Source organism: Spea bombifrons, chromosome 6, assembly GCF_027358695.1.
Source record: "Spea bombifrons isolate aSpeBom1 chromosome 6, aSpeBom1.2.pri, whole genome shotgun sequence".
NCBI classification, from domain to species: Eukaryota; Metazoa; Chordata; class Amphibia; order Anura; family Pelobatidae; genus Spea; species Spea bombifrons.
This window is the reverse complement of record NC_071092.1, coordinates 41,832,184-41,976,362: the sequence shown is the minus strand read 5'-3', so window position 1 is coordinate 41,976,362 and position 144,179 is coordinate 41,832,184. Positions and strand designations below refer to the sequence as shown.

At 39.8% G+C, this 144,179-nt stretch overlaps 8 protein-coding genes across 8 annotated transcripts; 7 read left to right on the top strand and 1 right to left on the bottom strand.

Moving 5' to 3' along the window:
* Nucleotides 1-29,407: 29,407 nt before the first annotated feature.
* Nucleotides 29,408-39,330, top strand: RAD54L (RAD54 like). The gene is made up of 18 exons (XM_053469998.1): nt 29,408-29,545; nt 30,132-30,212; nt 30,503-30,622; nt 32,052-32,112; nt 32,572-32,707; nt 32,978-33,047; nt 33,297-33,585; nt 33,721-33,845; nt 34,847-34,997; nt 35,454-35,580; nt 35,680-35,754; nt 35,861-35,991; nt 36,296-36,406; nt 36,513-36,636; nt 36,799-36,877; nt 37,861-38,040; nt 38,141-38,304; nt 38,468-39,330. The coding sequence occupies exons 1-18, from the start codon at nt 29,543-29,545 to the stop codon at nt 38,667-38,669; spliced, it is 2,229 nt and encodes a 742-aa protein (XP_053325973.1). The 5' UTR covers nt 29,408-29,542; the 3' UTR covers nt 38,670-39,330.
* A 3,150-nt stretch (nt 39,331-42,480) lies between these two features.
* On the bottom strand, nt 42,481-51,288 carry LRRC41 (leucine rich repeat containing 41). Its single transcript, XM_053469997.1, has 10 exons — nt 51,048-51,288; nt 50,329-50,415; nt 50,016-50,086; nt 48,267-49,323; nt 47,916-48,149; nt 46,812-46,976; nt 46,375-46,473; nt 46,123-46,245; nt 45,848-45,923; nt 42,481-43,016 (listed from the first exon to the last, which is right to left on the bottom strand). Exons 1-10 carry the CDS (start codon nt 51,175-51,177, stop codon nt 42,797-42,799), a joined length of 2,262 nt encoding a protein of 753 aa, XP_053325972.1. The 5' UTR covers nt 51,178-51,288; the 3' UTR covers nt 42,481-42,796.
* Nucleotides 51,289-51,703: 415 nt separating this feature from the next.
* LOC128500748 (cytochrome b-c1 complex subunit 6, mitochondrial) lies at nt 51,704-54,607 on the top strand. Its single transcript, XM_053470005.1, has 4 exons — nt 51,704-51,850; nt 52,400-52,435; nt 53,829-53,990; nt 54,344-54,607. Exons 1-4 carry the CDS (start codon nt 51,806-51,808, stop codon nt 54,374-54,376), a joined length of 276 nt encoding a protein of 91 aa, XP_053325980.1. The 5' UTR covers nt 51,704-51,805; the 3' UTR covers nt 54,377-54,607.
* Nucleotides 54,608-57,038: 2,431 nt separating this feature from the next.
* Nucleotides 57,039-61,274, top strand: NSUN4 (NOP2/Sun RNA methyltransferase 4). Its single transcript, XM_053470001.1, has 6 exons — nt 57,039-57,141; nt 58,398-58,825; nt 59,193-59,347; nt 59,978-60,138; nt 60,501-60,625; nt 60,825-61,274. The coding sequence occupies exons 1-6, from the start codon at nt 57,052-57,054 to the stop codon at nt 61,099-61,101; spliced, it is 1,236 nt and encodes a 411-aa protein (XP_053325976.1). The 5' UTR covers nt 57,039-57,051; the 3' UTR covers nt 61,102-61,274.
* A 1,809-nt stretch (nt 61,275-63,083) lies between these two features.
* Nucleotides 63,084-80,874, top strand: LOC128500742 (vitamin D3 hydroxylase-associated protein-like). The gene is made up of 15 exons (XM_053470000.1): nt 63,084-63,285; nt 65,972-66,085; nt 67,193-67,336; nt 68,489-68,622; nt 69,195-69,401; nt 70,861-70,901; nt 71,823-71,947; nt 72,574-72,699; nt 73,110-73,207; nt 73,296-73,395; nt 73,590-73,633; nt 75,802-75,841; nt 76,356-76,464; nt 79,087-79,232; nt 80,257-80,874. Exons 1-15 carry the CDS (start codon nt 63,097-63,099, stop codon nt 80,380-80,382), a joined length of 1,743 nt encoding a protein of 580 aa, XP_053325975.1. The 5' UTR covers nt 63,084-63,096; the 3' UTR covers nt 80,383-80,874.
* A 227-nt stretch (nt 80,875-81,101) lies between these two features.
* On the top strand, nt 81,102-97,814 carry LOC128500741 (vitamin D3 hydroxylase-associated protein-like). Its single transcript, XM_053469999.1, has 15 exons — nt 81,102-81,635; nt 89,131-89,244; nt 89,817-89,960; nt 90,515-90,648; nt 90,985-91,191; nt 91,631-91,671; nt 91,966-92,090; nt 92,431-92,556; nt 93,187-93,284; nt 93,958-94,057; nt 94,643-94,686; nt 95,794-95,833; nt 96,282-96,390; nt 96,847-96,992; nt 97,312-97,814. Exons 1-15 carry the CDS (start codon nt 81,429-81,431, stop codon nt 97,435-97,437), a joined length of 1,761 nt encoding a protein of 586 aa, XP_053325974.1. The 5' UTR covers nt 81,102-81,428; the 3' UTR covers nt 97,438-97,814.
* A 5,552-nt stretch (nt 97,815-103,366) lies between these two features.
* On the top strand, nt 103,367-114,515 carry LOC128500607 (vitamin D3 hydroxylase-associated protein-like). Its single transcript, XM_053469802.1, has 15 exons — nt 103,367-103,576; nt 104,654-104,767; nt 104,960-105,103; nt 105,985-106,118; nt 106,395-106,601; nt 107,113-107,153; nt 107,404-107,528; nt 107,957-108,082; nt 108,603-108,700; nt 110,302-110,401; nt 110,816-110,859; nt 112,536-112,575; nt 112,986-113,094; nt 113,176-113,321; nt 114,222-114,515. The coding sequence occupies exons 1-15, from the start codon at nt 103,367-103,369 to the stop codon at nt 114,348-114,350; spliced, it is 1,767 nt and encodes a 588-aa protein (XP_053325777.1). The 3' UTR covers nt 114,351-114,515.
* A 3,257-nt stretch (nt 114,516-117,772) lies between these two features.
* LOC128500132 (vitamin D3 hydroxylase-associated protein-like) lies at nt 117,773-129,564 on the top strand. The gene is made up of 15 exons (XM_053469167.1): nt 117,773-118,067; nt 119,662-119,775; nt 121,501-121,644; nt 123,981-124,114; nt 124,190-124,396; nt 124,853-124,893; nt 125,414-125,538; nt 125,700-125,825; nt 126,096-126,193; nt 126,500-126,599; nt 126,767-126,810; nt 127,127-127,166; nt 127,642-127,750; nt 128,615-128,760; nt 129,181-129,564. The coding sequence occupies exons 1-15, from the start codon at nt 117,858-117,860 to the stop codon at nt 129,304-129,306; spliced, it is 1,764 nt and encodes a 587-aa protein (XP_053325142.1). The 5' UTR covers nt 117,773-117,857; the 3' UTR covers nt 129,307-129,564.
* Nucleotides 129,565-144,179: the final 14,615 nt, after the last annotated feature.

Here is a 144,179-nt window from a genome sequence, read left to right as displayed (position 1 = left end):
TCTGTATCTAAATATTTACCCAGCATCAAAAAATACTTCTATATTGTGTGAACAGTCATTACATACGCAGACCAAGTTCTTTTGGGCCCTCCACCTCTATGTACATAAGTTGGTGGGGTGTTGGTGGGGTAAATGGACTACTTCAGGTACCTGATTTCAGCATTCATTATGAAGGAGCGAAAGGAGTTAGTCCTCTCCATGCAGATAGTTAGTCCCACTTAATGGGCTAATTTGGCAATTATATACCGTTATAGCAGAACGGCCGGGCATTGCTCTAGCTTCCTATTCACAAAGCAAGAAGAAAGATCTGTCAGGACCTCTATTCATCTACTTAAACTATCAATAGCTCGTGCTTTTTGTTTGTCAATCATTTGTATTTTTTTTCAATTGCTTAAAATTTTACCCCCAAGGAAGCTGAGATGTGTGGCAAAGAGTGACAAAGTTTCATATAAAAACCAAAGTTATGGTGGGTAAAGGTGATGGAAAACCCTTCCACTTAAAATTAAGAGGGTAGTAGAAGTATTGTTAAACACTCATCTACAGACACCAGACAAGCCAGAAGACTTGTTTTTCCCCTCAGGAATCTCATGGTGCTGCCACAACCACAAGGGATTCTGGGTAGGCGCATGCAAATAAGGTCAACAATTATTACCTTTACCTCTATATCCACTTTATACATGGATCCCTTGAAAGTAATTGCCCGCTGTACAAGACAGCCTTTAGACAAAACTCCAGAAAAGGAGCAATAGCCAGATCACCACTCGTGGACAGCTGTTTCATCCTTACTGGGACTCATCAGCATGAGATTGTAATACTGGCTTAATACTTGAGGCTTGGGGTAGCCAAGAAATACCATTACATAAGTTATGGTGAGTAATATTTACAGCTCATTTTATTCTGTAAACACTATTGCATGGGTTTATTTATGGCGGTGCTGTCCTACTTATTTGGACCAACATGTTGAGGGGTCAGACCCACAAATACTAACACAAACATACAAATACATGTGCGCAGTTAGTAGCATGGGCAAACACAGTAAAGGGTAGTAAATATGTGGAAGTACCTTCCATTGTAAGTCGTACATGCAATTATTTGTAATTACAAATACATGATGGCAATAAAGTGATATGAATCCATATACGAATTAATATGATATTAATAATGATGATAGAAAAAAGAAATCTAATAGAATTAAAACATAAAAATCAATAAAATCTACAAAAATATGATATAGGAATGATAAAATGATGTCCCATTTGCCACATCACTGATCTATTATCAGGAGAATGCTGGCACATTCTGAGCTGGTCAAACCGAATGCACCCCCTTCCCCTGGTAACTAATACATGCACTCAAACAGTTATACATACACACACATGCACTCACACAGCCACACTAACACACTCAACTCTAATACACAATCACATTAAAACATCCTCACTCTATCATTACACCTTTCTTATGGCCGCCCGCACACTGTGCCATGCATACAACATGTTAAGTCCTCAGCGTGTATTTGAAGAATTTCAGACCAGCCTGGGGGTCCCTGATTTAGTGTATAAAACATGTAGAACTTGGTAAAAGTGACAGATCTCCTTTAAGTACATTGGAAAGACTGTATCTATTAACTTTATGTGTTACAAAAATACCAGAGGAAAAAAAAACCCAGTAAAGAATTGCTTCTTTTCATGGAGCAGTTTGAATTTCAGGGATGGCTGTATTCAGGAAATGAGTTTTCTGTTCCATTAGTTGCGTCCGCCTTTACCAACTTATCTCTGATAACAAATGAGTCTCTCTTTGTACTAGTGGTGGGTGGGTGCTGTGTGCCAGAGATGAGAGAAGACCCAATTCCAAAAGGTGAAAGGAAGATTCATTTCACCCAAAACACATCCCCTTTCAATAAAGATTAATTGAAAAAGTTTTAGCTCCATGTATTTACTCGGTGGGAGTCCTCTGGGTCTGCGCGCGTGAGCTATGTCCTGTATCCAAAGCACCCGAGTGCCATTCTTTATTTATGAAGTGCCAACCTATTCTCCATATGCTCGGTATTATATAACTGGGTGTTGGGGAAGACAAGATATGTTACAAAATAAAATAATTGCAGATCGCTATCTTCCTAGCTTGTTGAAAAAATCAATTTTTAAAAAACTTGAGATTGCTAAATACACGCAACGCAGTTCTTAAAAGGTCTTTAAATATTTAAAATAATTCGGAATAATAAAAAGTAATAATTCAGTTAATTAATTAGTCGTTCTTACAGATCCAAAAACATCGCTCCCTTGGACTCCCTGTGTATGGCAGAGGGGCAAATTCTCTAAAGCAGGAGCTTGAAGTCTCCAGAAGAGGTCAGCTCACCAACCTCACTATACTAGCGAACTCACTATAGATTAAATGAGTGAGTTGACATTTATTACATGAAAAATGGACCCCAGTATGTTGCTAATAGCTGTTAAACTGTTACGATGTCCAACTTATAGGAAAGGACAGGGGTATTGAAAAAAAACATTATTTGCCCCAAGCATTATTCACTATTATTGATATTTTTGCGACATTTCTTTAGGTTTCTAAAAATGAACACTTTTATACTGGATAAACACCCAGCGTGTTTGCAAAGTCACTACTAGTATTGAAATAGGCAAGCAAATGTGTTATTTACAACAGAAGTTAGTGGGCACCAATAAAAAAAGGAATATTTACTTCTCCCAAGCAGACTGGAGGTTTGTTGATGCCCAAAGCATTTGGAGATGTTTCAGATGAGAAGCCAGGCAAGAAGCAATTTATTCCTCCCTGCAAAATGAGTTGTTTGTGTGATTCCCCGAATGCCGGCTCGCTTACTATTCATGAAATGCACTGGTAGGAATTAAGCTGCGATAAGAAATGGTTAGCCCAGAAACCAAGTCCTAAAAAGAATGATGGTTTAAATGCATGATTCATGTGGTTAAGCCAACATCTATCTCTGTTTGGATTGTTTTACTGCTAGGTTTATTGTTGTGCATTGCAAGATGGTCCTTTCACTTAGGTCATTGGGATTGTAGAATGTTCTCAGGGTATGGAAGTCACCTAAGAATTAAGAACTAGGTTCTCAGCTTGATGCTATTCTATCCATCCATGAGGCTCTTCCCTTAATTTCAGGTTTGAAACATGATTTTTGAACCAAAATGGAGCATTGTCTTGATGACCACTAGCAAGATCTAAGTGGTTTACTGCCAAGTGATACAAAGGGTGCTAGATGTGTTTACATGATATAAACAGAGGTGGCATCACCATTACGGCTGGTGCATTAAGCTGGGTCACTGTAGGATGACACTGATGACCACCACCGAGGGTAGCCCTAGTATACAAATTCCCTGTTTGTTGCCTGGGTGTTGGAAGTGCTCTTACTGAGACCTCAGAATACATGGCCTAGTCCTCGGAATATTAAGCTGCATTAAACACTGCAAGAATTCAGCGCATACTCAATGAATGCCATTCAAAAAACATCTAAGGCATAGATATTGGGGATTCAGTCACACTATGTGGCCATATATTGCTTAGCCGGCCACTTCATCAAAGTGCCCCAGTTTGGCGAGTCGTATCTAATTTTACATGGTTATATTGCTTTCCAAGCAGGGCCGGACTGGGACTGAAAAGCAGCCCTGGAAAAATTTGGAGACCAGCCCCATATAGTTTATCTCACGGTGAAGCTCTTATACCCACACGCACCCCTTATACATACCCGAGTCACACTATGTGCCATTCTTTTTATCTCATTATTTGTATTAAAATGCCAGAAAGCAAAAGTGTTAAAAGACCCTAATAAATGAAATACATTACACATAATGGGATCAAAACATTTACTACAGCAAACATTTTTAGATGAAAGAGTTCCATTTTATTCAGTGGAACAAAACACTATCACATTATTCTTCACGATATTCTGGTAAGAAACTTTTATTTCTTTATTAATTCATGTAGACTATTTTTTTCCATATTTAATAAAAGCGTTATGAGACATGTTTGGTTTTTATTTCCTTTCATTTGACAACCTACCTCGGAGTTATGCACCTCTGCCCCCAGGCTTGCCACTCTGCCCCCTGATATGCCTTCTAACCCCCTATATGCCACTCTGCCTCCAGAAATGCCTTATACCCCCTATATGCCACTCTGTCCCATGATATGCCTTTTAACCCCCTATATGCCACTCTGCCTCCAGAAATGCCTTATACCCCCTATATGCCACTCTGTCCCATGATATGCCTTCTAACCCCCTATATGCCACTCTGCCATATAGGGGGTTAAAAGGCATATCATGGGACAGAGTGGCATATAGGGGGTATAAGGCATTTCTGGAGGCAGAGTGGCATGAAGGGGGTTAAAAGGCATATCATGGGGCACTCTGCCTCCAGAAAAGCCTTATGCCCCCTATATGCCACTCTGCCTCCCCGATATGCTTTATACCCTCCTATATGCTCCTCTGCCCCATGATATACCTTTTAACCCCCTTTATGCCACTCTGCCTCCAGATATGCCTTTTGACCCCCTATATGTCACTCTGCATCCAGAAATGCCTTATACCCCTATATGCAACTCTGGCATATAGGGGGTTAAAAGGCATATCATGGGACAGAGTGGCATATAGGGGGGTATAAGGCATTTCTGGAGGCAGAGTGGCATAAAGGGGGTGAAAAGGCATATCATGGGGCACTCTGCCTCCAGAAAAGCCTTATACCCCCCTATATGCCACTCTGCCTCCATGATATGCCTCAACCCTCCTATATGCCACTCTGTCCCATGATATGCCTTCTAACCCCCTATATGCCACTCTGCCATATAGGAGGTTAAAAGGCATATCATGGGACATTTTTGTTTACTTTATATGGCAAGCCGATCCAGCTTGCCATATTAAATAAAAAATAATATATGCCACTCTGTCCCATGATATGCCTTCTAACCCCCTATATGCCACTCTGCCATATAGGGGGTTAAAAGGCATATCATGGGACAGAGTGGCATATAGGGGGTATAAGGCATTTCTGGAGGCAGAGTGGCATGAAGGGGGTTAAAAGGCATATCATGGGGCACTCTGCCTCCAGAAAAGCCATATGCCCCCTATATGCCACTCTGCCTCCCCGATATGCTTTATACCCTCCTATATGCTCCTCTGCCCCATGATATACCTTTTAACCCCCTTTATGCCACTCTGCCTCCAGATATGCCTTTTGACCCCCTATATGTCACTCTGCATCCAGAAATGCCTTATACCCCTATATGCAACTCTGGCATATAGGGGGTTAAAAGGCATATCATGGGACAGAGTGGCATATAGGGGGGTATAAGGCATTTCTGGAGGCAGAGTGGCATAAAGGGGGTGAAAAGGCATATCATGGGGCACTCTGCCTCCAGAAAAGCCTTATACCCCCCTATATGCCACTCTGCCTCCATGATATGCCTCAACCCTCCTATATGCCACTCTGTCCCATGATATGCCTTCTAACCCCCTATATGCCACTCTGCCATATAGGAGGTTAAAAGGCATATCATGGGACATTTTTGTTTACTTTATATGGCAAGCCGATCCAGCTTGCCATATTAAATAAAAAATAATATATGCCACTCTGTCCCATGATATGCCTTCTAACCCCCTATATGCCACTCTGCCATATAGGGGGTTAAAAGGCATATCATGGGACAGAGTGGCATATAGGGGGTATAAGGCATTTCTGGAGGCAGAGTGGCATGAAGGGGGTTAATAGGCATATCATGGGGCACTCTGCCTCCAGAAAAGCCTTATGCCCCCTATATGCCACTCTGCCTCCCCGATATGCTTTATACCCTCCTATATGCTCCTCTGCCCCATGATATACCTTTTAACCCCCTTTATGCCACTCTGCCTCCAGATATGCCTTTTGACCCCCTATATGTCACTCTGCATCCAGAAATGCCTTATACCCCTATATGCAACTCTGGCATATAGGGGGTTAAAAGGCATATCATGGGACAGAGTGGCATTTAGGGGGGTATAAGGCATTTCTGGAGGCAGAGTGGCATATAGGGGGACACACTTACATACACACACATGCCGATTTTTTTTGTTTTTAACAAATACAAAAAACATACAGTACAAAAAATACATTATTTTACTCACCTTCTACTTCTCTTGACTTCTTGGCAGCTGCACACTGTTCTCCTCTATGCTGACAGGATGCCACTGACCTGACATCCGGTGCTGCAGCAGTCTGAGCGCGAGGGGGCGGAGCTTCCACCTCACGCTGCTCCCATCACTATGCAGCCATCAGACTGCTGGGAATGTAATCTGAACGGCCGGTGCGTGCTGATGCCGCCGGCCGGGGCTACTTTAACACTTTTTTTTATTTTATTTATATGGTAAGCTGGATCGGCTCGCCATATAAAGTAAAAAAAAAAAAGTATTAAAGCAGAGGCGGCCGGCGGCATCAGCACGCAGCGGCCGTTCAGATTACTTTCCCAGCAATCTGATGGCCGCATAGTGATGGGAGCAGCGTGAGGGGTGAAAGGTCAGTGCGAGGGGGCGGAGCCTTCACCCCTCACGCTGCTCCCATCACTAGACGGCCATCGCACACGGCCGCTGGGTGCTGATGCCGGCCGGCCGCATCAGCACCCAGCGGCCGCTTTGATTAGACTTCGGGCAGCCTGAGGGGCAGCTCAGCGGCTGTCTTCATGGCCGCCCAGCCCACGGACCTTCCGGCCCACCGGGAAATTTCCCGGTATCCAGGTGGGCCAGTCCGGCCCTGTTTCCAAGGAGCTGAATCAGAGGGATTGCGCTGCATTTTAACCCAAAAGTGAGACACATGTATCACCTTTGCTTTGAACTCAGAAGCCAGAAGTCACACCAGTGATGATACATGAGCAGGTCCATGTCATCATGGGTCCTTGGCAGTCCTAAAAAAGGGACATGTTATATATAGGAAGGACCATTTGCGGTTTAAATGTAACTAATGTATCACACAGCTCTAACGATGTAAGGGTTAACAAACTGCATTCTTTTAAGCATAATATTGAGTCATTAAACAAAATTGGCTTATCTTAAACCATCTTATTTTTATGCATATTTTAATCAAACTTTAATGAGATGCTGTGATGATATGCTTAGAAGTAATTAAAAAGATTGTTGGAGGGGAACTAAGGCCACAGAAAATATTGCTAAAACAAGGCATAAGATGCCAATCAAAAAAGACTGACATTACAGAGCACTTCTCCGGGATAAGCCCGCGTCACAATTAATTCATATGTTTCCAGTGTTAAGTAGCTGATCCGGGAACTCTAGGTATCAGCGCAGGATCTGCTAAAGCTAAGACTGACGGAGAATAGAGACAAAATAATGAAAGGGTTAACCATCAAATCTTAACCAGACTTTATTACTGTTCAAATCGCACTGTGCTTTGTCCTATTGGAAACTCGTTATCCGTCTTAATAACGTATAATTGCCCAATAAAGGTCTGAGCTTCAGGCTAGCAAAAGATCCATGAATTATGTCGGGGAAATCTTTCTTTGCCACGTTGTTTGTCTGGCACTGTCTGACTAAATAACTAGAGGGATCAGAGAGGCTCGTGCCGGATTCATTTTTAAAAAAGGTCAGCGAATGGAAAAAGACACATTTACAAAAATAAAGGGACACATTCATAGTTAACTCAATCTGCCGGACACAGCCGAAAAGTTTATGGATATTATGCTCTTCTTCCGACACCTTGTAGGGAAAGGGTTAAGAATAAACCTGTTTGACCAAAAATACATCTTTATAATGGTTTAGAACAGGGGTCTTCAAACTGTGGCCCTCCAGGTGTTTCAGGACTACACCTCCCATATGCCTCTGCCAGCCTCTTAGCTGGAGGAGCATTATGGGAGATGTAGTCCTGCAGCAGCTGGAGGGCCACAGTTTGAAGACCCCTGGTTTAGAAGGTCTATGGGACACTAAGTACACAAAGTCTATGTAATGGTGAGCAGCAAATGTATGATATGATAGATAGAAGCAAACAATTATTTCTTTTACTCTCCCTGTCTGTAAGCAGTTGTTGAACGTGAAATGACATTTATTTAAATAATCAAGTTCCTTACATCTTAACATTTGAAATGACCAAAGAGAGTCACTTTTGCTTTGGAGGTTAAAGGAGGTTTGCTTTGGAGGATAGATTTTTGTGCGACTAAATGATGGCTTTGTAACTGGATAAGGGATTTAGAAGATGAATACAGAATTTTACTTCTACAATATATAAACTAGACTTGTGCATTCATATGAATTTTAATTTTAAAATATATATTTTTTTTATTTGTCAATTTGTGCGAATGTCCACAAATGAAAAGGGACCATAATGAAATAAACCAAAAAAAAAAAAACGAAGCAGAAAGCTCTGAATTTATTTTGCATTTCATTGGTTTTTTTATACTCACTCAACTAAATAAAAAGGTCTGAAAATGAAAATGAATGGACCAAAAGTGAAACAATATAAATATATTTTTTTTTATTACCCTGTGATATAGAAGGATCTGATTTAACCCCTTTAACCTGGGATGCTGAAGGAAAATATGTACTGCATTAAAATTAGCACTGCCTACAAAATGTATTTTCTAATCACGCTAATCCTGCTTTGACCTGATCAAAATAGAATTTGTGCCATTTTTCACCTGTTTTCAGCACCAACAATGCTTCAAACACTGATGTGTAATCCTCAAGGCAGGAGACAATAGAATTACTGGCAATAACAGCACTTGGTTTAATTTGACAATATTAATAGCAATACCGTCTATTGTGAGGCTGGAACCATGAATCACCTCTAGTAAAAGCAGAGATATAAGGATAGGCTGACTGGCATTTGGGCTAACTGCGTGGTCCCCTATGGCCACATGATCGCATGGCTCTGACATCCATAAGCCAGTAGAGTACTGTGCATGCCCAAAGCAAATAATGCTTATTATGGGGCCAGAATCTATTAAAGGCCCAGCCACAGAGAAACGTTAAAGGAAGCATTCTCCAATGTGGAGCAATCACCATGGCTCTCGTTTGTCTTTATAAATATGGCATTTTGTGTAGGAACATTCAGGGGCAGACTGGCCAACTGGCAGTGGGCTGCTGGCTGATAGCGACACAGATCGGGTCCTGCGGTGTACAGCTGCTGGCTGGATACAACCATGCATACCCAGCCGCACATGTCATTTGGCAGCTACTGGACTTAAAATCCCAGGTCCACTTGGTCATCCCCAGTCTGGCCTGCTGACCAATGAGAAAACAGAGATGGTACGAGCTGGAGACAGACCTCTTCCTCTACTAGGCATTGCCAAACGCAAAAAGGGCAGCCACGCAATATTGTTTCTACCGAAAATCTGTCTCACGAAAATCGAGCAGCATTTTCTAATGTTTTTTGGATGCTTAGTTGGTGGCTACGTTCTGAAACCACATTGTCTATGTTGTCCTTTACGATAAAGGACAACACAGGATGAAACCCAGCCACCCATGCATTGGTACCTCTTGGTACCTCCTGAAAACCCCTAGAAAAACATGTCTAGTTCATGGTCTCCCTGAGATCCTAAACATGCGAGGCAACCTGAGATAAGGGACATAGGGACAGCAACCCCATCCAAGAAAAGGCTGGATGTTCAATTTCGACAATACTTTATTGTATTTTGATACATATTTACAAGATTAGAAACCTGTGGCAATCCACCCTCTGACAAACCTTCTACCATGCCTGCAAACCTTCACTGTCAGTTCAACCTTTCTACCTATCCTTCCTGCTTTTGGAAAAAAAAACATCTTCTATTTAATATTATTTCTTCTTTCATTGATGACTGCTCCTTTAATTGCCTTATACATACGTTCGGTGTGGGAAATGTGAGCCTCAAACTCTTACTTTAGCTTTTTTGGAGTATGAAGGAGAGTTAAATAAATGCACTCAGATGGTTAAGCTGGCAGAGGGGAGCTCTCATCTGTTGTAAATTACATTCTGCGACTAGCACTTTGAACACAAAAAAAAGAAACATTAATGAAATGTTAATTCCACGGAAAAGGTCTGTCTTTTCAGAACACGGCTGCGAGTGAAGTTTAATTGCGGTACTAGGTGGTAACATAAGCATGCGGGAACAAGTTATTTGTGCTGAAATTTCAAGGGGACAAGAGGATAGGTTCATGGATTAAATGGCAAAATGACTACATTGTGTGTGACTCATGAGCCAGAAATAGCAGGAAAAATATGTAGCGCGCCTCTGAGTATTCACTCTTTGTTGCAATTTTACATGGTGGGAAGATTGGACTAGTTTATGTTACCTTCTGCTTGAAACGTTCTAATATATATGCTGGGCCATATAAATAAAATGAGGTCCCGGTGCTAGGTGCCCAATATGGGACCACCATGTGCTTACTGCTTAGTGCCCTTCAACCATTGAATAGCAAAAAGGTGTGTGGGGGGTTTATATTTCAAAGGGTGAGCTGGGAGGTTTGGCTATGGGACAGGGCTTTACCAAGAACTTTTACGCCTTTGCAACCTATTGCGTACCTCCTAACTGTCCTGTTTTCTGTGGAACAGTCTGGATTTTCAGGCAATGTTCTGCTGTCTCACTAAGCAGCTCCATTGTCCTTTTTCTGCTTTGATCTCCCCTGATCAGCCCAATGAGCTAGAAAATGAACAAATTCATCAAAGCTCTCATTTGGCCCCCGCACAGATCTCTGCAGATGAGCGTCTCAAGGTGGCTCTTAAGGCATTCCTGCCCGATCTCCTTCCATGCCTGCCTCTCTTCCTGCTTCTGCCCCATCCCACCTCCAGCCACATCCACCAGAAACGTGTTCCAGATGTTGGGGGAATGGGGGGGGGGTAGACTACTGGTAGCTACTTGTGCAACTAAGGCCTCTCTACAAGAATAATACCTTTTATTTATTTAGGTCAACCCTATTCTGATTAAATCAACATTACTATGTCAAGTCCTACTTGAGAACAGTTGAATTCCTCGACAATCCATGAATCACTATACTACATGAAAATCAGAGTCCATCTGAAGAAAAGACCTCTGAGGTCCTGAAAGCTTATTATGAACTATTGATACAATATAATGTGAAAACTGAAAAAATAAATAAAACTTAATTTTTATTAATATTTCCCTATGAAACATAGAATGAAAAAAAAGAGAAAAAACAAAGAAAAAACGCTCCATTTAGTTATTTTTTTCTTCACTTTTGCGTTGATTCTCAGCAGAACTCCTTCCATTTCTAACCCCGCAGTATTGACATGTAAAATAAAAATCCTATTAATTCCATTTATTTTACAGTTATGTTTTCCTAAAATCACAACCCATAAACACATTATCTATTCCTGAAAGGGACAGCAAAATGTTGTGAAACTGCTGATTCTAAGTCGTTTTGTCACTTCCGAAACATTACATTTCTTGAGCCATAAGTAAAGATAACAATGTTGCCAATATTTTTTAATTATATATCTTTGTGCACAACTCGATTCAACCAAATCCAGACTTTATTTTTTTAAAATTACATTTCAGTAATGAATTGCTCCTGTAATTACCCAGAAAACTAGCTTTCAATATGCTGGAGAATTTGGCAAGTTAGGGGTTAAGAATACACTTAAAAATGTTCAGATTGCTTGTTCTTGAACGGACTAATCCTAACTAACCTGGCAGGCTTGTTCTGAAAAAGCTTTTTAATTTGCAAAACAAGAGATAATCTCAACTCGAGAATAAGCGGTACCCTGGATCCCTAGAGCGCTGTCTGCAGGGATCCTTTATAGGAACCGCTTGTTAAGGAACACAGAAACGTTCACACTTATTTCAACATGAGAGTAACAGCAATATCATTTCCATATTGCATGTGGAACGCTTGGAAAATCAGATCCTAAATCCTAAAAAAGGATCAAGAAAAAATAGCGTGAATAGTATTTAGTTAAGTACTGTTTTCAATTTAGATTGCAAGCTCTTCTGGGTAAGGAAATAGTGGCTGGAATAATATGTTTGCATTTTTTTTTAAATTGTACTAAAAAGGTCAGGACCGTTTTAAAGGGCGCTATTGCCATGTCAGCTTTCAGCATTACTAAATTTATGAATAAAAACTTACTTATAGCTCGTGATATTTCTTTGTTACAAACTGTAATTGTTTGGAAGATATATAGTTTGAAAGGGCACCCCGTGGAAGCTAAGATCAGCAGTAATCAGTAGCAGAGCAACTGTTATCTAATACATGTTCTGTCCTCGGGTTCTCTCCCTCAGCAACTTAACAACAGGGGAGCGATCATTTAATGGGGAGGAATAATGGTTTACATACAAAGTGGGTTTTAAATACATATACATTGCTGGAACACTATTAGGTTTAGTTAGCAGGGCCCTCCTCACCTGTTGTCAATTTGTTATGTTATATACTACTTGTTGTGTCCTGTCTACCCATTGTACAGCGCTACGGAATTTGATGGCGCCATATAAAACAATAAATAATAATAATAATAAAACTGTAAAGGATAGCGACAGATCCTCCTTAGCTCTTTCTTGGCAATTTTTGGAAGGCAAAGGGTGGTCACAACAAATATTGAATTGATTTCGATTTTTCTTCTGTTCACTCACTTTGCATTTTGGTAAATGATTAAAAAAAAAACTATTAACGTGTCTATTTTAAAAGTATTTTTTATATATATATGTGTGTGGGTGTGTGCCTGTTATTTTCTTGTGATTTGTCACCCTCACCCTCCGATATATATTTTTTTGCCTGTAGACAACTCTCATGTGGTTTTCTAGATAAAGCGTAGGCATTTCCATTAATTTTATGTAGTTTTCCTAACTGCTCTGGGCAGATAATTAAAGGTTAGCAAGAACGGACCATTCCATTACTCAATTTAATTATCACCTACTCCGACTCATTTATTAGAAAACTGGCTTTCTTTTTCCCGTGTGCATATAATAGAATATTACCAGATATTATCACAGAAAGTCGCAGGCACAAACTTCCCAGCCGCTGTTCATCTGTTCCGGTTGCTTTTGTGTCTGTTGTCTCCTTTGTTAAATTCTTGAAATTATTCCTTTGTAAACACTGTCCTTGTTTGCACCGCGCATAATTTGTTTGCGATGGAAAACTTTCTGATTCTATTCATGTTTTAGCAATTTAGTTTTATATATCACTGCCTCACAGAATATCAGAGTAATTGGAGGCAGGGGCGAGCTGCCCACTTGACAGGTCCACTTTGGGGGATGGGAGCTGAGTAGGGGGTCACATAACGTGGGTCATGTGATCAGGTGTTTAAAGCGCGCCTGCTCCAAGGTAAGGGTTTGATGCGTGGGGTGTGGGATGAAATTGAGGTGTGAGAGATTTAAGCGTGATTGATAAAATATAATAGAGTCAGTATGCATAGGTGAGAGTATGTGTGTGTTAAGAGTAAGAATGTGTGTTTTGGTGTGTATATATGTGTTATAGAGAGTACGTGGAAGTGTGTGTGTGCTGATATGTAAGTTTCAGAGGGGGCAAGAGGCCAGGAGGACGCTCAGCTATATTAGCCACCCGGGCCAGAAGGTACCACCCCACACCTGATTGGAGGTATAATAACAATATTGACCAACTTTGTCTGATAATAGCCAAAAAATGTAAAACAAAGCAGAGAGCTCTGAATTGTCACTTGCGTTTCATGTCTCTGTCACTCTTTCTCACTATCATACTCTCTTACTCTCTGTCAATGTCCCGGTCTTCTTTTCCACAGATCCACTTCTTGTCTTGCCTTGGTTATTCTTCTGTTTTCCTTCAACTTTTGCTTCTCCCCACTATCCACAGAAGCGGCCGGTGGAGACGGTAGGGAGACATTGAGAGAGTGAATGGGAGTACGAGAGAACATGAGAGCTCCAATGACCCAATCATAATACATAAGTGCCTAGAAAGTGAATTCAAATAGACACCCTCTGCAGAGGTTGGAGAAAGCCAGAGGACTGATTTATTGAGTAGAAAGGGACAGTCCTGTCCAATATATATACACAGTGGAAACATGTGTTTTAGTAAGTAACGTAGACTGTGCTTTGACGCTCTATAGTAAGGTCTGCTAATGAAGCTGCCAAATTGCGACATTAGCAAAATCAACATCTGGCAGAGCTAAAAATGAATTCACTAAACAGTAGATGTCGCGGAAGCCAGTCAGTGACGTGATACGGGAATCTAGCAAGCTGCAAGAAAGGTCAGAATAATACATTTAGCATGTGTTACAACGACTCCTTAACTCAAAGGAACACTCCAGTTATCATATGCTAGACCCTTTAAATTTCCATGTGGTCACCTCATATGCATGGCCTTCTTTCCCTGCTGGTTTGGTAAATGATCCAGGGGGTCTAATGAAACCCCTAGGTGCATTCACAAAGTGCTCCCATTGATTCCAATAGGAGCCCTTTCCTGCCATGAAGTCCATGGGGTCAGCTTGACCAGAGGTCTGGTCAGTGGTGGTAAGGAACGGTGGTAGGTTCCTGGCTGGGTGTGATGCTGGGAACCTCTGGTTGGGTTGGAGCATCTCAGTATGTTCTCCCATAAGGTGGTGTTTTCTGTGGCCCTGGGATGCCCTGGCAAGCTTGGGGGTTTTAGATATGTTCGGTCATTGTGTTGATGCACTTAGCTTTACATGATTCTTTCATTTAGTTTTCACTATAAACATCTTAAACTTTTTAAAGCTTAGGGTAATGCGGGGGCCAATTAGCTGGGAAATTCTTCTCAGTGTCAGCGTGACAATCGGTACCGAACCCATTAACCGCAACACAGAGAAAGCATTGAAACGGCATTATTACAGTATATTTGTGGTGTGGTAGGTCTAGGCACACTACCCTGGTTTTCAACATATATAACTGATTTATAATATTAACTCTTAAAAAGAATGTTACTTAAAATATTAATAACATAAAAACTAAGAATTTATGGTGTAAAAAATACATTATTGAATCTATATCTAGGCTTACAATGGGTTTTTTTTTATGAGCAGCACAAAACAGCAGTAAATTATTTTCTAAAAAGTCCTTGATTACTGTAGCTTCTGGAATTTAATAGGAAAATGGTGATAATCGGTAAATCACTGCTTGACTAAAGCAGCTTTGTGACTTTATTTCCTATTACATGTATTTTGGAAGGGTCACACTATAACCCATACATGGTTTGTCAATAATCCATTTATTGCTTGTAGGGAAACCTAATAAATGGATACAGATTAACATTGATTTTATGTAAGCTGCGGAAATCCACTTGCTATGTTTCATTTTTATGCCTGCGTATAACACAGTCACATCCCAATATTCCTCTGAGTCTTTTAACTACAATCATCTATCGAGATACAATGTTACTAGAAATTAGTTAGAAAATTATTGACTAGGGATTGGAAATGAAGCACAGGATGCCTTGTGTGATGAACTCAACACAGGGCTGAAAGACTTGCGTCGCAGTATTACTGTCTGAGGAATTGTCTTTGGCAACCAGGACTTTCGTAACAAAAAGTTATTATATATGAAGAGATCTGGAGATGTAAAACTGAGGTTATGTAATGGAATCTAACCATTACTGCCATCACTGGGAACAAGCTGGCGCGGGCTTTATTCGAAGAGGTGGAAGCCATTAAAATGTTTCCTCCCTTTCAGCGTTTTGGTTCTCCTGTGTGGACCTTCAATATTACAGTTTAGCCTTACACTAACCCTAGTACCACTTCTAATGCTTGGCATGATTACTTGTAATTTCCAAAGATGTCAAATAGAAATTATAAATAAGTGGGATGCGGATATTGTCTGTTACTTTTGGTCCCATATGAACGGTTTACCATGAGCTAGCTTTGGCTTACAAGACCACAAAGATGGTTACGTTACGGACAAGCTCCCCAATTATTGAAAAAAAATAAAAAAATAGATTGTTATCTGATATATTAATATAACCTATGGATATGTTGATAATATGACTGTAAGGAGTGCCATCAAAATATGGTAGGATTGGACAATACTTGGCCAATGGCCATGTAATAGACTCAAACAAAGAACCATCAGAACAACCCACAACCTCCTGATCTTGTGGAGCCTGCACATGAGCCAAGTGAAGTCCTAATGAGTAGATAGCGGTCCTCTTACTCGGGTAACTAAACACAATCGCACTCTCCTGCCCTAATGCTAAATTAGGCATGGGGTTTAAGCTGGCTCAGGTCTACACCAGCTGATACAAGATTGGTAACTCTCTCCGGTTTGTCAAAATTATAATGAACGGAAGCTAGGCACCATGTTTTAAATGACTGGGTTCAGAATTCTGTGTTATAGTTAGACAGTGCCGGAAACGTGTAACGATTTATGCTTTGCCTGCTTCTCATGGCCACCACTGCCTTGAAAATGCCAGGTGTTATAAACCTGGATTTAATTGAGTGCCATCCCGCTAACAAAATTGACATTATTTTTCAGTTTTCTGTTGTTTTCGGTGTGTGACATTTTAATAACATACAGGACTAAATCAGCGTCTCGGCTCTTCAATAAACACATTAGAATTCATTGACCTCTCCTTTAAACGCTTAAAAAAAAAAAGACTGCAAAACCTCATAATTAAAGCTAGTCTGGCCTAATGTATTTTCTTGGCCTAATTTCACAGGTTCACCTCTCAGCGAGTTCTTGGGTTTCCCACTGATTTATCCTGTTAGCTCTGACAGGAAAGGCTGAGAGAAATACAGTGATGGCTCAGACGCACACTTTGGTTATCATAATTATTTAATGCTATTATTTCTGTTACAGAAAATTATGTCATGTGTTTCGGGGCTGCTTCAACCCAATGCTCCTCTTTGATAAGTTTAACTGACTGGCCAGTGACATGTTATCTTAAATTACAGCCACTAAGGAACGTATAATGTCTTCTAAACTTATCTGTTTATACCTATGGTAAACTTGTAAAATCTATATTTCTGGATACAAATTTCTTGCCTTATTTTCCTCCACTTTACCAGGTAATCTACATTCAAACACTGAAATATTCAAATAATTTTCATGACATAATATAATGCAATATTAATTATTTTTGAAACACTTTATTACTCATCTGGCTTTGTATCCCTATATATATATATATATTCATATATATAGTGAGAGGCATATACCCACATATACAGTACAAAAAGTAGGTGGTAGGACAGATCTTAAAACAGAGTGGCCTTTGTATTGACAGAGGAGATTTTTTTGTGGCGGTAACGCAGACCCCTGCCAGTACTTGTCCCCTCGGTATCTGGCAGTGTGTGGAAAATCCTTATAACAAATGTCACCATACTGTCACAAGTGGCATAAATAAACCCTTCATTCTGTCAGGTTATTGGAATGAAATGCTGCCTACCTTCCAGAAGTAAGCCTTGTTAGCCAGTCTCACTGCGGGGATTTAATATCTTAAAAGGACATATCCTTTGTCTTTCAGGTAAAAATAAAAAACCATAAAAAATAATAAATTTATAAATAAATAATATATACTGCAGTGCTGTAAAAAAGAATTTTGCCTCCTTGTCTATTTCTTTTATTTTTTGGCATATTTGTCACAAATGTTTCCGGTCATCAAACTTATTTGATATGAGTAACCTCAGTTTTTATATGATGATTTCATGTATAGAAGGAAAAAAAGCTATCCAATCCCACTTAGCCCTGTGTGAAAAAGTAATTGTCCCCTTAGTTACTAAATCAACCAATACTTTTTAAGTAGGTTAAAAAGCCTCAAAAAAACAGCACATGATGTCGCAATCTAAAGACATTCAAGAACAGATGAGAAACAAAGTCATTGACATGTACCAGTCTGGAAAAGGGTTTCAAAGCCATTTCTATTGCTCTGGAACACCAAATAACCACAGAAAGCCATTATCTACAGATGGGGAAAATTTGGAACAGTAGTGGACCTTCCCAGGAGTGGCCGGCCAGGTTGACAAATGCCCACTGGGCCGATGGCCAACATCGATCTATAAAGAATCGATTTGCCGCTCCAGTGGTGTGGTCACCGGCCAGATATGCCCAGCCGCATGGTATGTGAGCATAAAAACGTAGCGTGCAGCTTCTTATATCCTACGTCATAGGTGACAGCCAGCCTTAAATTTCCAGGGCCGCCTCGTCATCTCCGGTCCGCCCCTGATCAGTGTTGCGCAATGTCAGAACATGGAGGAGGCAGGCTCTGCAGCTTCTCCCTAAGCTTTTTTTTTCATTTACCATTACATTTTTTTTTCATTTTGAACAATGCATATGAAAGTACCTAAGTAATTTCATATGCATTAATTGCTAATGCTAATGGGCCCAACTGATTGGTAGCTGTTGTCCTGATGGTGGCATTATCTCAGACTGACATTGTACTTATTTTAATTTCTATGCACCAGCATAATTACACGATTAAAATCCTCTAAAGCTTTATATTGCTGATGAATTCAATGTAAAACCAATCCATCATTCTATCGGTATCGGCTGTACATTCTTGATAATTTGTTCATTTGACACGGGGGAGCGAGAAAGGTTAATGTCATAGTTCACTGTTTTTAAATCCCTGGCTCACTGTCCCTTGTCAGACTAAAATGGCTTTAAATTGGGCACAAAATTAAGAATAATGACAGTAATTGAGCTGGAAATGTGAATTGGCCTTTTTTTTGTAATGAACAGTCATGCCATGCTCCTAAGCATTGGGACTGTGTTTAATAGAATGTATAATCAAGTGAGTTTGACGTTAAAATTATCCGTCAATAAGTTTTATGTCTCTGGTGTCATGAAAGCATCCATTCTACAACTTATCATAACAAAAAAAACCTCAAAAATATTGGTTTAGTATTACCAGTATTTTTATTTCAGGAGTGATATATTGATACAGGTGAACTCTACGGTTTTTGCTGGAAACTCCAGGTTATGCGCTGCTTCTTCACTCACTACAGGCATGCTCCGGGTCGCGGATATAGCGAGGCAACACTCCAACACTCCTCACTTCCCCTTGAGCAATAGCGTGTGTCCTGTGACCTCCTACCCGGGTAGCCGGAGCCAGAGAGTTCACAGGCATGGTGATATTTATAATAACAGCCTTTTGTTATGTAATGTTTACACCCACTTCCTATGTTCTGTGTGATGTCATATTACATGTTATTACATGTTTTATAGTGAAATTTCCAGGCAGATCCTCACTTCTGTTGCTGTGATGAAACTACCATATTATTTTATACCAAGGTTTAAAATAGTGTTTTAAATAATATAAATGCAATTTCTATTTTTCACACATTGATTTTACATTAAAACATCAAAAATGTTGAATATGTTTTTTCAACAATGTAAAAATTTCTCCGTTTTTAAATGAAAGGCTAATCTCATGAACGGAACAACAAAAATGACGATGGTATATAAGATATATAAGCCTAAAAAAACAGCCTGAGTGTCTATAGCAATGAAAGGAATGGATCTAGAATGTACTTAGCCTTTCCAAAAGCATCACTAGATAAAGACCTGGAAAATAATGGAAGGTATTCCTTATTTAATCTTTCATTGTTTAAATGTATTTTTTATGGTTACGGGTTCTTTATACTGAAGGTAAGTTGACTGCATACACAATTCAGCTAAACCATGTGCATAACTCATCTTAAAGCTTCCAAAAGAATAAAGTTTTGTTTAGATTGGAAATAAATTATAAAGTGTGGAAAATCTCGCAATGCAAAATCAGTATTACCAGACACAAGGCGTAGGAAAGGTCAGGAGAAGCAATTTGCATTTTGAGAGGAAGATGTGAATAGCTTTGCCGATAATGAGGAGATGATGGCCTTGTCTCTCCCGTTGATGGGTGATGATTCATACAGGGTGATGACTTTCATTTTGCAAGAGGTCACCAAAGATCAAATCTCAAATATAATTTCAAGGCTGTGAATGCCCAATGTTTTAGCTCAGTCATCATAATATTGACTGTAAGTTCTGCTGTCCAGTAGAGTTTATACTAAGATGATTTTTTTTTCATGTCACAATACTATGCAGATGTGGCAAATATCTTCAAATGTCATATTTGAGTGAAGGCTCCCAGTATTGGTCCTTTGTAAATACCTGGGGACTTTGTACATGATTCAGCTCTGTGGGGCAAAATACATCAAGTGTGTACCACACGATTTGTCTTACTGAAGCCATGACACTTTAATTTATTTATATTTCTTTTCGAGATTGTGTTGCCGTGGTTATTTTTCTCGTCTCTTAACTGTTTTTGAAACAATTTAGGGTACAGTCAGGATAGATGGTGTGCCCGAAGGATCTGCTATTTACCGGGTAGTTCACCGGGAAGCCAGAATAATGAAGACAGATTCACTGAGAAAGAGAGGTTAAAAGGGCAGAGCCTCAGAGACAGCCTCTCCCTGTTCCGCCAATCGGGAGAGAGGGTATGCCAAGAGGCCTCGCCCTTTGGTGGAAGTAAACTGGGAGGCCAGATTCACTGAGATGCGGGCGAAGAAAGGAGACAAGAGGAGCAGCAGATGACGAAAGAAGACGGAGGAAAAAGAAGAGGCAAGAGAAGAAGCGGAGCTGTGGGGCAAGAAGACAGAAGGGGGAATCTGAGAGAGTGAGTAAAAGTGTGAGAGAGCATGAGTAAGATTGGAATAAAAATGAAATTCAATGAAAATTGGGAGCTGTTTGCTTCATTTGTGTTTGTTTATTACAAAACACAAGTCATTTTCACTTAACTTGAATCCAAATGCACAATTCTAATATTAATATAAGTAACTGTGCTGATTCTGTTTATTGAAGACAGTTATAAAACAAATGTATATCCATGTATTTGGTACATTTCTTATAAGGCAAGTAAAGAGTTAATCTTTTATCCTTCTCCATTGTGAGAGAAAAATTACTGTTACTGTAAGCAGCCAATCCAGACACAGGGTTAATCCAAGAAGAGTAATCCAAAAGTCTGAGACTGAGCATTCGAGTAGTGGAGTCAAAGCTAAGACCAAATTGAGTACAAAATTGACACATACAATGCAGGACAACGTATAACCGTGCTAATGAGACTGTCAAACGACTAGGTTTAAGAAGGGATTAGACGATGGATTAGACTGACAACTGCACTTGGGCGCCAGCGTAGTCTTCGCCCCTGGGGGAAAAAAATCTTCATCTTCTACGAATATTCGGCCTTTCCCGAGTTCGTTTTGGGTGAATATTCGTATAGGTTCTATAGGTATAGGATTTAAAAGGTCCAGTAAGAGCGACTATTGGTCACCGGCAGGGAGCTCGTCTGACATGAACCAATGAAGGGCAGCTGCAGACAACCATGCAGGGTTTTAAAATGCTCCACGGTATACACATCATCACATCGGTTTATTAATTGGAATGAACTGTGAACATGTGGAATGTGCCAGTCCCGCTTTAAATCTATATGCAGATAAATGGTATAGCGTTTAACAATTTTTAGCGTCAACCACCAAAATCGTCAGGATCCTGCTGGTTACCGAAAGATTTTCATCTACAGGTGTGGGAACCCAGACATGTTTTAATAGATCCTGCTGTAAAAAAGGAAAGGGACAAAAGAGGAAAGATCTCTCTTTAAATTGAAAGCCATGAGTTCCTACAATGGGGAATAAATACTAATCTCAAATTAAATGAATCTCTCTTGAACATAACAGACAGAAAATGAGAATGTGGTTTGCACTTGGCAGATAAGAAATAGTCCCGTCAATTTGAAAGGATGAGCAGGAGTATTGTAGTAAGCCTTTACAAAGAGATGTGGGTTATAACTTAACCCCTTGGAAAGTAGTTGATAAATGTTTTAATCTAGTAAAAAAAAAAGGCTGGCGGCATTTTTTGTGACTGGGGTTAAGTAATCCTTGACCACAATATCAGGGCACTGCTAGATGCCTGGCTTTCAATTTCCATACAGACATTGCTGAAAAGCCAGTTTATCCACTTAATGCGATAAGCCTAACCCAGGGCAGAGCCCCAGCTTCTCACCTCCACCACTAACTTTAGCGGCCATCGTCTTTTACACTGGGCGCCAGGATAAAACATCATATCCCAGTGCGCTGCATTCTGAGGGCGTCCTGAGGTCACCATAGAGGCTGGGCTGGCTAGGCTCAGTCCTCCATGGTGTGTATGGGCTGGTTGGATGCTATAGCTGTGATGTCCCCAACCTTCTCATAGAGAAGTGGCGCACCGGGGAGCTTGATGACCCAATAGGCTGATTTGCCCCTCGGTGATGTGTTGGCCACCAGGAACTGCCACCCTAGGTCGAGTCAGCCTGAGCCAGAAAATGTCTACACATATAAAACACATAAAACCAAAAGGCTTCTCACTAAAGTAACATAAATTAGTGATTCGTATTTGTACAAAATATTGCGGTCCGTAACAGATTCCCTATACCCCTTTTTACAAAGTTCCCTTGTTGGTGTCAACATTGCAGCTTGATAGGTATCCAAGTCCCACAGGGCTTAGTGCTAAACCTGATGGGAGATGGGAGTGATTGGGGCTGCATCATGGAGTTGGGGATAGCCATGTACATAGACAGGGCCTGCCCCAATATACCTATAATGTGTGGGGAGGTGATTAAGTAGGTGGAATCAAACACAATTACTCCTGCCCGGTAATATCAAACGTTGCTCAGGAGACCCAGTAATTAGCTCTGATTCCCAGAACCTCTGGGGTAAGTTCCCAGTTATAGTAATTACTTGTATATGAGGAGATAATATTGAGAAATATTAATAATCTTGTCCACTATCTAAACAAATATTTGACTCAAATCAGGTGTTTTTTTGAATCAAAGGTTTGATCTGCACATGTGGAACTCTGTATAAGTGTGCGCCTGGAGAAAAGGAGATCAGAAAAGCATAGACTGTAGAAAAGCTTCTAACAACTCCAATGAGCTCTTCCCTAGTCTCAAAAAGAGGAATGTACAAAGTAAGTGTGTCGGGATGAGCGCAGTTAAAACTACTAGGCAGTTGGAATATAAAAGCAACAAATGTAATAATCGCTTTTTCATATATAAAAAACTATTCATTCCATAAAAATATACACATTGATAATTAGATATTGATTGTCAACGTGTCTAGCTGTCATCATTTGTTTATGGAATTGTATTGATAAATACACCTGATCCCTTTGTTGGTTTGTTGTAGTGAGTTGAGGGGAAATGATTCATTACATGTCATCGACTTCACTGATAAAGGGCAAACTCTGGTATGTTTCTCCTGCAAGTACGTCTGGTCTGGCCTTGCAAGATACATTGTGAGATTTATCAAATATCATGTTGTTGACTTAAGCATAAGTTATGTAGACCAACGCGGCCCCTCCTGCTGGGGAAACTTCCCAAGGATGACCATTTATACAATCAGTGAGATGTCCCATTACCTCATCCTTATATCTTTTATATTTGGTGTTGCACCAGATACAAGAGTATCAAGCACTATTAACAGCCATGTGACTCCTGAAAAGCTTAGCTCTGCTGTAAGAACATTGGTTACCTCCATGTAACTAATTCATACAGATCCATTACACTTCCCAGACTCTAAAGGTAATTCATCTTTCTAGGGCATTCAGGCTGAAAAATAACATTAAGTAGTACTTTCAAGCTTGAAGAAAAAGGAACACATTTCACTTCATCCTGCTGGGGATTTAAAATATGATTGTAGATGTTCTCAACCCAAAGATTCTTTATGAACACGTAATGCCACACACACACACGCACATACATACATACATACACACACACATACATACACATACACACACACACACACACATACACACACACATACATACACACAGTGGGCTGATGCACAAAGGTGACTTCCCTATTTTTGTTGTCACACTTAAGCTCGGGTATATTGATACTAATGTACTGTTTCTTTTAACTTTTTAGTTGTTACCATTTTTTGTGCCCTCAACGGTAATGAAAATGTTTCCTATTTTTGAAAAGTGATATCAGTGACCATTCCTGATATGTACAAAGATTATGTTGCATGGCACAATGGATGAGGTGAAACCTAGGTGGTCTTAAGTCGGGTGGTCTTAAGCCTAGGTCATCTCCATACTGTAAGAGGAGGGCTAGCCAGACCTGAGACAGAAGTGGAACTGGAGGTAAGCATCACTTTAGCAGAGAATAGTATGTATTTTCAGTCATCTAGGGACCCCCATCTGCCAGATTGGGCAAATTGAGCTCGGGCTCAGCATGTCTCACCAGGTACCACTGACGGTGCTAGCCTATGACATCATAGAATCCTCAGTCTACTAGTTGGTGACTATAATCAGATGGAGGCAAAGCTACTGGGGAAAAAAATATAATTTATATATACTACAACACTGTGCCTGTATTACTTTATACACAAATACAAAAAGTCACTTTTAAGCCAGTCCTGGGTTGCTGGTCATTTTCAAGGGTACTTTGAACTTACTCTGTAAATAGCGGTCTTATCAGCAATGGCAAAAAACGCGACTTTATAAAGGGACTATCTGGGTTAGGAGGTTTTTCTCGTGGGAAAATAACCTATTTCAGTAATATTGCTTGTTCAGAGATCTATTCTAATGTCTCAATCTTTTTTTCCCCCTGGCTCTGTAGTCATGACCTTTTCAGAGGGTACAAGGAGTTGGCTGCTCTGAAGCGCCAATTACTTTATCTCGTGCTGAAAAAACGAATACGCTCTGTGCTTTTTGAAGTGAGCCTTATTTTGTGATACAAGCCCTGCTAGTTGAACTGTTTCCTTTGCTGAGGTTGGGGATTTTTTTTCTGCTCAGCGGAACAGAAAAGATTAAAGAATGCCACATAATTTTTCAAAATGTTCCAGAATTTAACCCCATCAGCTTTCTCAATGGTTTTTCAGTTGTTTTGCTTCCATAATTCAGCAATATATCACTACATACCAATCTATGCAAATTAAAAAATACATATTTTGTTGGTTTTTTTTAAGATGGCACATGCACATATTTTTCACGTTATTGGTATGCGTGTCTAGCATTCTTGCCGTTCCAAAGCATGTTGAGCCCCAACAGGGGAGATTAAAATGTACAGAAAATGTGACTTTTATATGTAGCGCATGACAGATTACTGCCAAACAAACAAGTTTTAGATGAACTCATTGAAGACGGACAGTTGCTCAATAGTCTGTCATATGTTACTTCTCCTGTTGGGAGCATCTCAACTTTTAGCTCTCTTGTGCCATTACACGGAAAAAAATCTCCATCGACATACCAGTCTGGTCCTGCCACGAGAGCAGCCCCAAAACCGAAATCCGAGGCAAATTCCCTCTGCAGAAGGGAACCAACATCTCTAGATGTGCATTGTGACCTTCATGGCCCTTGTTAGTGTGGTCCAGTTGGTATTCCTCTAGGCACATGAGACCAAGGTGGTCCATGTCTGGACTCTTCACTTGGGATGGGCCCCAAGAGAGCCGTGAAGAGCAAAATGCCATACAAAACATATTTGAGATGAACTCCAGGCCGATAAATACGCCTGGAGTTGTTGTGCAGAGGAAATTTCATTTCAGTTCTGGGCTGCTCTTATGGCAGGGTCAGATATGTTGGTCGAGATTTTTCTTTTGCAATGGCACAAGAGAGCTAAAACTTGACATGTTCCAAATGGGCTGTATGACACGTTATGAAGCAGCTGTCCGTTTGTGGTGAGCATCTCAAACTTGTTCTGTATGGCATGGCAGATTACTTTGCATGTAAATAGAGTTCATAAAATACTAATATGGATTGACTTGTTCCCTGTCAATATGTGCCTGTGACACATAGATTAAACAATGCATGTTAAATAATATGTCTTGCAGTAAGCCCATTAACTCGCAAGCTAATTACTTTTGCCTTTCCAAACCAGTAGAATCATCAAAAAAATTATTTTTGCATTGTATACATTGGTGATTTCATAGTGTGGGTTATGTAGATCCACATAGCAATACAGAAAAATGTTTAATGCTCATCAGTAAGCCATGGAAACAGCTATAAGGCTTATTAGGCACGTACATAGACTGCTAATACAAAGTATGGCTATAGCATAATGCAGGGGATATTCTTTCTAGACCTCGTTTCACAACATTGCCATTTTTAAAATATATCAACCAAAGTGTTTTGTCATTGTGTGTGGTTCAGTTTCATAATAATACAAAAACTGAGTGATGGAATCCTGATTTAAGATCAGTGTATGTTTCAGTCACTGCTAATATTTTTATTAGTTATTCCAGCATGCCTAAGATATGCACGCAAGGACATACAGTATGTACATTTTTGATTCCTTACCCCTGGGCTCACTCATTTGTATATTACAGTGGTTTTCAACACAGCCTTTGAGCACAGCATAAGGGTAGAAATGCATGAGCCGGAGTATTTCACCTGTGTACAGCTTCATTGAAGCTGACAATTTCACAGAATACATACATCGGCAACTTAATCAAGAATACACAAATATAGATTTGTGTACAGTCCGTAACGGAAACAATACACATGAGACAATCAATCATGCATAGACGTGGAAACATAATAGTAATTATGACCAAGGGCTGATGGTGAACAAGAAGAGAGAGGGCTGGGGTTACTCATCCCCCTCAAGACCGTCAATGGTGGATTAGACGTCAGGCAAGCTGAACTTGGACTCTTTACTAAAGATCAGTAAGTTCCTGGCAAGCCACAAAGCATCCTTAACACAACACATTAAGCACCAGGCTTTTTTCTTGAGTTTTTTGTCCATTCAAAATATAGTGATACATTAGCTATGTTTGGGGCAGTATAGATGGATGCTTTGGCCCATGCAATTAAATCTGAGAATGGCATCTGATTTTCAGATGATCCAAAAATGTACCTTTATTCATCCTCCCAGCAAGGTCAGACTTTGTGATAGCCCACTATAACCATCAATGTATACCATGGTATCTCTGGTTAGGCTCTTGGTTCGAGCCATCCTCAATCCTTCGGCAGCCTGGCCGGTGGTGCTACTACTCTGTATGTCACCCGAATGAGGAATCTGCACACACACCAAAGGAACTCAGGTGCTTAACTGTGCCAGGAAGGGCCAGCTCCCCAGTGGATCAAAATAAATAAAGGCTCCAGGCACTCAAGGGTTCCAGCACAGGCAGATTTATTAAAGGAAGACAGCAACAATGTTTCAACCTCACAATGAGGTCTTTATCAAGTTGATACTACTCTGTATGTCTTAGTGGCAAGTGTGTGAAAACACCTTTGACTCAAAATTTGCTTCCTAATACCTGTAGTCCATATCCCCCACACAGTGTATGTCTGTTTATGCAGTCGTTAGTCGAAGGTGATACCGTTTATTGGGCCACTGTAGAAAAAAAGATTTACCGTCACAAAAACTTCCAGGACCCCAGCTGTCTCTCCCTTAAATGGAACGGATTATTGTCTATTTATGTAAAATATGAAGCTGAAACTTCCTACAGTTAGTAGAAAACAGCCTTGAAATCACATCTTTAATTTTCCATCAAGACAAGAGCCTGTCAAGTGCCAGGTCTTTACCGATGAAGACATACATTCTCTATTTTACTGCAGAATAACATCAAACACTGTAAATCACCCCTGATTGCTAGTGCTTCACAAGAACATCTGCATTTTGAAAGCAAAATTGACGATAGAAGAAAGAATCACCTGGTGCTGTGTGAAAAGGTAGCAGATAAGTGTATTTTCCTTGGATTAGATGAATAGCTGCTTATCGCTTTGTATAGCTGTCCGCTGGCACCCCATGGAGAGCGGATTGCATAACAGTTTAACTCTACGCTTAAAACGAGGTTACTCTGCTTTTAAGTTTGCATGCTTCGTACCCATAAAAGAAAAATGGATCTGATCGTTTGGAGAATAAACAATCAAACCTATAATTTACATCAATGTCCAAAATTTCCATTAGTTAGGATGTGCTAAATATATCTGCAGTAAAAATTAGACTTAAAGATGATCATTTCTGAACAAAAATAAATACACTTTTCACAGGTAACCAGGAAATTTTCTCAATAGTATAATCTTAATACTAAGAGCATTTAACTCGTAAGTACTTAATAAATTCCAACACTTGAACAGAAAGTGGTATGAAAAGGAAAAAGGCTAAAAATATAGCCTTTCCTCAAGTTCTGCCCAATGACCACCTACGGTTTGCACCAAAATCAGGTCTTAAAGGCAGAGTCTGGTAAATAAACCACCTCTACATCTCAAAGTAGATAAATGGAACAGGCTCCCATTAGAAGTGGTAGAGGCCAATACAATGAGGGGATTTAAACATGCATGGGATAGGTAAAGCTATCCTGAACCCAAGACAAGACCAAGAACGGATTATGGTCTGAGTCACTACATCAGGAAAAATGGGCAGACTAAATGGACCGAATGGGCCTTATCTACCAAGGCCAGTCACAAAACAACTATAATCACAAGCAGGGTATCTCCGTAATGTGAAAGTGCTCATTTTGGGTGGTCTCAGGATACATAACTTCGCTTTTTTGGTCCCAACTTGAGGGGGGAGAGAAGGAAGTCTTTCCACAGCCTGATCTGTCATGCATCGAAGGGATAGCTTAAAGCAACAAGACATAATACTACCTTCTCTGGGACCAACTGGCAGGATTTGGGGACGTACTATTAAGTCGTTTGTCGCAAAGAGATTAGGATGGACTTTGTTTTGATTTATTAAATCATTTTGGCTTGGGGGAAGGATACCGGGCAATGGGGACATAAGGAAGGATTTATGGAACCAGGAGAGTTAACTTCTCCGCTGCGTTCATGGGAATTATATTCCACCTCACAAATGTGAAGTCCAATGCATTTTGCCGTGCATTTCCATGACTTGAGGAGTTTCCTTAAGAGATTTACCTTAAGAAATTAGCTATGATATGATCCCAGCAGCATAGAATAGGAGGGAGTCGGTTCCAAACTGCGTGACCAGGAGAATCTGCCCCTTAACATTTGGGCAAAAACCCTGCCATTTCCAGTTCCCAGGTATACTCGCCATGCCCTGTTCCCCCATCGTACGCGGGAATAATTAAAATACTATATAAATTCATAAATAATAAGCACACAACTCGGTCATTACTTATTATTTTATTTATATAGCTGCCAACAGTTTACGCAGCACTTGTTACAGTCTGACAGAGAGGGTCTGACAGGACTAGAACCGACAGACTAAGAGAAACCCATACATTAATTAAAGAGGGCCCGGCTTTCAAGCTTGTTATAAAATAGCGGCTTTGCAAGAATACTAATATTTATAAACATCAACTTTGGTGCAAAAATGCTAAATTTGGAGAACTAGGCGGGAGCCCTCCAGTGCTGTCACCATATTTTGCGCTAAAATGCTAATATCAGACTGGACAGCAGAAACGTTACCTCGACAACCAGTGGGGCGGAGCCTGCCTGTAGTCCGCTCTGGGGCGCAAAGGATCTCTGGGAATCACAGTTCGATTTCCTGTCTCGTCGCTTCTAGATTTGGGATTATTCAATCAAAAAGAACTACAGCTCCCAGCATGCATCGCGTCCCGCGTCTATTACTGCTGCCCGTTTTCATACTGGTCTAGTGAGCTGGGCCCGGGAGAATTAAATGTGGAAGGCTAAGGTGTACCGAGAATGGGGTAACCTGTGACATCTTAATGTTTCCGCCGAGTGGCCCATGTAGTCGTTTTGCTGTATCATGGTGAGCAAGTAATGTCTTAGTGGTATTTCAAACGTGTTCAGGTTGTTGGATCATTTTGCTTTTCTCTCAGAAAATAAACGGAAATCATTATATAAGCTTTACATTTGACGTACTTTATTCTTCATGTGCTTCTCCGTAACAGTTGTTAGCATGTGGAGTCCTTGTTTATGGCTGCTATTAGTATTTTCTATTAAAATGCTCATTATACAGAGTACCATCTTATAAAATGTTATTGATTTCGTTAAATAGCTAATGAAGGAGCACATAAAAAAGGCCCTGAATGCATTTATTGTAAGGCGGGTATATGATCTGAAGACAGTGCATTATTATGTTTTGTGCTAAATTAGATGTTTAATTAGTTTATTCATCAATACTGAGACAGTGAGGTATTATTACTATTAATAGTTATTACTATTATTGATTTTCATTGCATCAATATAGTTCATAGAGCTGATCAATGGAGTTGGCCATTTAAATACACCTTCTAGTACGTTCATTAGGTTGGTCTGTGTTTTGATCAGCTTGATGTTACAGATCGGATATGTTTTTAAGGGTCGTACTAGTATTTTTTGTGCGTTTTGTTTAGAGGAAGAGTCTGGCTCCCAGTCAGTTGGCGAAGAGAAAGCAGGGCAGCTCATCTGAAGATGAAGAATGGCGTGAAGATAAAGTAAGTAATTATTTTTCTTCTTGTGATAGAGGTATATAATGATACCGTGTTAGTCGTAGAAAGAGAGAATGCAAATTTGGTTAAGATGATACCTTTATTGGCTAACTTGACATAAAAAAAAAGTGAAGAAGAGACCTAAATAGTCCCAAAAGCTTGCAATCTATCATACGTCAGTTAATTTCGTGATAGGAAGTATATGATATTTAAATATATGCACTTGATTGGCTAACTCAATTATGATGTTACTTTACATTGATTCCGTTCCTGACATGTTGAATGATCTTTTTAAGGTCCCAAAAAAGAAACGTTCAAACAGCAGTAAGGACGGTCCAGAATGTTGGATCTCACCGTATCGGAAACCTTTGACACCGCTTATCAACCGGCCGGTGTGTCTTGACAGCAGGCAACATGTAAGTGTTTGTGTGTTTTATAGATGAATATGTTGAGGAATTGTGTTAATTCACATAACCTCTGGGACCCAGTGTAGTCTGATTTAAACCTTACATTCTCCACAGAAACTGTCTATACCGAAGTATTAAATGACCATCATACGGTGACATCCAGAGAGCATTTGTCTCGTCTCATGCTTTGCACTCTGTACACTAAACTTCTCTCCCAGGTTCTATGTTGACTTGGCATCCATAGTCTGGCTCGCGCATGGTTTATAGTCTTTATTTTCCCTTATGTCGTATGTCTTCTATTCCCTCTGTTTATTTTCTCCTCAAGGCGACTAATAAAATCCTTTAGTTTCAACTATCATCTCTGTGTGGGTAACATTCACATTTGTGTGTCCACACCTTCACGTTTATCAGAAATGGCCTTGCAGCTGTCTGTTCCTGGGTGGATGAACTCATTTTAGTTTTACTGTGGATGGTTCTGCTATTTCCTGGTGATAACTACACATTGTCTAGTAATTCTGGATTCATCTATTTCACTAACCACATTAAGGAAGTAACTGCACTTATTTCTTCAACATATTGCAGAATCCATCTACAACCAGAAAATACCGCTTTATCAATTCCAAAGTCATCCTCCTTACTTTTAAGACTCTTCAGCTGCCATTCTGATCCTATATTTAACCTCTGATATCCTGCCATATACCGCCATGCCTTCTGCACCCCATCCATAGTATATCTCTGATCCTTTACTGTAGCACAACAGTAACCTGCAAACCATTATTTATTGTGGGCCTTTGTAAATTGTACTTCTCCTGACTGTGTCTGTATGTCTATCCCGTCTCTGCTTCTACTTTTATTGAACAGATGTTTGCAGAATAACATTTCTGAAACAATATGTGCTACGAGAGTTGAGCGATGCCCTTTAATACCATTGCTGTTTAATATTGTCATGAAATACAGATCTGAAGAGATAATCACTGTTGCGCTTCTTTTCTGTATTTGGGCAGACTTTGTAGATTTACACCATCTGGTTAATGAGGGATGGCCCCGGGCCATTTATAATGTGCTATCTCCATGCAGCTGTTAAGCGGGATTTATCCAGCGCATAGGATTATTGCATGTTCCCTTTTTGCCAAACCTGTTGTTACAGTTTTATTTCCTATTTTGGGGTCTATAAGCCAATATGCTGAGCATAATATATAACAATCAGCAGTGTCGCTGGTGCCCAGTTTAAATAATTAAAAGAGGAGAAAACAATGGTGATTAAGCTGCCTGACACTCAGCTGCCTGACATTAAAGCTATAATAATAATATGAAAGCTAATTATTATTGTTTTTATAATCACTAAACAGTTCTGCATCCCTTATAGTTTCTGTTATGTAGGTTGCTTTAATGTTTTATAGATTGCTTTTAATATCACTTTGACTTTCTGTATTTTTAGGAGGAGTTTATACGTAGTATACTATCAAAGCCGTTCAAAGTACCGATTCCAAATTACAAAGGTGAGATTTTTTTTAAATATTTTGTTTTCCAACATGCTAATCATCACAGAGCCGGATGATTGTAGAAAGCATTGAAAAGTTGCAACATACTTTACCTTGCACATTCAAATAGTTTGACGTATGCTATGACGTCTAGACGTAAAATAGTGTTTTTACAATAACATAATTTTTTTCTAGCATTAGTCACAGTATTTTTTTATATATCTGCCCTACATATCCTTTTATTTTATTCTTATGTTTATTTTTTACTGCCATAAGACAGCTGATTCATCAACTCTTATGTTACTTTACAACCTACTACCGTCCATTGTTTGGTCTTCCGCTTCCTATATCTAGCAAATAGTTCTTAACTAACTAAAGCAATAAAAAAGGAACTTTTCGTAATGGGATTTTGAGTGTAAAAATGTGATTTTATTGATTTTGGGATTCACACCCGCCGTTTGCTTTTTCTTCCCTTAGGAGGCCTGGGCTTACGTGTTTTGGGTATCAAGAAAGCTGGTGTAAGGAGGGCACTGCATGACCCTTTTGAGGAAAATTCGTTAGTTTTATACGAGCCTCCTCCACTGAGTGCCCACGATCTACTCAAAGTAGACAAGTAGGTTATTTGTACTGCTATACGACTCTTGTGTGTTATTTTGGAGGTTTGTTTGATGATTAGATTCGCTTAAAATAGCAATTTCTTTCAAAAACAAACAAAGTTTTTTTTTTTGTTTTTTTTTTTATTCAATAGATTAATTTAGCAATTGAAACAAGTCTGGCACAAATAGTATATACATTTGTATGACTAAAATGCAGAATATCTGTCACTTGGCACTGAGTTGTGCATAGAGGAATTACGGGTTTGACTTTCTGTTCCAATTCCCAGGGAGAAAATCCCAGTTCACGTGGTGGTTGACCCTGTTTTGGGAAAGGTTTTAAGGCCACATCAGAGAGAGGTATTGCATTTTTAAAACTTTGAATTTGAACACCCTTATTATCTGCTTATCTGTAATAATGCAAGACGAAAATAAGCGAAGTGCCTGATCATTGAGTGATGCTGGGTTCTGGCTTGGCTCATCTCATGGCACAGGTGGCTTGCCTGTCTGTATGTTGTATCCTCGGTAGGACATAACGGCTGAGAGCTCATAGACAATGTGTAATTTAATTTAATTTGCTATTTATCCACGGTGATTGTTCTTCTTTAGGGCGTGAAGTTTCTATGGGAATGTGTCACGGGCAGGCGTATCCCTGGAAGTCACGGCTGTATCATGGCAGATGAGATGGGTTTGGGAAAGACCCTCCAGTGCATCTCTCTCATGTGGACCTTACTACGGCAGAGCCCAGATGCCAAACCAGAAATTGAGAAATCTGTGGTGGTCTGCCCATCCAGCTTGGTTAGAAACTGGTATAACGAAGTGGGAAAATGGTTAGGAGGAGCAATTCAACCTCTAGCAATAGATGGAGGTTCCAAAGAAGAAATAGACCAGAAGCTAGGTATGTAAGGTAGACCTGTACTGGAACTATTCCCTATTTGTGAATATATATACTGTACAGCATTTAATCTACTAATACGGATTGTGTGTTTATCTTGGAATGCTGTTTATTAAAGCACTGTTCTATCCTTTATAGCTGGCTTCATGAACCAGCATGGGGTACGGGTTCCCTCCCCAATCCTTATCATCTCCTATGAGACATTCCGCCTTCACGCTGAGGTCCTGCACAAAGGCAGCGTGGGACTTGTCATCTGTGATGAGGTGAGCTCAGAGTACCTTTTATTTTTGATGCAGGTGTCTGATTTTTAAATAAAAGTATACGTATAAACAGGCAGCAATGAATAGTATAGACGTGGCTATTTTCATTGAAACAGTATAATTAAAGAAAAATGAAAAGTATAAAAAGGCATGCAAGTGTAAAAAAGTGTATATATAATATACGCACCCACACACAGTTCTGAGTACAAGCGTGCCTTTCACTTGCATATGTTTTGAATAACAGTTTCATAAACCCTGCTCTGCTGCAAATCTCCCATCCAAGCTCCTCAAACATTGTGATAAGTTTTTAATCCTTGGTATGTTTTTAATTACATGCGCTGTAGAACATGTGCCTCAGATGTGAACACCAATATTCATATAAATCTGGGATTACTCTTCACGCATTTAAAAAGTGAATAGGATTTAAAGGATTGTTTTCAAGCATGTGACATTTTATTTTCTGTGCCTTACAGTTGGAAAGTGGAGGTGTCTATTCTGAATCTGATGCATACTTAAAATGGAACTACCATGAAAATATTTTTCATCTCCGGCATAAATTTATAGTCTTGTATCCAGTGATGGTTTTATCGCCTTTTCCTGGAGACCAAGAGGCACAGTGATCAAACTAAGCTTTATGATAATAAAGGGGCTATTGAGTCCCTTCCTACATAGATTTACATTTGTCCAACTATTGTTTACCATAGACCGTATGATAAAGGAGTCCGTGTATCGGTCTAGTAGATTGTGCACAAATAGCAGAGCTAGAGCACATATGAAGGGTTAATATACAGCCCCCTGAAAACATTATATTTTGCAAATATGGCACTGTTTTTTAAACACCCCCAAATACATTTGACCCTTTTGTTGCTATTTTTCATGCAGGAGATACCAACTGACACTTACGCTATGTTTGTGTTTTTTTTTAGCTTCAGGTAAATGTAAGTGGCACAGAACCCTTTCCTCTGTGATTCATAGAATAAAAATGTCTATTTTTGTGTATGTAGGGTCACAGATTGAAGAACTCTGAGAATCAAACATACCAAGCTCTAAACAGTCTGAAAACAGAGCAACGTGTCCTCATCTCTGGAACACCCATTCAGAACGACCTTCTTGAGTACTTTAGCCTTGTGCATTTTGTCAATGCTGGAATTTTAGGTATGAGCATATTCTTTGGAGGGTATTCGTTACATACACACAAACACTGTCCTCTCCACAGGGCTTTATTAACCAGGTTCTGGGTTATTGCCTCTTGGTTTACTGAAATATGACTGATACACATTCATCGTGGTGCAGAAAGACGTTTCTGACTTCTGCCCAGTAGGATAGATGTCAGAGACTGTGATATTCACCAAAGTACTGTGTAAGTGACTCCTACTATGTAAAACTAAACCTAACAATCCATGACGCAGAGGATACATCCAGGTCCTATAGGAGTCTTTTGTGACGTGTTCCCTACGTCCTTGGTCACAAACGGCTTTAACTCTAACAGCAGACTTCATTTTGAATTTAGCAGACATACTGGTAAATACAGCCAGGTTGCTTACCCTAATCTTTTGTAATACCTGCTTACATTTCTACTTACATGTTGACTATTCTAACACTGTGACACAGGGACAGCTCAAGAGTTTAAGAAACGTTTCGAAGTTCCCATCTTAAAGGGAAGAGATGCCGATGCCAGCGATGCTGATAGACAGAAGGGAGAAGAGAAACTCAAAGAACTGATCAGCGTTGTCAACAGGTGGGTGATTTTTTTTCCCCCCTGAAATAAAAGTAAAAACTTTATTGGCGGATCAGTTCAGTGGCTGTGTATACATAATAATTACTGTACTTACTCCAGGTGTCTGATCAGAAGAACGTCGGACATTCTTTCCAAGTACCTCCCGGTGAAGATTGAGCAGGTGATTTGCTGCAGGTAGGTGTCTTACTGAAAAGAACGGTAGTTTGTATTTCAAAGTGTCTTCCCACAAAGGGCCATGTCAACAATAAATATGATTATATGCATGTTTTTTCCACCCAAGATTGACGCCGTTGCAGTCTGAACTGTACAAACTGTTCTTAAAACAAGCTAAGCCTGCAGAAGAGCTGAACGAGGGGAAAATTAGTGTCTCTTCATTGTCATCAATTACCTCATTAAAAAAGCTGTGTAACCGTAAGTATCTTGTATATCTAAGTGTTCGTAATTATAAGAGGGACATCATTGTGTTCTCTGATGTATGAAATGGCACATGGCTGTGAAAGGATCAACACTCATTAGCTCATATTCGAACATCCAAAGGCCGCCTGGGCACCATGTAACGAACTTTAACAATCAAAAAAAATGTTTGATGTTTGTGATGTTGCTGTTTCTCACTGTAAATGAAGATGTTTAATATTTTTTTATCTCTTTTATTGACAAAATGGTTGAAATGGAAAAGCGTAGATACGATTCAATTTGTAATCTTCCTTTTGCACAGATCCGGTCTTGATCTATGACAAATGCGTCGAAGAGGAGGAAGGATTCCAGGGAGCTGTCGATTTATTCCCTCCAGGATACAATGCTAAATCATTAGAACCACAGTTATCGGGTGTGAAGACTTTTGTTTGAATTCATTTATTTATTTAAAAAAAACAATTACGGACCTTGGCTTTAATGGATGCCTTACTAAGATCTGGATTTTTTTTTTTTCTTAGGAAAAATGCTGGTTTTGGATTATATTCTGGCAGTCACAAGAAGTACGAGCAGTGACAAAGTGGTCCTAGTGTCAAATTACACTCAAACGCTGGATTTATTTGAGAAGCTTTGCAGGACCAGAAGGTAGGATTTCTGTGGTTGAATCTTCTGTTGGCAGTCTTAGTTTTTCTTTATTGGATAGACAAATTAACCGACCATTTGGTGTATATGTATAACACAGCTCATGGTGCTCATATCTTGCTTAAAATGCTAATGATTTTTTTCCTCCACTAATCTTTTTATAAGGTATCTTTACGTGCGCTTAGATGGCACCATGTCAATAAAGAAGAGAGCGAAAATAGTGGAACGCTTTAACAACCCTTCAGTAAGTGCCCTGCATTGATTACATGGGGATGGCATATGTCAGGCTATATGCCGGGGGGGTTGGTGTATCTGTGCTGAAAGTAGTTTTTATGCACCAATGAATGCCTGGAAGCTGTATTATTATGATGATCATTATAATAGTAAATAATGTATGTTAAATAAAAAAAAAAAAGCATATATGTTGTGATATTTTGGGACAGATTGAGTGGAGTAGAATCAAATTATGTTCCTTGTGTATACCACAGCCATAAGTGCATGCGTCACGCATCCCAGCATTCAGCAACGTGTTCTTACAAAGTATGCCTTCTATGTATTAGAAATCCTTCTTCACAGATTCATTCATCCCTTAAGGACAAAGGCTTTTTTTATTTTTTTTTATATTTTTTTTCTCCACTACATGACATTTTTTGTGATTTTACTATATCTCTGTTCAACCATGTCCCATGTCCTCTGTTCAACCATGTCCCCAGTTAGAGAACCCACATGATATATTGTTGTTTTTCAGTATAAGTGGGGCTTTCTTGGTGGGAGACCAATAGTGGTCACAGATATCAAAACTACCCCTTAAAACCATATGTTAATGAAAAGAAGACACTTTTTAGGAGGCCATATTATCATCAATATGGATCTAGTCCTGCCGGTGCAACAAGTCGAAGACATAGGGGGTACATCCTGGTCCTATATGAACAGTATTTTGTGACGTGTCCCCTACGTCCTTCGTCACAAACGGATTCAACTCTAACTCTAATTCATTTAAAAAAAGGTGTCTGAGGGTTTCTAAACCTTATAATCAGCCAGTAAAGAATGAGAACTCGATTCTACCTATGATACAAGGAGTGTCAATCAAAGCACATTGACAGAACACCTTAACCCTGCAATCTAAAAGACCGACTTAAGCTCACGTTAGAGATGATAGTGTGATTTCTAAGTTTTCCTGAGGTATGAGAAGAATGACTTTCTGTAACATCTGTTTGGTTTTTCTAGAGCCCAGAATTTGTCTTTATGTTGAGTAGTAAAGCTGGAGGTTGTGGCCTGAACCTGATTGGTGCAAACAGGCTGGTGATGTTTGATCCAGACTGGAACCCAGCCAATGACGAGCAGGCAATGGCTCGTGTTTGGAGAGATGGCCAGAAAAAGACCTGCTTCATCTACAGGCTCCTCTCGGTATTTTTCATCAGTTCAGGATGATTTAGTATTAAAAGCGTAGTTGGCTGTTTTTGCTTGTGGATGAGATGCTTATTTTTTTTTCTTCCATTCCTTGCAGACTGGCACAATAGAAGAGAAGATTTTTCAGCGTCAAGCTCACAAGAAGGCCTTGAGCAGCTGTGTTGTGGATGAGGAGCAAGATGTGGAGAGGCACTTCTCCATTGGCGAGCTGAAGGAACTCTTCACCTTGAATGAGGAGACAGTCAGTGATACTCATGACAAGTAAGCGCTCGGCCAAGATTAAACATTGACCCCAATGGGGAGAAATGCTGGGCTTATTCTTTGTCTGGAGTCATGGTGTGACCAACTTTGTCTTCCAGGGTCTGTTTTTTCTTCTAATGTATCTAAAATGTTTTTTAATGACGTATCCTATAATTCTTTGCAGATTCAAGTGCCGTCGGTGTGTGAATGGCCGTCAGGTTAGGCCTCCACCAGATGGTACAGACTGCACGTCGGACCTCTCACAATGGAATCACTGTGCTGACAAGCGAGGGCTGCAGGACCCCGTACTGGTGGCCGCTTGGGATGCTGCTGTCTCGTTTGCCTTTCATCATCGTTCCCACGAAGAGCAGAGGGGAGTCCTGTGATTTATGTGGAATGAAGTCCAGTAACAGACATAAGCATGAGCTATTTAGTAGTAGTACACTAAATTATTTTAAGGGACCTATTTATGTGAAGGGTAGTAGAACATGACCTTGCAGCTGGATCCAAGAAATAATGTAAATTCCACAATTGCACGTTGTGGAACAACTTGTCTCGTGTGGGTTTTCAAAAAAATACAAAGATGAGTCTGACATCTATCTGAGGAGCCTGCCGTTGTGAAGCCTTTTTGTACCGTGTATTCCATAGCAGCCTGTTCAAGTATACAACATAAATATTAGGTCAAAACTGAAATGATCATTAAAATAGCAAGGTACAATCACGTGACACAATGCTGCCATCCATAATGAAAATATGTCAGACTGCATCTTAAATCTTGCTCTCATGGAATGGAACTGTGTTCACCCTTAACTGAATATTGCTGTAATTCTGTATTGTTTATTCTACAGCATCGGCAGCTTGTTTGATGGATCTATAATATGATGATCTATTGAAAAGGTGCAGAGAACTGGACCACCTCAATCCAAGAGTTGGATTGTAAAAATAAAATAAATGTCTGGTTTTTGACAGAACAGGGCCCTTCTAGGAACATCTTCCACATCATGATGTCATCCAAAGCTACTAGGGGTTAGAAAAGAGTAAAAAGAAAAAAAAGAGTATTTTGGCCCCATAAACTCTGTGCATCATTCATCTAGACTGTTAATGTAATCTTTAAATTCCTGCATATGTTTTAATATGCTTACTTTACAAGGTGTGGAGAAAAATGTGCATAATTTGTGTATATAAAACCATTTGGTTTTTGTATGTGTATATATACCGGTGTGTGTATATATATAATTGGTGTTCCTTGTGGAGTAAACTGACACATTGCTCTTAGACTATGGGGCATTGAGATTAAAGTAAAGGTCTATATTTTACAATTGTTTACTTTAACTTATATCTCCTTTCATTTTACTTTTAGATTAATTAACCCATGTGCATTTTCTCAATTATTACAGAAAAAAGTATAAGAAACAAATATTTAGCATGGACCAAAAAGTATCCAATTATCATAAGTCTGTATGTCTGTGTTCTGTACAGTTTGAACTGTTCATAATGTGTCTTTCTCCGTATAAAAATAGTAATGTATCCCAGTGGAGTATCCTTATCTATTACTGTGTATTCCCTTCCTGATATTTCATGATCTTAAGAATACAGGCCATGAAGGAACCACTGGAACGAGGACAGCGTACTCTCCAGCTGGTTACGTTTTCAGGGCTAGACCTACGCCAATATTATTGCGAATCCATCTTATTTACCGGTATTTTTTTTACTTGGCAAAAATACACCTTTTATACCCGAATATAAATTTAATTTGTCAAGACCTGCTTCTTTTATTCAATGCCACCCTAGTAATGACAGAAGTAAGGTCATCATCCATTCATGTAAACATATTATGGAGGATGTAACATGAATAAATGCAAGGTTACGAAAGGTCGCAAAAATGATATTTCATGCTTTTCTTAGGTTCAATATTCTGTTCAGCCCTCGCTCATTGACGCTTTCTTTTAACCCATACAAAAACAAAATTTCAAGTTTGATAATCAACTTTATTAGTGTACTTTATCCAATTTTAAACAACATTCAAGCAAGTCACTTTAAAAATATTTACAACAGCATACAAAGAAGATACAGTCTGTAATCAAATGGAGAGGTATATTAGTTTTCCTTGGCACGTGCTGGTTATTAATGCTGCTCCAGAAATTCTGGAGTAAGAACAGAAATAAGACTGGTTTCTGAATCACAGAGAAAGGACAGTTTGCTCTCTTTGATTCTGTATAAAGATGTGTCTTAATCAGCTGTGAAACCCTACGATCAATGGGTGAAATTATTTACTATACACACTATATGTTTGATCTTTTTTAATAGCCATGCACTATAGTATTTTTTCTAGATGCCCAGTGTGATTCCAAACACCAAAGGTTCTAATATATTACATTGTTTTAATTGTCCCCAGCCGGATCGTATGTAATAAAACAAAAACAGCTCTTTTACCCCTACCATCAAAAACCCTTATATTTTGTTTTAACATCTCGCCGTAGCAGGTGTATCCGGGATCTACAATGGCTTATCTGTAATTGCATTTCCACTCTTTTGCTGAGAGGATGATGTACCCCGGGATGCCACTGATCTGTCCTGATGATTGAGCGCTCATGGAATAGCTTTTTAAATCTTTGTTAAAAAAAAAATAATGAAAAATACTGGTTTTGATGAAATAGCCTCACGGGTAAGTGGAAACATTTTCTTTAGATTGCTTTACAAGCTCTCGTACTGTTCAAAAAATGCTTCTGTTTATAGATTATTAAATAGAAATTATAACCCGTTTCTACTGTGCTATCGGCGCCACCAGTGCTATATAAACAGGTATCTTTACAATCCCATTAAAGTCTTTTAAGACATTTTAAGTGCTATCTCTCAACTCCGCTGTGCTTTTGAACTAGGTATACGAACTGGATCTAGCGTTTGATGCTTTAAGCTATATTACTGTATTAAATTAAATAAATTCTTATGGAAGCGCTGCTGTCTCCATATGATGACCCGGATTATTGCGGGGAGGAAAATCCTGAAACTCCTCCCCCAGATAATTTGCAGGGGTTGATGGGAATAATTGTAAACTTGTTTGAGCCGGGCCCTCCTCACCTGTTGTCTTTGTAAGTCATTTTGTTACATACTACTTGTTATGTCCCGTCTTCCCATTGTACAGCGCTACAGAATTTGATGGCGCTATATAAAATAACTATATATTTGTGCTGAATGAACTGCCTGTGTAACAGATAAAACAGATTCAATGAAAGTCCATTTAAGTTATGTACATAACCCCTCAAAATCGTGCCCTTCTCAAACGCTGAGCTTTATCAAAGTACCATCTGCTGAAAGGCTTGGATGGGTATCTGGCCTTCCACAAAAATCAGCAATTAATAGAATTTTATGCTATGAATCAGTTTACTTAGCTGGACCTGGAAAAAAATTTCTTTTAGGTATGGTTTTCCCTTTAAAGACAGCAGACCCAGATCAATACAGATGGTGTAAGTTCTTTGATCGGTGTTAAGGCTGCGCATGCACTTAAGGGCTGGTTACAGGTCGGATTTGAAGTTTCTGGAGGTGTTAAAAAGCTCTTGGTTGACTTTCAGACAATTCTGTAATTAAAGGTAGATATTCTTGAATATGGCCTCTCATCTGAAGGAGGTTTACATACACAAAGAAGATTGTGTATTTCTATGCCCTTGGATCAGTGTCTTCCGTATATCACTACATAATATTCGACTGATATGCATCTCTTTGTAACGCAAAACCAAATGGATTTACTGTCATTTAAAACACCACATACCATTTTCAATATTTCCATATGATAAGGCAGAAACGTAATCTTAAAAACCTACAATAAATATATGAGTTTTCATTAAACATCAGCTGCACAGATTTTTGATCGTATCAATGTCAGTGGTAAGCAGACAATGTTAAGAAGGTTTTCTGGTCCTCCAGACACTGCTGAGTGCAACAGATGTGCCCCCCGTCCTCAACAATTCTCTGGCACGGGGCTGGTCACCCGGTAGCCCTCAATGTTAACTGTATGACCCCCCCCCCCCCGCCTGCCTGCAAATTATCTCTCAACTATTTACTCTGAATGAAGATGAACAGCACTGGATAGCTGGGCAGACTGCGGATAGCTTGCATATCTGAAAAGTTCTGGCAAAAGACCCCCAAAAATATAGTACATAATTAAACAACTGGTTTTTTTTTTAAGGAAATCAGGAATAATTTTGGATTATCCAAGTGGCTTTATCCGGATAAAAGTTCTGTGCTTTGCACAAACTTTGGTGTCTGAATTTAGTCTTCCAAGGACAACAGATGATGCATGCATTCACATCGGCGCCTACCGAACATGTAAGCAGGAAAGAACTCGGTAGGCATTATCAATTATGGAAACATGCGCAAAGGACTGTCAGCTTGGAGCTTTGATTTCAAATAAAAGAAGAATGTTTCCCTTAACTCTATACACAGCCTTTTGCATATACAACATGCAATCTTTACAACATGTACTTATCCGAGACAAGGGGAAACTAAAAGTGCCGCGTCACATGACGCTGATGTGGTCGGCGAACGACTGCGTGGACTCCCAGGCGTCACTGACTACACAGCACATCCCCTCCAAGGACTGTAGGGCTTCCCGAGCCATCATCGGATCCCGATCCAGCAAATTCTGGGAGATGCATAGGTGCCTTAGAGTGGTTTTCCCAAATCTTTTCATTTTCTTTGCAAACTGGAGCAGTCCATCAGGCTTGATGCAATTGGAGCTGGAAATGACAAAAACATTTTAAAGAAATGTCAATTAAAATATAGGAAATAGCCAAACTATCAAGTCTTCATGTGTTTTATCTCCAGTGTGTGTATTTTCTTAAAAAAAGCATGCAATTTAATTCTGGATTTCATATACAAATGGAGAGCAAACGCAAGCAAATGCACTTTTTCAAAGGTCTCCCTCCTGTACAGCTTGAGCGCCACCTGCTGGAGACTCCGTAGCCTTCAGGACTAGAAACCGCATTCCCGCTCTACGGCTTCTAATGACCTGGTGGATTTATAGGATTTGCTCATAACAATGCGGTATGACAAGTGTGATGCAGGAAAAGTGTATTTTCAAACAAAAATATATGCAACGCTGTCATTCGGTCTAAGCTAGGTAAAGAAAAAAATTAAAAAGGAACACATTATCTAAATACTCATGCATCGAAGACGTGCGTAAAATGTATGAATATCCGCTTGCTATACTATTTCTTGTAACAGATGCATTAGATATTTGGAGTATCTGTCACTTGGCACAGACAGATGATCCAGCAAGGTGTCAGGTCAGAGGGGATTGTAAGTAATTGCTATTATAAAGCTATAGAGTTACTGTAGGGATCTGAATAATGTATAATGAAGGACACGGCCACAAAAAAGACCCAAATGTATCCATAGGATGAACTGAAAGGCTTTGAAGTTGACTTTAGTTAAGAACCATTTGCCCCGTCTAATCTACCACTTTTTCCTGATGTAGACATAAACCCTACAGACCGCAACTTGGTCTTAATGTATTTAAAAGGTTCTAATCGTACATCTCCTCCAAGCTACCGAAATCCCTTACCAATAAAGCATTCCTATTAACCCAAGAGAAGATGAAGTCTACAGATGAAAGTGATCCCTTCTATCTGATCAACACAGAAAAAGATGTAGAGTCACATAAGCTTTCAGGACTTCATAGGTCTCTCTTTCAGATGGAAAAAAAGACCTCTGAGGATCCAAAGGACTAAAACGACTACAGTGTTTTTTTATGTTGGTCCAATAAACATTATTAATATTCACCTTTTTTTATTTAATTAACAAAAGGCAGCATTTAAAAGACAGGCAATTCTATATCTTTCATCTAGTGAAATATTTCAGAAAGATTATTATTCAGCAAATCGTTTATAACAGAGGTAACCTTTTTTATCCAGTCCCGGATATCGAAGAAATCTGTTTAGCATTAGAGTACCTATTTTTTTATTCTCTAAGCCTAGGTGGGTCTTTAATTTCCTCTTTACAGCTTTACCTGTAAAACTTTTTTTATCCATTGTAGATGCTAACTCCAGGAAGTACTAATTCTATGATGAATTCATATTGTTTTGTGTATTAATCGGATGGGAAAGCACACTAAAACTATTGTATTTCTTCATATTTATTTACTTTTCTTGAAAGTATCACTAAACTTAATCTTGTTTTTTTCCCTTTTCAAAGGAAATTAATAAAGGAAGAGTGTCTCATGTTAAAGGGACCCTTTAGGGAATCATCTTAACTGGATATAACCATTTTGGAAGGATTTTAATATATTAATTCTACCCCACCATGAGATTTCAATATCTTATTAGTTGATTTGAGGAGAGGTAAGAAATGTCCTTTTATTATATTATATGGATTAGATGTTTATTTAAAACCTAAATAATTAAATTTCTTTACATAAAATCAAACTTGGCTTTTAGGGATTCTAAATGAATTCATATGAATATTTCAAGTTCATTTAGAGATCAGCTTGTTCAGCTTGTAATTGGAGATTTTACCGAATATTTCTTTCAATAACTCTAGGAGTTTTTGATCTCTAAATTTTATTCTGTAAACCTGATATTCTAATATTGTCTCTGCATCTATAGCAGTAACATATAGCAGAGGAGACAATGGACACCCTTGTCTGGTGCTATTGTAAACATTAAACCTTCTGAAGTTATTCCTTGGTTCTAGCAGATGAGACTGTATATGTCATAATAGCTTTAAGCTTCCGTCAATCAAAGCCGAAGGTCCTTAAAGCCATCTCTAATAAATAAATAAATAAATAAATAAAAAACCCCATCCGACTCTGTCAAAGGCCTTCTTGGCATCTAATAACAGGGTCAGTAATGGCCATAATCTATCTATAATTCTGTTATTAGTTGAAGGTCTGGTTGGAATAAATCCTACTTGATAGTTATTAATTTGCTAAAATAAATCAGTGTATTTGGTATTTAATAAAGACATAGGTCTATAGCTCCCTATATAATCTTAATCCTTACCTTGTTTTTATATTGGTATATTAGCTCTTAAAAGCTCTCTTTTAAACGTTTACATTTTGTTAGATGTTAATAATAATGACTGTCAATCTGTCTCTCATTAATTTGAGAAACAGGTTGCCGAAGCCATCTGGTCCTGGTGCTTCCCAAATTTTTAATTTATGTTTTGCTTCTATGACCTCCTTTTCAGTTATAGGCAAATGTGAGGCGAGTTTAGGGATTTTCATATATCTTAAGTACTCATTTATATCTTTTTTTTAGCCTCCTTTAGACTCAGATAGTAATTATTAAATGCTTGGCCTATACATTCTGGTGACCCTCTCTAATACCCAGTTATTTATTTTCCTTCTATTACCTCTACTGGTGAGTAGATTATCTGCCCTACTTCCTCTATAATAATACTTTAACTTTAAATAGTTCACATTTTTTGTTGGTTTCGTCATCTTTCCTTTTATTTCAGATAATCTGTCTATATATTTTCTTTCGAAAACAAATCTAATAATTTTCCTGTACCTGATATCCGATTAGATTACTCCGTAGATATATTATAAATTTTATATCAAGATCTGTACCTGATATCCAAGTAGCGAATTGAAGACAATGAATCTGGGGCATACATATCTGCCATTATAATCAATCCATCATTTCCTATAAACAGTAAAGTACATAGAAGAAGAAAAAAAAGATTATTGTTTTTACAAGTCAAGCAAACACATTCACATTATCCTGGATCATTTTTATACATCACATCTACCCCCCCCCCCCACATTCCCATAGATTCCATAATCTTTGATGGGTTACAGTCCCATAAACCATCAAAATACAGCAGCAGAACAAACTCCAGTACCTAGACGATTTCCACAGATGTTCAAGACCTTTAAAAATGGGTTCTTCTTGAGTGCAGCAACAAACTGAGTGAAGAATTCTTCGGTACCTCTTTCAAACAGCCGACAGAACGATAGCTTGACCTCTGCAACACACCAAGTCTTTCAGTTCATGTCTAGCCATGATCGGACGTAACAGATTCAGAAAAAGAATACGTTGTCCTACATGCGTACAATGAAGAGAAGCACCGCGTGATGTCAAACACTTACTGTACCTTCAAGGCTGGAATTCTTTAGTAAGTGCACGAGTTCACCGTGCGTATCGGTTAGCTTCATATCATGCAGGTTTAGCCTCCTCAGAGATGTGTTACGTTCTGAAAGTGCCCAGAAAACAAGGCTATGAGAAGCACAGATGGTGACAGAACAACATATGTCTGCCTAGCGTTAGACTGATGGGCAAAATAGTTTTTATCCGCAGTCAAATTCTAGGTTTCTATGATTTTGGCAGGTATTGTATAGCTAGGAACTAAATATCGCTCCTAAAGTACCGTAACCAAATGGTGGGTTTTCAGGATTAGCACTCAAGGCACTATAGATCATGGGTCTGTCGTCCATGCGCTAAAAACAATCTCTTCTATTTGGTCCCAGATTTTATATTCCAATACAGTCAGTTAATTCTATACATGGTTTCATCGGCGAGGAGAAGTGTTACCTGTGAGTGCTCGTAGTACACGCCTTAGAACATCCTGGCTTGGAAATGTAGCGTTGTCCAGAGACAGCTCCGTGAGAGAGGTAGAGGCTTCCAGTATGGATATTAGACGTTCAGAATGCAGGGGGTCCTGGGGAAACCTTATCTCTAACTGCTTCAGAAGGTTTTCTGCAAATACAGAAACATATAGCTATGTGATCATTTGGGAAAGTTAATTTCTAACTGAACTAACAACCTTTATCCCAACAAAATTACAGCTTTGTCAGTATATAAACAGTTTTGGACTAAAACAGCCACACCAAAAAACAAATATATATATATATATATATATATATATATATATATATATATATATATATATATATATATATATATATATATATATATATATATATGCCCTTCCAAAGTAGGGGTGTTGGATTTAAAATAGGGTAGATAAAATTTTAAAACAAAAAAAATTAGCACCAAAAAATGAAACAACGGTCACGGTTTATTACTGTTATCAGGAAGGGTTCTTTTTTAATAAATTATATTTTTTAACAATCTAGAACATTGTCTGTCACTCTCTGTACCTCATACTCAGCGTGACTGAGACAAAGTCAATGTTTCAAAAGTCCTATGAGGTGTGGCGATCATGTGAGTCACCGACTTAATTGTAAGGCAGTGTCCTGGACGACGAGAGGCGGTGGGTACAGAGCACACCAACAAAGAAAAGGAATCCCAGCACTCCAAACAGCTTCCAGTCTATATGACACTTTATTTAGCGAGAACAAACAAAAGCTTTTGCTTGCTTTTGTTTGTTCTCGCTAAATAAAGCGTCCTAGAGACTGGAAGCTGTTTGGAGTGCTGGGATTCCTTTTCTTTGTTTTTATGCTTCAAGAGGGTTTATGCTGTCCTAGGAGCTTGAGTGCAGAACCATTTTTTTGTTTTTCACAGTACAGAGCACACCGTCCATCAAACCTTGTAACTTGTCATCATCAACACGGTGTTTAAGACGCATTAACTTGTTATACAGGACACAAAGGGGTTAAACTTCGTAACACTTCACCTAAAAGAAGGGCCTCTGGGTGTCTTTATGTAGAGGATCATTTGGCATTTTTCACCTACCTTTAAATTCAAATTGGCAATCCACGGGCGGTTCATTCTCACTGTGGTTTTCAAGGTCAAAACTTAGAGACAAAAGCTGGAGTGAGGGGAAGGTGGTGAGTATCGTGTGGGCCAGATGCAAAGTAGGAACATAAGCAGTGAAGTCACTCATGGAGAAGACACTGAGACGGCAGCCTGGACACCTCGACAGAGCAGAGAGGGCTTCTACCACCAGGAAGATATTGACACCGAGATCTAAAAGGAACAGAACGAGTACATGACCAGGATATTAATGCCTATTGGGGGGAAAAAACCTTCAGCCGTTGTTTAAATACACTTAGGTTCCTTAAATATTAATTAGGAAGACCATACCATTGTAAGCCATCGTCAGTCTCTCCAACGACACCCAGGACCGGAGAAGCTGGCACAGGGAACGACAGGAGTTCATAGTAAGGGGAATATTGTGCAAATTGAGAGCTTTGACACTCCGACAACGATATGCACCTTCAAGAAACGGCATTCCAATTATTTTTTCTTCCAAGGGCTTCCTCTTGACACTGTCCTTGTATCCAGGATTTTTGTCTAAATCATTACCCTCCCCCTTTGGAACGCTGAAAATAAAGTCATATAAGTCATCTGGATCGGATTTGAGGCTGCCCTGGAAATCCGACCCGGATTTGAGATTTTTCCTTGAGGTAGACGCTACTTTGCCGCCAGAGGCAGCCAAAGGCAGCTTAGAATTGGGACCCATTACATTTCTTGACTCGGCTCCTTGTGATCTGCGAGTCACTGGGTCAAGAGCGACTTCAGAGTTGGTGATATAGGGGTCTGTGGAAACATTTTGGCTAATGTTAAGAGGCTGCAGGCTCAACAAGGCACTTTGACTGCCTACTTCCCCTTCTACACTATCCCTGGAATGGACACTTGAGACACTCGGAGCAAGATCTGCCCCAAACTTGGCTTCATGGACAGTATTACTTGTATTTTTCCGTGGGTTCTTTGAACAGAACACACAGGGATAGTCCTTATGTTCCTGCCAAAATCCAGCACTGATACATAAAATCATTTCCAACAGGCTGTTGTCAGGGGCAGGCCAGGAAAGCAGGGACAACTTGTTCACTTGTCCATGGTGGATGAGACGGTGAAGAAGCAACTTCAGTGAGTTCAGGGTGGCGGGGTCGGAAGAGCGGAGGTGAAGGAATTTTAAGGTTTCCACGGACTTGGAGAGACATTCCAGTACTGCTGGTGTTAGCTGCGACACTCCATGCTGCTTATTGCTGATGGTAAGTTCCGACACATGCCGGGAGCTATGAACCAAAGGTGAAAATCTCTTGTCGTTCAGACGCCTATCAGAAGAAACATCCAAAATTCCACGGAGCACATTGTGGAAAAAGGCTTCCAGGAACTTTTTCCTCCAGCAAGTTACAGTCTGTAACAAAACACATCAACAAAGTCAACACAGCTGCAACACTAACTTTTAGAAACATAGAAGATAAGGGCCAATTGGGTCCATTATTTCTGCTGTAAAGATACAAACCTTAGGCTATATGTATATGCCATGCATGCTGACATTACCTCACTGTATTAACTTTTAATCTTCAGGCGTTCATATACAGTTTGTAATTATATATATATATATATAGATTTTTTAAATTCTATATACTTTCTTAATAGTAGTGTGATCCTGTGTTGGCAGAAGCGTCACCTTGGAAGAAGAATTTGCAAGGTCTTCTACCTGTAAGATAGGCGTCCGCTTTCCCTCACGTCATCATTTCCTATTGACGTATCAACATCATATCTCTGTGATCCATGAAATCTGGAGAGACTACAAACAGGGAGGCACTCCTAAGTGTGGGGTCTGGGTTGGGAGCCCAGCTTGCCCCTGCCCAAGGGTGGCCTTGATCACCATGTGTTCCATGGTGCGGTAAATTAGACATGCCCTAGGCTTTTGATCCTACTGGAGGGCCATTTGACAGAGCAGCAAATAGTTAAGATGGACTGAATAACCTCCGCAGCACTGTGACAGTGAGATCCAGGTACGTAGAAAACAAGCATAACGGAACAACAAGAAACCAAAGTGCTCCACACAGCCATATCCCGCACAAAAAACTCAAAACTCACCCCAAATCTTGGTGGCTTGCTTTTCATGATATCGTTCCAGTGCTTGCACCATATAGATTGAGTGGAAAGGCCTATGTATCAAACAGCAAGCAAATCCAATATAAATGTCAGCAGAGATTACAAAACATTATTTACTTCATGTAGAGAATAAAGAAATCAACCGAACGCATTACAACACAATCATTTAACAAACCCCGCTAACAACTGGTGGCACTGGTTAGGCACCAGTAAGTTTGTGCAGAGGCAGTACATCGATTAAACCTGAACTGATCAGATATTATACACGAATCGCAGTTGCTTGATCCGTACTCACCTTTCTTGACTGCTGCTTGCTCTATTCTTTCCAGATAGTAAATATTCAGCAGAGGCAAAATTCCTTGTAGGATCACCGCTGGCAAATCTAGAAAGAAATCAAAAAAAAAATAAAGAATTCTAAAATTTCTGAATCAGGTTCACGGCTGACGGTAGCATCCGCTATGAACTGCTATTATTATTATTTATTGTTTTATATAGCGCCATCACATTCCGCAGCGCAGTACAATTTAACGTTACTATAATTAAAAGGAGGCATAAAATATATACGGACCTGTTGTTTACTTCTGGAGACGGATTGTTCTCTTGCATCAAGTAAACAAGAACTGCATATAGTTACTAAAATTGTTTTACCTAAGAGCAGTTGGACAGGTTCATTTTTTTGGGGGGGGGGGGTCACGCCCCAAATTAAAATATACCTGTCCAGGTGTGTAGGAAAGGCTTTGTCTTGGTGAGTTTCTGATGGCATTTTAACGCACACACATTGATTATTAAAGCGTAACAGCCATTGCCTTTTTTTTTTCCCTCACTTAGTTACTTCATTATTTTGAAACCCTGTATACTGGGCTCCTCTGATCCAGGGATGCCCACACTCACACTGGCATCTGTGGCATCAGTTTAACTTCCCTGGCTCCTCTGACAACATTTAAATGCACCACGTTGACAGTTTAAGAGGCTGTTTCCATGGAAATAGTTTATGCCGCTGGAACCAGGTCTTACCCCACACATCTTGCTCCAATCTGTCCATGTTGGCAGTCACAGCCCTGGCACAGAGCTTAAACAAGGTGGGCGTCCCTCTAGCATCTTCCACCGCTTTCTCCATGGCCTGGGTTCCCCTGATCACCAGCATCTGCTCATCCCAGGGGAGAACCGAAACCAAGAGCGACGGACAAGTCAAGAGGGACTAAAACCGCAAAGCCACTGAAGGGAGCTACTGGTCAGGGTGGGTAGAGGGGAGCCATCTTGGGAAGGTCAACGGAATGTTTGGTCACGTGGAAGAGACTACAGTGACTTTCGGTAGCCATATTGGGAAGGTCATCACACGCCTCATTCATAATAATTGCCTGCATAGTCAGACATATACACGCAAACAAGTGTGTAAATTTTATAATCCAACATTATATATATATATATCTTATAAAGTCCGTCATATTACGTGCATGTATGTTTCCAAACACGATGGATTTTATTACTGTTGTTCTATATTCTAGAAAGCAGTGTTAAAGTGTAGTTCTAAATATGGCGCAATCACCATGGAAGCCAGCTGAATGCGCTCATTGCCCCGCATGTTTTGTTTTTATTCTCCCACTGTCCCACAATGCATCACGGTGTATTCCGCTAGTATAGTGACAGCTCGCCGGGTACTAACGCTTCCGGACCCTCCCTCTCCATTAATTTTACACCACTTCCGGGTTGTGGAGCCGCGTTGGTGACGTGTTTCCGGCTACTGACCCCTTCTTGTCCTTCTATCTGCAGAGATGGTGCTGGAGCTGGAGAAAGTGTTTGCTGGCGAGCCCGAGGAGGTGAGGGGCAGACAGTAGAGAGGAGTCTTAATCCTCTGAGGGCATTTCGCTGTATGTACGGGACGGGGTGCGGCCGTCATGCGGGGGGCATCTTCTGCGTCATGGAGGAGACTCATGCGGGCTTTATTAATCTCACGCGCGAGAACAGAGCGGAATATTTATTCTATTGGAATATCTTCAGAATGGAGGGAAATTCTTCATTAACCCTTACAGCCTCAGAATGAACACTGGCTCTATATATAATATCAGAAAATAGCATCGTAGAGGACTTCCCGTCATCCTTCGGGTTTCCTTTTTCTCGGATTATATTGTTACCCTTGGGGCAGACATTATGGTCTGACAGGGGCACAAGTGTCAGAGACAATTCTTTTTAAAGGCCATAGAGCATAATCCACCACCATGCATGATATAGAACATTTTTTTGTCATTATGTGAATAAAGGAATTTTGTGTTATTTTATATTCATTTTTTTTTTTTTTTTTTTACTCTGACAGATTTATACATGTATAATGTACATTTAATTCACTTATATTGCGTTATTTGTTACAGGAGGAAGAAGAAGAGGAGGAGGAAGTGGAATTAGTGGTAAGGCGGGAGTTCTTACTAGTTGAAAAATGATTATTTGTTGATACTGAGGTTATCAGCTAAGCTGCCATTATTAGACCTGGAATTAGGAAGACCCCATGAAATGTGCCTGTGACCTTGTTGTTATTATTATTTATTGTTATATAGTGCCATCAAATTCTGTAGCGCTGTACAATGGGTAGACAGAACATAACAAGTAGTATGTAACATAACAAATTGACTTACAGAGACAACAGGTGAGGAGTTGGGTAATGCTGTCTGCTGTAATCAGCCCCATGAAAAGGGTATGGTTTTTATTGCCTGTGTAAAGGTACTTCTCTAGGTGTTTTATTGATACGGGTGGAAATCTGTAACTCTCTTTTGTTACAGTATGTTTTAGTTTTATGTCGGTCGTGGTCAAGGTGACCTTTGCACTCAATCATGTTCCTATAAACCCCATTGCAAATTCCATAGCAGTAAACAATGAGAGTTGTGTTAAATAGAGTCATACAAAGTAATAAGGAAGGAGTAATCAGTAATTGGTTACATTGGTGATTGCACCATTGTTGCCATTCTGCACATTACACGCTCCTTTGAAAATTCCTTGTGCATCCACTGGTTACATAAGCAATATATATTGACATATATGCTTTTTATCTGTTTGTGTAGCAAGATATTTTAGAATAAAGTGGTTATTCTTAATAAGAAAACCATAGATGATTGACATTTAAGTAAAAGAACATTCCGTGTGTCATATTGCATTGTAGGTTTTCCCCCGAATGTTTAAACTCCAGCCGTTGTAGAATTCCATCAAAAATATTGTGCTGATTTTCATAATTAACTTTGCATAATGTTTCAGACAGCTGTGTATTAGTAATTTTGTATGAGATCTAGCTGTGTTATTTTAGACCGATCTACAAATCAAACTCTTCATCGCACTGCTTTGTGATAAACCATAGAATGGCTCAGTCTTAATGTCCCAGATACTGACACTGAGCTGAAAGTCTATGGAGGAATAGACCTCATAGGCTAAGCACTAATATATAAGGTTTGCCATAAAAATGATCTCAGTGTGGCGAGCAGGGAAAGTCACCTAATATATCATGAGACTGACAACAATGGCAGCTTGCAGGTAAACATTTTTATTGGAACAAAAATGAAATGAAACGTTTTCTTCAGTGCTAAACTACATTACCGTGTGCAGCATTTTCTTGAATGTGCAAAAAAATATTTATTTTCCATGATTTCCCCGTTAACAACAGATAAGAAAAAAAAAATGTACATATTGTATTAAGAGAATACTTATAAACCGGCACAGCTCGAACTCCATACGGTTCTAGAGATCAGTTACATCGTTCCCTGTAAAGGTGAGATTGTAATCATTGATTCGATGTTTGATCCCATTTTCCTACAGGATCCCTTAACAGCGGTCAGGGAGCAATGTGAGCAATCCGAGAAATGTGTGAAATCTCGAGAAAGATTAGAGCTGTGTGAGACTCGGGTCAACTCCCGCTCGCGCACGGAAGAGGAGTGCACTGAAGAACTCTTTGACTTCCTACATGCCAGGGACCACTGTGTGAGTGCAATGCCCTTTGTTAATAGAGGAGCAGCAAACAATCCACTGCTTTTATATGTATTCTATACATCATTTGGAAACAATAAGCTTAAATGGGTCGTTTTTATTTTGTGAAACTACCTGCTTATAGCCAGCTTGGGTGCAGAGAATGGGTCTTAGAAATAGTCTGTTAGTATTAGTCTCATTTCTGCTGGGGGGGAGGAGTATTCCGGATGTGAGACTGACTGATCAATGCTAAATTTAAAAAAAAATGCCATGGTACAGTCCCTTTATTGAGGTAGATATAATATAATTGGCTATAAATTTGGTACTTTGTTTTTCTGGATACTAAACTTTTTTTTTTTTGTTTTCAGGTGGCCCACAAATTATTCAAGCACGTGAAGTAGGAGATTTTTCTTTCTAAGGAAATCATTGTCTCACCGACATCCATCTGTATAAAGTCTGATGTTAGGCTTTTGTGACTCCTCATGCTAATGGATTATAACTCCTTGAGCCTGTTGCCAATACCATTATCTTACAGACAGTGGAAAGTATCTCCTGGCATGGATATCTAAAATACAGTATGGAAATCTGCTGTGATTGCTCGTGTTAATAAATATATTCTATGTGGAATTAAACATTATTTCTTCTCTTCTCTGTTTACTCACTCTAACGTGGTCTAATTTTATATGTATTTCTGATGTATGTTTTCATGTATAACATTGGAAGACATCAGTGTGATATATCTGTTCCTGTAGATATCCCACTGCTGTTAAACAATGCCAGGGTTTTCATTGGTGGCCTCCTAGCCATTGGACTACAATTCAAATCATCCTCCATACACAGCTGACTGATCTGGGGTCGTATAAACAGGAGAGCCCAAAGGCTTTGACCCTGCTCCAAGTCAAATTGTCTTAATTAGGTAGAATGTGATGAGCGTAAAGCAGGTCAGTCTGTACTGTAAATATGAGTGATATTCAGTGCGTTTTAACTAGTATGAAAGTCCAGCAGAGATTATTTTTTATCTTGTTATATAGTGCAGTACAATAGTACAATAGTGCTGTACAATGGGATGTCTCACCTTGATGCTTGTAGGATGCCACAAAATCAAAGCACCTGTCTTGGAAACTCCATCTTTGTCATCTGCAGTTATACTTTAAATGAGCTTCTCTCTTCTACCCTTTTTTAAATGAGCACAAACATATTTGGCCATAAACTGAAGGTATTGCACTGCCAGTAACGGCTTACTGATGTGACACACAATGTAGTTTGGGCTGAACAGACAAATTGGACAATTATATAATATTCTTGAACGAAAACAGTCAGGATCCCTAAATTGCCTGCCACTTAGAAGCTGAAGAGCTCCGGTCTAGCAGCCGCACTCCTATGGTACAGAGGGGGCTAAATGTGCAGGGTCAACAAAATCACAAGTCCCTGTACATGGGGGATTTAAAAAACTCATTCAGGGAAATGAGGACAGCCCTACATGCAAAACCCTACACTCAAAATATAAATGAGCTTAATCCCTCCTGCTTGTAAAAGGGGTGCAGTGTATTTGTAGGGGTTTCACTACACTCTTGGCTAGGACATTTGCACAATTCTCATTGGTCATTGTGATTAGTGAATGAGGGTCTGCACCGCACCATACAGTTTAATTATGTGGTCTAGGGCTTGACTCTAGGTGGTAGTTGCCAAGTTGAGGTAAAAGACACCTGCTTATTTCATGCAATTAAACACCCATGCTGAAAAATGTCACAATAAGCTTAGATATGCATGCTCCAGATTCCATGGGCTATATCCAGGGCCGGCCCGACAATGGAGCCGAGTGGGGCAAGCGCTCCAGGTGGCACTTCGCCGCCCCAAGCCCCTTTTTTTTTATTAAAGCGAAAGAGAGAGAAAGGGGCGCCGAGTGGTCAATACCCGCTCGGCGACCCTCTCTCTCTCCTCTGCGGCGAGTCTCCCTGTTCGGTCTCGGTGCTGGCTTGTAATGCTGAGTGCCGGAAGATTTCTCGCCGAAGTCGCCGAGGACATTTTAAAATTCGCCCCAGGCGGCATTTTGCCTTGGGCCGGCCCTGGCTATATCCCATAACCTGGTTCACAGTAGTTAAATGTTTTAACTCCCTAATATCATTATGGAGAGTGAATTTCTCCTACGAGAAGGTCTGAGCTGCTCCTGCTTAGTGCATTGCAGTAAAGGTAGTTGCAAACTTAGTGAATAGAATGAAGTGTACAGCATATGATATGCCATAGTTTTTAAGCCAGCTGTGGGATGTGTACACATTGGTATTTATTCATTAAAAAGCAACGGGTTTCTCCATCGGCAAGAGCTTGGTTAGCCCGATATAACGCCCGGTTACACAGTGAAATTTCCTGTAAGGAGTTTCACTAACGATGTATTCTGACCTCCCCCAGATAAAGTCTTGTGTGTTCTTAAAAAAATACTTTCCAATTTCAGCCCCCTTTTCATCTAATTTTCTGGAATTCTTTTCAGAATACACTCATTATAATCCAAAAACTACTACATTTCCATTCTTCACTTCTTTGGTAATTTCAACCAACCACCACTGTTAATTATTATTATTATTTATTGATTTTTATAGCGCCTTCATATTCCGCAGCGCTGTACAATGGCTAGAAAGGACATGACATAACAGTATATAACACGACAATTAGCTTTACAGAAACAACAGGTGAGGAGGGCCCTGCTCAAACATTTTTATTAATTATCACACTGCCCTTAAGTAGCACAGAGTACATCGCTGCGGAATATGAAGGCGCTATACAAGTCATCAATAAATAATTATAGTTAAAAATGGATTGTAGCACATGGCATGCAGTCAAATTATGTCACCAAAGGTATATCATCTTGGATTTCACATGATGGACACATGACTTGCTACATTTTTGGAGAACAGACAATATAACAGAAGACACTGAGCTGTCAATCATATCTACCCAAATGAAGACATAACGTGTCGCGGCTACTGTGCTTCTGCATTTATACCTACACTCCCTTCCGCAGCGGAACCCAAAAGCCGGGCTGAAGTGTCTGCACGGACTACTATTGGTGACGCACAACAAGATGGCAGCGTCCATGTGTGCGGGACTGTTGTTTAGGAGGCTGGATACACATGTTCTGACCTTCCGTAGATATAAATTCAAGAAGAAATGGGTAATGCGGTTTGGGAGGGAATGTGCTCATGGAGGGCAGGGAGGACGAATTATAGATATGTCTCCCCTAAAATCAGGTTAGATAGGAGCTGCGGGGCTTTCAATCACACATGTAGTAATGGCAATCTTTTTTTTTTTTTTTTTTTTTTTACATTATGCTGCTTGTCCCCTGGTGTTTAAATGATTATTTGTGGCTGTTATTTGGAAATCACTACATTTAAGCCCCAGATCTTTGCTTCTGAATTTATCACTTCAGTAATTAATCAGTGCATCTGCTATGCTTGATAGGAAAAATGAACATATTTAATGATTTTTCCTATCAAGCATAGCTTTAGTATGCTCAGCTCTGTATAATTTAAATGGGGCAGTTAACACGCGTAACAAATATACATTTGTATATACAGACACATGAGGAGTTGAGAACCCGGCCCGTGAGCTGCCATCTAGCCTTATGGTACTTTTACACAGAGTTCCTGGCAGTAATGGGCTTTAGGGCTTACAATCAATGTTTTAACTCATCAGAAAATTCAGACTTTGGTTGAAGCTGATATCTGTCATTTGAAGTAAAGACCTCTGAGGTCCCTGAAAGCTTATGCAGCTTTATATATTTTTTTCTATGTTTTCCCGATAAAAGGTATCTGCGCGAATTAAGGACTCGTGTTACACTTGGGCTTTCTAGTGAATGTGATTTAAACTTTTCTGATCCACGCACAGAAGTCTAGTAGGGTTTCTTGTCATTATTGTGGAGGTGGGATGTGTTGTGGTGTAGTAAATAGGAGAGGTATCACCCCGGGGAGAGTGACCTGCATTGGACAGCGTGATGATAAATGAGGAGCCGTCAGCAGGGACAGCCTATTGGTTGCTATAGTGATTGCGATGCCTGGGCTGCTCATCTTGCTGCGTTGTGTGGCCAACGGCTGGGTATGTCTGGCTGGATGCTACGTAAATAGTAGCCGGGGTCCCCGTACTCACCCATCCAGCCCTGGTGATCACTCCTTGTTTAGAGTTTTGCTGCTGATTAAATACCCAGAAACACAAATAAACTGTGAAAGGTAAAGTCCTAGTTTATGGTCGCAGCCTGTGTGTGTTCCAGTTTAAATTTAAACATATCTCACATTTCGTAATTAGGGGCACTAAAAACTGCACTTACACAGGTCTGCGTATTTTGTAGCTGCCATGTTTTAGTGACTTTTGTTTTTGGAGCAGAAACATGTAATTTTAAAGCTACTTTTTTTTCTTTGCATTTTATTTTTCTAGGCCACCACCCTTCCAACAATACCATGCGCAAGACTAGCGCTGCAGTACTTTGACATGAATTATGGTGTTCAGTTTGGGGATCTGTGGCCTTCCATTCGCATCAGTCTTCTCTCAGAACAGAAGTATGGAGCTCTTGTCAATAACTTTTCCCAAAGGCAGAAAGTCATGCAAAATCTCGCAGCCTTAAGTGCCAAGGACATTCTCTTTGAGGCTGAAAGTGCTGTGGCAGAGTTGCAGTTAGATGGCTGTAAGGAGACCAGAGAAATCAAGGAAGCAAACAAATCTCTCTTGGATTCTGGCGTTTCGCAGTTCGGCCCCCGGTATCATCTGATGGAAAAAGCAAAGGCAGCGTTGCCGTCACTGCACAGCTCTGGACTCGCAGGCTTTGTGTTTCCCAGAGGTGACATCAGTCGCTTCCCGTCAGCCAGGTGTAGTATTATGTCCATTCTTTAGGATCCATCATTAATTAATCTTAAAAAAAAAAACACTTTTGTGATCCTTCAGAGGGTCCACCTGGATGATTAAAACTGAGATATTCTATTGGTTACCGTAAGGCAGTATGATAAGTAGTAGTAGGGATGGTCTAAAATAACACAGCTTGGACGCACACAAAACGAATATATAACTATGTGAAAACTGGAATTCTTTCAAAACAGAAGAATAATATAGAAAAAAACAATATATTTAATGTTGTCCTAGTGCTAATAAACTTGATTGGAGAATGTAGCTCTAGATTAATGCCGAGTAAGCACGTGGACTGTTTATTAAAATGTGCTTCTATTTTTTTTGTTGTAGGCCAGACTGCTTTGGCTATCTGGAGTACTATCTGATGGACGCTGCCTCGCTCCTGCCTGTTTTAGCTCTCGATGTGCAGCCTGATAATAGTGTTTTGGACTTGTGTGCCGCCCCAGGAGGGAAGACTCTGGCTCTTCTGCTAACGGGAAAATGCAGTACGTAACACGTTGTAATAAGCACTAGGGCTATTCTTTACTTGAACAATTCTGGCAACCACGTCTTGTATTTGAATCGTTTTCAGCCAGACCTTTTGGTAGACATTTTATCTTGTATGGTTCCCTTTTCTACTTCCTTACTGACCTATCTGTTAGTATGTGTTAAATGTCTGATGTGGGATCACTATGGTCAGTGTACCATATCCTATGGATACTCAAATGGTTAATTATCATAATGTATTCCATAGTTTTTTGAGTAAAATATATAACATGTAACGGTTCCAAATATGTTATGATTTCCCATCAAGACTGGTCTTAAATTTACAGACCGTATACATTATAAAGGCTGATTAAACTAGTTTTATTTGCACTCTAAGATACTTTGCACTTTGCGTTATCATTATATATTTAACTATGTGGACTTTCTTCATTTGCTATCTCTCCTTTAAATGCCTTATACCCCCATCTGATAGCCAAGTGTGATTAAAGGCTTAAACTGATGCAACATGATTTAAAAGAAAAGACAAATAATACTTTCAGATTGGAAGTCTAATTTAACCCTTTGGACATAAAAATACAGCTATGGGAAAGCTGGGAGACCCTGATCTCATAGTTTGCTTTCTCTTTCAGGACACCTGGCTGCCAACGATTTGTCTTTATCCCGCAGTGACCGTCTTCGCAGGGTCTTAATGTCCTATATTCCTAAGGAACTAAGAACAGAAGACAAAGTACGTGTCACCTCTTATGACGGAAGGACGTGGGGAGAACTGGAGGAAAGAACATACGACCGGGTGAGCTTCTAATGTTACTGGATGTTCCTTTATCAGAATTAAATGATGCACGTTTGGGGGGCCTATAAATATCTAATGCTTTGTTCAGAAACTCTTTTTTAATAATTTAATACTTTTTCTGATGTAAACCCACACCTTAATCAGTCATTGGCTTTGTCTTACATTAAGGATAACCGTATTCCCTCACTGTATTAGCCTCTACCACTTCTGCTGGGAGGCTGTTCCACTTATCTACTGCCTTCTCAGTAAAGTAAACATTTCTTTACATTACTGCTCCTGTACTTTCTTACGTTTTAACGTATTCCCTGCAGTTAAATCTGCCTTTTAACTCATAGTTCATTCTGCCCCTGTGTATGGTGTAGGTGCTGGTGGATGCCCCTTGTACCACAGACCGCCATTCCCTTCTTGAAGAGGAGAATAACATCTTCCACCGGATGAGGACTAAAGAGCGCCAAATGCTTCCGATGCTACAGGTGGAGCTCCTGGTGTAAGTGTCTCAAGTGATCTTCCTACAGTTCCAAAAGACGATGAGATGATCAAGCAGTACACAAAAAAGTGATTATAGTTCTATTGCTATGTAATGAGTGACTGGCGAGGTCATTGTGCTTATGACACCGTACTGGATGATGCGATATCGCTCTCATACATGCCGTAGTATGAATACCTCCGCTTTCTCCCCTTTCCAGAGCCGGCCTGCAGGCGCTGAAGATCGGAGGTGAGGTTGTCTACTCCACTTGTTCTCTGTCCCAGCTGCAGAACGAATGTGTCGTGGAGAGAGCGCTGGAGCTCGCGGCCTCCGAACACAGAATTCTGGCCGAGCCCCAGGACCTCAGCAGCTTCAGAGTGCTTTTCAAGAACACGTATAACTTTTATAAGGACTGCAGGATCGGAGAATTGGTTCTCCCCCATCTCACTGCAAACTTTGGGCCCATGTACTTCTGCAAGCTGAAGCGGTTAAGATAACCAAAGGATCAGAGACAACAAGTGTTTTTTGTTTTTTTTTAAACATTTACCAAGATAATCGAATCATACTGTAATATTACACAAATCATTAACATGCAAGGGATGTGTGACTAGACTGTATCCCAAACGAAACAATTTCCACGAATCTGTAAAATAACATTTATAGAAGTGAATTGATGGTATATTCTGTGTGAATGTGTAAAATCGAAGTGGCTTCACTCACATGGGTCATTCTAGAAAAGTATATAAAAATAGGCGACAAACTTTTTGGGGTAAGCTTTAGTTTATTATAGCAAGAGCGATGTAGAGTGGCGTGGAGACAGCGAAGGTGGGGAGAACATGATTCCTTTCAGAAGGCGGGATGTGTGTATATGAGGACGGATTGCATGCTTCTCTGAACAAGTGAGGTTTCAGTGAGCCTTTAAAGTTTGAATACGGTAAGAGACTGTCAGAATGAGAATTACAGAGAAGTCCGACACGAGTAAAATCCTGATTTCAATTTGCGGGAAGAATTGATGCTATTTGAAGAGAGATGGAGAGCATGGGAAGACCAAAGATGATGATGCTTGAGGGAGAGTATTTGGGGATGAGAATGGAGATATAGGGCTAGAGTATTGTTAAAGGCTCTGTAGTTTCTTTAAAATGAGAAATAAAGATAACATCGCAGTGGAAAGCTAGAGGTTGAAGAGCTGGGTTAAGCTCCACAAGTGTTTGTCGAGGTCTTGGGCAATGATTTTGGAAATGAGGCACTGGGGGTGGAGGAGGGTATTTAAATGAGAAAACAGATGTTTAGGTTTGTTAGAGGGTGCCGAGATTACTAAAACTAGATGTTTGGGCATGATTTTGGAGCATACTGACTGCGCTGGTAAACCCGATCTCATCCGCGGATGCTTAGCAGTAGGAGAGCTTATGCGGAGTGTCATAGCTGAGCTCGGAGGTGGCATGCAACAGCAGGATTAGCCTCCCCTAGGACCCGTGCAAGAAAGTGATCGATAAACAAGTATATAAGACCACCACGAGTGGAGAGACGAGACGGGCAGAAAAGGGAGAAAGCATTGATGGCGAGCGCAGAGGTTCAGAGGAGAAAGAGCAAAAACACCCGCTACCTGTCTCCAGGTTTGGGTAATTATTCCCAAAGTCGATTCATTCAAAGCCTGGCGCTTTAGTGTTGGGTAACAGCTGATTTTTAGAGCGCGAGGTACGGCGTCACCCACCGCGTCCGCATTAATGCCCGTCTCCTCTTTTAATGCTTCCCCCGTGTAAATTCTGTATGAAGGATCGGAAATTCTCCACATTGCGAACCCCATAAGAAATGTCCCAGAAAACACAGCGACCATAAGAATTATTAATTGGATTTATTTTGAAGCCCGAGACGCAGCTCTAAGCTGCAAAGCAAAAAAAGAGATCAGGTGCTAAAGCAGGGGCCGCAATAAAACCTCATTCTGCCCTGAGTGCTACTCATACATAAAACTACCAGGAAGTGCCCAGCGCTGTTACCAACGCGCCAAAACCCCGGGGTATTCGGGGCCCAGAGTGCTTCACAGTGTTCGGGCATCCTGCCCCCGCGCGCTGACAGACGTGGGTTAGGCTAGAGGGCCGAGCTTCCCTTCTGTCGATTGAGCCGAGAAGCGACTCGGTGTCACCTTACGGGAGGGCATTGTGCTCCGGCTGTACAAGAGACACAAACACATTTTCCATAAAGAGACACAAACACACATTTACTATAAAGACTCGCCGAGACATTAATTCTATTACTCGGGCCAACACGCATGGATACTAACAGGTGCCCCCAAGTACTGACTGAAAGCTGCTGCTTCCTACCCGGTTCTCCTAGGTGACAGAATTGAACCCGGGGGGGGGGGGGGTATGGTATAGTTCAGAGGGCTAGGGTTTAACCCTCCTGTGTGTGGTGCCGGGCAGGAGGCGGGGCTGCATGCGGGGGGCGGGCTGTCTTTATGTTGTGAATCAGGCTGTCACGGGTTGTCACTGTGAGACATGCTGCCTGCGGATCGCCCCGACCTCCGCTCCCTGTGCGCCCTGCTGGGCTGCTCGGCTGCCTCCCTACTACTCCTCTTCCGATGGGTTAAGACACGCAGGATCCAAAAGAGGATTGACAATGCCCGGGAAAGAAGGGACAGAGCCCTGGGCAGCATGGAGGAGGCTGTGATCCGCTTATCCGCTGAGGTCAGACATGCCACACTTCGCTGTAATCGGGCAGTGCCACTCTAACTCCCATCACACCAGACATGACAGACTGAGGGGGATGGGAGTTGTGCTAAAAACTAGATTCCACCCACTAATTCCATCCACTAATTCCACAAATTACTCTGGGGCTGTTAATTGGCTATTGCTGTCCTTGGCAGCGGGCTACAACTCCCATCATACTCAGCCAGGGGTATCTCGCTGTAGGTTACCTGCCATTAATTTCTGTTCCTTGAAATGAAGTGATTGAGGTGAGAGGATAGTTAACCCTTTGGCCATTATAAAGTGGTAACCTTTAACCCTTCAGTGCTCACTGAGGGAGGGGTATTAGTGGCAGGAAGAGGGAGGAGGTTCTGTCCTTTACCCAGAGTATTGGGGGTAATTCTGGGGACCCCAGAATTGACTAGAGAGTTCGCAGAAGGGCTACTGAGGCTGGTGAATGGCCTGCAGGATAAAGGTTAAAAAAAACCAGAGGCTTAAATGTAATGTAATGGAGTTTTACTTTACTTAGAAGGTGGTAGATAAGGGGAACAGCCACCCAGCAGACACATTTGTTCAGCTAAATGTATATGAATTTCTGGCAGCGCACCAACAATTTATTATCCGTAGAGAGATTTCTGGTTTCTTGGCTCCAGACACAGAGTGATTATTAGCCGTTGTTAAGAGATTTTATCGCTGTTAGTCTCCTGTACAAAGTTCAAGTATGGCAACGGGTCGCATACCTGCACAGAGAAAAAGAAAACCTGGCTTCGTGTCTGTAGCGGAATTTACAGGCCAGCAAAAAATTCTTATGGCCGCTAAAAACTTTATCGATATGTTTTTATGAACAGAATTTTTTTTCCTCAGGAAACAAAATGGCAAACTTATCCGGTGGTAACAAGTTTATGACATCATGTTCAGGGCTAGGTGTTATGTCTGGGATATATGATGTAATATAGGGGTTGACAGTATTGTGAAGAACGTATTTACTGTATCTGCTCCCGTAGGCCCGACCCAGCCGCCCTCTGCTCGCCGGTGTCTGCACCGCATTAATAGGCAGCAGATCCTCCATATTCATACCTGGGAGCTTGTGGGCCCCGGCTACCCGGAGCCAACCCTTGCGGGACTTCGCCAGGACTGCCTGCTGACGTCGATAGGCGGTCCGGCTGACATCACAGGAAACACCCTCGTTTAAAGGGGAAATGGGTGGGGAGCGGGGGCCAAACCCAGAGATCCCAGCTATGACCATAGTGTAAGTGAGCCTGTTGGGAACTGGTCCATTGAGTAGTGGGATACGGGGGGAGGCACAAATCTGCCCCCTGGTTTGGAAGCAGAGGGTCTGCTCCCCCCTGAACCCGCTGCCAGGATTCATCACTGCCCATTAGGGTAGAGGGCCAAGCCCAGAGAAAACCAGTCCAATGCCCAGTGCCCAATCGATCTGGCTGCTGCTCATGGGACAGTTTAGGTCATTGAACGTGCAGCCCCCCCCCCCCCGATGAATCATATGATGCAATGGGATTTTATGTTTTTGAGGATTTGTTCAGTTCTGGGGTTTATTGACTGAACGAGGAATTTAGTTTCATCTCATCGCATTAACTGTGTATTATGCAGAAGAAACTTAGTTGATCCTTTTTAATACAACGCGGTGAGATTAAATGTTAATTTTAAAACAGATCAGCGAAGTAATTTGTGCCCTCGCCCAAGTTTGTAAAACATAAACTTGTAATTCAGGAAGTGTGGTGTCCTATTAAGCAACATGTTACCGGTATAATTATTTTGCGCTTGCCCTTGTTTAACCCCTTAAGGACAATGGGCGGTCCCTAAACCCATTGAAAACAATGCATTTTGAGGCCGTACATGTACGGGCTTTGTCATTAAGGGGTGTTATGCCAATGCACTAGCCATTTTATATTCATGTATATATTCCTTGTAGCAGACATGAGTCACAAACACAACCAAGGTGAAGAGGTGACTTCGGAATTGATACAAAAGCTACATGTTCCGTGTCTTGATGAGGCCTTAATGGACATTTTTTTAAGGGTTTGTCAGTAAAATACTAGCTATGGGAATTTGTTAAGAAATTTCAGAAGGGCCCAGGGGAGTCAGGGATCAGTACCTGGACCCCATATGATAAAAGATCTTACTGGTAAGGTATGGGTTTTTCACAGAAGCTACAAAGATCTGCAACGGGGTGGACATTCCTGGTGGAATAAGCCTAACGGCAAGTGATTTAAGTAAATTAGAATAATGGTCGAGAGTGCGGCAGCTGCAGTTTCATGTTGATAAATGTAAGATAATGCACTTGGGATGTCAAATTCAATAGGCAAAATATAGCACCAGGGATACTGATGCTGTCATCCATTGGCATAATTACCCCAGGAACTGCCCTAGGCCTGACTCTCCCAGTCACCCCTTCCTTGGTCAAGTAATATCCCAGTGCTCAGTGGCACAAAGCGCCTATTAATCCATCCTATGCTCTTCCATACTGTAAATGGGCCAGTTGGGAAGACTAGATATCTCCAATGGGCAGCAGCATGCTAGAGGGTCTTGTTTTTTTTTAAAAAAAAAGTTTGATACAATAATCTGTATAAACAAACGTTATTTATTCTTTCACCTGTATTGATGTTTGATGTTTCTGATGATGTCTTCGCCTGCATAAGGATAACTGTGTGTGTTTTTGCCTGCACAGCACCCTGTTCCAGATCCCGAGGAGATTTTGTCTCTGTCGTTGGACGAACTGTCCCAGAAGCTTAAGGATGGCTCGCTCTCTCCCGAGATGGTTCTTCATTGCTACATGGGAAAGGTTAGTGAGGATAAGGAGGCTCAAGAAGACAAGACGGGTTTTTGTATTGCGGGTATCCGCTTGCTTTAAAGGACAAAAACCAAGGAGTGGCCAATGAAAAGTGATGACCCCGATTGTGATCAGGTTATAGTAATGAATGAACCGTGGCGTTGGATATCGCAATAGGTTGCAATAATACATTAATTGCAATATAAAATCTTAAAATCCTAAACTCTAAAATAGGGAAATTAATTACAGCCGATGTTTCAGCCATAATGGCCTTCATCAAGCCAATGTTTGGAACAGAATGATCTTCATCTGGGCAAAAATAATATTGACAAACATGTTTATTTTTTTTTGCCCTGATGAGAGAGCCGTTGTGTTCAAAGCATTGCCCGGCGTCGTTTTATTTTGTGCAACTCGTGGATCGTTGTCCTGTTACGTGTGGGATCTCAGATTGTGCTCCTTTTATTTTTGGAGTGCGTCTGCCTACTGCTGTTATTTTAAAACTAACCGAAGTAACCCTGAAACGGTTTAAAATAAACTCCATTAATAAAATGTTTTTTAATCCCTGCATTAGACGTGATGTTAAATTTTATTTAAATAGAACACAAGCTAGTTATATATTTGTGGGTTCTTCTGGCTTTAGAGAGATTTTGTGTGATCATCTCTGCTATTTGGAATACGGTTCAAACATTTTAAGCCATAAAACTTGGCCACTTAATCCTACAGACTATGTAATGTTTTCACAATTATTATTATTATTATTATGATTTATTTATTTATAAAGCTCCAAAATTTTACACAGCGCCTCCTACAGTCCGCTCATTCAAAATTAGGACTGTCAGACCAAGACGAGCCGATACATTATTTTTATTATTATAATATAATAATATTAAAGAGGGTCCTGCTCACAAGCTTACAATCTAGAGTTCTGTGTACATAATAAACATATAACGCTGTTTACAAGTTAAAATCAAAATGCTATACTGCATACCATAGGAGCAGTGACTTTGACTTGTTCATCAACCACATGTAACCTCGCCAATATTTACAGCAAATGAAAACTACTTCTGGAAAAAAACCTAGAAAAAAAATCACCTGTAAAATGTTCTTGTAAATCCTCAGGCCCTGGCAGTGACCGAGCAGCTGAACTGTGTGACCGATTTCCTACCAGAGTGTGAAGCTCAACTGGCGGAGCTCAAACAGCGAGAATCAAAAGACCTTCTTTATGGTGTCCCCATCAGCCTAAAAGACAACTTTAATTGCAAGGTAAGCGTGAAAAAGTGTGGTTACCCAACGGTATGTCCGGTTCTGGGGCTGCCTTTAGAGAGACACACAAACGTACGTACGTTCGTAAATCAGAGAGAGCCCTCCCGGGACTGTGTTTTAGGTGTGCTTACCCTTACCAGGAGCCCCATATGTGCAAGAAGGACTGGAGACTGGGAGGAAAGCATTGCCAAGCAAGACAAAGATGTGCCATGTCTGGAGTTAATAATAATAATAATAATTATATTTGCAAAAAGTAACAACTAAGTATCAATCAAACCCATATCTTAAAGGGACACTCCAGCCATCAAATGCACTTTAATGCCTAGGAACCTTTTGCGTTCTAAACATTTCTTGTTTTTAAGCTCCCGAAGAATGCGTATTAAAATACACCCAGAGTACTTTAATATGCATTATACTTTAGCAGGGCTGTCAGTGACATTAAACTGTCCCTTTAAGGGGACTTCCAGCCACTAGATGGCATTGTTACTGCGTATCCAAAATGTAACTCGTTCCTTTACAACGTATCAAATCCAGTTCAACAATATGGATGGTTTTAGAGCTTCTTGAAGCAAAATAAAAAAAATAATTCTCTTCAAAAACAGAACAAAGGCAGAAAGCTTAAAAATAAATATGCCCAGGTCCTCTAGCAGGACTCTTTTTGTTAAAGCATCTATTATAAATGGAGGAATATAGTGATAGAGCTTTAAGTGGATAATTGATGACCCATTTTTAGAAAGTTTTTTTAAACTGATTTATCTGATTTCTTGCCCCCGTACGCAGTGCTAGTAGGCGACTTGTAGCCTCTGATTATTTCCATCAATATTAAGTCATTTCTTAATTGATTTTTGCCTTAATTCCTGTGTTATTTCAAATAATCCTCAGAAACTGTGAATATGGCAAAGTAATTACCCACGCAAAGGTGGATTACTCTGTCTATTGTATAGGGCTATATAGTAGCCATATACAATAGACAAATAACACCCCTGAATTAGTTTGGGTGTACGTTTTATTAAAATGAATTCCACCCACCACTCCTAGGACGTACTTGTTGGCTGATCATCATAAAAGAACAGAATTAGTCATCCTGAGCACAATAATAAGTACTTTCAGATCCAGGAGTAACCATGAATGTATATTTCTGTTTGTTTCCAGGGCCACGATTCCACTTTGGGTTTGATCAATCACTTGAACCGGCCGGCATGTACAGACAGCGTGATTGTACAAATTCTAAAAAGCAAAGGGGCCGTTCCGTTTGTGAAAACAAACATTCCGCAGTCAATGCTAAAGTGAGTTCCTCCGCTATGATATTTGGGTGATGGCCACCTTGTGGCTTTCAGGAATAGCTCCCTGTGAAGTGTGTTTGTTTATTTATTTATTTACTTATTTATTTATTTGTTCTTTACCTCTTAAAAAAAAAAACAAACAAACCCCAAAAAGTGTAGAATTTAACTTAAATATAAATAATGCACCTGTTCATTTTTTTAAAAAAATTACTAGCCGCACATTAAAAATAAATGGTGTTTTTTTTTTTCTATTGTAAAAAAATTCTAGTTTTCACATAATAATAGATTTTTACTGCTTGGGGGATCCTCTGGCTCATCAGTCATATGGAAAGGAAGGACTTCATTAGCATTGCCATAAATCAGCTCAGTGCGGGGTGTGAGTAGGGAAAGTCACTCAAAATATGACTGCTTACAGGTCTGAAGACTCACCTTTCCTCAACCCAACTACATTTTTTGTATACAAAACTATATTTAATAGTTATTCTTCAATTTGTTTTTCATAGTTGAAATTATTTAATGTTCTTTGTGTTCATCGTTCTTTTTTCTTTTTTCCCCCCAAAAAATAATAATTACAGTTATGACTGCAGTAACCCTATCTATGGCCGGACTTTAAATCCTCTCAACCACAAAAAAACCCCAGGAGGCTCCTCGGGTGGGGAAGGAGCCCTGATCGCAGCAGGAGGGTCTATCCTGGGTGTTGGATCAGACATTGGTGGGAGTATCCGGTTTCCATCAGCTTTCTGCGGCCTTTGTGGCTTTAAACCCACCGGCAACAGACTCAGGTGGGTCCTGTAACAATGACATTCTAAATCTAGTTCTATCATTTTACCCCTTATCGTGTTGTGCAAAGACTCTGAATGTATTTTATTTTGCTATTTAATGAATTATGTAAAACTGGCTATTTCTTTTTCTACTAGTGAAGATGAAGTGGAACTTAATTTCAATGCTTAAAAGATATCTCAATAAAAAGTACTAATCTGTCTTAAAGAGAACACTCCCATGTCCCACGGAAGATTCTAATCAAAATATGCATTTTTAAGCGCTTCAAAATGTTTTTACTAAAAGGAAATCAAAAATATTTTACCTTCAAGGAAGGTAATACTGGACATACTGGTACATTTTGCCCCCGCACTTCTCGAATCGCCTGCTGACCCAGCGCTGGAGCTGACTTAGTGATTATTATTTATTATTTTATATAAATTTCTTTAACTGTTCTGTTGAAATAGATTATAAACCTTCCTTACCTATTGGTAATCTTATTGTCCCATTTAGATATTGTCTGTTTCAGTGTTGTAATGTAGAACACAATGGCCAAGAAAAAGGTGCAGAATTCCTAAACCTGCCACTAGATGGCAGCACTGCTAAAATAAAAAAAAAAGTATTAACCATTTGTACCATCGGGGCTTTTCTGCGTTGATACCGAACAGACTTTGGATCCATGTTGTGGTGGAAATGATAGATCATGTTTTACTTCTATCAGTCCTGCTTTTTATAGCAGGTAGCAATTTAGATTTGAGTGATTTTTGCCTTTCTGTAATAGAAAAATAACTTGACAGCAGATAAGAACCAGTCTATCCATTTTTTCCTGATGTAAGACTCTGGTCTTAATCAGTCCTTGATGATTAAGGAGACATGTGTCTATCCCATGCATGTTGAAGATTCCCTCGCTGCATTGGCCTCTACCACTTCTGATGGGAGGCTGTTCCAGTTTTTTGCCACCCTCTAATTTACTTTGAATTCTAAGACAGTTCAAAGATTGCCCAGTGAACAGTCTTGGTTCTATAGTTATTTTTTCAGAAATGTTTCTTAATTTCCTTTTTTTAACCGCACCAAAGGTCTTTTAGCTTAAATAGTGGCTCATCTTGCTTAAAGAGTAATATCTGAATTTTCCACTGAAAGAAAACAAAAAAACGGGTGTTACATGAAGGTGTCGTGGCTGCCAAAACAAAGAAGAATGTGCAACGCTGCAATTGTGCCAAAGTATGAGCGGTCTTGCTTCAAATTAGTCTGTGATGAGACAGTTCTGCCAAGAAGGGGATCCATGAATAAATAGGTGCAACAAAAAAGACATCCAAAATCATTCCATCCGATCTGCTAAATCACAAGTACATAAAAAATACTGATCATTCCACTTTTATGTATTATTGTGCCGCACGAAGGAGTACCATGTGCTTATGTTGCTTTTAAAAATCCCCTCCGTGGTTTATAGAAAGACCCTAACATTGTTGATTTCTCTTGCAGTACTGTGGGTGTTGTGTCCAGTTCCCCTGGACAGAAATCGGGTAAGATCATGTATCGTATATATATGATTCTAATATATATATATAAAATATACAGAAAGGGGAGCGCACAACCGAAAAAGAATACAAAAAGAATACAAGGCATACAAATTCAGATTCCTGGGTTGCGGGCTAGAATAATAATGACCAATGACTCTCATTTGGGTAAAAATGCCAAGCAGTCCTGTTACTGCCACCTATGAGCCGCTGCTGATGCTTGGCTACATGGGAATTCCATAATCATACCTCCCAAGTGTCCCTCTATAAGCACTAAAGAGTGTCCCTCTCTCCCCCCCATGCCTCTTTTTCTAGGGTCCCCCAATGTTTGTTGAATATGAGTTTATCACGGTGTTCTTCAGCCATGTATTTTACAGTAATATGCACAGACACAACGGAAAATGTTATTTTTAATTAAACTGTATAAATACACAATAATTAATTGTTTAAAAATATTGCCTTCTGTGTAAAGAAAAAAAAAATGAGGAAAGGTGCAAGACGATATGCTTGCCTGGGGTGCCACTGGGTCTAGGACTAGCGCTGATGTGTCTGATATGTCCTGTAGACATCACTCGGTAAACAATAATGTTTAGCAACACCGAGAACCGGGAGTAGAGGGAACGGGGCATAACTGTGATTCTGTAAAGGCCGATAACTCCATGTTTTATACAGAAATTATCAAATATTTTCATATAGTCAGAGTATGATCTCGTAGTGCTTGTCATATTTATATCAATATATAGGATATTTAATGTTCAGAATGTACGTGTAGGACAATCCAGAGGCAGTCTGGGACAGAAAGCCCAGAGTTCACCAGTAAGAGACCTCCATCTCTATAATGTTTGGAGTATGTGTAGAAGATATTAAAGCATGTGTTGGAAACTAATACAAAGAGTATAAAAATGATCTCTGTGTTTCTGTTTGCAGTGACGGCAATGATCGGACCCATAGCTCGGGACGTGGACAGCTTGACGCTGTTTATGAGAGCTGTGCTGTGTGAAGACATGTTTAATCTGGACCCCACCGTCCCACCGCTTCCATTCAATGAGGAGGTACTGGTTAAAAAAATGTCGTTCATAATGGATTTATGTATAGATTGGTGGCTAAAAGGACACAATATGTCCTTATATGTAAATACTTTAGCTTGAAGGTTCATTTGCATATGAGGGAGCATGAGGGTGACAAACTGAGAAACCAAATGTTTTAAGTAATACTCCTCTTTTATTTAATCAACTTAACTTTCAAATACTTTGAAAACAATGCATTTTGAGCCTGTACATGTACGGGCTTTGTCATGAAGGGGTTAAGATACCTTATCAACTTCCTCCATTTAGTCTGCACCCAGCATGTTGAATTTGCCATCTCCGCACACAAGACACTGCCAGTATACTAATTAATTCCCTTGTTCTATACTGTCTGGCTTATTGTACCCCCCCTATTAACTGACCCCCCCCATTCTGAACACCTCTGCCTGATTAATTTTCTTATCCCCTCATTCTTCATCTGCTGTCCCACTGTGTCAGCTCCTCCACTGTCTCCCCATACCCTCTAGGGTCAAATCTAAACTCATGGCCTTTATCAAGTTAACCCTTAACAAAACTTGAGTTCCATATCTCTGCTTGTAATAGAGCTCCGGAATCTGCTTTTATTCTATAAATAAAATGTAATCTTTCTGTAGGTATATTCAAGCTCCCGACCTCTCCGCATCGGATATTATGAGACAGATGGCTTTACAATGTCTACTCGCTCCATGAGTCGTGCAGTTTTGGAAACTAAGGTTCTGCTAGAAAAAGCTGGACATAAGGTGGGTTTGCTGCAGCATCTTTGTATAAATTCTCCAAGATAGTAAAAAATTTTTACTTTTCATCTCGCCACCGTGCCCATGAACCTAAAATACCTAATACCCATACCTAATGTGCATGATGATCACATTTGCAATATACATTAGGCGCTTACAGACATCACTACCTCCTTCCTCTCTCTTCGCCGCAGTAACGCGTGTTGTTTATTCAGCAAAATAAAATGTACTCGTTCGGCTGCTTTATCATCAGTGAGAAAAAATTAACCCTTTGCAGTTCCTAGAAAAACATGAATGAGAATTGTTTTTGTGTAGACTGTTACATTATTGTCACAATCTGTGAAGTACACGTATTGGCATTGGAGTGGGGTCAATGGTGGGGGTCTGTCTATTGACAACATGCGCATTTTATCCAGCTGGTGCCATTCACCCCTCCAACGGTAGAGAAGGCTGTGTTTGAATTCGCCATGAAAGGTTTGTTAGCGGACGGAGGTTCCACTTTTCTGGAGAACTTGTAAGTGGACTTAATACATCGGGGGTGTTATTTAATCAATTTACTGTCTAACATGACACTATAAATAATTTCTTTGCTTTCCTTCCAGTAAAGGCGACATTGTTGACCCCAACCTGACAACCCAAGTGTCAACATATGCACTTCCTTCTTGTCTAAAGAGCTTACTGTCATTCATTGTGAAGCCCGTGGTGAGTGTTGCCTAGCCATAATTAGCTACAGATCCAAAGTGATCTATTCCCACCATGCGCTATGTGTAATGAATGTTAAAACTGTCCGATATACATTATGTCTCATAAGAAGATGGCAGGATTTATGCCGTCCCGCTAAATGGCGGATTTGTAACTGAGAAGGATAATTTATTTGTCTTTGTCGCCCTTTCCAGTTTCCAAGATTAGCAAAAGTTCTAGAGAATACCAAGGAAACAAGGTAAGAATTTTGCTTGTGTATTTTAGTTGCATGTGGAGCAAAGGCTATTCTTTTCCATATCCCCAAGCATTACGTTTCAAGAGTTAACCCCTTAAGGACAAGGGGCAGTCCCAAAACTCATTGAAAACAATTTATTTTGAGCCCGTACATGTACGGGCTTTGTCATTAAGTGGTTAACATTAACCCATGAGTTGGAACACATTTTAACCCACAAAGTTTTTCTATAGTTACATTTTGGCAACGCATCTATAGACGGCTAACTCCTTAACCAGGGACACCTACATATTGGTTTTTACAGTAAACCACACATTCAGTCACTCGATATACTGGTAAAAATATATAAAATAAAATGCATTTGGTCCAAATTATTCGCCTAAACTAAATAGTACAAGTACTCTTGAAATTTTAACCCTTTAATAACCCATTGTGAAGCTTCTATGCAGCATTTAATTAAGTCACTTTGACATATTGCTAACAAAAACCAAAAAATGGGAGTTATGGATATAGTCGGAGCGGTTGCAGGGCCGAGGAAGATTCTCTCTCTCTCAGTGAGCAAACTGGATCCTGGGTGAAGGCTGAAGGGACATGGTCACACTGTTTTTGTTACAATACTTGTGTATTTGTTTTGTTTTGACTGCCCAGTCCATGATAATCTAGAAAAAAAGCTAACGTTAGTAAGTCTCCTAAATAGGAGTGCGTTTTGTTTTTATTTTTTGTGGCACTTGTTGCCCAGTCATTACTTAAAGGGACAGCATGTAGAGGTTAAGTATGTTTAAGTAAAGTGTGAAACCTTGTCAGATCTCATCACTGTCCCAGATATGTCCTGAAGTGCTGCTGCACCATAAGTGATATCAGAAGGATTCATATGGGTCCCGCTCTTGCTTCGGTGAAAGTCCTAAAAGTATGGAACCCGCTGGAAAGTAAAAAAATGCTCACAGACACAGAGGAAATGTTAAAAGCTCTGATACGGGCCAGTCCAGTGCAACAAGAGAATAAAAGCCATGCTGCCTTGATGGCGGCTCAGCAGGAGTATAACCGCAGCGATGTGCCTAGGGTTACTGTTGCCTCGGTGCAAACTTGCTCTAATAATATAATATAGACAACCACACACAAGCTCCTTGCCTCCTCTCCCTTCGCTTCACTAACTATAGGATCACCACTGACAGGCTGTCACCATACACTAACACCATACGGTAAGATGTACAAACCGCCATACAGTAACACGCAATCACTCTAAAACCGTACATACACACACTCTCTCCCGTTGTCCATTCAGCTCTTTCACTGCCCTTCCTCCACTCCCTCTTACCTTGCGTGGAGACCTTCTGTAATCACTGTGTGTTACATCCACCGCGTGCCATGGTTATCGGGTTGCTCGGTGCTGTGCACCCGCTGCACCCACCTTAGCTTACCCCTTCTGGCTACAAAAACAAGGGCAGTGGTTGAAGCACGAGATGCAGAATACATCATGCTTAAAGAGGTACTCCATCCATCATCTTACCTCACTGGGAATACCTGTGCATGCTGGCAGGGCTATCGGGATACGGACAAGCAGCTGCCTCCAGAAAACTCCCGAGGATAATGTGGAGGGGCATCTCTTAATATTTAAACATGCAGTGACCTGGGAAGCCTGGCCACCAGGTAAACGGCAGAAATTGTTCACTTCTTTTTTTCCTGGATGAGGTCCAGAAGTCTTATTACGACACAGAAGATGCAGACATCTCTGGGGGAAAAGGCCAAAAGACATATGGGAGAATTCTGCAGAAGGACCTCTCAGATTGTGTGCATTAAAGTGCATATGATGGCCGGAGTGTCTCTCCAACAATAAGTGTCACTTATACCAGCTCTGTCCTTTCCGCTTTCCACCCATGATGGTGTTTGCCCACTGACAGAGACACGTTCTGGGATCCATTTAAACTGAGACAACTGTTTTAATAGGACCAGCGGTAAACCCATCCGTCACACGATAACCGACCCTTTCCATTCTCCTGCTTTCACCCTGTCGCAATACCAAAGCCCAAACCAATATAATACGTAAGGGATAGGTCAGGTGGAAGGCTGTCTGTTTCATTTATTTCTTTAATGCTCCTTTATTTAGCCTGACTTTCAATGGTTTCACTTACACCTAAACAGGAATTCATATATATATATGGTTTGTATTTTTTCAGATCTGTTAAAACCCTTTGGAAACATCATACAGCTGTAGAGGTAAATATCTCTTTTATCATTTTGTATATGGACACTTACAACGTGTAAAATTAGAACCATATACTTTATGGCTACTTATTATTGGTAGACAAACCATTAGATCTCATTGACAGTTTAATGAGTAGACCATATAGTCAGTCTTCATACTTACATCATTTTCCCCTGAAACATAACTGATTTAGTTAAGCCTGATACAAATTTTACTTAGTAAGTGGCAAGCAAAATAAAAATGCCAATATCTATGCCAATTTTTGATTTATGGGGCTGGAATTTTAAGGACCTAAGTGCTCCATCTCCTCGCAGTTTATATACTTTTTAATGAGAATAAAATCTGTCGTTTTATTATGGTCATTTCCAGACACAGTCTTCATCCTTTAGCTGGACCCTTGGTCATTTCCATTGCTAACCTTATAAATAAGCCGCGGGGTAGTTTAGTCCCCTGCAGGTTGCCCCCTCCGAGGGTACAAAGGCTGCATTGTTACTGTCTGTTTTTCTTTCCTTTTTTTCTTTTTAGGAATACCGCCAAGAATTCATAGCAACGTGGAAAAAGCTAGGGCTGGACGCTGTCCTGTGTCCTATTTTGGGTCCTGCTTTAACCGTTGGATACCCTGGAAAACTGTCAAGTATGTGGCATTACTCTTCCTACCCGCCTGCTCCGATATGTAACCCATCGCCTAGCTGCCGTATAAATGTGTACAGTCCAAATGGACAGCTGCTCGGTACAGTGCTGTATACTGTCCAGCACGGCAGCTGCAATTTATATTGCTGTTCGGTATTCAGCTGAAATGTTCCACGTCTAGAGATACGTGGTTTATGCTGAATCACAGCGAATGTTTCCTACAAAGATAGATAACATGGATTTTTTTAAAGTAATTTTTGCTGTAAAATGCAAGTTTTTCAACAATAATGATGAGTTACAAACCCAGAAAAACAACATTTATCGACGGCGCACAGGCGATGGATTACGTTGGTCCCAATAAATAATTCAACTTTCAACTTTTCAACTCCCAACTTTTGAAGATATAGACTGGGAGCCCATTCAAGAATGTGGACTACCCGTCGTTTTCCCAATATCTTCCGAAATGAAGCAAACGTCAAACCCATTGCGACACATCGCAGTAATAAACAACCACTGGCCATTGAGCAATCTTATTTTTATATGGTACTAAAACCATCATAATGATTTAATCTATATACAGTACACTACCGTTCAAAAGCTTGGGGTCACGTAGGAATTTCCTTGTTTTTGAAAGAAAAGCAAATTTTGTCCGTTAAGATAGCATGAAATGGATCAGAAATCCAGCGCAGACGGGTAAATGCTGTAAATGTCTATTGTAGCTGGAAACGGCTGATTTTTAATGGAATATCTTCATAGGTGCACAGAGGCTCTTTATCACTCCCATCACTCCTGTATTCCAATGGCCCTTTGTCACTCCCATCACTCCTGTGTTCCAATGGCCCTTTATCACTCCCATCACTCCTGTGTTCCAATGGTCCTTTATTACTCCCATCACTCCTGTGTTCCAATGGCACGTTGTGTTCGCTGATCCAAGTTGAAGTTTAAAAGGCTAATTGATCATTAGAAAACCCTTTTGCAATTGTTACAGCTAGAAATGTCCTTGTTTTCCATGAAAACAGCTAAGTGACCCCAAACCTATGAACGTTAGTGCATGTGTTGATTTTGTATTGGACGCTGGCTGATTTGTTGCCCCTGAGACAGGGCCGCCCGTAATAGTGGAGATCCCGCCATGTGCCCTGTACTTAGTAGGGTCCCTTAATGATTACCGCTGTCTCTAAAGCTTGTGGTCTCTCCAGGACTGAGTGAAGTGGAGAATTAAAGTCACATCCCGCTGCTCAGTCCTGCAGAGACCACAGGAACGAGGGACTGGAGGAGCCCTGCCTGCCTCTTCCTAAGGGCAGAAAGCCCTTTCGTCTTTCCTTAGGCTTTCTAAATCCTAAGCGCAGCCCTGCACTACAACTACCAGTAATTGGACTTTTTAATAGGATCTCAGTAATGAGTGTTATGCCAGTCATGTCTTCGATTAGCCCATTGGAACTATTTATTTGGGAAGCGTTACCTGGGCATTGACATTTATCTTGTTTTTGAAGCTTGCAGGGTATTTGCAATGCAGAGTTGCGCAATAATACACAGAGAGCGGAACACGGAGAGCAGAACAGTGCTATTAAAGTTTAAAATAATATTGGCCTCTCTGGTAGAAGCCAACGTTATTTTTTAACTCGCCATTAGAATGTTAAGAAGACATTGAGCGTCTACTGAGATCGGCCATATTTTCCCCACCTGCTTTCCTCAGAGCTGATTGGCTGGGGGTACCCAACCAGCAGTCAGATTGCCCCTGCTATGTGAGACTCATTTTACACCGAATCTTTAGAGGAGATCTACTTAAGGTCAACCAACCACGAGCTGTAAGTCCCACCTGATCGGAGAACTTGTAACTTCTAAAGTAATAGACGGTTTTCTCCAAATTCCTGGCGCTTTGTGAAGATAACATTCCATTTTGTAAAAGAAGCCAAAGTTACTTAAAAGTTTAGGGTCACTTTAACCTTTCAATGATCTTGCTGTTTAATTAGAATCTTATGATAGCATTGTTTATGTAAATGCTGCAAGTTATCTTCCGACAAGGTCATTTTTTTAAGGATGAGTAACCGGTAACTCCCGCTAGAGTCTGCTGGTAACCTTGAAAAAGTTGTTACATAGCAGAATGGCGCCAAAGACTGTGAAGTAATATAGTCATTGGAGCCAAATGTCTTTTGTGTGTATTTGTTTTATTTTTTAGTAGAATGCAACAGAAAAAGTGGGCAACTGAAATGATGTATTCTGGCCTAGGACAGCGGTCCTCCTCCCGCAAAACCGGGGGTGGGGGTGGTGGGCAGATTGCCCTCTCTGGTGTGATGCTGCTCAATGGGCCAGTTACAGGACCATTTACACTATAGAAGACCGTGCTAAGGTGGCACAGTCTCCATAGGATGCATTAAAAGGTGATGTGTGCCTTTAAGACACAGTGCCGTGATATGACTTCATATTACAGCTGTCTCAAGTGAGGATGGTAGCTGCAGAGGGGTCAAGCTTTGGGCAAAGCCAAGGTAGACATGCCACTGGGCAACTGGCCGCCAAATTCGAAATGACTCTCAAGCCGTTTGTGGTGATAGAGCCCTATGTTGGTTAAACCGCCATTCAAGATGCTATATTGTAATCCCAGCTTTTTTTTTCTGTTTTCCTCCTTTAGGCGCTGTATCCTATACCATCCTGTACAATGTCGTAGATTTTCCCGTAGGGGTAGTCCCCGTCACCACGGTGACACAAGAAGACGAGGAAGATTTGAAAAACTATGACGGGCACTATAAGGACTTCTGGGATAAATTGCTCAAAAAGGTGAGCTGTGTTTTTGTAGTTGGGTTCTATTAAACTGTTGATGTTGAGGTTTCCTCAAAGATCGCAGCCTCCCGAGATCCTGTGTCACCAACTCTGTAGGGGATGCGTTGTGGAGCTTTAGGCATGGAGTTTTATGTGGCTAACTTCACAAGGGGCATTATATGGTGGGTTGGGTGGGTGCATGGTTCCCAGGTTCCCCTGTGGCATAGGTGCCCAACGTGGTCACGTTAAATGATCCTGAGGTTGTAGCAGGGCAGCTCACACAAAGGAGAGTAAAAGAGAGAGGCATACGCAAGCCTTTGTGTGCTTACTAGTGTATGTTAGAGCGTGTGTAACTGTACGGTGTTAGAGGGAGAGTGTATGTGAATGTGTTAGAGTGGGTGTGTGTGTGTGTGTGTGAGAGAGCATATGGTGTTAGAGTGTGTGTATTGGTGTATGGTCTTAGCGTCGGTGTTGGTGTATAATGTTATAGTGTGTAGGTGTTGGAAAGCGTGTAAGTGCCGGCCGACATCACTCCACACACATCCAATTCGACAGTCCAGCGGCGGTTCGGGTGCTACGGTGTGCGGAAGAGTGGCTGGATATGCCCTGCCACACGCTTCAGAAGAATAAAAAACGTAGCATGCAGCCTTAAATCCAAGCCTTGGACGAACTTCCATTATTGGTGGTCAGGGCTGGCTTGTTGACCCCAGTCTGACCTTCCTTTAGAGTTTGTTTGTTAGTGTACAGTGTTAGGATGTCTGAATGTTGGAGTTACTTATGGTAACTACTTAAGTAGTCTTTCTTATTCCTATCTGAGAAGGACCTTAGACTCACTTCCACTTCAGATCACTAGTTTTGTATTGATGCAAAGAAAACAAGATTTTATAAAATTAAAACCAATTAAAAAATATATATTTTTTATTTATGGTTCCATTTAAAATAAAAACAGATGTTAACCCAGACCTGACCCAGGGTTGTATGGTGTTCTCTTGGGCAAAAATCCTGCAACAAAGCTCTGAATCCTTGGATAATATTTTTACAGGCTGTGTCAGACGGCGTAGGTCTTCCCGTGGCTGTGCAATGCGTGGCTTTACCATGGCAAGAGGAACAGTGCCTCCGGCTGATGAAGGAAGTAGAAACTGTGACTCGGAGAAACCTCAGAGGGTGAACCCTCAATGCCGAGGACACCCAAAAGTCCACGTGATACTGGGCATGAATAAAAAAAACAAAAAAACACAGCATAAACATGCAGCCAAGATGGTGTTTTCAAGACCCTCTGTAGAACACCGACCTTTACCTGTTCTAGTAACCCAATGGTGGACCGCCAGAGCAGTAAGATGTGAACCACCTACCACTCTGGCACTAAAATAGTTAAAAGCAAGAGAAGATCTGCATACAGTACTGTGCACACTGCCAAATAGTGATTTGATTTAGATTTTTATTCGCATTTATTTTTTAATGATTCAAAATGTGACTTTCTACTAAAGTAAAAAAATTCACGTTAACATTTGTCCTCTTAATAAAACATGTTTTGCTTTACCCTTTTGTCCCAATGTATTGACGTTTCTCAACAGCTGAAGCTCAAACAACTTGTCCTGTTATATATATTCAAGAAAGAAAACAGTTTTTCTTTCCTTCCAATATTAAAACATGAAATAAAGTGTCAGTGCCGCCCGTTTGTGCAGCATAAGAAATCTGCGTAAAGGTTTTTAGCTGCGCTGGGATGATTCTGTAAATAATACTACATTTAATATGTGACGCTTCGCTGATCATCCAACTTAGCGCATGATTCCATATATACAATGTATTAAAAAAAGCTGGAAAGGTAGGACCTCATGGAAATTCTGAAGACCCACCATAAAGATTAGTATTAGTAGTAACGACTTGGCCCATTACACAATGTTAATCACAACCTTATGGGCACCGGTGCTGCTAAGTAAACATTTGATGAGCAATGTCCCTTTAAATGTTAAATATAAGTGTTTTCTAAATGAACAACAAAAAGTAGCATTCTACATTCTAGACTTTATAGCAGGTTTGAAATGGGTTGCTTTTATAAAGTACACATTCCCCCTCCTGTGGGGATCCAGTTCAGATTTTATCTACTACTCCTTGGACAGTCAGATTCCTGTGCAGATGACTTAAGTGGTATACCAGATAAGACCTTGGAGTCTCCAAAGCTGCAGCTCCTGCCGAATTCTCTGCTTCCCCACCATGATCCTGCAAATACTCAGCCACTTGCTACCAGAATTTGTAGCAGATCTGTTCTTTGTGACTTTACTTCTGGGCTTGGTGGGTACTGTCCTTATCGTACGATGGATGGGAGAAAAAGGGACCAAGATGAAGCTAGAGAGAGCGAGAACATTAAGAGACAATGGTCTTGGACTAATGGAGAAGATGTCATATCGTTATATGTCTAAGGTATGGTCCAAAAAAAAATGTTCATAGCATTTGCTCATCTTTCTTGTTTAATGGCATCATGGAAAACCTGTGAATGTTGTAATTAAAGTGTGATGATGTCACCATGATGGTTATGAAAAATAAGATATTAAAATCGATAAATATTTTTGGACATATTGTTGAGAGATTTTATAAACTACAACAGAAACACAAATGTGGTGTCTGTGCTTTTGCAGTAACTTCTGGATGTCAAAATTCTAGAATACAAGTTTCTGGATGCAAACTTAATGCAGTATTTTTTGTGTTTTTCTTTCTTTCAAGAAAATAACATTTTTGTACAAAAAATAACAACCCATATCTATTACTTTTTTATAATTTTATTCCTTTTTTTAAACCCCCCCCAACAAAAACACATGCTTTACATGTTTCTTTTTCTGATTTTTGTGCATAGGACATGTATTGTTCAATTTCTCTTTTGGCTGCCTCTACCTAAATTCCCCTGTATAAATTTTTGTTACAACTGGGAAATTTGGGAGAATTCAAGCTCCTTTACATCACTAATGCACTTTGAAGATCCAGCCGCAGTGACCCCTTCTTTTTCTTTTTCTTTTTTTGCATTTATTTGCAAGGTCAGCACATCCCTTCTTGGTATGTTTTTTTTTTTTTTGTGGAAAAAAAATGAAGGTGGAATTGTATATGAGGAGTTTTATTTTTGTAAGACTTTCCAGAGTTGTAAAGCATCATTGTGCTGGTAACATATGTTGTCATGTAATAAAATCTGTATATAACTGAAACTTTACAGTAAATACGAGGCAGTGTCTCTTTAAGTAGTTTTGTCCGAGTAACCTCATGTTCCAAAATGTTTGATGCCGCCACAATTAATTTTGTTTTCAACGGAGATCATGTTTCATTGTGGGATTAGTGCTGTAGGAGACGCCAAGGTGTATAAGGAGTAGGTCAGTCTGTCCCTTCTCCATTAGTAGCCTGATTGGTGTGAAGAAGCTCTCAAAGTTTGGTCCAAAGTTTGGGAAATGTTTGATTAAATATCCATATTCAAAAATACTGCGCTGTTTTCTTTTTTTTCAGACCGTTCTAGTTTTGCAGTGTTTTCAGGCAGCTGCATATTAGCGATTTGCACTTGTTCTTCCTCTCTCATTTTGTCCTAATCTACTAAACAAACCCCCTGATGTGTTATCATGCTGACTGTATCAAGCAATAGAATGGCTCGCTCTTAATCACCCAGTTGGGCTCTCTGACTAATGAGAACCTGAGGAGGAACATTGCCACAAAGAATTAGAGGGTCCAACTGGGTGATAAGGATGTATTCCCCAAAATGTATTTTATCTGTAGACCTGGAGGCCGCCATTGCTGTAACTCGTGATATTTTGGGGAACTTTTTCTGCGCAAGGCAAAGTCACTCAAAATATCACATTACTGGCAACAATGGCGGCCTCCAGGTGTGCGGATAAAGTACGTTTTAAGGAACAAAATCAGATAAAACCAGTTTAATGATAATGCAGTATCTCATTATTGTATATAGCACTTTGTGCTCAAAGGGACCAACTTTGTTTCCATGGAACTTTCCCTTTAGTAATTAATAACTCGGACTGATCGGTGACCAAGTGTCAGAGAATTTAGTGCTGTGCTCTTAAGGCTAAATGGGTTAAGAATTTCATGGCCTGCTGCCCTTCTCTATTTGCCATATCTATTTTTATGATACCCTGATCTTGTTTCGGAAACTTGGATTTGACGACCCCAGGAAACCAATTGGAGTCACAGACCTTCTCAGCTGTCAGATAATCAGATCTCTTGGCAGTAGGCGCAGGCATAGCAGATATGTCCATATAGAGTTTGTGATCTTTTTTTATGGTTTATGATTAAATACTTATCTCATCCTACGGTACCGACTTTACTGGTTTTCACCTTAGAATTACAAACATTCAATCATTTTTGGTGCTATTTCATTGATGATACCCATCCACTGGTTGAAGAACACTGCAGATAAATACTTGGTGAGGAACTGAGACTCAAATGTGGATTCCAGTTCAGTTTTTGAGCCGTACCGACTAGTGCCTTAGCTATCTTAGGGGTAACAAGCCAGTGGTGAGATCCTTTTAAGCAAGAAGGAGCTAAGAGTGGTTCCTTGCCTGGGGACAACACAATGATCTGGGTTCTTCTTGAATTTGCCCTAAACAATTTATTCCTCTCTGCTGCATGTTGCCTGATTATTTCTACCGTGACTCTAAAATGTATGGACTACGTTCGTACCAGGATGAAGATAGACAGAGCCCAAAAGCAAAGAGATCATGCTCTTCATCTTATGGAAAAAGCAACTGCAGATTTTAATAAGAAGGTAGGTTGGGTTCAGAAGGTCAGTCTAACAATGGACCCATTCTTTTTGGAACTGTCTTGGAATCTTCTTTAGTAATGGGGGTATAAAAAACATAAAAAAAGTGTTCAAACTTTGACAGGGTGAGTATGTTCCATCTTATTTCTGGAATAACCAGAGGATACCCCACCAATCATGCTGATTGGGGTAACAGATGCACTTTGGAGGCTGATCTTCTTCTGTCCATAGGTTCAAGAACCTTCTCCCAGCACAATACACCGAAAGTTATTATACTACTAGAAAACCATATACATGTATAATAACATAAATAATACATTTTTGCTACTCTTTTGGTTACTATATAGTATTTAGCAGAACAGCCTCCTTATTTGAATCATTTTGCATTTTTTTTAAATGTTTGTAAATGGTGCAAAAGTCCAAATGTTGGAGATGGGTAATAATATCAATATATAATAAATACTGGATATTTTTTAATGCTACTCAGCGTTTTTATATATATTTATTTTTATATATATATTTTTTTAACGTGACAAGACCACTTTAAAAACTAATTAATTTGGAAGGCTGTCCTAAATATAGCAATAGACCATGGATATCTGCCTCTGGATGTCAACACTGGAGTTATGTAAGATGTTACATTTGTCTCTTTGCCAACTATGTAACCGTGGCTGATAGCTAACCTCATTTGGGTTGGTTTATTCCATTGTGGAAATAATCCAGAAATTTGTTTTCCCTTGTTTTTTTAGTGCTTGCAACATCTTTGAGAACCCTCCAAATTGTTTTATATATTGCACAGAGAAGTTGTAATATAACATTTTCATCTAGTTTCTAAGATCTATAGCATATACTGATATCTTCATACCAAAGCTCTTAAAAGTAATAGAGGAAATTGTTATCATGTTAGGGTACATGTTCTATTGATTCTTCTCTTCTGATTCCTACTTGTTTGTATTAGTAAATTAGTTATTTTTTTGTGCATGACCGTCCATGGCGCTCCACATCTCTTACTTTTACATCTCTGACTCTCAAAGTCCACGTGTCATGCATTCAGATGGCGCTTTATACGTTGCGCTAGCAAATTTGTCAACAAATGTATAGATTATTTTCATTTTTTTGTTTTGTGATCAGATTTTATTTATTGGCGTACAGATAAAAAAACTATGGTCGTGTTGAGCATGCTCACAATGCTAACTGCAGTTCTTCATTACTTAAGGATGAAGCTGGCTTTATGTGTTGTGGGGCGAACAAGTGCATTATATGTTATGTCACATGTTATGGTCTTTATGTCACAACACATGCAATGCTTCAAGAGGTAACTAGTGTTGTCTTGATCTCTTATGTGGCCCAGGGCAAGCTTGTTCCCAGTCCAAACTCTCGTGTCTGTGTGCCACATGCCCAGACCTCTCCATAAATACTCCCTCAGTCGTGGTCAGCGTGCCCCCTGCTGCGAGGCACCAGAATATGTCATATATCGGTGGTCCTTGCCAGCAGGTGATGAGGTCACAAACAGGGTTTGGGAAGGAAGAAGTCAGTGCTGGTGGTTGGACAGACCTTCAGACTTTAGTGGCTATTAATGGATCCAATGGGCAGCTACTGTGGGCCCCTAAGGAGAACCTGGGCCCAGGGTGGTTGCCTTTTTGCCCTGTGTGAAAGATGGCCCTGGTTGGCATGCGCATCAGGATATTGATGAATGGATATTCTCAGGTTTTGCTGCTTTTGCATTGAGAAAAAGATGCAAAATTGAGCGATATTCACTATAAATCCCAGCAAACCAAATGTAATGTTTTGCCGAGCTCTATAAATTCCTCTGTCTTGTTTCTCAGCATGCCAGAGATAGCTGCCTATCCAGTACTTGGTACAAGATTAGAATGATATCAGCCCCCATAAACTTATTGCAACCCTTTAATACGGTAATTAATCCAACGACCTCTAAAACGTACCAAAAAAATCAGCACTCAAGGTTAACAGTTTAGATAAAGTATAACTGCAAATACATGAGTGTATTACACAGGTCGTATACTTAGTACTTTTATTACCGTAGGTGTAGATCCACTTATTAGTGCCCCCCAAAAAATGCCCCCAGGGTTTGTCGTTGAAAAAAAGCTGCAGGGCAGAAAAAAAACACTGTTATTTTGTAGACTTGTCAGCGTCAGCTGCCTGATTGATAGCTACATAGTCAACAAACAGGACAATGCATACTTTGTTAGGATCCTTGGATTAATAGAATGGAAAAAGTGAAGCATTGTAACAGAGCAATTGGACGACGGCCTGACAATGCAATGCCCTTGTGACCACAGACAATATTTGGTGGGAGTTATTATTCGATGGGATGGGTAGTGCCCGGCTGCTTATATTGCAAACACCTTCAGTTATTGCTCTAGACGGACAGCGAAGCCAAAATGCCTTTGAAAACACTTCAACATTTTCTGCCTGAGCTGGTGGCAAATCACCTGGTTATTTCGGCACTTTGTTGCGTGGTGGCCACTTTCCTAATACTTCGATGGATGGACAGGAAAAATGCTAAACACAAAATAAGGCGAGCGAGAATGCAGAGATCCCATGGATTGGACCTTATGGAGAAAATGGTTTCTCAGTACAAGGTCCAGGTATTGTCCTACATCTATAAGTGATTGCGGTAGTCATATTTCTCACCATGATCGGTGACCGCTGCTTACCATCTGCAGGTGGGACGTATATCTCTGGTCAGCAACAGAGTAGTCTTTCGCTTGGGTTCCAAATGCTATTTCTATTAAGATTATGGATTTTTTGATTATTTATACTGTATCTGTCAGAAACTTAAACAATGTATTTCTGAAGAGTTTGTGCGCAACCACCAGGGTATTCACTTCAGCAGCTCTGTAAATATTCAAGGCTTAGTTGGTCTATTGGATGTTTCTACCTGTGGCTACTTGATATCACTGTAACTAAGTAGCATATATATGACAAAATATATATGACACCCTCATGATAGAAAAAAAGGGTTAAAGCAAGCAAAACCACTCAACATGTTTCTCTGCTTGCAGTAAGTTTTCATAGATTGGTGAGCCTCCATAATGATGTAAAATAATGCATTTACGGTGTATAAGGCAGCATATATTATTGAATATATCATCTTGTTGATAGATAGATAGATAGATAGATAGATAGATTGATTTAGGGATTTAGGAGTAGTTATTTCTGAGGGCTTAAAGGTAGACAGGCAAAGTCATTTGGTGCCAGGATATGCAAGCAGGGTGCTGGTTTGGGTAACTATAGGTATTAGTAGCAGAAAGATTGAGGTGGTTTTGACACCATCACTGGTGGTGGTAAACATAGCCAGCTTGATACAATGAATGGTACGTTTAGTTCTTACAAGGTTACTTTCCTGTTCATATAGTCACATACCGGAGGAATGAGTAGAACTTTCCATGTTTGTACCCTCTGATCTCTAATACCAAGAGCATTAGGGGGACATGGTTTGGACACAGCTGTCTACACAGATGACTCCATCTGGATGACAGTATGACTCCCACATTATTCCCTTTCTGTGTTGCCTGTCCAATCTAGCCAGCGGGGAAGTCTGTAACTGTTTTTGAACTAGAACCCCATGATGACCTAACTTATTACTACTGAGTTTTAGTTCAGCAACAGCTTTAGAATTATCTGAAGAATGTAAGAAGAGGAAGGCAATTAGACTCTTTGGCCAGTAACCCTTAGTAGCTTGCCTGGTGGCTCTTCTGCTAACTAGTTTTTGTTGACCCACTTCAAGCCCAATTTGTTGTGATTCTGATGACAATACAAAGTTAAGCCAAATATTGCAAAATAATCCAGTGGGAGTTTCTGTGGAAAACTGGAACTTTAAACCAGCTTTCTCTGTAACTTCTGCTAAAACATTGATGAGTGTCAACTGTTCATGGACACTCATGACCTATATGTAGGAAGAACTTCATTCATTTTTTACCATGAAGATGCCTATTTTCAAGCCTAACTCCAAGAGCTTGAGGCTACCAAATCCCAAGCAGGGACATTTTATATTTTATCAAATAGCTACCATAAAAATAACAGAGGTGTAGTCCCAAAAGGGTGGAATGTCAGAGCGTTGGATGTTTCATCTTTGGTATAAGAGGTCAACTACCAAGCTTCCCATCTAAGAAAGGCTGAATAGGGTCTGGTCACCTGCATAAGGAATAATTAATGCTGGAATGTTGAGATGCTCCTATAGTTGATTGTTTATAATGTATAATGAAGCTCAAGTCAAATTTATCCAAGAGTAGAATATCTCCTTTGAATTATAGAGCAGATTGCATCAAAACAGATAACGACCTTCTTAATCCCTATTCTGATGTTTACTAATTGGTTTACTTGAGCTCGCTAAAGGCTAATTTGCGACCTGATAAAACCTGTAGTTTTAATATTTCTTTAATAACTCTTACCCTAGAACAGGGGTAGTCAACCTCCGACACGCCAGATGTTGTGAACTACATTTCCCTTGATGCTTTGCCAGCATTATGACTGTAAGAGCATTATGGGACATGTAGTCCACAACATCAGGAGTGCTGAAGGTTGCCTACCCCTGCCCTAGAACCTCGCTTCACATGCATGAACTCTGTTCGGTTAATGATTATATATCTTCCCATAGTACCTCTACATGACTGTTTAGGCTTAGAGACCGTGACAACCGCAAGGTCCAATCTATTTTACTCGCCTTAAATAATCACGGGATCCATTGTTGCGGATAAGAAATGAAATCCCTAGGTCAGATTAACCATGTAACCGTAACCTGTTAACAACCTGCCAGCTGCAGGGTTTTAAACCTAAGCAGGAGGTTTCCAAACACATTAAACCAAGTGGTATGGCCCATCAGCCGCCTGCTGAACTCGATTCCCCTACTCCATTCAGGAGAACAAGGCAAAATGTACGCTGGTGGCCCTCGGTGCTCTAAAATGATATCTTTAATAAATATTTTCAGGTGGGCCAGGGCAAAAATGCGTAGAGGATATGAGCAATTAGGGACAGTAGGTAATTGAAACTGGAACTGTTTAAAAAAGCGAAGCAGCCATTACTAAACAACTTGATTTTTTCATTTTTTCCAAGTCAGCATTACAGCATTACACAAAATCCGCCTCTGAATTCTGGGATGTTCTCTTCCCCTCCATATTGTACCATATTGTGCTTTTTTCCCCCCAGAATCCCGGTGTTGACTCTGGCCGTATACTTTCCCTGTCATTGGCAGAGCTGGTGGAACAGCTTAAGAATGGAACCTTATCTCCAGAGAGCGCCTTGTACGTCTACATCGAAAAGGTAAGCATTTAATGTATAAGAGCACTGAGCAAAGAATACTAAGCATGTTACCGTACTGGCTACCATTAATACATCTAGAACCATCTAGAACCATCTAGAACAATGTCACCAAAATGACGGTAATTGCTTTAAAAAAAATCATAAGTTTCGTGCTATTTTAATTAATTTTGGCAATTTAGTTAAGGAAAGATTGCACGATTCATATATTCATTTATTTATTTGTTATGGTGATACAACCCTTGTTATGGTGTTACAGCCCCATCCACTGGTTGCTATGGTAATAAGACTTTGGATATATATATATATATAGCTCTCTTAACTCAGCAGAGGAGAAGGTAAGATAGGAATTGGTGTTTTTTGGCACTGGATTTTTTTTTTTAATTCATCAATTGCTGAATAACAAACCTTGTTACAAATGATATTAAAAAGAATGATAATAACAGTCTGGTTCGTATAGTAAATGTAATGCGAGCTACATTGTAAAAATTAAATAATTGTGTTTTATCAACACAAAGGGAGCTAAGGAAGGGAGTCCTTTTTTTCTAAGCACTACCATTTTTGTTTTTTGAAAGGCTTTAGAAGTTAACAAAGAGTTAAACTGTTTGACGGACTTTCTGCCTGAGTGTGAGGCTCAACTCCAGGAAGTGAAGAAGCAGACGGAGAAAGGTTTACTCTACGGAGTTCCCATCTCTCTGAAGGACAATGTTGGATACAAGGTAACTCAACGTACCCAACTCCATTTGTTCTTTTCACATGTAATGTATTTAGAAATAGACGCATGGATGGAGGACAACCTTACAAAGGGCTCGTTTAATGAAATATTAATTAGTGTTATTAACTAACTCTGGTTTTATGCATACCCCATGCTGGTCGGGAAGATTATAGAGGTCATCTTCCAGTGAGAAGGGCAATGTCTATTCTCTCTGTCTCCCTAGGTACACACAGTATTCTGTCTCAGAAAGCAGATGAATGTAGGCCCAAACGTCTTTATGGACCCAGCAGAGAATTCAGAGTGCTGTCGAGGGACACAGATTTCATCTTTGATTTGTAGTTTTGAAAGTCTCCATGACTTCACTCAAAGCTTATCTTCTACAAACATATTTCACAGTCTCACAAGTATTACCCAACATCCCCCATGAAGGGAGAACATGGAGAGAATGTTTTAAAAAGACAACATCTTAGATACTGTAGATACTGTAGATACATATGGATTTATGTAAAACTGAAACATTTCATCTTAGTAAATCATCATTTACTCTTTTCCTTTCAGGGTCACGACGCTCACTGTGGACTTGTACAAATGCTTGGAAATGCAGATAAAGAAGACTGTGTGGTTGTCCAAGTCCTAAAGAAACAGGGGGCTATTCCATTCGTGAAAACCAACGTTCCACAGTCTATGATAAAGTAACTGCTAATTGTTTGTTCTTTTTACCATCAAAGAGTTTGAAAAACCCTCCCAAACTTTACATTGACTTTTGAACACCATCTGTCCACAATTTTAGACTAATGTTCATATTAAAAAAGTTAATTTTACTATGCCATAGTGAATCATTCTTAAGATCCAATTCTAATCTGTAAAAGACATACTATATAAGGATTAAGATCTGAAAAAGGGACATTAAGCTAATATAACATTACCGATAGCTTAAAATGTAGGCAACTTGGCACAACCTATGCCGTTACATTCTGATGTTGTGACTTTCTGGTGTATTCCTTGCTATTTTTGGTCTTTTTTTTTAGTTTTGACTGCAGCAACTCGATTTTTGGACAGACCTTGAATCCTCACAATCACAAGAAGACCTGCGGAGGTTCCAGCGGAGGGGAAGGGGCGCTTATTGCAGGAGGAGGTGCTGTCCTCGGCGTGGGAACTGATGTCTTGGGAAGCATCCGCATGCCCTGCAGTTTCTGTGGGATCTGTGGCCTGAAGCCATCTGGGGACAGGCTGAGGTTGGTTTTATTCTCATGATGTTATGAGATCCAGGTTCAGAAATATTATCAAGCTGCAGCTACACCAAAGCAATGGAGCACCTTGAAAAAAATGATCACTTGTTTAAATTAGAGTCCAATTCCATCCCCTAGCAGATTACAGAAATGAATTGGACGTGGCCATTGATGGTGGCAAGTGCTTGCTGCCGGATGAGTCTTCAAACAGTAGATCCATGTAACTGACAGATGAACACCGATCTACGTAAGGTCTGTTTCACTTTATAGCACACAGTATTCAAGTTTGTCATCCGGAGAAGAGAATTCCGAGGTCCTAAAATTTTATGTTTTTCTTTGTTTACCCAAAAAATCTACTTCAGTTAAAGACACCCTCTTACTTTCCATGTAAAACAAAATGTACTGTCTGACAATTCTCTTATAACGATCACATTCTCTCTTTCAGTCCTATTGGATTTTCTACACCTGTCAGCGGAATGAAATCAGGTTTGTCTTTTAAGATCCCAAACTATAATCAGAAAATGCTCTAGACTTCCCGGTGGCTACATTATGAGCAAGACACACTTCTATAAAGGAGAAAAACCAGTCCTAGGGATAATTTCACTCACTGTGTATATTCTAAAATGTGATATTGTAAGGAAGTAGCCACCTTCACAATAAAGACAATCATGTCCCTATTAACTGGATATCATGCAAATGGTGCACGACAATGGTTACAATGGTGTAAACAGGATATTTTAAAGAAATTATTAAGGATGTGACTTTTTTATATGCTTTTAGCTGTGATGATGCCTGGACCAATGGCTCGTGATGTGGACAGCCTGGCTCTGTTTATGAAAGCAGTTTTGTGTGATGATATGTTCCAGCTGGACCCTACTGTCCCCCCAGTTCCGTTCAGAGATGAGGTATGATTCCAATAAACTGGAAATCTTTGTACATCAATGTCATAGGTGTCAAACTATTTGAATTGCCAAGAATAGTTCTCCCATCACAGCACTTTGGGAAACTTTGGCTACACTAATCAGTTATCATATGTAGTATAAAGAAGTGATACAGAAAGCAGTTCTTCAGTTTCGCCACTAGATGGAGACATATGACTGCATAGAATTCAGACTATCCTACCTTCATGTATTCTGTAAGCAAATGTAATAATAAATGATGCATTACTATTAAAATGCATTAAATCTACTCAAAACAGATTTTAATGCACATTTTGTGTCTTAATTAATTATGATTTCATTTCAGATTTATAACAGTACCAAGCGCCTCACTATTGGATTTTATGATACTGATGGCTATTTCCTACCCTCTCCTGCCATGAGGAGAGCTATTCAGGAAACAAAAACTTTGCTTGAAGAGGCAGGTCATAAGGTCAGTCACATATTCATTCGTATATAAACAATAGTAAGCAGGGCTGGCCCAAGATATTGTGCTGCCTGGAACCAAGACTGAACCCCCCCCCCCAAAAAAAAAAAAAATGAAAAAGAAAAAATCCACTCAAACCATTCCCAAACTCCTCCAACCAAACAACGCTCATGCCTATTATGTCACAGCACATAGATTGATGTCCAGTGAGTTTCATACATACTAACATACAACGCAAATTCACATACTTACACACACACTAACATATTTACTCCAGTCCAAGCATTTACTGCTGACTGTGGAACTGATTGATGGAGTGAGGCAGTGGCTCACCTCCAATGCCCCTTCCCACTAAGTGGTGCCTGGGTCCGATAGACCCTTCTGGACCTATGGTAGGGCTAGCTAAAGTCTTTATCTGTCTAGAATTGTCCTTGAATAAGTATATCTGATACATTATTATTTATTGTTTTATATAGCACCATCATATTCCGCAGCGCTGTACAAACGGTAGATATCCAGTGTTCTTCAAGGCTGCGTGATGGGGGACAAGTAAACTCTAGATCAGATTTAAACTATTCATTGAAATATATCTTAGGTTTCTAATCTATCACATTTCCTTGTGTCTCTCTTTAACAGTTGGTTCCGTTCACGCCGCCTCGTATAGAATATGCTCTTAACGAACTTTGCATCCGTGGTTTCTTTGCCGATGGAGGGACTACGCTAGTGGAAAAATTGTAAGCATGCTACATTTCTGATTTTCTTTTCCACTTATTTACCAATTAAAACTTTATGTAACTCCAAATTATTTTAAACGTGTTAACAAATTGTATTCATTGTCTACTTTTTACTACTATAACACTATAAGATATTAACCCTTTACTCCTCCATCCTCGTTGGGATGAATGCCTAGGAAGCTTCTAGGGCCCCTAATCATAAAAGAGGCACCAATCTTAAGGATTACCAATAAAAAATAAATGAGCAGGAATGAAATATTCCGTATTTCAAGTATACATAAAGGTACCGTAAAATGATAACTTTAAGGCATTTGAGCCACTATTAGATTAGATTTCTCTCCTCCGACCACCAAGAGGACAGTAAGTTGCTGAAGCTGCTTTCATGCTGCCTTCTCCAAGGTCTTGGAGCCAAAGCCCTCCATGCTGGAGCAATTCAAAGTTGGGAGCAAAGAGATGAGGATGGATAGAGGTCTTGGTTACTTGTACTTTTTCCTCGGAGACCAAAAACTAAACTATGCGTATAGCCATCCAGCTCTGATTGTCAATGGAACTTATTTTAGTATCATTTACTCGCCCAATTATTGTACATCCCTTGCGTTCTTAACGTAGGTTTGGGGAACTTGCTGTGCTTCAAGATGTTTTTTTTTCTTAATGCATGTTTGTTGCATTGCAGCAATGCAGATATTGTGGATTCCAACCTAAAACAACAGATTCTATTGTATAAGATTCCGGCTTTCATTAAGAAGATTATGTCCTTTTTTATGAGGCCCGTGGTAAGTGAAGCCATGATCCCTCTCTGAAAAACATACCCGATCATAAAGAGTGGCACACGCGTGATCTAGCGGAGATCCTTGTTTCCCTGTACGATCTCCCGGAGTGGACATACATCTCCTCCGTTGGATGGGCAAATCCCCTTTGCTTCTAGCAGGGAGTGAGGGCAATAAGGTCTTATATCACAAAGGGAATATTACAAAGCCTAAGAGTCAGTGCTTTGGGAGAAAAGTCTTAAGTAAACATTTTTAGTTTTGAACAGGCCAGAGGACCATGTCATAGAATACATGTTAAGGTCCTAAGTCTGGGTATAGTTGTTTTGCATGCATGAGATATTGGTAAAATTATTTCTAGTTTACCATTAAATGCAATTTTAGTGATGACAGTATCGCTAATGTTGCTTTGCCTTGAATAGGACAATCACTCCTGTTAGAAGGCTATTCTATTTATCTATCACACTTTCAACTCTTAGATGTTCCATCTAAATCTCTGACCATCTAAAGTGAATGCACTGAAATAATCCACTTATCTGTATCAGGATGTGAAATCTTCCATTAATTTACATTACAACTTGTGTTCTATCCTAGTTTCCACGAATCGCAAACCATGTGAACGCACACTGTGGAGTGGGGTGAGTGTTTTTATGCAATGTTCAAAGCTTTGTACTCACCGGCTTTATTAAGTTCTTCAAACGCTACATTGTAACCCATCCTATTGCACAGTTTTTATATTTGCCTATAAAATCTTTGCCTTGTTTAGCATGCTGATTACCCTACATCGCAATGTATAGATGTCCCTGGTGGTTTAGGAATGAGCGGGAGATCTGACTTGATCCCAGATCAATATCCCTCCACTAGAGGGCGCTCCGCAACTGAGAGCTTCTCGAAATGATGCCTAATAGACATGCCACATACCATAAATAACAACAATTCAAATGCAGTTTTTAATAATTAGCTAACAGTCCTAAATAGCTTTAACTCTAGCCGTTATAATCCAATCAGTTGAAAACAAATATTTTATAGTTTTTTTCTCTCATGCTCTTTACTTTGTTGTACATCGCGTTGTTGTATTTATGTTACTTGTAGGTGTCACCGCTGCTTACGCACCCAACACGGGTTTATCCACTAGGGAGCGTTATTCATTATTAAAGGGCAGCACTAGCAAGCTTTTCCAGCAATAAGGGATGAGCTGGCCCTGTATAAGGTATAATTCCATTTGTCAGGAGACTATGAAGAACTGATTTAACTATACATTATACAGGGCCAGCAAACCTCTTCCTGTAGCAGTGGCTCACTTGAATTGGCTCTTTCTTATATGTAGCGAAGTAAAGGATCTGAAACATAAGTCTCCTACAAGCTTTCCTGGCAACGCTCCCTTAAGTGAATAAACCACACGGAGGTGTTGCTTTACGGCGTACCATATAAAGTCCTTATTTAAGGCCTCAAGACAAATGTTGCATTATAATTAAGTCAAGGTAACAACAAAATATGCTGAAATATATACATGAATAGGTTGCTTCAATATTGATGAATAATAGGAATATCTGGCAAAAGTGTTAGTAAGAGATTAAAAACCTACTTGGATGTGGGAAAATTAGAGAATATTTACCAAAAAGGGGAGTAAAATCCTTAAGCAAGCAGTTCAAAAAAGAAATATGTAAAACTCCAAATGACAGCAGTTATTATCTCTCATTTGCCTCTTAGTGTGTCGTTACCGTGTGTTTGTTCCTGTTTTTCAGCTCTGTGAAAGAACTGTGGAAACATAACACGGCCATAAAGGTATTATGATCAGCTTGTCTCATAGAAAGTGCTTTTTTGGTGCATTCATCACATATGCTCCGATGTTTTTTCCATGTGTTACAAGATCTAGTGCATTTCATTCACTAATTTGCACTGGTGGTAAATTATAGATCTAGGCTGTTTTATAGCATGCATGTTTAAGAAGTCGAGTTTAAAGGAGTTAACCTTTGGGATAGAACCTTGGATATCTGCTTGAAGGAAGAGGTTTAGTAGCACAGAATTCTATTAGTAATCTCACCCGGTAATAGCTATGCCAACCGGCCTATTACGATAAAACATTGGTTTAGTCTTACTTACAGACGTCTCTAACATGGGGGATATAGCGTTTGTGAGTTTTAGGTGAGGGTATGCAAGGTCACAAACGAAACAAATAACAGAGCATCGTGTAAGTTCATTGTTATTTATGCCATCTCTTTGGTATATACAGGAGTATCGCTGCCAGTTCGTCAGTGAATGGAGGAAGCTTGGGTTAGATGCTCTGCTCTGCCCCATGCTAGGCCCTGCCTTTAACATTGGATGCCCTGGCAAAGTCTTTGGTAATATCATAGTGTTTAATTTTTTTTTTTATTATTATTTCTCCCCTCAATGTGTGAGAGCTATTTTTTAAGCATTACATACAGTACGCATCTGTTATATGTGACTGAGTAAGGCATAATAATGTTTTATTTACATAATTTAATTCACACGCTCGTTTTATGTAGTTTATATTCACATTACTGTGATGTTTAGATTTATGCTTTTAATTAGAGTGTTTTTGCCTTGCCCCACAGACTTTTTTACAACACTGCCATAAAGCACGTCCACGCTCCGGGAAAGGCTATAATACAGAACATACATGCATTTTACCTTTTTTTCCCATTTATTTCATGTTTTTTTTCTTGTAAAAAAAGTTTGCACAAACATCAATTTGAAGTTATGTTGCGTCCTGCTGGGAATGACTCTCTCACCTGTTCCTTTTTAAGATGGAGCTGATGTTGTGTGATGTTTTCCAGCTGGCTTTTGCTTCACCATGCTGTTCAACATATTGAATTTCCCTACTGGGGTTCTGCCTGTGACCACCGTTACTCCCGAAGACGAGGAAGAGCTGAAGCATTACAAAGGTTACTATAATGATCCCTGGGACAAAGAGGTCATTAAGGTGAGTTACATTGTGTCAACAGCGCCCAGTGTTTTCCTTTTTTTTTTTCTTTTAATAGACACTCATTAGCAAAAATCACCACCCAAAAAAGAATAAATGTATATAAATCAATTGGAGTTTTCCTTATACAAGGTATATTTAATTATATACATGTATACAGGAACATGCTGGAGTAAAAAGGTGGCCTTGGTCCTTTAAGGCCAGCTGCTGAAGAATGACATATGTTCCCAAGCATGTTTCAAGGCACTCATCTTTTAATTAAGAACTGCAAAACATGTCATCGACGAGTAATGACATCATTATCTTTATTAACTTGTAGGGAATGGAAGGCGGCGTGGGACTCCCCGTGGCTGTTCAGTGTGTGGCTTTACAGTGGCAAGAAGAGCAATGTCTTCGTCTGATGAAAGAAGTGGAGAATGTGGCTCGTGGCCGCCTAAAGAAGTGAAGACCTTCCGTGGAGGCAGCTGTATGACATCACAGCCCAATGTTCTTTTATCAACAGTATATTAATGTATGATAGTAGCATGAATCAGGAAACGCGATGGTGGCTTTTATTTGACTTTCATTCTTCGTTGTCTTGATATCCTGTAAAGAATTTGCTGTTAGTCAAGCTCCTACCACTAGTCGTTTCGTGAAGTAGACTTCCTAAGAAAGGGACTTCACTCCACAAAAGACACACTAGATCATAATATTTTGCAGGGGTTTTACTGTAGTTCAATGCTAACGTTGCCGTACTCAGAAAATATAAGCATAGCATTAGGCACCTGCACTATTTGCGCCTAGGGGCACCTGGGACATACAAACAGCCCCACATTGGAGGACCTCCAGGAACATATGAGCTCTCACAATGGTTTTAGTTGAATATTTTAATTTCTAGCCATCCCTTCCTGCCCACTGAACGACCCACCTGGGCTCATCGCAGGAGACCCTGAAAACATAATCCCTCATTAACAGTTGGTATGTTCAAAATCTTACTGCCGTCCCTTAAATTTAGGAATAGAAAAGAACAATCGCAAATAAGCAGCAAAATCAATAAAAGAAGCATTCATTATCAAATAGGTGTGTAATAAACATTTTCTTATAATCCAGGAAAGGTGCTATCGGAGTTTTTAATGTCCATGTTCCGGCCCTGTTGGGTTCGGAATCAGTGAGAATTCCAGGTGTTTGGTTACCTCCTAGTTATAGATTTTGACTGTGATTGTGGGGGCAAAGTTTGACTAAGGGTCTTATCACCCTGGTCCAGTCAGCAAGAACTGTCGGTTGCTATGGCGATGAGGCCATTTTTCCCAAACTTTGCATGAGAATGACTTTTTATACTTTGTGTCTTTTTAATACACTGCATGCTGAGTGGATATAGTATCCCGGTTTTTGCATGTACCGGTACCAGCGTCTTCTTCCCTTTCAGCATCCTACATAATCCTCGCAATGGCTCTGTTTCAACCCCGTTTCAAGGATTCTATAGCAAGGAGCAATGATACCTTTACAAATATGAGATGCTTTGATTTGCGATGCTTTGTATGTTAATCAGATTCAATAAAAAATAGTTTATTCACTGTTTTATGGTATTTTTTTTGTCATGTAGGTGAACCCATTCTAACATATCACATCTAAGTGCTACAAACATACAAAGTGAGCTGACAATCGATATGCCATGAAGGTTTGACCCTTCTTAATCACCTGACCCTGGGACTCAAATATTAACCCTTAGTCCATCAAAGACATTTACAGTGGGGTCTCGGTCAGAGTGAATCCTGATGAAAACCATGACTTACCAGGAGATATTTTTAATTGATTGTTTAACTGCAAATATGAAATGTTAATTTAGGAATGGTTTTAAAGGTTTTGTGTTTTATTGTTATTGAATCTAATCCGCTACAAAGTTAAGGCAGAGTGTCCCAATAACTCTCAAATACATCTCTTACTTTCTGGTCGGCTGATGTTGCTGTTAGAGTTGGTTAGATTTACAAGGTACGACGGTCATTTTAACAAGGTATTTGTGATCACATTGTACGTACCAGAGTTCAAACATTTAGGTTGGATGGTTTAATGTTTAACAAGAAATGTTTATATCAGGTTCTGCAACCGTACGAGCTGATGGAATATATTAATGCATCGGCATACACCATCAGCCTACTCCCCTGTGATGGCTAGAGGAGCGGGTCAGCGCATCTCCAAAACAGCAGCTCTTGTGGGGTGTTCCCAAAAAGTGAACCAAGGAAGGAAAAGCGGCGAATAGGCGGGAGAGTCATAGGCGGTTAAGGTGTCAGAGAGGTGTCAGAACACACGGTGTATTGCAGTTTGTGGCGTATGGGGCTGCATAGCCACAGACCAGTCGGTGCCCATGCTGACCAATGTTGCATCCAATTTTTCTTAGTTGGCGTGTGCAGAAAATTTCTCTTGTGCAAAAATTTTCACAGAACAAAAATTGTGTGCGCACAATATCCGCGACGCATAAAGTTTAAAAAACATTATAATTTTTTTTCTTTTTTGGGGAAAAACTGTTGTGCGCACAATTTTTGGACGTGTGCGCTCTCTTAAAAAGCTATGTGCGCGCGCACAAGCGCACAGCTTAGAGGGAACACTGATGCTGACCCCTGTCTACTGCCGAAAGCACCTACAATGCGCACGTGAGCATAAGAACTGGACCACAGAGCAATGGAAGAAGGTGGCTGGTCTGATGAATCACATTTTCTTTTACGTCAAGCGGATGGCCGGGTGCGTTGCTTACCTGGAGAACACATGGCACCGGGATGCATCCATAGAGGCCACATCTTGCAGCTTACAGGACTTAAATGACCTGCTGCGAATGTCTTGCTGCAGATACCACAGCACACCTTCAGAGGTCTAGTGGAGTCCATGCCTCGACGGGTCAGGGCTGTTTTGGCAGCAAAAGGGGGACCTACACAATATCAGGCAGGTGGTCATAATGTAATGGTTGATCGGTGTATACACTATGCATGTGACCCACAGAATGTGCAAAATTCAGTGGTGTCTAGATTCGTACAAAAGTGCACACAGGTACACAAGTGCCATAATGCTTAATGTGTTTCAATGTCCCGTTCTGTAAATGAAGCAGAATTTGCCACCCGGCATGCAGGAGATGTCTTCAGCCACGTGATATACTTACTTCCAGTAAGCCTGGCCTTTTCAGACCGTTCAAAATTAATTCACAACTCATGCACACATCATGCTCAAACATACCCACTCTATCACACCCTTACTTATTGCCTTGTCTGGCCAGCCCGCCTCTATAACACTCTGTGCCAAGCTGGCTGCCAGCTGCTCTGATGTTTGTTTTTTTCTCTATAGGAGCGGTTCCTGCGCCCCGTATGACTTTGCCAAGCCAATGCCATTCTTCCAGTTGAATGCTTACACACCTTTCACGCCGGGATCTTGTCCTCACAAGACTTCTGCTGCAGTTCCATTTGGTGCTATGTGCTGTATTACCTGGTTTTCTACATGTTGCCTTTTGTATCATCTTTATATTGCCTTTAGACAACAAGCTTGTTGGCCTTCTTGTCCGGTATCAGGAAACCAAAACGCTATATTAATTCTTGCCTTGTGTTTTTATTTTGGTGTTGCATAAATATATTCTCTGTGATGTTCAGAAGGACTTGTGATAATCTTTAATGAGCAAACAAGATTCTTTTTAGCATTGTCATATGCCTCAAGGTCACACAACAGAAATAAAGCATTCGTTTTAGTAGACTTTAATGTTCTATTTTGTTTGCAGTACTGATTTTGCCGTGCCGAATTAACCACAAAGTCCACGAGACCATATGTGATGTTGGAAATAATAGAAAAAAAAAAGTCCAAATTCACCCCTGTGACATTTTTCACCTCCTCTTCGACAATGATTGGATGCTATGGGCCAGGTTTGGTTCTGAAGTCAGAGCATAGTCTCCTCGCATTACGTAATCCCAGAGCCTCCGCAAGTTTAATTCTTGGCTTGTGCATTTTATTTTGGTGTTCCCTGACGTCCCTCCTGGCTCCTGGCTCTTGACTCCTGGCTTGTTCCTGACCTCGCTGACCGCCGTATTCCTGAGCCTGGCTTGTCTGAGCACCCGTCTTGGTTCCTGACCCCGGCTTGTCTTTTGGTATGCGCTCCTGGATCATGATTTGGCTTTGTTGGCTTTGTTTTTCCATTAAAAGGTGTTTTGTACTTTATATTCTGTGTCTGTCTGGTTCCTGGTCCCTAACAATGGTGTTAGCATGTGTGTGTGTCGGGCTATGTGTTAGCAGGAGTGTTCGTGTCAGCTAATTGTGTTGGAGTGCCAGGGGTAAGCCTAGCATGATGGAAGAGAGTGTAAGTGTATTAGAGTGAGTGCAAGTTTGCATGTTAGTGTGTGTGTGTGTGTTAGTTAGTTACGGGGTGGGGGCGCCATAGAAATACTGCATCCAGCTGCCACTAACCCTAGGCTTGCCCCTGCAGAAGGACCTATGATGATGCAAACAGGGTTCTTTTTAGCATATTCATATGCCTCAAGGTCACACAACAAACCAACAAAGAAAAACGTTTATTCTAATAAACATTAATGTGTTATTTTCTCACAGTATTAACCACTCTGTGCTATAACCTAGGCCCCTTGACTGAGAGAGGGTCCACAATTTGCTACAGCAATCTTAGAACCGTGCACACTTCCCCAAGACCCCCAAACCCTATGAATAAGATGTAAATGTGCAATCATAAGGTGCCCTCGTTTGGTACCCTGTGACAGGTGAGATTCTAATATTGATTTGGAATCTCACACAAGGCATATATACAATGTATACAACATATAGAATTAGGAGAAGAGAGTTCTTGTTACTCCTATAACAACGCTTTAGGTCAGTAAATTGTAAATCTAGCCCATCTAGGTTCCAGAAGTCAAGGTAAAGGGTTGCCAGCACCACCAAATCCAACTTGCAAAACCACAAACACAAAATGCTTCCAATCAAGTGGATGTGGGTGCTTGCGACTTGCATGCGACTTGATGCAAATGAAAGGACAGTCACACTACAGCCTTAAAAGTCCCAGTAATGTCTATAGAAACGCATGTATTGCATGCATTAAATTGGATAACTAAAATACTACATTCTAACATCTTTACTCAAAGTCAATATCAATAGGTCAGAAGGTCACACAAAAAGTCTTGTTCAAGCCTTGTCCTCTAGTGGCACCTTTAACCGCAAATATAAAATGTGAATTTACAACTGGTTTTAAAGGTTTGGTGTTTCATTGTCATTGAATCCTCTACCTGCGTACAAAGGTTAAAGCAGGGCGACCAGATCGCTCCATAAACCAAAAAACATGTTAAAATGCACATTGTACGAGGCAGCAATGATTTTAAGGAGTATCCTGCATTGGAGACGGGTAAATGTATACGGCACATTCATTTCTACAATGTGTTTGTTATCTAGAACTAGTAGACACATTATACGCACCCTACTGTTTCGATAAATCATTATAGAGCAGTTGGAACGTTTATTTTGAATCATGTAAAATTCCACAAGCACTGTCTATATCAGGGGTGTCCAACCTGCGGCCCTCCAGCTGCTGCAGGCGGACTACATCTCCCACAATGCTCTTTCAGCTCAAAGGCTGGCAGAGGAGTATGGGAGATGTAGTCCTGCAGCAGCTGGAGGGCCGCAGGTTGGACACCCTTGATCTATATCATATGTTGCAACCATAGAAACTCACAGAACATACCAGGCGAGTCCATACACCGATCTATAAACCATGCATGCAACCCGCAGAATGAGCAAAGTTCAAGGTACAAAAGTTCGCCCAGGAACACCTGTGTAGTCGGATGTGGGTTTGTAAGGGACCGTGCAAGTTCTTGGCTGTTGATTCCAATACAAACCCGATTTAATATATCAATTTTAAAACTGATACATTCATAATATTGCTAGTAAGCAAAGATCAGAAGGAAAGAACCGTAAAACCGTGCAGTGCAGCTTGTGAGATCTTTAGGAGGAGCTGATAACATTATTTGTGGATTATTTCATACTTTTACCAGTGATAGAAGCTTTGGAAATATTACTAAATCCCAGATAGTCCCCAGAAATTGGTTATATAGAGTTAAGAACTTATCTCTCATTCAAGGTTAGAAGCTATGTATTATTTACCCAAGTGTAGAGGTACAGTTCATCTTTTGGACCCAAATTCCCCCCGTTCCTCTTTTCTCCCCTGATGTCCCATTGTTGTAGGAACGTTTGCAGGGTAGGAGTGTATCATAGTGTTCTAGAGCCCTAAAGTGACAGTAATGTGTAAACACGCACCATGAAAAAGTTGGCAGTGCTCACCACCCCACCCAACCTTTTTCGATAACCTCAATCTGTTTGTAGGCAAGACTTGTACATTTCCCCAAGACGTTTGACTCGAAAGCTGCGATATGATCGGTGAAGAGATTAGACGCGTCCTCTCGGAACATGAGTACGAATGTAAGATCGCTGCCACGTTAGGATGCCTTCTGGCTGCACTGGTTTATGGGCTTCGATGGAAAAAGAAGAGACATTTTCTCAACAGGGTGGAGCAGGAGAGAAAGAGAAGAGAACAGAGCGTGAAGACGATGAAAGAAGCAGTAGAGAAATTCATCAAACAGGTACACTGCGGGCAGAAAATAATGCAATAAGCACAGGAACGGGTTTATAATTTTTGTTATTTTTTTTTCATTTTATTTTGTAAAAAGTCTTTAATGCCCAATTATATATTCAAGAGCCTAGAGGTATATCTGATACACGGGAAGAAAACCGGTTGCTTAATGTCTCTGTACTTTAGGCACTTGGTCTGGTGCCAGCTGGCAGTTACGCAACAGAATGTAATAAATGATTTACAGTTTTGAAATATCCCTTCAACTGCAACTCAATGGTTTGAAGTGGATGTCATTGAACTTTATATTTTTCCAATAAATACACATTTATTTCCAATCAAATACTTATATCTCAATTAAACCTATAACTGAAACGGGCACCAAAAGACACTATATTTTAATTGACAGAGGTATATCTATTGCATTTAATGACTTTTTTCTTTATTTGCCATGGCGCCCCAAAGAAATCTTCAGTTAAGTCTTACTGAAATCTGGCAGAGCTAAAATGTATCATCCAAAATGCAATATTTGTACCCTCTATGTTCAGATTCAAGAGTAATCCCCAGTGTCCCCGCTGGGCATTAACAACCAAGACCCCTCAGAAGGTGAGGTAACACACGGAGAAGACCAGGTCAACAGAATAGATTATTTATTGATGGATGGTCAAAAGTTGCCAAAAATGTGCATAAATTGAGCAGTTAAAGGGACGTGTATGCCTGGCTTTTATTCTTCTCCAGGAATAACAGAAGTAATAACTATTTAGTAACATAATATACGTCCTTCAGTGAAGACCAAACACCGATGTTTGCTTTCCAGGCAGGGGGCACCATATGATCTCCAGTAAATGTACAAGAGGTGGTCTGCGTACGCAAACCATCTTCAAATATGCTTTCATCTGAAAGGGATTAGGGTATTGGGGGGCAGGGGGAGATTTAATATATAGTCAAGGGGCACAGTGATGTCAAAAGAAGATGGCCTATTCCTAAGCTTTGCTCTCACTTGGCTAAGTATCCATCGCAGCTTGTTCTGTAAAACATGTCTCTTTTAGTAGCTCTCGGAAGCCTGACTGACTCTGATCTGTGCTTTCAGAATAAAGGAGTAGACCGTAGATGGATTCTCAGCATGTCACTGCCAGAGCTCATGGAGAAGCTGAGAGATGGAGATATTACTCCAGAGAGCGCCCTGTACTCCTATGCTGAAAAGGTGCAGAAAGGTTTCAGAGATCGCACTGACTTGATCGATAAGTATCTTGAAGTTGCAATAAAACTGAGGGGAAAGAAGTTACCCATTTTCTGTTAAACTCCAGACTCATTAAACATGTGTGCATCAAAGGAAACATCTAATATGACATAATGGATGGATTGAAAACATTTTATTCTGTTTTTTTTTTCCTAGGCTCTAGAAGTGAACAGAGATCTTAACTGCGTCACCGTGTTCTTGTCCGATTGTGAAGCGCAGATCAAGGAACTGAAAAAGCAAAAAAATAAAGGTCCTTTGTATGGGGTTCCGGTTTCCATTAAGGAACACATTGGTTACAAGGTGTGGTTATAAACAAGGGACATTACAAATGTTGTGAAGAGGTGGTGTAAGCCATCTGCACAGGCGCTAGAAAAACAAGCAATCCTAGGCTGGTTGGTAATTGTTGGGGTTGAGGTTAAGAGAAAACTTCAGGTTGTCTTTTGGCTACTTAAAAATACTAACCAACCAACGTGACCTCAACTTAACCAGAGATCTTTTATTTCTGCATCTCTTGATTTCTCTCATACCTTGGCTTGAATGCTATTCTTTATGGCTCTTGGCCTTTCCTTATGTTGCAAGTAAAACCGGCTCAGTTTTATCATCTGATCCGATCACATCTTATACTTAAATTATGGTAATATTTGGTTTGGCAGTACAACAAGCTAGGAACTGCTCTTCTAATTAAGGCAATTATATATTCTGGAGGCACATCGTCAAGTAGATTATATTGAAGTAACAAATGCTAAATCAGCATTTTAAGGGGTAAAAATTTGTGAAATGGAAAACAGTAGAGGGGATCTGGTTGGGACTCCAAGAAGACTTAGGGGGTTGCAAAAATAACTTAGGTTTCTTCAAAAGAAGCCAAAGCTGTTTTTAAAAATTAGAAGTACTTTAAATACCTCTACTTTATTTTTAGTCAAGACCTGCTAAATGGGTAATGAATGGTTTATCTTTACTGGTAAGGTGCCTTATTTCTTTTGTGCTAGTTCTATATAAAGTATATATTAATGGAGGTTTTGCTGATGTGTTGTGTGGTTTTTATCAAACCTTCCACCATACTGTCCATTATAGACACCCAGTTGGCTTTTTATAATGACCTTAATTCAGCAGCAGAATCCGTGGACTGGTTTGAAGCTGAAGTGTTACAATCACCAATGGCCTATGTCCCTTTGAATTTTCAGGGACATCCATCCACGTGTGGCTTGATACAATATGTTGATGAATTCGAAGAAGATGACAGTGTCATTGTTAAGGTGTTGAAGAAACAAGGAGCTGTTGTGTTTGCAAAGACGAATGTGCCTCAGACTTTAATATGGTAAATACCAGATATCCACAACATACAATGCAACTCCCATTATGTTTAAACTATGTTTATATAATATTTTAGAATGCTTAAAAAATGTTGTGCACATACAGTATGCCCTGTATAAGTATAATTATCTTTATTATCAACCTGTCTGTATTATGTTAAAAAGGCAGTGGTATACATTACACCTCATTCAGTGTTCCCATGCATCGTATTTGTTCATATGATATGAAATCTATTTAATTAATATTGTTTAAATTATATTTTTTCAATGTTATCTAACAGCTACGAAAGCAGCAACCCCATATACGGCTTGACTTTAAATCCACACAACCGATCCAAGTCCCCTGGTGGATCTAGTGGTGGTGAAGGTGCATTGATTGGAGGCGGTGGTTCACTTCTGGGTTTTGGGACTGACATCGGTGGAAGCATTCGCCTCCCGTCTAGCTTTTGTGGCATAGTGGGACTTAAACCCACCACAAACAGGCTCAGGTACGTGCTGTATAGCCAGAATTAGTATGTCAAGTTGAAATGAATCTGAATCTCTTCCCAAACGTTTAAGTGACAAACTGTCCACAAAGATTCGGCCCCCTTTCTGTAGTGAATGATTGTCTTTATTTAGGAGAATGGATAAAAAGCCTCTGCTTTCCTCTCATTGACTGTCAAATGGCCGCGTTCCTGAACCCACATTGGCTTTTTGTGTTCTGCACTGATCAGAGAAAATTATTTTGCGTGGAACAAAACCAGGGTTGTAGTGGATATAAGGTTTCAAGTAAGCTAGCTCGAGTGTTATTGTCATTCAAACACCCAATTACTCATAGCTCATTTTATATAGCATGAAAAGAGAACGTATATCTGGTCAATTGGACAATCAATGTGTTTCTGTTCTTATGGATACAGAAATTACTACCAAGTTTATAAATGTGTGATGAAACACAACATTAAAGCTTAGAAATCCACTTGGGACTTTGTTATTAATATCTATACTGTCCTTATTTTTCAGTATACGTGAAGTACGTGACTGCATTGATGGTTTACTTACAGGTAAAAGGCTTACCAGAGCTCTTTAATCATGTGAAACATGTACGGCTCTCAGGTTCTTCAGCAGAACTATATATATATACATGGTTGAAGTGTGAAGATGCTTGGTGTATGATGGCCAAGCAATTACAAGAGTTTGCAATTCATTTTAGCTTTCAATACCTTTGAAGACCTTAAACCTAGTGCAGTTTCAGGTATAACATAGAAGACGTGTAGACAGGTTGTGACTGTATCCATGTTTTTCTTATATTAGTACCTATGTGCATTGGACCACTGGCGAGAGATGTGGACAGCCTGGTCCTCTGTATGAAAGCTCTTCTGTGTGATGAAATGTTCAAACTTGACCCAACAGTGCCACCTCTTCCATTCAATGATGAGGTAATCATCGAGCTGGTTTAGCTACTAGACTGCTGCCAATGGCCTGTGGCAACGTCTCCATTTTCACTGACCATAACCAAAGCAGTTATTGAGACCCGGCCATTTTTACCTTTTATATCATAGAAGTTATTTTGATGTTGACGTTGTCAGTGATGCTGTGTTTGCATAGAGGTACACCAAGGTTGGCAGAGAATATTTTTCTAATTAACTGAAGTACTAGATATTTTGTGTGGACTGTTCCCTTAGATATGGTCGATCTATGTTCTAATGCAGGGCATGGTAGAGGAATTGTTGGCCTCATCATACCTCACACCCTAAAAAGCAGATATTTTCCACACCAACGTAGATCCAGCTACTAATAAAAAAACTCTCATTTTGCTGTTTGATTCATTGATATTATTTTGTTACTGATTAATCCTACTCTGCAGGTCTACTCCACATCCGTACCTCTCCGTGTGGGATTCTATGAAACTGATGGATACACGCTACCCAGCTCCGGCATGCGACGAGCGTTGTTGGAAACCAAACAACTCCTAGAGGAGGCCGGGCATAAGGTAAGAGTAGGAAGAACTAAAGTAACATCTCATGCACTACAATCAACTTTCTGGAGCAACTCTAGTGGGTAAAATGTTGTTCCACAAAAGGCACAGTCTATGGCCCCAAACAGCATCAACAACAATGACTGCATATTAAAATGCTTAGATATGATACCTGCCAAACAATTTGCAGCCTTAAAGCTGTAGAATACCCCTCTTGGCGATTTACACCAATTTTGGCTGGAAGTCAATCACTGGCAAGAACGCGCCCCTAATGAAATTTGCTATCATACGCATTAAAGTGGTTTGGGGTAAGTCATAAAAAAGAAAATGAACCCTCTAAATTTAGGTTTTAGGGCATCCCTAAAAATAATTTTGCTTTTGGAGTACTGCCTATTTTATTTTTCGAAACCTGACCTTGAGATTGAAATTTGGAAGTTGCTTTGGGCTCTTTCATGAAGCAGTTTGTTCGAATCAGTAAAATGAAAAAAACATAAAAAGACCGTCTGAAATGTGTGTCTTTTTTTTACCCTTTTAGCTCATTCCGTTCACTCCGCCACGTATAGATTTTGTGAAAAATGAATTGTTTATGAAAGCCTTACTTGGTGACGGAGGTGCAACTTTACGGGAAAAATTGTAAGTCAAATCCTTTTGTCCAGAAATAGACATTATGTGTTTAATATGTGCATTTATTGTGGTTTGCCCATTATACAGACTAGCATATGAATTTTCATGTAAAAAAATATAATATAAGGAATATTGGATTCTTGTCTGTGAGTAGCAAGCTGTATAGCGCTGCATACTAATTGAAAATGGTAGACTTTAGTGGTATTTAGAGATTTAAATCTGGTACTGTATATAAAGAGAGCAACAATATAAGTCTTGGAGCTGTACTTCATTATAGATATCACATATAACAGATACATTCATGGACGCTACAGAATACCATCCATAATCCCCACCCAAATGGGCAAGATTATTAATGTTAAGGAGAGCGGGTGGCTGGTTGTTACAATCTGCTCCGGTCAGGATCTCTGAGCAGTTACATATCCTCTGTCCTTGTGTTCTGCAGCTCTAAATACAATTTTCATCATTTCTATGATGGCCGCCACTGTTTACATGGGTGACGAGAGCGTAATCTGAGTGATCTGCCTACAGGCTGTTCAGATCCACAGTCATGCAGCCGTTGTGCTCCAGGGATTTCTTTAAAAGAATTTGTTTATAAAGACAACATCCCCTGCACGATGAATTCTTGGATGAGTCTGTGCATTATGAATAAAACACCTCCAATGTTCGTATTCTGCCTCACTAACAAAGCTGTGAGATATGGGTTCTGGAGACCAACTGCTAAGTCTGTATTGACCGCCGCTCACACAATGAAAGTTCAGCAGACAGTGTCAAGTTAGCAAAACTGACACGTAGAAGAGGATCTCGGTAACGTTTTAATCTTCAGGCTGACAATCTTTGTAAATATGTACAGCTGTGCAGTAGTTCTTGCTAACAAATCACAGAAAATGGCTGCTACCAGACAGTATAATGGACAGCACCAGAATGAACCGGAAAGGGGCGGGGCTAGCTGAATACAACCTGACTAAGGGAGCCCAGCAGGGACAAATAACATGATCGCCAGTGGCAAACAGCATATAAATCAAAATACAAAATAAACCCTGAGTCATGAGACATGACAGTTGGCTTAGTGCATCCGTACGGTAAACCTGACCTCCAGTGACCAGAGATTGCAATAGAAAAGTTCACATACTAGTAGACAGCTAAAAAAAAACAAGACCAGGTTAAGCCTTCATAATATTTTTTATGTTCAGTTCAAACCTGTGTTAATCTTAACGTCCACTCGTTTCCTCCCAATTACCCTTTCAGAAATGATTCGGGATACTTAATGTTGAAAAGCACCCATACCAACCTAATGCCCCTATATGTCACCCTGTCACCCAAATCCCCTTTCTTCCTCTGATATCCATGTTTTTAGGAGCTCAGAATGTTTCCTGAGTATCACAGGGTTCCAAATCCCTAAATGTATTAATAATGAGAACAAAATGTGTCTTACTGTCAATAGATCACAAATTCATATAAATAGCCCAGGTAAAAGCCTATTACAGGAATGTTCCTCTTTGGGCATTTTAAATAATGGGAGGCGTAAGTAACAATGAATATCATGTCAAAGTACATTTTTATATATATTTTCAGGATACAGAATTTTGTCTTTTGTTTCCTTGTGATAGCTCCAGTAACACTGTTGACTCAAACCTTAAAGAACTTTACTCAATCACCAGCATCCCAAGAGTAGTGAAGAAATGTTTGTCTTTTATCCTAAATCCTTTTGTAAGTAAACCATTCTATTCTGCTATAGGACAGGTGGGAATGGAAAACTAAGAACATAGCAATAAATGTGAACATTTAATAGATTGTAAGCCTTACTTCTATTGGTTTTAATGGAATCTGCTGGTGCTCTATAAATAAAAAGTAATAAGAGTAATAATAATAATAATAATAATAATAATTACCTAAGAGGTATAGATAATTACGAGAGAGTGGTAGATATATGGAAAACTGCAAGGCTGGTAGATAAATGCAACAGCCTCCCAGCGCAAGCAGTTGAGGCTAATACAGCGAGGAAATGTAAACATTCATAGGATAGACGTAAAGCTATTCTGAATCTTATATTTTGTTTACAATTTGTATTTTATTGACAGTGTTGTATGTGTTGTGTTTGTACGACTGTATTTCTCACTCTAGTTTCCAAGGATTTCTAAAACGCTGAACTGTTCGCAGGGGGCAAGGTAAGATATTATTTAGATATTAAATCAATACAAAAATGTATACATCTTAAAGACTTGGGTGGTCCTCAGGCCAGTACCGTCCCCCCAAAACTGCAGATATAAAACTAAAGCACAATTCCGAAATGAAGCACCAAGTCAACCTGAAATGTTGCTATTACTTTGGTTGGTTATGAAACAAAACACAGTATTCTGGATATACCGTAATTAAACTTAAAAAGATGTAATTATCATTAATGCTTCTGGACATACTACGTAGAAATCTTAATTTTTCTTTTGTCCTTTTTTTCCTTTTATTTTCAGGAGCATTTTATGTTCTCTGTGTACTAAATAAAGGAAACACAAAGGACTAAAACACACAAACTTTTTTCTTTCACAGAAAATGCTAGTTTAAAACCCACCGTGTCTGCTTTTTACATGTTGTATGTTGGGTTGGTTGCTTCTTTCAGATTTTATGTGGATTCAGAACCACATGCGGTGTGTAAAAGCAAAAAGATCTGCCCATAGGCCAGGAGCTAGAGGCAGAAAGCCGTAGAATGGTCAGGTATACCCCGTAACATTTCAGGTGTTCAATCCTGGACCAATGTGTGTTAGGGGTATAGCCAGAGGTGAGAAGGGCTGGAACTTGTGTCAGAAGTGGCTGGATTGCATGGGCAATCCTAGCTGCATCCCACAAGGATAGGCTTCGGGTAGCTTCGGGGAGCCCACAATTCCCAGGTATGAAGATCAGAAGGTCTCCCCAACTGGCCCATGAACTCCACTGCCTGAAAAAGTGGGACTGTGCCTGAAAAATGTGACTGTCCACCCAACAATGATCACTCTCGCACAACTAAGGGAGGGTTGGCAGCCTCTGGCCTGAAGGGGTCTAGTCAATTGGCCCATTGCGCCACCATATCAGCCCACCATCCATACCCATCTATTCCTGATTTTCTAACGCATATTGATGTAATGTAATGAGATTGGGAGTACATAAGTACACTAATAAAAAAGTCATCATACACAGGATGCCTGAAGCCACAATTTACTGCCACTAACGGTTTTTAATAAAATATGCAGATTGAAATAGAGTAAATAACACAAAACGTTTCCTTTTCCTCTCACTGATTTCTGGGCTTAGAACGTTTTGTCCTCTAAAGTGACTACAAATCAGGAGGGCATTTTATTTCTAGAGAAGTAAAAAATAAATAGTTCTATTTATTCCTACAGAAAGTAAAGTGCCAGGAAACAGACAACCAAATACACACAGGACAGCCACACCGGCACCCAAACACAGACACACCAAGACATGCTCTGCCACACCGACACCCAAGCACACACACCAGGACAGGCTCTGCCACACCGACACCCAAACACACACTGGTGCGAGTCCGGATGGCATCAGAGAAGTCAAGACAGTACCAGAAGAGGCAAGAAGCATATTAACCCGTTAAGGACAATGGGTTGTCCTTAAACCCATTAAAAACAATGCATTGTGTACAATGAAGGGGTTAATAAATTAAGAGAAAAGAACGGAACATATCACTCATCTGATTATAGTAAGAGTCTGAAGTATTTGATGAATGCACCTTGTGGTAAAAATTAGATTATTTGCCCCAATCCATTTTCTGGATGGTTTATTATCAGACGTAGTTTTTCACATATGTTTTTCCTGCTCTGATAAGCTTCCTCTTTTTGTTTAGCTCTGTGAAGGATCATTGGAAGCAGCAGATAAATGTCCAGGTACAGTATATATACACTGATATGAGCTACGGCTTTTAGGGCTCATCGCACCATCAGCAAGATTTTCGGCCAACAACAAAATAAGTCAAGAAGGTTAAACCGATAAAAATAAAGGATGACAAATAAATGATGTTTACTTTTACAGCATGAAAGACTTACTGAAGCCTTAGGTCAGGCTTAGGTCAGCCCTCTCCTGCAGTCGTTAACCCTTCAACTAGACTTTTAGTGATTGGACCCCATTGAGGTGCTTCAACTGTGATCCCTTGCGAGGTTGTCCATAAAGGAACTGGGTGGTCAGCCTTGGGGAACCCTGGTATAAATTTGCCCTGACCTTATTGCACAGCCAGAGTGATTTTTAATACTAATAACTCTCATGGAATGTTTCTCTCAAAACATGTCTATGATTCCAGGAATACAAGACTGAGTTCATTGCGGAGTGGAGAAAGCTGAATTTAGATGTATTACTGTGTCCAATGTTAGGCCCGGCGTATAATACAGGTTATGCTGGAAAACTCTTAGGTATGGAACTTGAAATAAAATCAGATGCACTTGTAATATACACACTGTTTGTATGTAACTGAATAATCTTTAAACTTTCAGCTTCTATTTCATACACCATGTTGTTCAACGTGCTACAGTTTCCAGCGGGTGTTGTTACCGTGAGCTCTGTCAGTGCGGCAGATGAACAAGAAATGAAGCGTTACAAAGGCCACTACAATGATCTGTGGGACAAACTCTTTAAAAAGGTACATTTACATAATCCCTTGGGGGCTACTATAAAGCTGACCTGAAAGATTATACCTTTAAAGGGACAGTTGAATGTCCAGAGAGCTATTCCAAGGAATAATTCATAAATAATAATAATTTCTTACTTATTTTATTTATTATGCATTATTGAAAAAAATACTTATGGTTGGAGCTGAAGCACGTTGCCAAGCCAGCACTGGAACTCATTGGCGATAATTTTACTCATGCTGGAAGAGATAAATACAGTGCTCACCGGATAATGCAGTCCCTAATTCTGAAAAAAAACAAGTCCTGCTGGCTGAACCAAAAACGATTCAGACAAATTTTTCGTTTAGTTTTTGGTCCATTCTTTTTCGGCAACAAATTTGTTTTCCGGTCCTTTTAATTCAGACAAAAATTGGAGGGCTTTTTCAATTTGGAAAAAAAAAAAAATTGCTGTCACTCACCCTCATGTACTCTCTCTCACTCCCTCATGCTCTCCCTCAATGTCCAACAAAAAAACAACGAAATGCAAAATTGACAAAATTTGTTCAAATAAAAATTTGTAAAAATCTGAATGCACAAGTCCACTGCATACTAAAATATTGAATCAGCCCCATAAAGTGTTGGGTGTCTAGACTGAAGGCATATCTTGACCTAGGCTACGGGAGGGAGTGCGGCAACAGCCCATATGCCACCAAACTGGGGGCAGATTACCCTTCTTTGGTGATCATGCTCCATGGTGAGCCCCTGCTGAATGGGCCAGCTGATTGAGACTTTTCCCAAGCGTCATTAATATCCTGAGACAGCGTCTGCAGTGGAGGAGCTGCCCTATGTCAGGCCCAAGACACCACTGATGATTGATACGTAGCTGAAACTGTGCTAATGTTACCCCCTTGCATCTCTTTGTATCCCTGCAGGCTGTAGAAGGAGCCGTGGGACTCCCTCTGTCTGTTCAGTGTGTGGCTTTACCCTACCAGGAAGAACTCTGCCTGCGCTTCATGAAGGAAGTGGAGACCCTCCGCAGACCACCTAAAACCATCTCCTAAAGAGCCAATATTGTTCTATTGGAAACGGAAAACAAAAGTACTAACAACGTAAAAGCGTTTAGGATATTCCCTAGTCCTGGTTACATTTCTGGTGAACTTAGTAACTTCTTTTTTTGTATCAATGCCTGACTTGGGTGCTTATGGAAAAATGACATAGTGAATGGAAGAAAAATATGCATGTGTCCCTGACTCCCAACAAATGTTTTTTTTATATAAGTAAGGCAAGTTTTTAAAATATTGTGTATTCAGTTTTTAGTTCTAATTTTTGCTTAACATAATGTTTTCAGACTGCTGCATATTAGCCATTTTTATGAATTCTAGCTCTGTTATATTAGCTCGATCTACTAGATGAACACCATGACTCCATTTTATGCTGCATTGTGATAAACAATAAAACGGCTACACAGGAAGACCATCTGATGCATGAAGGTCTCTGGAAGAAAGCTCTTCATTAGATAAAATGCTCTGCCTCAGAATGTACCTGAAAATGTCCTTCCTTGCAGAACCATAACGAAGGCCCTTGCGCGGGGGGCAGGGTCAGAGGTTCCATCTCTCGCTTGGATCACATTGGCTTCTAAAAGAGGAAGGAAACAAAAGGTTGTACAGGGACAATGGCCCCATCCGTGTAGATACTGCCCGTATTACTGCCAGAATTCTGGAGAACTTGGACAACATCTGGAATAACCAACAGTTGGGAGATAAGCTCATTGTCTAGGCTCTCCACAATGTTGGCAGCTGTGCTATCTAGTGCCTATCTTTTACAAAGAAGTTTTCAGGACTGCATATTAATTACATACCATCAGAGGCTCTCCTAGTGAATGCTGCGGAAAGTTTTAGAAAGGGATTGGCTTGCCTGTTCAAACGGTCATCACAGTCACTCACTTCTCTTGGTATAGTGTTGCTTTGTGATCTTGCTCCAGTCATAGAGAAAATCCAACATAAATTACTAAATATGGAAAATTGGAATATTTGATACAAATGATCACATTCCCTCAGTTATTATGTAACTTGTAAATGCTCCCTTTGATCATACCAAATCACAAAAACAGTTGTTTTACATAGAAATGATGAGTTTTTTTTCGAGAGTGGTCAGGGTGAAAATAAGCTTAAAAAAACCTGATGCTGCCCAAGCAAAAAGGAGGTTTTAAGTTAACTTTCCCAGCATAAAGTGGTGTAACATTGCAAGTTTATTGCTTATAGCAGCCGCCTGGATTTCTCAACAATCGGTGTGTTTGTCACATATTACAGCTTAGCTTTTCTTGTACATGGCAAGCCGTCGCAGATCCTGGAACACTGTGCACTAAAACCCTTTGCTCCATAGTCCCATAAAAGCCTGGCAAATGATGAAATCATGTCACACGCATAATGAACACAAACATCTTTGTTTTCAGCAAGCTAAAGGCATCCGTATGGTGGAACATATGACCAATCCTTTAAAAAGCACTAATATGCAATTTCTGACTCTTCAGGACTCTTTTCGCCTCCCAATCAGCCATTTCTGGTTTTATCTCTAGACGAAGAGTTATGTGAGTCAAATCTTACAAGCTATAAAAACCCACCTTACCGATGACCAGATTGACCTGGTTTTTAGTCCGTCTGCTTGATCTGTACCTCTAGAAATGTATATTAAAAAGAATAAAAGAATAAATAAGGTAGAATGTGACGGAGGCATTTTACACATAATACATTGAACATGTCTTGAGAAGACACATCTGTGGGTCCAGGTGCATCTAATGCAATTAAAATATCTTAGGTCTGTGATTGCACTGGAAAATTGCTCAAATATTCACATTGGGTAACAGGGAAGCCTGCTGTGTGCTATCTGCATATAAGTCTTACTTGAGTACCCAGGGCATTAATGAAATGTTATCTGAAATAAAAAAGATCTGCTTATCTGAAGTTGACTTACACGATCCAAGTGGATTTACTGTAGGGAGATGTTGTCAGACCAATCTTATTGAGTTTTTCAATAGGTAAGTAAAATATTTGATTTGACGTTACTAGGGGTCTGCAAAGGAAGGGATTGCTGCTTGCAGGTGACACAAGACTTGTAACATTGTTGGCACTCAAAGAGGGGTAAGACAAATTACCAATTAAAGAAACAAAAGGAATGTATTAGGTTTTGGAAAGTCTAAAATGGATAAATGAAAAGTAAAGCATTTAGGACATAACCATTCAAAGACAGAATTCTAGATTTCTCATACATCATGAGAAATGTTTTTCAGAAATATTATTTTCAGTGGTTTTAAAGGGCACCTCAGCCTTATTGCACCTTAATGCATATGATAGGTTCCTTTCCCTGCCTTCCTTCACAGAGGCTGACGTTAGCACCCTTATATTCACGTTAGAAAAGTGGTTATACCGTGCAAAGGCTCCCTACTCCTTCAGTCTTCCTCTGTGTATTCCATTCTAACATTATATGATGTGACATCATATTAAAGCAGGCCTGCTTTATATGCACGTGTATATGATTGAGTGTTGACATGCATGTGTGTCTAGGAGCCCTTGAGCGTATTCATTCTGAACTGTGATGTCCAAGTCTGGAGACCATGGTTTCAAAAATACAAAAAAGTGGTCAACTAAAACGGTACATTGTCCTACTTGGGAAAAAAAACTTTAATATGTATACTCTAGAAGAGAGGGAGGAGATGATTCTAATAAACATTCTAATATGTTAATATATTTCAGTTAATATTTTCGGTTGTAGGCATTTTCAATGAGGTAAATAACCACAGAATATAGGGAAATTACATGATTTCTTCCTTCTTTCTTAGCAAACTTTAAGGTACAGTTTTTTTTTGTGGCTGGTCGAGGGGAGGACTTGCAAGCCCAACCATATGGCCATGTAATACAGTGGCTGAAAAACAGAATACCTGCTATATACACAATAACTAGTTATTCTAATACATACATGCAAAATGAACACAGGAGGGACCTGATCAAGATGGAAATGTAGACGTTCATTCTAGATATCCAAAATATTCTAATATGTTAAAATATGTGAACGCCAAGTTTCTATGGACCAACCCCTAAGTGTGGCACATTTTTTTGCTCTAGTACCAAAGAAGCACCTAAATGTTTTTCTTACTCTAGAAATGAAATGGTTAACTAAGCACACACATATGATATGATACACATATGATATGGTACACATATGCTTGTTTGGCACTCTAGCATTGAATAGGCCAACTACTGTGAGTTTATGCTCATAAGCATCAAAGAGATGAAATAGATGTACATGCCTGTGCGCATGACTAAATAATTACAATGTAAGCCAAAACATCTGGGTTTATTGGTTGTCTTTTTAATCTCTTATGGGTGGGACTGATTGTATCTCTCTGTTATTGTGCAATGCTTAAGACGAGTGTCTATCGTCAATAAGGACATTCTCCGCCTTCTCCAACCTCTTCAAATACCAAATAATAGTTCTGTAAGCTGAACAGACTTTTACAACTAATCATAGTAGTAAGTAAGTAACTAAGTAGCTGCTCAGAAGAAGATTCTAATATGTTTGGTGAGAAAATGCACCAGATCCTGTCGGACTATCAGTGTGAATGGAAGATCGTTGCTATCTCAGCATGCCTTTTGGCTGCATCGGTTTATGGACTTGATTGGAAAAAGAAGAGACATTTGCTCAGCAAGATACAACAGGAGAGAAGGAGAAGGAATCAGAGTGTGAGGATAATGAGAGAAGCAGTCGAGAAATTCATCAAACAGGTACAGCGTAAGCAAAAAAGTATTAAAATCATTTGTGGTTGAAAATTGCTTAATTAAAAGCCGCTTTATGGCGGCTCCTTGGACAAACCTATTTTATACAGTCAGTAGTAACGGTTTAAGTTCCAGAATTTTGAATACCCTTTATCTATTTTTTGGACTTGTCTGTCTGGACATTCAACCACATTTGGTGATGCCTTGCCACATAACACATACTGTTAATCTTACAAAAGCCCTGGAAAAACAATCTCTGCTGAACACATTGGACATAAAGTAACACAACGTGGCTATACATTGAATCAATCCCCCATAGAACACCAACAATTTATTGATAATGTTTTCATCCTGTTTCATGAAGTTTGACCATATTTCATATTCACATATAAGTAAACTCTTGCACATCATTTGCATTAAACAAGTGCAGAAGTGTACAGTTAACGGAGAGTTGATTCAGCTCCACGGCAGGCAGTGCAGCTAAACAGTATATAGTCATCAATATTTTCAGGTGTTCATAATAGGTATTTATTCCGTTTCAGTGTGAACAACGGTGTGTTCCATCTGTCTTTCTATTCCATTCAAATTGTTTCAGAGCAAAACTAGCAAGCAAAACATCTTAATTAAGAAATAGACACTTTATTGACATTCTTTCCCTGCTTCTTATATAAGGACTTGTTTTCCTGTTTAAACCTTTTATGCCAAATATGGAACAACCATACATTTGGACCTTTCATTAAGACTGATATTAACCATAGCTCAAATTCAATTCTAGTATGACCGATGAATGTTTCCACGTGGCTTGGAGATGTGGCATTAATGACCGCTACTGCTGTTCTGAAATGCTGTTTGGACGCTGAAACAAATTCTGTGATTTAAAAAAAAAAATCCAAACGGAAACATTTTACTGTTGAAAACAGAAATTAAGATACTTACATTCGAGTTTAGGTCTCTGGTAACCTACATTCCTGCCAGTGGCACGCTAAGGTGGGTGCATTGGGTACACTTAGGCACACATGTAATGAAGGAGCTCAGTGGGGACAACTCGAACAGAGAGTGTGAGCTGGTCTGAAGTTAGGCTCAGTACAGGGTAGAGTTGTGTGTGTTGGCATATGGTGTTAGAGTTTTTGGTGTTTAGTGTGAGAGTGAGTGCGTGTTTGTGTGATAGTATGTCTGTGTCTGTGTGTGTTAGTTACAAGGGGGTGCTGATGAAAACCTGCACGCCTGTGCCTGTAACTCTAGAAATATAGACGTTAGTGCATAGATTGTTAGCATAAGAATCAAAACTAGCTCTACCTGCTTAACCACCAAAAACAAACAAAACAATGTAATATTCCCTACAGCAAGTATATCAGCAGTATATCTACAGCAAGTGGTCTGTTTGCAGTGCAAATCTGTAAAGATACCCAAGGTACAAAATACTTCTAAAAACTGTAGTGAACCCAACCGGTCCTTATGTATGTATGTATGTATATATATATATATATATATGCTGCACTAGAAGAATTACTTAAAAGCATTTATGAATGACAGCTTGGTCTCCCGCTGGTTTGTTGCCTCTAACTATGTCCAATCTCTAGAATGTATATGTTTTATATTTCAGAATCCAGAAGTAGATCGCAGACAGATCCTAAGTTTATCATTGCCAGAACTTTGTGAAAAAATCAAAGATGGATCCATTTCTCCAGAAGGCGCCCTGTACTCCTATGCTGAAAAGGTGCGGCAAACACATAACCTATCTGTTCTGTTTAATTTTTTGTTCTTCAGTTAATATTTTCGGTTGTAGGCATTTTCAGTTTTCAATGAGGTAAATAACAACAGAATATAGGGAAATTACATGCTTTCTTCCTTCTTTCTTAGCAAACTTTAATGTATAGTTTTTTTGTGGCTGGTCCAGGGGAGGACTTGCAAGTCCAACCATATGGCCATGTAATATAGTGGCTGAAAAACAGAATACCTGCTATATACACAATAACTAGTTATTCTAATACATACATGCAAAATTAACAAAGGAAGGACCTGATCAAGGATGTAGACGTCCGTTCTAGATATCTAAATGTCCAATGTATTTAAAAGAAAAAGTAGCTTGTGACAGTGGCCCAAAAACTTTAGCATAAGTTATGGTGAGTAAAGGTGATGGAAAAGCCCTTCTACTTAAAATGAAGGGGGTAATAGAAGTATTATTAGACACTCATCTACAGGCACCAGACAAGCCAGAATGCTTGTTTTTCCCTCAGAAATCTCATGGCGCTGCCACAACCACAAGGGATTCTGGGTAGGCGCATGCAAATAAGGTCAACAATAATCACCTTTTGCCACTATATCCACTTTATACATGGATCCTTTGAAAGTAATTGCCTGCTGATTATTTGCATGCGGCTACCCAGAATCCCTTGTGGTTGTGGCAGCACCATGAGATTTCTGATGGAGAAACAAGCCTTCTGGCTTGTCTGGTGTCTGTAGATGAGTGTTTAATAATACTTCTGCTACCCCCTTAATTTTAAGTGGAAGGGTTTTCTATCACCTTTATCCACCATAACTTATGTAATGGTATTTCTTAATTATCCCAAGCTTCAAGTGATAATCTGGTATCACAACTTCATGCTGATGAGTCCTATTAAGGGTGAAACAGCTGTCCATGAGTGGTGATCTGGCTACTGTACCTCTTACCTGAGTTTTGTCTAAAGGCTGTCCTGTACAGCGGGCAATTACTTTCAAGGGATGCATGTATAAAGTGGATATAGAGGCAAAGGGTGGTTATTGTTCAACTTATTTGCATTTGCCTACCCAATAGATAAGTGTTTCATGACGCTTCTACTAACCCCAAAACTTTGAGGCAGAGTAGCCTGGAGGCAATCCTAAAACTGTCTGTTTTGCCAGCCCTCCCCAGGGCTGGTTGTATTTTTTCATGCTAGCTATCCTTCTTGGCAGAGCTCTGGATTACATTGTATTCTAGAGTAGAGCTTTTTAGCCTGTGAAGCTCATCGAGTACATCCAAAAATGCTAGTAGGTACTTAAATGCATGTTTAGTTAAGCCATTAGGATTGGGAGTTGTGCTTCTAGGATCACTAGCTAAAATAGATCATATTATTGGAGCCTTGAAACATCTTCTAGAGTTACTGTACAGACCTAAAACTCTGGATCTTGGCACATGTGGCATGGTCGTGTGATGCCACAATGATGCCACATCTGGTACCGGAAGAAGGACACAGGGATGCTGGATTAATTATTTGTTATTCAGAGATTATCTCTCTTGGGTTGCACTTAAATTCTTACTAAACTCGTTAGAATTACCGAATATTTCACATACCAAACAACTATGTTTATGTTACGGTATACAACTGTTAAGGACAGCAAACACATATTTTAAAATCATAAAGAAGTGCTTTGTCTAGACATGTATCCAAAATACCATTTGAATGAACTGCTTCACCCTTCACAGGCTCTAGAAGTGAACGAGGAGCTAAATTGTGTGACGGTCTTTATATCTGATTGTGAAGCTCAGCTCCGGGAACATAAAAAGCAAGAAAATAAAGGTGTTTTGTACGGTATCCCGGTCTCCATAAAGGAGCACATTGGTTACAAGGTATGATTGAGAATAACAAGATTAAATATATTGCTTAACATTTCTGAATTTCAGGAAAGGCGAGAGTCTGACATAAACAGAATTTTCCATATAATTCCTTTGAAACATAGAATTTGGCAGCAGATAAGAACCATTCTGCCTATCTCGGGTGCCTGTTTTCTTTCTATGTAAAAAGTTCTTGGTCTCATCTTCAAATTTAGGAGCCATTTGCCTATCCCATGCATGTTTAAATTCCCTTATGATAATCCATCATTTGTTTGGTGATCGGCAAGGCCAAGGTTTGAGAGGAAAGTCTGTCATATTACATAATTAATAGGATGGAAAAAAGACATAAAGTCCATCATGTTCAACCATGACTGAAGTATCCTTAATCTTCAGGCCAGGACCCCCACCCAAGTTACCTTAACCCAATAACAACAGACACAAGAAACTTGGGTTGAAAAGGCCACAGCCAATTTTATTTATTAACCGAGTCATTGCCATGCAACTTTATGCCCGACACATTGTTGCGTTAACAGGGCAAAGACTATCAAACTGAACACATAAATATAATAAATAACATCAATAAATATAAATAATTAACAAAGCCATAAAGCCTACCAGGCAAACTAGGAACCACCATACAGGGACAGACAAACCAAGATGCCCAAACCTGAGGCTCCCAGCACCACCTATCGGGAATCTTCCATCAAATGCTCTCCCCCAGAGCATTCACACCCCCTAGATACCCGGTGCGCTACCCACCCGGCTGGGACAGCAGAAATACCCCAACATAACACAATAAACAGGGAGGGATGGCAGGACAAACACAGGGTAAGGTGACTACAAAATGTCCCTAAGCCTCGTGTCACAACCCCTTAAATAACTACCCCCTAAACCCCACCCCAAACTGGCACCAAAGCCTGGCCCTACTCAGGAACCCAGTCAGGGCCCACTCTGGCCATGCTGGCCCCCAGGGGCATTATTCCACAAGTTGATCGAGAAGATGGCAACCCTCTCCCAACTGAGATACTAATGTCAAAGGCAAAAAATCCTTCTTCACTTCAAAGGGATCAACATTCCCTTTTCTACATTTACTGGTGATAACCCTGTATGCATTTCATATCTAGAAAAACATCCAAAAGTGTTTTGATTATTTTGAATAATCCACAATTTAACCGCCCGAACAGTAAATAAACCTTGTCTGTGTTTAAGACAAAAGCTCCTTTCTTCAAATACCCACGTGTTGTCTGGAAAGAATGATTTAAAAAGAGATCTCCAAAGAGATAACGGTATTGACCTTGAATATACCCCCCCACACAGATCTTTTCTCCAGAGAAAACAATCCCAATTTGACAGCCTTTATTCATAGCTGAAATATTCCATTCCTTTAATCATCCTGTGATGATTCTTTGAACCCATTCTATTTCCAGTATGTCCTGCTTTTTGTTCTGGTGCACAAAACGGCAGAACATATTCTAGATGCGGTCCTACTAATGGCTTCTATAGAGGGAAAGTTATGTTAATACATACCAGCATCTTGCTTGCCTTAGCAACAGCTGCTTGAGGTTGTGCACAGCTGCACAGTCTATTGCCAATAAGAACATTTAAATGTGTAGACATTATCACAGGGTCTATCCAATAATTCATTTATTACACAGGGAATTCACAGTTTAGTGTTATTTAATTCTGATCTTTGCACAGGGCTTATTATGTTTTAGTTACAGGATCAGTAACGTAATGCAAAGCTGGTGCTTCCCCTATAGAGTTTGTTGAAAGTAATTTACCCTTTTGTGGCTCCACATATTATTATTATTGTTATTATTATTATTATTATTATTATTAGTATTATTATTTAAGGTCAATGCTGGTCATCTGCTTCCACATGTGTTATGAAATTGGAAGCACAAGTTCATTAGTTGCAAATTTAATTTCCCGGTGTGACTGTTTGGGATTGTACCATGGGACAAAATGTTTCTTTTCCCACTAACAGAGGTGTTTTTTTTGGGACAGATATGTTAAAATTGGAAACAATTTATTTCTTTATGGATGTCTTCCTCACCATTATTCAACAGCTAATAAAGAAAATTATTTTGTTTATCCAAATTGTGTAAATTTTGGCTTAGATATATATATATATATATATATATATATATATTTATCATTCAAAATAGAATAATTGGAATTATGACAAATTATATTGCAACATCCAACTAGCCACTGGTTCTTCAACCGTTATAAAACTTAAATAAACCTCAATATTTATTGAAGTTTTCTAATGGAAAGAATTGGGTTTTTTTTAGTGAAACATGAAAGAAACGGCGTACTAACAGCCTGCTTTGTTTTGGGGACTTTAGGGACATCCTTCCACGTGTGGCCTCGTTCAGTATCTTGATGAGCTTGAGACAGAGGACAGCGTCATTGTTAAAGTCCTGAAGAAGCAAGGAGCTGTTGTGTTTGCAAAAACTAATGTCCCACAGTCTTTGATATGGTGAATATTATCCTATAGAGGGATTGCAAACCGGCAGACCGTGCTTATATATTAAATCAACATCTTCTTCCACAGCTGTGAGACCAGCAACCCAATATATGGGTTAACTCGTAATCCACACAATCAATCCAAAGGAGCATCTGGCTCTTCTGGTGGAGAGGGAGCACTTATTGGTGGAGGAGGCTCAGTTTTAGGTTTTGGAACAGACCTTGGAGGAAGTATTCGTCTTCCTGCCAGCTTCTGTGGAATATCAGGATTCAAACCAACTCCAAACAGACTGAGGTAAACAAAGGTTTATGTGATTATATTTAAAGCCTCGCTCACTTTTTGATTTATGCATGTTTTATATACCATTTTATATTATATTTATTCTAGTTGTCGTAAAACATTCCAAGATGGACTCCAACGTGTATTAAACTATTCAACTACAAACTACATAGCAGCTTTAAGTATTTTATTTGGGTCTAGTGGAGTGGTGAGTTTGTGAACTTGCATATCCTCACCTGAAACTCACAAATGTTATACTCTCAAATATGTCTGTAATAGTTATATACATAAGCGCTCATAGGGATTTCTCCAAATAATGTTTCAGTCTCAACAGAGACATTTATCAACATGTTCTTGATAAATGTCTCTGTTGAGACTGAAGTGTTGATATGTAATAAGCCACTTCTTTGATTATCTGTTGTTGGCACTTTTTTTTTTTAAATAAAACAGCTGTTTTCATTTTTGTTATAGCATTCATGGAGTGCGTCCCTGCATTGATGGACTACTATCAGGTGAATTTAAGTAACTTGTGGTTAATTGGATAAATGCCAGTTGTGACATTTTTACAACACTACACACATTTAAAGGTCAGGTTCTCAACATGTTTGTAGTATTGGCCAAGATAGTAGACCTAAAAAAATGCAATGTCCACAATGCATATACCACGAACATTGAATTTGTGGAAACCGGTTGTTGACACATAAAACAACACTATTTTTAAAATTGTTTTAATTTTTATGCTGAATTTTCTCATAAACGGTCGTGTGAAGCATCAAACATTTAAAGTGTAATCCCAAGAACTGGTGTCTAGTTAAGGGCATCATTTAAAAAGGAACACACTTTGCTTGCTGCTCACAATACCAGCCTTCCCACTAGACAGCCTAGGAGTGTACCTAAGGGTTGCTCCTCTATGGGAACTGTCTAAGAGTCCATGGATATGCATATTGTGTATGTTCAAGGGGTTGGTGCTTCAAACCTTAATGCTATTAGGTGTTTATTCTCTTAGCAAAAATTTATGTTCACTTTTTTCAGTGCAACTATGCGTTGGACCAATGGCAAGAGACGTGGATAGCCTGGTCCTCTGTATGAAGGCCCTGCTGTGTGATGAGATGTTCAAGCTTGACCCAAATGTGCCACCTATTCCTTTCAATGATGAGGTAATGAGATACTTGGACCCATACCACATTAAGACCCTATCAGCAGCCTTTTAACATGTTGTTCATACTTCTTCCTACATTTGGAAGCATATTGCCTCTCTTATTATAGTATTATAGTATTTGCATTAGCGTCGACTAATCTCTATAAACCTCATTTGCAGGTATATTCAACTTCCAAACCTCTTCGTGTGGGATATTATGAAAGTGATGGCTTTACAATGCCAAACCCTGGAATGAGAAAAGCGTTGCTGGAGACCAAAAAACTCCTTGAAAAAGCAGGTCACACGGTAAGAGTACCAAAAGCAAAGAATACTAGCCAAAATACAACATCTGCACCAAAAAATACCATTTTTGTAGTAGGTGCACAGTGCTGGGACCCAGTGATCAGGATACACATTCAATACACTATTCAAATTTTTTTTTACATGGGGTTAAAATGGCAGAAAATTCAGTTTTTATCAGTGTGTCTGTTTTATACATTTATACATATCTTCAATTTAAGGGTCTTGTTTAAGCCTTTCAAACCAGATTTATTTGATTATTCCATTACTTTTCAGCTGGTTCCATTCACGCCTCCCCGGATAGAGTATGCAAAACTTGAACTCTTTTACAAAGCCGTGTTAGGTGACGGGGGAAAAACATTACAAGAGAAACTGTAAGTAGAACTCATATATATTATTATAAATACGTATTAATAGAAACGTACAACTTCTTGTCAATGTCTGGTATTTAATGGGACCGTTTACTGCCCTAGACAGCGCAACTGTTGAGAAAAGCATCTAGAAGTACTAGGAGAACATTTAAAGGGACCCCTTAACTAGAATTTGCATTAAAACGCATGTGACGGACAAAGTGTCTCGCGGCTCTCCAACCATCCCCGCCCTGTGTGATAAAGAGGGTAGTGATTTTTTTTTAATCAACTCTATGACTGTTTCTAGTTTGTTTTTTCCCCCCCATACAGCAAAAATAACATCAGTGACCCAAACCTTAAAGACTTAAAGATGAATGTCAACACTTCTTCAGTCTGGAAGAAGATTCTCTCCTTTGTTCTGAGGCCTCTGGTAAACATTATTTAGTCTGGCACCACGTAAAAAATAACACTTTATTGGAAATAGAAAAAGTAACTCTTAAATGCATGCCGATTTAACGGCAAAGAAGCACACTTTGGATTTTTTTAGGGTCTCAACGGAGACAAGCCAGGTAACAATTGATGTATTTTTTTCTCTAGTATCCAAGAATGGCTCGGTTCCTGAATTCTTCACGAGGTGCGAGGTGAGACCTCTTTACTCTAGAACCACTAGTAGTATGGAGAAGATTTTTTTTTTAATGTGCCTGAATCCCAGCTAGTACCTCTGGTCCCAAATTAATACTCGGACCCTGGATACATACTTGTACTTGGGAGTCCAGAATATGAGCAGTTACTGAATGTGTGTCCTTTCAAGACAGAAAAAGTATTACTATTATTATTATTATTTTATTATTATTATATTATACAAATATTATATCGCTATATCAGATCTTGGTTTATTTCTGTATTTTCTTTCATTGTTGTTACCGTCCCACTAACTTCCTCTCTTTAATTGTTCAGCTCGGTGAAGGAGCACTGGAAGCATCACACGGCAGTGCAGGTGCAATGCGCTCGACTATTGCTACATTCACAGAAATGTTACTAACAAAAAGAGACATAATATAATAAATATACATTCTTCACATTATACAATATTCTGTAAAAAAAAAATTGAATGATCAAGTACTTCCCACCCAGCACTAGAACCTGTAAGAAAACATTGCCCCATGTTCCGCTTGACGCCAACAGCACTTTTTCTCCAGAACAGTCTATTTCATGTCATTGGGTTGGTATACTTATTATATTTGGTTCTATAGTCCGGCATCATCCATGACATTGTATAGATGAATGCGACTCTATAGTGATTTCTAACTTTTGTTGATTAGAAATACAGCACAAAGGTGTCTTTGAAGGGGTTACACCTGGGAATAATATACCTGGTCATAGGACGTATGAACATTTTTTAACATGTCCCAATTGAATATCTCCTGATTTGTTTTTAAATTATTGTGAGACTAACATGTCTATCATTTCAGGAATACCAGAGAGAATTCATTGCGGAGTGGAGAAAGATGAATTTAGATGTGTTACTGTGTCCGATGTTGGGGCCGGCTTATAACATAGGCTATGCTGGAAAACTCTTAGGTATTTATTCTTTAATAACAAAGACTCATGGACAGTTGATAAGAACCATTCGGCCCGTCTAGTCTGCCTATTTTTCCCTAGATATTAAAAACTCACACCTTAATCGGTCCTTGGCCATGTCTTAAATTCTGGATGGTTTTATGTCTATCCCATGCATGTTTAAGTTCCCTCGCTGTATTAGCCTCTACCACTTCTAATGGGAAGCTGTTCCATTTATCTGCCACCCTCTCAGCAAAGTAAACCGTCCTTATGCTGCATAGATTTATAACATATCCAGTCTACTAAGTTAGCTAACCTGCTTTCTTAATGATATTCACTATATGGCATGTCTGAATACAGTGACAGTAGAGGCTAATCAAAAAACAACCATGTGTATATGTGGGGCTATGGGAATGTAAACTTAAAGTGATGATTTATAATGGTGTCGTGAGCCAAAGTCCTATGAGAGTAACAGGAATTAAACTGGGGGTTTTAAAATGATATATATATATATATTACATGTGTAAGTATGCGTGGCAGTTCACGATTCATCTTGCATCCCCTTGAATATGCTGTATATATGGTTAATTTTGGCAGCTGAACAAAAAATGCAAGCAAGATGTCAATGCCAAAAAACTTTGTTCCAACATGTGTCTTGACTCGCACGCGTGTTGGTAAGAGAACATATTTTTATTACTAAAAATCCACCCCTGCTAGGATGGCCTGAGGACTGGGATAAACAAATGCAACCATCACTTTGGATTATCAATCATTGTACAGCGCTACGGAATTGGATGGCGCTACATAAAACAATAAATAATAATAATAATAATAATAATAATCAATCAGGGCAAAAACTAAACAACATTTTTTTGTCTACTTTAGTCACTATTTCCTACACAATGCTGTTCAACGTCTTACAGTTCCCAGCTGGCGCTGTAACCGTGTCTTCTGTCTCCGAGAAAGATGAAGAGGAACTGAAGGGTTATGAAGGATACTATAATGATCCTTGGGACAAACTCTTTAAGAAGGTATGCTTGGCACGGAGACACAATAGAAGATCCTTCCTAATTTCTGTGATCGTGTATGTGTCAAATTCCTTTTCGGGTAATATTTGCTTTACATGAAAGATCAGTTTTGATCATAGTTATAATTTTTGTATTGATTTACATAATTCCATCATATTTTGCAATGCTGTACAATAAGCTTAATAAATGGTGAGTATAACGCAAACCAGGCCTCCTCCTGATACTCCTCCTGAAGCTACAACCCTTATGGCTTTACAAGCTGGACACTTCTGATGGTAAAGATGTGATTTGAGGTAGAAGAGCAGACCAACACTGAAAAAGGGGGATAGTTCCTTTTAAAACGGGACAGTTGGGAGTTATGAATGTTCCCGGTGTGATTCCATGTCAACATGGCGGTTACATCTCCGTTCTGTATCCCCGCAGGCTGTAGAAGGAGCTGTAGGACTCCCTCTGTCTGTTCAGTGTGTGGCTTTACCCCATCAGGATGAACTCTGCCTGCGCTTCATGAAGGAGGTAGAGACTGTCCACAGACAGAACAAGAAAAAGTAGTGAAGCCATTCATACTTTTACTTCTTCATCTAAAGACGGCTCTGGAGAGACCACTAAGGCGTCCTTCTGGATTTTCCACTTCAGTGCTCGCTTTCCGAACACAGCAAAGACTACATTTCCCATCTATATCTGCTCTGGGAAATGATGAAGTGTGCTAAAAGATGTATTAAATATATCTGTGTCCATGTGCTTTGTTTTCTACCCAAATTCCATTTTGGGTAAACTGACTTATTTGGGCAAATGAAACATCACTTTTTAGTTTCGTGTCTTTTTAGTTTAGTTTACTGTCTCAGAATATCTGCATTCTTAAATTGATAGAGATTTTCGAATTATTACAATGTGGCTAAAAAGTAACAGTTTCATTTAATGTATATACTATTTTACGTACATTGGGATTTTATAGCTCTAGAACACTAAAGCACTCATACACAGAAAACATTTTGAGTTCCTAGAACAAAATCGGCATCTGAGAAGGAAATAGAGACGGGGATTTTGGATCATGGGAGGTATACTATTGCAGGAATCAGAATCCCATCTGTAAAAGCTGGTCATCTCCAAACAGGTTACCCTTATTTTTTTTATTATAAAAACATTACATTAACATAAGTAATTTTGAATGTCTTTCTCTTTTTTTATATATGGAAAATTAGGCAGTCATTTCATCACTCAGACTTTTTACTTTACATGCACAATCTGATTAGATGCGTTTCGGAAGGAATTGGGCAGAGGAGATGGAATTTTTAAGAGGTTTCTTTACCGAGACTGTTTCGCTTGACAATTGTTTAAATGACTTCTGTGCCTCGATCGTACGATACAATCACCAAACTGTTCCGCACCTATGACCCAAAACAAACCTATTCCCCTTCACTCTATATTGTAATGACGATAATATCGCCTCTCTAATGATATCCACATTTACATGATTCTTGTTACCTAGGATTTCCAATGTTCAATTTGTGATCCTGCTGCAAAACATCACTGACTCCTTCGATAGCCTGCAATGGAAGTCATTTAAAGACAAGCGAGGTTAAGGGAGATACAAGAAGAAGCCAGCATTTATCTGCGGTGCATGGGTTATTTAGCATGTACCTGTATGGTTACACAGTCCATTAGCAGTGCTTCAGAAACGTTCTATTTATCCAGGGTTTGCACACAGCTCGGAATCTCTACTGAGCCTTACGACGACCATTTCTCCCTAAAAAAAAGCACATTAAAGGGTTAAAAGGGGATCGTTAAAGCTGCAGAAGAAGGCTTTGCTTACAGGATTTCTGAATTGTGTGGGTGCAGTACCCAAGAACGTGATTATAGGCATAAATTCAACATCTATGCCCTTTAACCGAAACATTACAGAAAACACATTGTAACATATAATGACTGTATAATAAAATCCTGTGATACATGTTGAGAGATGTTGGCTGGCAGGAGAGCAATCTTTTTAATACCCTTAAAAACACCTGGCCCAGAAGCTCATTCCTAATATAATGCACAGAATTTATAATGCAGAATTTAACGGCTGAACTTAGCCCGCCTATTCTGCCCATTTCTCCTCCTGTGAACACCTCGCGCCTTACTTGGTCCTTAGTCTTTTCTTTGGATAGCTGATGTGCCCATCTAATTCATGTTTAACCCTTTGAGTGCCAACCACATACCTCCTATGTGGTGGCAAATCACGGTGCCACCTACTTCCGGAGACTGAGCGGTCTGGCAGCCATCTTACCTTCTCCGGGCGGAAGTTGCATATATACTGTTACCGCTATATAATTTTTTTTTATGTACGCCTAAATTGCACTGGGTTTTGCAAGGCCACCTAAATGAGCTGTGCGTACAATCGACATGTATGGACAGTAATTTCTTATGACAACTTTAGGTGACGATGAGAGAAAAGCCTCACTTCTATAGCAGATAAACACTATAATTATTATCGGCTGTCTCTGGCTCTTGTGAGACTTCCTCCTTTGAGTCCTTGCTGCATTTTGGGGAGATCCCTTTATAGGTCTGTGGAATTACAGGGTGATTTATGGCATCGGTTGTGCCGGGTTCCCTCGTTGGCTTGGAGAAGCCGTCCTGTATGTGCACAGTCCTTTTCTGTGGGACCAATACACATACCATAATGTCACTAGGGATAATGTCCCATTTTTAGGAGTTTGCCAATATATTTTCCAATTTATCCCGCTCAGAAGTTTCCTCTAAAACTGGGAACTCCAGGCCCTTCTGTGGTGCATCCTACTGGGCATCAGAGCTGTTTGGAGCTGCACCCCTCTAACCCCCATTTGTTACACTATTGTTGGTGTTCTGCCACGTAATGCAGCGTTATGTGACCCCACAGTAATAACACAGCTGCTGGCAAAGTAAAAGTGTGATGTACGTGTTAGTGTGCGTAAGAGAGTGTGTATGTGTAAGTGTTTGTGCTAGTGTTATGTTACTGGGGGGTGGCTTTGGGCAAGGGGCCATGAGGACTACTAAGCCTTTCTTGTCCTCAGGGCCAGAAGGAGCCAGTACTCCTCTGATGAATGAAACAATTGTATTCTGGTCAATAGACTTTCATTTCAATTTAAACATGTAAACTATAAATGATTTAATAAAAAAAAATAAACCATGACACAAGTTGCTTTCTACAGCTGAATGGAGATAATTGTATTGGCAATTGTGAGTGATTACTGCATTATCTCCAGTCATAGAAAGTTATTTTTAAATGCTAAGGGAATTAATGACACATAAACCTATTTTCATATTGGTTGCATCCATCAGCAAGACTCTTTTACCAGCACTGGCAGTTTCCGATTACTCCAAGATACTTGCATTCGTCTAAGGTATGTGCACCGAACTCATATTTGCATATATTTACATCCAAGAGGTGCTGCTCTTTACTTGCAACAAGCCAAAGCCAATGTTTTTGAAAACATGCGCGATGCCTACACCACTATTTTATTTTCTATGAATTCTGAAGATGATAAATGATATTAAGTTAATACTGCTAAGTGGGAAAGAAGCAGAATTCACATGTAAATGGCCAATTTTCAACAACACCACCCAGTTTTCATTATTTTTCTGTATATATTTTATCAAGATCTACACAGGGTCTATCAAATTACTTAGCTCTTGGGGTCAGTTAATTACCTGATTAATGCTAAACAATGAAATATCAAAGAAGTAGCATAAGCATATGAATTATCCCTTTGCGAGAAGCCCATGCATTCACTTTTCTTAGAAAATTAATGTATGCCATACAGAAGGTCCATATCTCTTGCAGGTGTTTTTGTGGCCCTTTTCTGTAGGTCACACAGAGCTGCCCCTGGCTATGCCTGTAAAAACGATTCCGACTAATTTTTCGGTTCGTTTTTGACCCATTCGAGGGGCATTTTTAATTCAGAAATTACATTTGTTGCCTAGTGCCCACATTCACTCACTCTCTTGCACTCCTATTCTAGTTCACTCTCTGTCTACAATTCCCGCTTCTGCTTCCGCATCCTACTTGTTCTTTGTCTCTCATCTCTCTTTTATCTTCGCCCGCATCTCTGCACCCATAACCAGGTGCAAGCATCCACCAACATGTTTATACTTTGGGTGACGTCCTCTCCCCTGATCCTCCAAGTTCGCTCCAGGTTCTGTTCACAGAGATGCGGAATAAGATTAAACAGAGAAGATGAAGAGAGATAAAATTACAGTATGAGAGAGTGTGAGTGAAAGGTCCCATGGATTTCAGATGAAAATTTTGAGCTTTTTGCTTCGTTTTTGTCTGCTTGATCTGGCCTCGTTTTCGTGGCTTCCAATGAATCGCTGAATTTTCAAAATTCTGCAAATTTGCAATTTGTAGGAATCTAAATGATACTACGTAGTACAGATAAAACAATTTACCTTGAATAATGTGAATGTAATAATAGCCGGGAGCTTTCTGAATCTCACTAATGCTAAATCACACCCACAAAAGCTTCCAACATTTTAGGGTAAATCAGAGTTGTTTATTTTAAATTTAGGGAAGGACACAAAACAAAAAGTGGGGGGGGCAGTACGGCAAAACAGAAAAATTATTTCTTTGGTAGCATTGTACAGAATAAAGAGCAATATAAACCAATGAAAAAAGACAGATAAAGAAATTGGGCATAAGGCCTAATAAATCCTGGCCGATCGAAAATCAAGTAACCTTGTGAGGAAAAGTATGAGGCTTGTACCTTTGCATTTGTGTGATCCATACAGTGTGCCCAAGAAACTATCATGGCCATTGGATGTAAAAACCCAAAATTCACAAATCCAAAAGCTAAAATTTCCAGCTCTGGATACAATAAGGATCTCTATTTTTTTCAGCGTAATCTTGTTATTGGTATAAACAATAAGATCACAAGTGACAAGCTCCACACTTTGACAAAATGTACCATCGGAGATCTGTCGTCAGAGATTTATTAGGTCTTTTTGTGGATAAATACGAGCGCCATTGCCAAACACGCTATAATAAGGAGATAGATCAAGCTTTTCATGTTCTAATTACCTTCCTTTATATTGGTAACACTCTTAATAACTATCTGCATTTTTAATTTGTGAACTTTCAGTAACCACCGAGAGTGCTTAGTGCTGACACAATGTATAATACATTCACATTAGGACTCCCTGGTTTTTGCCTGAAGCCTGATACGCTTATGCAATCCTCATTTGTAACTTGGAGAACTAATGCAACCAAAATTAGTAATCAAAGCTTTTATTGATCAATAGATTTTATAAATGAGGTCTTCTATTGGGTGAACAAACAACCTTGCTTTGCGTATCCCCTTAATGACAAAGCCTGTACATGTACGGGCTCAAAATGCATTGTTTTCAATGGATTTTGGGACCACCCATTGTCCTTTAGGGGGTATAATACGTATTATTTTATTAGTTGTTTTTTATAGTAATTTTTAATATTTTTATACATATTTTCACATGATGGGTCACTCATTGCATGTCAGATGTTAGCAGAGCTGCCTCGGAACGTTACATGAAATTATATTAGAAATTAGATATATATTTCAGTTCCGAAAGATAAATATCATCATTGATCTTTTCCAATATTTTCAAAATAGCTTTATTCGTGAATGGATCACTTGAAAATGTGTATAATGTGTAAATGTGTTTTATTATCTGTTTCATCCATCTTTCCCCTTCACAGGATGACTGTGATACCTAGCACTTTGTATGTTTTGGGGTCTGGCTTCTTTAAGCCATTATTTTAGGCTAAGAAAAGAACATTTTCTTTTCTTCTGTAGATAGTATGAGTTGTTGGTACTTCGGATGAGGTTCTATCAGGAGCAGAAGACCAAGTTTCTGCAAAAATGCAATCACACATCAACTACAAAGTTTGACAAAAGAGAGCAAGAACAAGAGAGCATGATTTGATGTTAGAATGTGGAAGGCAGAGGGATAAGTAGAGAAAATTCTACTATGAAAACAGTAGTACATATGTGGAATAGCCTTCCAGTGAAAGTAGTAGGAGGCAAACAATATATTAACTCAAGAAATCTTGTGAGCTTAGACTTAAGGAAGTCCTTAGGAAATAAATAAGCAAACACTCTTTCTATAAAGGCAGATCTACGTTTATCTCTAGGAGTCTGTCTTGCTCTTTTTTATGGTTATATTAAAAGCGTGAACATTGCAGTCCAACAAAAGCCATCTGTAATTATTGTGAAATTATTTACCTTATACAAGGGGTTCTGAAAATTTCTATTTAGATTTTTTATGTCTTTATTTTCATTATAAAAAATACATTTACCTAAAAAAACTTTATCTAATCTAGAATTCATTCCACCATCCTGCCACTAGAGGGCACTGCAGTACTTAAAATTAATTCACAATTTAAGACATTTATTTGATCCCATTAACATTTGGAATTATTTGTTCTACAATTGCTAAAAAAATAGTTAGTATAGAAGCATTTGTGTCTGTTTTTATACTTTAACCATAACCAATAAACAAAATGTCACACGCTAAAAATACGTCAAGAAATACTGTGCAATACAAATTAAATAGATTTCTGGCACTTTGTGTGGTAATGGATGTTAAAGCTGCCATGTTGCTCCTGCATCAAGGTTTTAACTTGTCCGTCTCCCTAAGATATTTGTCATAATAGCTTAACAGAGGAACTGTAAACATGATAGGGACCCGGGCTTCAAGGAAGGAAACAAATACAGGTAGAGCTCTGAAAGTGTTACAGTTTCCTGCCTGGGCTGACATTAAGGTTCCAATGCAATCTGTAATGAGCGACCATGGGAGGGAAAAAGTATTTGCGTTAAAAGGCCCCGCTTTGCTTTTTTTGGATGTCAGGTAATAACTTGAAACTGAACATTACATAATGGAAATGCAGCACAAGTTTTTGGATTTCAGTTCACGAATCATTTATGGTTTTATCTTATATACGACAGTACCCCTTTAAAATAATATGCGCTGACACTTTAATACGTCTCACCCGCACAGCACGCTTATCTAAACGGACTTTGTCTGAAGCTGGCAATTTAATAGCAGGAAAGTGCTGATGTAGGGGAGACTTCATCGCTTTGTACTGGGATATAATATCTCATTTTATCCGTGATATGCTTTATTAAATTCTCATAAACCTGTCAATAGGGACAGACATCATTTCACATTACCCCATTAGCGCTGTTGTCTCTGACGCTGGCAGAAAATAATATGAACGGCAACATCATTTTTCACAGCAGCTACAGGGAGGAAAAATTGAATTATGTGGCTTTTGTAAATGGCCCTAAGATTTACAAATGTAAGTAAAAATTAGCATCTTCATAAGATAGGGAAATTTAATGGCACCTAAATAAGTTCTTTAGGACTTTTTTCCCAGAGGCCAAAGATTTTTGTGCTTCTCCTCATCATACAAAGAACCTAATTTTGCTCCAATGCTGTAGGTCCAGAGTAGAAACCAGATAGCCAACCTTCCTCTTGTGGGGAGCTAACATTTTAAGACCCCTCTGAGAGGAACCACTGAGTTCCATGGGTGGGAGGAACCAAAAAACACAGCCCACTGCTCCCCAGTCGAATTTCAAGGCATCCGGCTCCACTCCACAATCACCAGTGGACCTAACCGGAGACTCTAAGCATACTTCAGGCCTCACAGCCTCCCTGGTCTTGAGGTCAGAGGACCAAGTGTTTCAAAGTCTCCTCGCCCATTGATTTATGCATTATAGAGGTCCAGCTTAGTCATTCTTACCAGAGAAACCCACCAATGGTAGCCCATCATGATGAGATTAGCCCATCTCTTTCTTTACTTAACAAATCCCTTTGCATCTACCCCCTTAACACATATCTAACCATAAACAAAGAATATATAAATACATAAGTTTATTTTTGCCTTCTACTACTTACTGTATGTAAGAAAAGTGAGGTAGATGCTATTATACTGTATCGCAGGATAGAAGAATAAGTTGCCACTTCTAATGGTCAAAGCAATTGGCTCGGTTTGTTCTGCTTGCTGTCCATGGTGCTGAAAGTGGCAGATACTTTCTATAGTAAAAATAAAAATAGATAAAAACATAATCACAGTTCAGTAGATTTTCCTTATTGGAACAATTCCTAAACACGTTGCATTCTTTAACTGAACAATTAATAGGGAAAACAGGACCAGAAAATAACTTTCATTTATCAGCACTAAGCCATATCAACCTCAACACAAAATGGCTACCAGCCATACTCTCTCATAGTGAAGCCACTCCATAAGTTACGGTGGGTTAACGGGACTCACCAGCATGAGGTCATGACACTGCCTTAATACTTGAGCCTTGGGGCTTGGGGTAGCATGAGAAATACCATTACATAAGTTATGGTGAGTAAAGGTGATGGAAAACCCTTCCACTTAAAATTAAGAGGGTAGTAGAAGCATTGTTAAACATTCATCTAAAGACACCAGACAACTTGTTTTTTCCTCAGAAATCTCATGGTGCTGCCACAACCACAAGGGATTCTGGGTAGGTGCATGCAAAGAAGGTCAACAATGATCACCTTCTGCCTCTGTATCCACTTTATACATGGATCCCTTGAAAGTAATTGCCCGCTGTACAAGACAGCCTTTAGACAAAACTCGGGTAAGAGGCACAATAGCCAGACCACCGCTCATGGACAGCTGTTTCATCCTTAATAGGACTCGTCAGCATGAAGTTGTGATACTAGATTAATACTTGAGGCGTGGGATAACTAGGAAACACCATGATATAAGTTATGATGGGCAAAAGCAATAGAAAACCCTTCCACCTAAAATGAAGAGAGCAGTAGAAGCCTCATACATTGATCTCTCGAAAAAAATTGCCTGCTGTACAAGAAAACCTTTAGACAAAACTCAGGGAAAAGTTGCTATAACCAGATTACCACTCACAGATTGTGATACTGGTGTAGTACTCGAGGCTTGGGGAAGCATGAAAAATACCGTTATATAAGTTATGGTGAGTAAGGGTGATGGAAAACCCTTCCACTTAAAATTAAAGGGGTAGTAGAAATATTATTAAACACTCATCTACAGACACCAGACAAGCCAGAAGGCTTGTTATTCCCTCAGAAATCTCATGGTGCTGCCACAAGGGATTCTGGGTAGGCACATGCAAATAAGGTCAACAATGATCACCTTTTGCCATTATATCCACTTTATACATGGAACCCTTGAAAGTAATTGCCCGCTGTACAAAACTCGGGTAAGAAGTGCAGTAGCCAGATCACCACTCGTGGACAGCTGTTTCGTCCTTAATAGGACTCGTCAGCATAAGGTTGTGATACTGGCTTACTACTTGAGGCTTGCCTCTATATCCACTTTATATAGGCAAAAGGTGATCATTGTTGACCTTATTTGCATGCGCCTACCCAGAATCCCTTGTGGTTGTGACAGCACCGTGAGATTTCTGAGGAAAAAACAAGCCTTCTGGCTTGTCTGGTGTCTGTAGATGAGTGTTTAACAATGCTTCTACTAACCCCATTGTGAAACCACCACACTAACGATTAAACGCAGTAGTTGTAAGCAACCAACATAATACATCCAATCAGCCTTCCGTTACAAAGCTGCACGTTCTGGATGGTTTCTGCAAACAATGTGTTCATTTTCACTACTTAAACCAATTAAAACACCACAAAAATGAATTTGTTTTAACTTTTGTCACATGCTCTCAATTTATGGAAGTCACAAAAGTTTAGAGGAAGAATTAAGAAAATATCATCAGTAACTCTTCTGACAAAAAGGAGTTAACGTGTCTCACGACAACTGTGAAAAGGAGCTTCATAACATATAGCCAAGTACACAATCTATGAAACACTGATAACACTGCTGATAAGACACATCTGGGCATTTGAAAGTATATTATGTACTGTTACAATTGCCAGCTTGATTTCTGAGCTACTTACATGCATAACATTTTATAGCTTCGTGGTTAGAATCTAAATAATATTTGAAGGAGCTTACATTGAAACTAGAAGTTGAGTCATTTCTGTAAATATGGATATTTTTTCATAAAGATATCACCTGGTGAAAAGTTTGAAAAGTGGTCCTATCACCATAGTAATCACTGGAACCGTCTAGACAGCAGAAAAGCTGGGTGGTTCAACAGTTGCTATTGAGAAAAAAATAAGAAACTTGCACCAGGATCGCCCTTAAAAAACAGCCCCCTATCTTCTCGGGTTTAGGGTGAAGTCAAAAAGGGGGGGAAGACTGTGAATTAACAGGGTGGTGCAGAGGACACATAGAGGTCTTTTCACTAAAGAGAGGTTTTCAACAAGGGGACAAAACCGCCAATGGGCTTCTTCTGCAGGAAGGGCCATACTGGTCCCGTATAATGTATAGTTATATATGTGAGAGCAGTTTGAGAAATCTCCCACATTGTCTATACATTATGCAGGACCATCACAGACTCTCTTACTAGAGGATCTCTGTGGGGTTTTCCTTTTGATAAAGAACAGTAATATCAGGTAGCTGATATCGCCAAATCTCCTACAAACGCCTCTTTAGTAGATGGACCTCATTGTATGGCAAAGAACTTGTTTTGGGAGATATAGCTCGATACCTCATTGTCAGTGTCATACCATGCCACAATAAGTCATTAAAAATCAAATGCAATACAAATGCTTGGTAAAAATGTATGACCGTATGAACTTATTAATTCAAGTTTTTTTCTTTCAAAACACGAACTTAATGACCTAACATCTGTTGCTTGTTATTGTGTTATTCAAGGGTTTACCTCAGGTTCTAAGCCAATTTCCCAATGGGATCGAAATATGTAAAAAAAAAAAAAAAAACCTTTAAAATAACAAACCCACTTTTATTTAAAGTACATTGTTGCTATTCCCAGTGTGGGATGTACAGTATATTTTCCATAGTATAAATGTGTACTTTTAAATAAACGGTTCTGGAACATACAATTTCTAGTGTGTACTCTTGTTCTGTAATATCCCAGCGGGGTACGAACTAATCGTTTTTATTTCATCCCAACAAACAAGTCACACACTGTGTTATAATCAAATCAACTCTAGTAAGATTTAGGGAAATTAGCATTTGAGGCGCCACAGGAGAAGGGAGTAATTAAAGGCTTTTCAGAGCTTTTTGTGCTGCCATTAATTACATTAGGTCTTAAATTACATGGTATGGTGAAAATGGGATGAGAATTCACCCAAAATTCCAGCTTCAAACTCATCGGGCTGGCATGTTCGCTGTAGTACCTGGCTTATTCAATTGACCACCTACTATCGAGGTTTAACTAAACTTTACCTACAACTATTCAAAGTATTGTTGTGCGAGAAAAACAAATTACACTTTGGGCTTCATTAGATAAAGGAACTTAATTTGATTCTAAGCTGCTCCAATTCGCACAGGTATGAAGAAGCAAGTTTGCATAAAAGATAAATATTTAACACAATCTTTTATGAAAATATTTACATGTGGTATTGGACCCTGTCGTGTGAAGTTCCATGGTTTGCTATGGCGATGAGTGATAAAACATTGCACCCGAATTGAGGGAGACTCACTCTCTGCTCTTGACCACTCTTGGTTGCAAAATTCAGAAACGTCCTAAACGAGCCAGCTTCAAGTTCTACTTGTTCCCAGGTTTGTTTTATGTACCAGACATCCAGGCAGTTTTCTGAATCAGATGGGCAAGGGTTGCAATTGGTCTTAGTTTGAGCAGGACAGAGCCAAGAATAAAGAGCCTATTCCAATTTCTCAGAAATCAAGGTTCTGTAGACAGGTTCACAGCAGGGTTACATGACTCTGGCAACTTTGACTCTCTTGTGGCCTGTAAGCTATTCCTGTCATGGGCCACCGAGTATTCCTTCTTGGAGTACCATTAGCCTTAGGACCAGCCTGAAAACACAGAACATGTCCAGTCAATATCTGGGCCAAATACATTGATATTTTCGCACCCTCCATAAAGAACGGACCAGAAAAGAGAAACCAACGGTATGTCCGAAAGATTGGGATCTCTGTTCACACATATTCTGTAGAAAGGCAAAAAACCCAATATTTTGTTGCAGACTAAATCTCTCATAGGCGTAATTAATTAGGTTATTGCTGACTCCTCCATTGAAGAGCAATAAGAAAATAATCTAAAAAAAAAAGTTCCAGAAAAATAAAACAATGGATAAAAGAGGCCACAATAATTATCATGCTTCATTCCAGACGCTGAGTTTATCTTTCGCTGATTTCTTCTGTCTGCCTTTTTTCTTTTTTTTTTTTCACACTCATTCTTTCTTTTTTTTTTTTTTAATTGTCCATGAGCCTACTGTAGATTTCTGAATGGTCTTTGATGTTTATCTCTGGGTAATTCTATTTGGTGGATTTTGCCAAAGCGACAGTTGAAAGAATACAGCACAGAGCGGTGATGCCGAATGGTTAAAAGAATGCTGGAAACCGGATTAGGATCATGTTCTAGTACTGAATGTCAGACAGTGAATAGGACTAAAGTTCTTTATCGCCCCACACTGGCAGGTCCTTTTGTCCAGGCATTCTTCCTTTTTTTGGCAATAACCTTTCAGGGTGATGAGGAAGGAATATTCATTTACTGATTGTCATAATACCATGTTGGGAATTTATTTTTCGTACGGGCAGAAGCAACATGCAGATAACACATGTCCATAAAAGTGCTTCCAGGCTCAGGATATTTACTGTTGCCTTTTTTGTTGTAATTTTAAACTTTTAGGCACCAGATGGAAGAACAGTTTATCACTGCAACAGTTGCCACCTTTCTTGCAAAAAAAAAAAAAAGAAAAAGAAAATACTGGCCATGCTAATTTGTATAATATATTATATAATATTATATAATGATATAATGTATTATATAGGGCTGCAACTAACGATTATTTTAATAATCGATTAATCGGCCGATTATTTTTTCGATTAATCGATTAATCGGATAAAAAAAAAACAATATGCAAATTTTTCGTTTATTTAAAAGAATTTAATGAACTGGATGTTAAAAAACAACTTAAAATTTACATTAACATTCTTATTTTGTTATGATGTAATAAAAAACAATATTTTCAAAGTACAAGAACCCAAACACAATATTTATGAAACAAAATAACCCCAAACATTCTGAAAAGAGGTGGACTATTACTGTTCAAGAAACTTTGCCCCAGCACTTTGCACTTTGCACCCAGCACTTTGCACCCAGCACTTTGCACCCAGCACTTTGCACCCAGCCCTGGCACTTTGCACCCAGCACTTTGCACCCAGCACTTTGCCCCAGCCCTGGCACTTTGCATCCAGCACTTTGCACCCAGCATTCAGCACTTTGCACCAGCACTTTGCACTTTGCACCCAGCCCTGGCACTTTGCACCCAGCACTTTGCACCCAGCCCTGGCACTTTGCACCCAGCACTGGCACTTTGCACCCAGCACTTTGCACTGTGCCCCTGCACCCAGTCTCTAACTCTGCCCTGCACCCAGCCCTGCCCCCACATTCTGCCCTGCCCCCACACTCACACTCTGCCCTGCACCCACTCTGCCCTGCACCCACACTCACACCCTGCCCTGCATCCCCACCCCCACTCTGCCCTGCACCCAGTCTCCCACTCTGCTCTGCACCCACACTCACACCCTGCATCCCCACCCCCACTCTGCCCTGCACCCAGTCTCCTGCCCTGCACCCCCACCCCCACTCTGCCCTGCACCCCCACCCCCACTCTGCCCTGCACCCACACTCACGAACCGCTCTGTGCGAATGGAGCCACTCGCACAGAGCGAACCGCTCTGTGCGAATGGAGCCACTCGCACAGAGCGAACCGCTCTGTGCGAATGGAGCCACTCGCACAGAGCGAACCGCTCTGTGCGAATGGAGCCACTCGCACAGAGCGAACCGCTCTGTGCGAATGGAGCCACTCGCACAGAGCGAACCGCTCTGTGCGAATGGAGCCACTCGCACAGAGCGAACCGCTCTGTGCGAGTGGAGCCACTCGCACAGAGCGAACCGCTCTGTGCGAGTGGAGCCACTCGCACAGAGCGAACCGCTCTGTGCGAGTGGAGCCACTCGCACAGAGCGAACCGCTCTGTGCGAGTGGCTCCATTCGCACAGAGCGATTCGCTCTGTGCGAGTGGCTCTGTGCGATCCGTGCACATAGACATGAAGAATACTTACCTCCGGAACGCGTCACATCCGTCACGTAGCTAAAAGAAGGCGGAGACTGCAGAGCGTGTAGCAGAAGCGGGGAACGCTCGCGGAGGTAAGTAAAAGGAGCCGAGTGCTCCAACAACGAATTGATCACTCGATTAATCGATAACGGAAATCGTTATCGATGATTTCCGTTATCGATTATTATCGATTTTATCGATTCGTTGTTTCAGCTCTAGTATTATATATGCGTGACATCACAGAAACATAATGTGCACCTACCCCTCAAATATTTCCTGTCACAGAAACATAATGTGCACCTACCCCCCAAATATTTCCTGTCACAGAAACATAATGTGCACCTACCCCCCCAATATTTCCTGTCACAGAAACATAATGTGCACCTACCTTCCCTCCCCCAAATATTTCCTGTCACAGTAACATAATGTGCACCTATCTTCCCCTCAAAAATCTTTCCTGTCACAGGAACATAATGTGCACCTACACCCCAAAAAAAATATTTCTTGTCACAGAAACATAATGTGCACCTACCTCCCTCCCCAATATTTCCTGTCACAGAAACATAATGTGCACCTACCCCCCAATATTTCCTGTCACAGAAACATAATGTGCACCTACCCCCCAAATATTTCCTGTCACAGAAACATAATGTGCACCTACCCCCCAAATATTTCCTGTCACAGAAACATAATGTGCACCTACCCCCCAAATATTTCCTGTCACAGAAACATAATGTGCACCTACCCCCCCAATATTTCCTGTCACAGAAACATAATGTGCACCTACCCCCCCAATATTTCCTGTCACAGAAACATAATGTGCACCTGCCCCCCCAATATTTCCTGTCACAGGCCATGCATATACCACTACCGGCAGGTTGCTCTAAATACCGCCCAGGTGGCAACCCTAATCCAAAATTGTAATTTATTCCTAAACAAAATTCCATGGCGACCAGAAGAAGAGTGGTGGGCTTTTTGAGGGTTGTAGAATGTTGTAGAACTACGTGGCTGGGGGCTTCATGCCTCTCTTGGTGGCCTCTCTTGGTTTTAGAAGGTGCTCCCTTCTAAGCTTAGGAACAAGTAACCGGTAAGGGTAACCCAAGTAAACACTAAACAGCCCTCCTTGGTCAAGCATGTACAGTATATTCTCGATCATAAAAAAAATAACACAGATTTTTTAATTCTATCCTTGCCATCAGGTAAAACACTTACCGGTATTTATTACATTGTAATTTGGATATCCCTGTGATCTTTGGCTTATTCAAGAAGCATTCTGCTTATCCATTGCTTCTCTGTCATAGAGCTT

Bases quoted from the DNA above. Each gene is read 5' to 3' on its own strand.
- LOC128500741 (XM_053469999.1), top strand. From the start codon at position 81,429: ATGATCCTGCAAATACTCAGCCACTTGCTACCAGAATTTGTAGCAGAT. The intron at 89,245-89,816 runs GTAAGCATTTAA...GTTTTTTGAAAG, and splicing joins TGTACGTCTACATCGAAAAG to GCTTTAGAAGTTAACAAAGA. The intron at 92,557-93,186 runs GTCAGTCACATA...TCTCTTTAACAG, and splicing joins TTGAAGAGGCAGGTCATAAG to TTGGTTCCGTTCACGCCGCC.
- LOC128500748 (XM_053470005.1), top strand. From the start codon at position 51,806: ATGGTGCTGGAGCTGGAGAAAGTGTTTGCTGGCGAGCCCGAGGAG. The intron at 51,851-52,399 runs GTGAGGGGCAGA...TATTTGTTACAG, and splicing joins TTGCTGGCGAGCCCGAGGAG to GAGGAAGAAGAAGAGGAGGA. The intron at 52,436-53,828 runs GTAAGGCGGGAG...ATTTTCCTACAG, and splicing joins AGGAGGAAGTGGAATTAGTG to GATCCCTTAACAGCGGTCAG.
- LOC128500607 (XM_053469802.1), top strand. From the start codon at position 103,367: ATGATCGGTGAAGAGATTAGACGCGTCCTCTCGGAACATGAGTACGAA. The intron at 103,577-104,653 runs GTACACTGCGGG...CTGTGCTTTCAG, and splicing joins TAGAGAAATTCATCAAACAG to AATAAAGGAGTAGACCGTAG. The intron at 113,095-113,175 runs GTATGGAACTTG...TTAAACTTTCAG, and splicing joins TTATGCTGGAAAACTCTTAG to CTTCTATTTCATACACCATG.
- RAD54L (XM_053469998.1), top strand. The intron at 33,846-34,846 runs GTGAGCTCAGAG...TTGTGTATGTAG, and splicing joins GACTTGTCATCTGTGATGAG to GGTCACAGATTGAAGAACTC. The intron at 36,878-37,860 runs GTAAGTGCCCTG...TGGTTTTTCTAG, and splicing joins AACGCTTTAACAACCCTTCA to AGCCCAGAATTTGTCTTTAT.
- LOC128500742 (XM_053470000.1), top strand. From the start codon at position 63,097: ATGCTGCCTGCGGATCGCCCCGACCTCCGCTCCCTGTGCGCCCTGCTG. The intron at 68,623-69,194 runs GTGAGTTCCTCC...TAATAATTACAG, and splicing joins ATTCCGCAGTCAATGCTAAA to TTATGACTGCAGTAACCCTA. The intron at 71,948-72,573 runs GTACTGGTTAAA...ATCTTTCTGTAG, and splicing joins CGCTTCCATTCAATGAGGAG to GTATATTCAAGCTCCCGACC.
- NSUN4 (XM_053470001.1), top strand. From the start codon at position 57,052: ATGGCAGCGTCCATGTGTGCGGGACTGTTGTTTAGGAGGCTGGATACA. The intron at 60,139-60,500 runs GTGAGCTTCTAA...TGTATGGTGTAG, and splicing joins AGGAAAGAACATACGACCGG to GTGCTGGTGGATGCCCCTTG. The intron at 60,626-60,824 runs GTAAGTGTCTCA...TCCCCTTTCCAG, and splicing joins CTACAGGTGGAGCTCCTGGT to AGCCGGCCTGCAGGCGCTGA.
- LRRC41 (XM_053469997.1), bottom strand. From the start codon at position 51,177: ATGCTGGTGATCAGGGGAACCCAGGCCATGGAGAAAGCGGTGGAAGAT. The intron at 50,087-50,328 runs GTGAGTACGGAT...TTTGATACATAG, and splicing joins GCAAGCAGCAGTCAAGAAAG to GCCTTTCCACTCAATCTATA. The intron at 43,017-45,847 runs GTACAGATCTTG...TGTCATTTCCAG, and splicing joins ATTCGCTACTTGGATATCAG to CTCCAATTGCATCAAGCCTG.
- LOC128500132 (XM_053469167.1), top strand. From the start codon at position 117,858: ATGTTTGGTGAGAAAATGCACCAGATCCTGTCGGACTATCAGTGTGAA. The intron at 121,645-123,980 runs GTATGATTGAGA...TGGGGACTTTAG, and splicing joins AGGAGCACATTGGTTACAAG to GGACATCCTTCCACGTGTGG. The intron at 126,811-127,126 runs GTGAGACCTCTT...TTAATTGTTCAG, and splicing joins AATTCTTCACGAGGTGCGAG to CTCGGTGAAGGAGCACTGGA.